The sequence below is a fragment of the Homalodisca vitripennis genome, chromosome 3 (assembly GCF_021130785.1).
Source record: "Homalodisca vitripennis isolate AUS2020 chromosome 3, UT_GWSS_2.1, whole genome shotgun sequence".
NCBI lineage: Eukaryota > Metazoa > Arthropoda > Insecta > Hemiptera > Cicadellidae > Homalodisca > Homalodisca vitripennis.
The window spans coordinates 69,053,399-69,197,577 of NC_060209.1; the positions used below are offsets into that span (position 1 = coordinate 69,053,399).

Here is a 144,179-nt window from a genome sequence, read left to right on the forward strand (position 1 = left end):
AATACAGCTCACTTATTTTACGTGCAAAAAGACTTTTAATAGTGCTCATTTTAAAGCTTATTTCAAGCACTACAAAACCCTTTTTTATTAGAATGCCTAAAATGCATCTGCTCGCCGCTAGATGGCATTGACCACATCGGTTAAATTTCAGACACAATAAAAAACTGCTTTGATCTTTAATATCTAGCTTAATATTGCACTTAGAATACTTTATAAAAACCCAAATTGTTTATTTATTTACCTGCTACAATTTTGTTATTTATAATATTTTCAATAAAACGTATATTTTTGGAGATATTTGCAAAAAACCGATGAAAAACGTGAAAAAATGCGAATTTTAAATTGCCAGTAACTTGAAAATTATTGGATTTTTCAAAAAACTGTATAGATGATTTTTTGCTTAAAATTAGGCCTTCTATCGATATCCGAGGTTATTTAGAAGAAAAAACAATTCACCCCCGAGAAGGGGTGGCAACCACCCCCAGGGTGGTTGCGGAGTTCAAATCATTTTCACTTTTGAAGTTAAGGGTAAGATGGACCTAATTCCAAAATTGTATGCAATTCGGTTCACAGTAAAAAAATTCGGACCAATAAGTAAGCTTATTTAGAGTCATACATTCAGAATCCCAAATATTTTTTGAACTACTCCAGTTTGTTTTGATTTGTTTAAATGGACATGCTGTCTCATATGCAAATCTTACAGCAGCATTGAATGCTTCAAAACCAGTATGTGTTCCTTAGTTGCTCCATTGTGCGTTGGTTAACAAGCCTCTCTTTGACCCTTATTTCAGGGCATTTAAAGTCAACCCTCACAGAGCACAGCTATGCAGTGTGGTCAGATAGTCCAGTCATGAACACACTTTGTGAAAGTTGAGCTTCACAGAGGTTAGTACAGATGATGTCAATGGACGTCTGACTGTTATGAGTGACACTTGTGGCGGGTAGTTTTAACCTTTTTAAGTTGTATCCAGACAGTATCTCTGTCAGATATGCTAAATTCTTGGACATAATGGATTAAACGAGAAATATGAATTTTGCACCAGAAGAATTTGTGGTTATTATGGGAGGTGCAAATGGTTCTTACAGTGAAAGGACTGAAGTTATTTATACAAATTTTAAATCAATCTTAATCTCTTTCAAGCATTGTAAAGTGATAGTGTGTGGTGCACTCTTTAGATGAGATCTACCTCTATCCCATAATATAAATGAGGAAATCACAGGAATCTTAGGAATTTATATTTGCACTACTTTAACCGATTCAGAAAATTAAAAATATTTCATTTTTTGGTATGATAGCTTTATCAGACAAATGTTTTAATAGAGATGGCATTCTTTGTTTGAAGGTTATTTTTGACGATGGAAGGATTGTGAAGGAAACAGGATTTTTCCGGACATTTGCCATCGTTCAGTGAAACAATAAATCAGTAACACTACGTTTCGAGATCTGCAATCTGATCTCTTCTTCAGGTAAAGAACTAACCTAATACATAATATTACAAACTAGGTTAAAATAAACAAATCTTACCAAAGCGTTGTGGCACGCCTAAGTCAGGAATCACAACCTACATGTTGTTTGTCAACTTCACTAACTCTATAAACATGCACTTAATAAAAAACTATAAAAACACCAATCATTATGGAACAGAGATGGCATCCACTTAAACGTCTTAGGAAAACAACTGATAGTTAACAGAGTATGTAAAGAAATAAATTCATATGAAATTCCCAAACAAACTGGTTTCAATGGAAAATTACTTGCAGTATAACATTCACAATGTAGATGAACCTACCATCAATTGTTAAATATCAAAGAAGGAAAAACCTTTCTAAATAATTGAAGCAAATGTGAAATAAATTATTGTAAAGCATCAAGAGGACCCAACAGTGGCTTTTGCTCACTCCATCTCAGCAGATTTCAATCATGACAGCAGGGGTGGCAGTGATGTTCAAACAAGAGTGTGGAAAGCCTTCTGATGAAAACTGTGCTGGTTCACATCTAACTTACCAGAAAGACAAACGTGGTATTGGAGTTTACAGCTTCATCACTAAGCCTAAGTGCTACAGCAAACCTAAGAAAATTGATTATGACTCAGCATTTCATCAGTTGACTTTGGATTTAGAGAGTAGGGGATTTAAGCACCTTGATGGGAGCTGTTCGAGATGAGATAAACAATTGAACACTTGGTTTCCAATCTTTCAAAGTTTCAATTTGCTACTGGAACCATAGTATCGAATTTGTGGTTACCATAGTATCGTATGAACACAGATCCCAGAGAAGGCTCAGGAAACGACTGTCATATGGAGAATTTTTGAATCGGTTTTGGGATGTTATGAACTGTCTACATGGAACTTCCAAAACTATAAGTAGTAAAGTGGAAACAAGCTCCCAGGATCCACTCTCCCCAATGTGGAGGGGTTGGTCAACCAACTCTAGAGGCGTACCACAAGGTTCAGTTCTGGGGCCGGTCTTAATTGTACTTTTTACAAATGATCTACCCAGGTATCTGGAAGAATTTGCAACTACTATTATGTAGGGGGCCATTTTTTGCCCCAATATTTCAATATGACAAAGATCTTAACTGGACTTCTCATGTTGACCGTCTCTGTAAGAAGCTAAGCTAGGGGCTATGTCATCTGAAGAATTAAGACAATAAGTGAAGTTGAAACTGCTAAAACTGCCTACTATGCACTTTTTAAGACACATCTTCGGTATGGTATTCTAGTCTGGGGAATATATAATTTAATAAATATACTCGTACAAAAGAACCCTAATCTTACAAAAGAAGTGCATAAGTCATAAGTCATAAGTTCTTTATTGTCATTAAACATTACAAAAATGTGATAGACATAGTCAATTTGTAACAATAAGTTAGGCTATTACAATAATTTAAATGTATGAAACATAAGTAGCCTAAAATAATAGTCTATATATCAAGTAGGCCCTAGTTAAATTATAATATTATCAAACTTTAAAAAATCTTTTAAGTCATAAAAAGGGTTAGCAATTAACCATTTGTGAAATCTGACCTTAAATAGACTAAGAGGTAAGGACTTGGATGCAATATGTAGTTTATTGTACAACTTGAGGCCAACAACATTGTAACTATTTGTACTCTTACTTAATCTGCAAAGTGGGATTACTGCCTTAGACTGATTGCGAGTGTCATGATTGTGAACATCACTATGTACGGAAACTAAATTTGAGTTTTTTTTCACATTTACCACACAGACAAATATATACAGGTTTATCACAGTTAAAATTCTACTATCTACAAAAAGGGGTTTGCAATGAGCTTTGACTAGAGATTTGGTAACAATCCTAATGGCCTTCTTTTGAAGCAATAAAATATTATTTACATGACTGCTGTTTCCCCACAGGAGAACACCATAACATATCACAGAATGAAAAAAGGCAAAATAAACTATACGTAAATATTGTAATGGTAACATGGAAGAAAGACTCTTGAGCAAGTAAATTACTTTGGCTAACTTTGTGCACATTGATTCTATTTGGGGAGTCCAAGTTAACTTATTATCTACTATTATTCCTAATATTTTAATTTCTGTGATGGATTCAATATGGCCTAGGCTTACACTATTTTTTAAGCTACATAAAAGATTTTGGGTTTTGCCCTGATTCAGTGTTAAACTGTTTGCTGCAAACCAATCTACTGCTTGCTTCATGGTGTTTTCTACTACTAATGAAAGACTATTTACATCACTGTCAACACTTAAAAAAGTAGTGTCGTCCGCAAACATAGCGGTAAAGGATCGACTAATATTATTTGGCAGATCATTCATAATCAAAAGAAACAATGTTGGGCCTAATATAGATCCCTGAGGCACACCTTCATTTACCTCACTTTTTTAGATTGATCCTTACCATTATCTACATATTGCGACCTTCCAAGTAAGTACGATTTAAAGAAATCTAATTGGTGACCACAAACACCATAATAATTAAGTTTCTCCAAAAGAATCTGGTGGTCAATACAGTCAAACGCCTTACTCAGATCACAAGCTGTGATCTGAGCAAGGCGTCCGTCTTCGAAAGCCTGTAACATTTTTGAAATTAAGGACTCAAGGGCATCAACTGTCGATCTATTTTTACGGAAACCAAATTGTGAGTTTGAAAAAATATCATTCTCACTTAAAAAGGTACACAATTGCCTATGTACAACATGTTCTATGATTTTACCAATACAAGGCACAAGAGATACAGGACGGTAGTTACAGACCTGGTTTCTGTCATTCTTCTTGAACACCGGCACAACTCTGGACACTTTCTGTGAAGTAGGAAACACACCCTCTTTAAGGCAAGCGTTTATGCACAGCATAAGAGGCAGCATTATTTCACTAATCACCATTTTCAAAATATAACTAGACAGGCCATATACATCTTTGCTTTTGGTGCACTTCATTTTATTCACTGTACACAACAAGTTTTTTTCAGATACAGTTTCCCAATGAAGTTGCTGCTGAGGTTGCACGATGTTCCGCAGAAAGTGGCTTGAAGTCGCAACAGGTTGTGACTCCGCAGCCTTGATAGCGTGTACTGACTCGATGAAGAAGTTGTTGAACTCATCAGCGGAAATGTTTGTTGTCTCGTTTACGGCTGGGGATGTCTTCTTTTTTATAAGAGACCAGGCTGCCTGACAAGGGTTGCTCGCAGACTCAATAAAGTTGACATTGGCTACTAGTTTGGCTTGATTTACTGATTTCCTGTACCGACATCTGATCTCCTTATAGGCCCTAAGAGCCTGTTCGCTCCCAGTAGTTTTGAAAACTGTTCGGTAACCCATCACCCTCTTCCTTAAAATTTCCAGCTCCGGAGTATACCACGCAAGATGTGATTTAATAGACCGTTTCTTCACGGTATGAGCTTTAGCTTTTACACACTTCAAAGGGCAACAATCATTGAATATTTCTAAAAACTTGTTGAAGAACTGGTCAAACATGGTTTCTGCTGTCATTGTTTTGCACTTGAGAAGTTCTAGCCAGTTCATTTCACTTAAGCAAAATTTAAAATACAAAATGCTATTTACAGAAATGTTTCTAACCATTTTTACTGCAGGAGTTTCTTTGGGCGCAACTTCCAGCAAACAATTACATTTTATTTCCATCTCGACACCCTCATGATCTGCTATGTCAGGGCATACAACTTTGTACTCATAAGCAGATGTCTCAATATCTGTGAAAATATTATCCAGACAGTTGTTATTCCTTGTGGGTTGATTGTTGACGTAGTGACAGTTAAACTGAGCATAAGCATACTATCTGGGTTACAGCCTAGACAAAGTTGTAGAGCTGCTTTTGTTGAACGTTCAATTCTAACTGTAGTGTCACTCTATATCCTCAATGTAATAACATATGCACATGAGAAAAATCTGACCCAAGGCAGTGACGTACACCAACATAACACTCACTATGCTGCAGACTTCACTCTTCCTCAACACCATTCTGCTCAGTTTGAAGAAAAACCATCTTATATGGGAGCAAAGCTGTTCAACTGTCTGCCGACTGATATAAAGTCTCAAGAAAATATAAAGTGAACACTGGAGAGCTGTTGACATAAACCTAATGTGATAACTGACACAACTAAATTGTTTTTCCTTTTTAATTAATTAATATTGTATCTTTGATGCTAATGTTATTCTCTATGAATTGTGCAAATAAAGTCTATTGTCTATAGCTCACAGGATCCACTTTCCCCAATGTGGAGGGGTTGGTCGATTCCACAGGCCTCCAGGAGTGGACGTGTACTCTTCTCACATACTTCAACCCAAGATGTAACTTCACTTCTAGGAACACCCAAAACAATTATCTGTGTGAGGGGTGAAAGTGAAATGGTCAATTCTATGATAAGTGAGGGGGTGAGTGAGGTGTTGGCTCCTGGATGTCAAGGTTCTTTACTTGATACATCTTGATACTTGAAACCTAACAGGTCTCCATAACCATCATTAGCACAATCAATGTACTCCACAACAGCAACATCACATACTCCACATCTTCAGCAAAAGGCTCACTTCTTTTAGCAAGCCTAGATCATTCTCCACCATTCAAGGATATTGGAAACACTTCAAATAGTTCTTCCACATTACGTAAAAGAAACAAATTTAAAAAATACAAATTGTACATCAAAATGTTCAACATTTTTTATCTAGGAAATTAGCTTTGGAAATAGTTCTTGAAGAGTTGAAACTGCCGAGCTTTTGATTTTTCTTTTGTACTGGCTGGTTTGTATAGAACACCAGGATTATTTTATGATGGTTTTAACGATTTTAACTGAAACTTAAGACCTTGTTATTTTGGCTGGTGATGTTATCATAAATGTATTGCAATGTCCTAATAGTCACGATAGATTATGTAATACTTTAAGGCAACATGCAATATGTAGTGAATTTTCCGACTAGAGTTACTCAGAATTGTGAAACTGAAATTGATAATATTATTACTAATCTACCAGAAAAGTCATTAATAATTGAAGGTATAATAATAAGCTCTCCGATCATGATACACAATTTAAAAAAATTGAAATACTAAGAAAAGGAAATGTGCAAGATTTTGACTCGATACATAGAAATTTTTCTATTAAAATCTTTAAAAATAGGTTGAGCAATGAATCATGGTTGTAGGTGTACAGCGCAACAGTAGACAAGAAAAACAATGTTTTTTTATAAAATCTGTATGTACTACTTTGATATACGTTTTCCATTGGTCAAGACTAGAGTAAATTTAAGTAAAGGCAAATGGAAAAATTATCATCTTAAAAAAGACAAAGCAAATTATAAACTTAAGTCAAACCATCAGATTAACAAAAGATACAACACAAAATAAGCTATTAAAAGAGATGAAAAAAATTACAGTAAAAAACTAAACTCAACAAAATAAGAATATATTGAAAACAAAATGAAAAATACATTTGTAAATCTACATGGAAAATAATGAATAATGATATAAAAAATTATCAGAATATTATTAAGAAAATTACATTAATTTCTGAAGGCCATGAATACACCTAACCACAGGATATTTGTGAAATTTTTGTAATTTTTTTAACATTGTTGATAAAGAAGTAATACCATACTTGTCAACAAGCATCACAGTTAATGCTAGTTGTTCTAATAGTCTTAATAATAATAGTTTTAATAGTAAAAAGTTCTACACTAAAGCAATAAACGAGAAAGAATTGAACCAAATTATAATGTAATGTCCTAACAAATTTTCAGCAGGTTATGATGAAATTCCAATGCTTGTTGCCAAGGAAGCTACAATGTACCTAATCAATCCCTTGGCACATATAATAATATCTATCTAATAATATATCTTTTGTATCTGAAATTTTATCCAAAAAATTAAAAATCCCCAAAAAACTTTTTATAATAAAGAAAGTGAAACCGACCCTAATAATTGCCAAGAAAATTTACAATTATCTTATTTTCTTGAGGATAATAATATATTTGATAGAGAATAGCATGGCTTTAGAGTTGGCAGATCTGTTACAACTGCTGGAACACATTTCATTGAGGCCATAGTGGACAAAATTGATAAAGGGAATGATACAATTTGTATTTTTTTTGGATCTTACTAAAGCATTTGATAGTGTATCACATGAAGTATTTATAGAAAATTTTAATGAAATTGGTGTTAAAAATGTGACATTAAATTGTCTTGCTTTTTATATTTCAAAGAGACTACAATACGTTGACTTGCTGTTTGTGACTTCATAAAATTGAAATACACATGCAAAATCTTGTTTACAAATAACACGTCGTGGTGTGGCACAGGGTTCCTTCTAGGACCTATTCTATTGTTGGGTTTACCAAATGTTTTGACAGGTGATCAGAGCAAGCTGTATTTAGATGCAGATGACTCTAATTTAATAGTTACTGGTAAAACCTCGAATAAAATAGGAATTGTAGCTAAAACGGAGCTAATGCATATAAATAATTATTTTTGTTGTAAAGATGTGTTACTAAACTTGAAAAAAAAAACAAATTGAATTACATTTTGCACAAAAAATAAAAAAAACCATGCCTTCACCGAGAAGCCTTGGTTACAAAGAGATGTCCAGCAGAGCTGAAAAATGTACTGAATGAAGCAGTAAAGACAGTAAATTTCATTAAAGCCAGAGCACTGAACTCGCGCCTTTTCCATAATTTTATTTATGTGATGAAATGGATAATATTCACAAAAAATTACTTCTGCACACGGAAGTAAGGTGGTTGTCGAGAGGAAGAGTGATATCTCGAGTTTTTGAACTTCGACATGAAATGTTGATTTTTCTATCCGACACAGACTTTCAGTATCGTGACCGTTTTTCAGATGAATTATGGTTGAGCCAATTGGCTGTTTTGGCAGACATATTCAGTTTGTTAAATGATGTTAACAGGAAACTACAAGGAAACTATAAAACCCCATTCCAAGTTATGGACAAAATAAATAGTGTGAAACTAAAACTAAGATTTGCAGAAGGGGAAGCAAAGAAAAGCCAAATGTCATTGTTCCAATCTCTTGAATCTTTTATTAATGAGAACGAACTTCTCCTGAGTCAAACAATTTTGAATGACTTATCAGATCATTGTAGCTCCCTCCAAGCTAGCTTCACAAAATACTTTCAAGAAGATCTGAGTTCATACTCATGGATTAAATACCCCTTTGCTGAAATTGAGAAAATTGTTCCAAACAGCTTTTCTCTGAAACTCAAAGAGGAACTTTTTGAGTTAAACTGCGATTCAGATCTGAAAGAAGTATTTAACAAAACCACTCTTATTGATTTTTGGATCAAACCACGTTCAGAGTATGGTGAAATTGCTGACAAAGCAATTGAGTTTCTACTACCATTCCGAACTTCCTATATATATGAGGCGGGATTCTCACATCTCCTGTACATCAAAAATAAATACAGGAACCGAATGCAAACAGTGGCATGTGATCTCAGACTCAAGTTATGCCGGACATCAGCAGTTTAAGCCGTTCCATTCAAGCTCATCCCTCACATTGAATAACTGATGATAACTATACGAACATTTTCATTGTGCGACACCCACAATTCTGAATTTTGTATTTTGATTATAATTAAATATATTATGTACAGTTTCTTGCATTTTATTATTCCAACCTAACAAGTTTTAACACAGATAACTAAAAACTAAATATATAAAATTTGTATTTTAATACATTACGGATCTGTTATTCTTATTGCATTTTATCTTTGAAATTCAAATTTTGTAACATACGAGTGATTATAATTGCATATAAAACGAAAATAAAAAAATGCAAACTAATGATGCATGTACAATTTAAATATATGTGTTATGGGCCAAGGGGTACTAGTCTAAGAGCTAGTGGTCGGCTACCTGTATGTATTTGACGAGACCTGGGTTTTTGTACAGTGAGGCCCCTGTACATGAGATGGGGAGTCACTAAGCTCCATGTGGCCGACTTGGCGGGCGCTCAGGTAAGACAGGTATCAATTTTTCGGCAATTTCGTAAGTATTTGATGACGTCTGCCGTTTTGTAATTTGAAAATATATTATTATTATTATCTGAAAATAACAATGGCAGACCATTATCGCGCGGATTTCATTGCGGCAGACAATTTTGAAAGTGCTCAAAAAAATAAAATTTTGAAAGTAACTGACGAGATCTGCCATTGATATATTTTATTTATTAGGGTCTTAAAAACTTATATTGATCAGGGCAGACGTCTATATAGCGGACATACTGTAGTAGAAAAGAAAATCTTAGCTACTCCCTGATTAAAAATATTGATTAAAAAAAATTGGGTAAAGATCATCAATTGTTGAAATGCCCGTTGGGGCAACAACTTTTTTTGTTGGATGTCAAAATTTGAATTTTGTCGCCAAATTTCTTGCGAAGTTTTTCTTCCAAATAAGATGCGTTAAATGTTGATGCTGGGTCTGAGCTTTCACTTAATTCTTTAAATATTTCAAGATACTCTTTCTGCAAATAACTCAGAAAATAACAACGTCCTCGTTTTATCACATTATCTTCAACTAAATGACATATTTCTTTATAAACAGTTTCATGTACTTCTCGGGAGATGTGCCATGCAGTACGAACACGACTTTTCACGAGTGATCTTTATTGATACCTAAAATTTTGCCGACAAATTTCATGGTAATGTACTTCAGATGAAAGAACACTTTCTATTTTTGTTTAAGTTTCTTGGTAAATTGTAGTATCTGGCTTAAAGTTTAATAGGATACTCTTTTTAAATTGATCCTTCTCTGAAGTCCGTAATGGGTCAATTTTATATCGAAATTGTTTCTTTTTTTGTTACAAAAAAAAAACACAAATTTGAGTTTGCAGAAGCTACAGTATCGGAAGTTACAGTATCGGAAGCTACAGTATTCGAAAATTGAACATTCGATGATTTTGCTGAATCTGAAGATGATCCCTCCTCCAACGAAAGTTCAGCTTCAGCGTCGATTTCTTTTTCTGCTTCTTTTGTCTCAAGAATGTTTGCATTGTTTTCAAGGGAATCATGTACACGTGTATCCTCAATTATTGAACTAACAGCTGATGTAGATGGCTGTTCAATTGCAGACAAAGACTTTTTAGACTGTGATAGAACCTTTTTTTCAACATCTGTCGTCAAATACTGCCTTTTTAATGCTGTAAATGTCTTATAACAACTACTATGATATGCTGAATCATAAGTTTCGTCCGGTAAAATAATTTCTTTATATTTTAATATGTGGAATTTTCTTAACCTCAAAATCCTTTTACATTTTGATATAGTATCTGATAATGAAATCCGCGCGATAATGGTCTGCCATTGTTATTTTCCGATAATAATAATAATATATTTTCAAATTACAAAACGGCAGACGTCATCAAATACTTACGAAATTGCCCAAAAATTGATACCTGTCTTACCTGAGCGCCCGCCAAGTCTGCCACCTGGAGCTTAGTGACTCCCCATCTCATGTACAGGGGGTACAGGGGCCTCACTGTACAAAAACCCAGGTCTCGTCAAATACATACAGGTAGCTGACCACTAGCTCTTAGACTATACGTCATAATACATAGTACAAAGTAAGGGGTATGTCACCAAAAGAGATTGGGAACCACTGGTTTAGGTGATCATTTAGCATTTTAAGTATTACCATTTCATATTTGTATCCGTTTTGATACCCTCCCATTTCAATCTCCACCAAAACTAGTGTGGCTGGGAATCTATTTTCTTCTCAGGAAAAATTACTCTACCAACTTCAAGAAAAACCTTGTGTTTGTTTATACAATGTGAATTGGCTTTTTGGCTCCTGGACTAAAAAGAATAATCTCCAGTATTTAATTAGAGACATCTTGAAAATATTCCACGGTTTCTTATTGACAAATAACAAAAATACTGGATCATATATTTTTCTATAAAAACTTTAAATTCAGAGACAAACGAATATGTTATTCGTAACTTCATTTAATATTGTTAATTTTAGTAAATGAGAAAAAATGACAAAATCATTTATTCCACATTGAAGCTGGTAAGGAGAGACTAAATATCCATTATTTCAGTCACTGGCATCTTCATCATGTTAATGTGGAGGAAATATTGGTAAACTGGTAAATATCTTACAGTTGGTGAGTAGTAAAAGTTTAACTTCAGTTTGTTTACAACCACTGCTTGAGTCAAGGTGCAATTTAGTGCGTTTAACACATTCACTATGACACCTGTTAGTTGTGTACTGACTTTTGGACAGCCGGATAATTATCAGCCACTGTTAAAAATAAAGATAAAATAATTTATCTAAAATGGGTCCAAGAAATGTTTATAAGGATCCTTGGTTTTATCTCCGGATATGATAATAATTTTGAAGTAATTTCATCTAAATCTTGTGTGATATATTATTCAAAGTAAATTAAGTTATCTGTATATCAATCTGACAGCCCACTTCAGTTGCCTCTTACACTGCAACTGCTATTGTTACTTTTCTAGGTACAAGATAGGTGTGATTTGTGTTGATGAGGTATACTATTCCTATTTAATTTAAAGCTATCTTTGTAGAGTAAAACTTTTTTGGTGTTCAAGAGACGATGAATGCTCTTTTTCTGCTTTGCACATTAGCGTATTGTCAAGGTAATTATCAGTCTCTGTTTTTAAACTGCAATAAAGTAACAATAGCATTTGTTTACATAACACTAGGTAAATCATTCAACCATAACTTTGAATCGCACCACATTCACAGTTTTGCAATTTTTTTAATTTCAATATCTTTTATAATGTAATAAAATCTTGAAACAACTTATGAAAAGAAATATGTTTACTAATTACAGTATTAAAACTAGTGCTAATAATCAGTATTCTGTAATTTCTTAAAAGGTTTATGAGACTTTGCAGAGTTAAAAGTCTTAATTTGTCTATATTTTCTTCAATTTGACAGGTTTATAAATAATTATTAAATGTTCCCATAATCTGGATGCTGAGATCACTTGTACAGAAAACTAAGTCTACTTGGAAAGAGACTTTGTAAACATCTTTATAATTTTTCTTTAATTAAGAGATTTTAGTTAAATCTTAATGGAGATGTGACACAATTATAAAACACAAATTTTCAGGTTATGAAAAATGTCAGTATTGAAGGAAACAGGATTTTTCCGGACATTTGCCATCGTTCAGTGAAACAAGAAATCAGTAACACTACGTTTCGAGATCAGCAATCTGATCTCTTCTTCTTCAAAAAAGATTGCAGATCTCGAAACGTAGTGTTACTGATTTCTTGTTTCACTAAACGATGGCAAATGTCCGGAAAAATCCTGTTTCCTTCACAATCCTTCCATCGTCAAAAATAACCTTCAAACAAAGAATGTCAGTATTGTTTTAATAAAAAAATTAAATGTGTAAGAATGTTATAGAGGACACGTTTTTATTGTGCTATTTCATAAACATTTCTAATATATAATACTAAAAATATAAGTAGGTTAGTAATTCATTATTAAGTATTGATATCTTCATATCGATACTAGAATAGTTTCTGTCAGTCTATATAGAACATTATTTCAGAGAGGGCTGAAAAATTGGGTGTTTAGAAGGTCTAAGGTATCCTCCAAAAACAAGGGCTCCAAATCTTACCTTGGGAAATTGTTGAGTTTTAAGAAATCATAAATATGTTCTAGCTTAATAAAAAACTATTAGGTGTAATTTTAATATTTATTTTTAACCATTTCAGAGGGAAGTCTCCTCCATTACATATATACTCACGGTTTCTGTGTAGTTTACCATAGAACATCTTAAATTCACTTAAGCAGCCATGATTTGAGATCCAAAACACTAAGTTGAAACATTAGAGTTTGCTTTAAACATTTAGCATAAATATACATCTTTGAGACAGATCAAGCCAATTAACATATTGCAAAAACAATTTATTCTTGTCCCGTTATAATTTGAGCACTACCTTTATTTTATGACCATGAAAATTATATAATCGCTTTACAGCTTGAAAAGATGTTTGTAAACTCTTGTATAACACATTAGTATTAAACCCCATTATAGACATACTGTTTGCACACTACAATTATCATTAAAAGTTATTTTATCCAACAAAACAATGACAAAGAACTACTTTGTAACTGGAAGAAAATTACTTGAAAATCTTATATAATAGTAATAACATACTAAAAATAGAAGCTTTTACATTAAACCTGAATAAATTATAGTACAAATTAATGTAAATGTACAAATATTGTGTATTGAAATCTAATTTTCAAGATGACGATTTGAAAAACATTACAAATTAATTTATTTACACATAGCAATTTTCTTGTCTCTACAAGTGAACCTTACAATAAATTTTTGTTTTAGGATCTTCTCTTTGGTCAATACTGCAACCAGAAGTAAACGAAAGAGATTTAGATTTTTCAATTTCTCGGCAGAATGATGGTAGAGGTGTATTTGTCAAGGCATTTTTAAAAGACTCTGCAGTGATTACCAAGAATAAAAAAGTCAAGTTTTTTATGTTCTCTGGGTAAAGTTATGATATTTACCTTATTATAGGACTTATATACTTAAATAATATAAAACCTTTTTGGCTAATATGCTGGAGGTCGACAAGACTATAAACATGGATCTATAAGTGCTGCCATTTAAAGATTTATACATCTAAAATCAAATCACTGTAAACGTTGTGTTGCTTGGACCCTTTTTGCCAAGAATTGAACTTCTAGAAAAAATTTCTTTGTAATGGTAATCATTAGATAAAATTAATTTTTAACATTTTCCTATTACTACAAATTATTGTAATAAAAAGTTGATTTTGGAATGTTATTACTTTCTTGTCAAAGAGCCTGCTTTCAGCCAAAATCACTCTGGAGTGTGTCACAGACTTTTTGACCTTAAAAACTGAGCATTAGCGAACCCTATCACTCAAGGGATTGTAAAAATGTCATATCCGTTTATCTGTTTGTATGATATCTGGAGAACAAAATGTATAGAATACCAAGTAATTTAATGGTGTAGTCTCAAATGAAAACCATAGGAAATGGATGGTTATTGATTATTCTTGAACAATCAATAGATTTATATTGTTAAATGCTTATCCTCTGCCCAGAATCTGAAGTTACCGTGAACAAAGTTGTTAACTGTAGTTTTTCAGCACTTTTGATCTATATTCTGCCTATCTTCAGTGCTCATTAGGACAGAAGGTAGAATTTACACTGTTTTTGAAGCTGGAGGACAGTTGTACTAATTCAAATGGATCTCATTTAGCGTAACGAATAGTGGTGCTGCATTTCAGAGAGTTATCAATACAATAATTTTATTGGAAAATAATAAAAAAATACATTTACTTATTTGGGTGATGTCATTGTATTTGGGAAATCCAAAATGAGCATGATAGAAATTTGGACAGATTTATGAAAGCAGCACAGAGGTATAATCATACTATATATACTGAGAAAGGTTTTTTTCTAAGATCTATCAATCTATTGGCGTAGTTGATTGCTAATAGGTCTATTAAACTAGATCCTAATCAGATGGAGCCTCTGAGAAAACTGCATCCTCCCAAGGGTGCTGTTTTACTGAGAAGAACTAAGGTATGTTTTCTCACTGTGCATCTCTTATTCGATTTTCAGATAAAATAATTTCTCTTTTATCCATTGTACTTTTCCTTTACCACAGGAAGCATTTTAGGTCTTCAAAGATCTTAATAGTGATATAGTAAAATCTGTTGTAACATGCACTGATCCTCAAGTACTTTTTATTATTGAGACGGATGTATCAGAAAATGCTATTGCTGCAACTTTATTTCAGGCTGGTCAGCCTGCTGCATTCTTTTCAAGAATTGTGTGTGAATCAGAGCAAAACCATTCTTCTGCAGAGAAAGAGGTTCTGGCAATAGTTGAAGCTTTGCGTAAATGGAAGCATTACCTTATAGGTTATCATTTCAAATTGATAACAGATCAGAGATCTATGGCCTTCATGTTTGATAACAATCACCATGATGAAGTGAAGAATGAGAAAATCGAGGGATGGAGATTGGAATTGTCATGTTTTCAGTACAACATTTTTTATAGACCAGGGTCCGATAATGTGGCAGCTGTGCTCTTTCTAGGATATGTTCTGCAATTCATAATTTCCTTCTGACTTTGAAAGAGCTTCACATGTCACTCCTTGGTCTTACTTGACTTCATCATTGGATACACCAAAAACTTACCTTTCTCTTTGGAAGATATATGGCATGTAACAACTTCATGTAATGTTTGTCCTTCTGTCAAATCAAGATTCTACAGTCACCAAGACTCACTGGTTAAGCCTACATCTCCTTTTGAAAGACTGAACTTAGATTTAAAAGGACCCCTGCCTTCTGTAAATAAAATCATTGTTATCTTCTGGTTATTGTTGATGAATTTCCTGATTTAATTTTGCATTTCCCTGCACAGATGTTTCATCAACAACAGTCATAGCTAATTTAAAACAGCTCTACACTGTTTTTGAGACACCAGCCTATATTCTTTCATATAGGTGAGCATCTGTCAAGTCCCATGAATTAAAAGAATTCTTGAATTCACTTGGGATAGCCTAGAGTAGAACTGCTGGCAATGGAAAAGTATATAGGTATAATTGTATTTTGTAGGAAACAATCAAATTGGCCTTGATAACTCTTAATCTTGGAATTAGTCACTGGGAATTGGTCTTACAAGATGCTCTCCACTTGGTCTGATAATTACTCTGTATATCAACAAATTCAACTCCACACAGTCTGCTCCATTATGGCTTCTCAGTCCTGGTGCTGTTTATATGAAAAGGAACCATCTAATATCAAAGTTTGACCCACTGGTTGAGGAAGTTACCTTCTATATGGCAATGCTGAGTACACTCATGTTCAACTTCCCAATGGAAGAGAGACAATGGTGTCAACTCACTACCTTCCTCCCTATTGAAGATTGTAGGGAGGTAGATTTAGATCCTAGAAGAGAAATGATTCTATCAAATTCTAACCTATATGATGCCTGTTGAGAAAAATGCTGAACATACTCCTTGTCTCCTTGGTGATGAAGTTAGTATTGCCTCAAATCCTGATGTTCTTCATAGAAGTTTCATCCACCTGCATAGTTAAAATACTATATACAATTCAGTACAAAATGAAGGATGGAAGATTGTATATGACTTGCTATTAACTGAATTTTAAACATATGTTTATTTTGAAAGTTTGTTTATAAGTGATTCATTTTTCATGTGTTGTTTATTAAAGTCTTTCTAAAGGTCTCTCTTATTGTATAACAATGTGTTCTTTTCGTGTTTGTTACCTCGTTGGGATTTGGCTGAGCCTTCAAGTAGCCTAACTATGCACAGAATATCTCGAGAATGATCTCATCTGTAGACTTTACATTTTGCATGAAACTTCATTTCTACGTAAATGAGTTTGATGAAGATTCTTGATCATTCATGGAATTTAACTGAGTGTCATTGAAGTTTATCATTCAGTAGGCTGACAGATTGTCGCTCTGGCTGCATGGAAACTGTAAACTTTCTCACTGTCCATTTGCGGGACATCTCTAGAATTAAATGAGCTATATAGACTTTAAAGTTTACCAGCAACTTCAGAGAAGCCTGTTACTCGATACATGGTTTGGCTTATTCCCCTACCTTAATCATAATAATTCCTTTGGATATTGAGTTTAATGATTTTCCGTTAATTAGTTTAGCCACTGTAAATGTTTGAGCATAACTTTGGGGTGTTGTAGCTTTAAAAGGATGATCGCACAGACCATTGTTTACAGATAAAAAGTTTTATTTAAATCTCTATAAAATGTTTCTTACAAGTTCAGGAATATCTTGTATTGATGAGCTAGCTACTATACCAATAATATGTGATAATTGCCATTATAAAATAAAAGTAATTTGTTAGCTTTGCTTGTCTAATAAGCATTTGGATGCATTTTAGAAAATGATGTAATCCTTTTAAATTAATTTTTCAGGCTCAACCTACAAGGCGCTCAGTTACAATGCAGGAACAGAAAAAATCTTGTGCTTTCAGGATTTGATTTAAACAAAGAAACAAAACTAATTATCCATGGCTTTGCTAACTCTGCATCTTCTCAATTTACTGAGAATTTAAAAAATGGTTAGTACTCTTCGCTTCAATATTTAATATCTTAAGTTACTTGTGAATAAAATAAGTTGTTAGCTTACTGAGATCTTTTAGAATTGCATCAAATTTACTGATACTTGTTGTAATTACAAGGTGAATAATACAAACAAGTGATTATTATTATTTTATGCTCAGATTGGTGTCCAGATTTGAAGTCATGCAAGTAATTATCTAATTTTAAAATATGTATTGTAAGAGGCTTTATGAAACTATTTATTTTCAAATAAAACCAGATTGTGATAAATTAATTTTGATAGATGAACAGTTGGTAATAAATTTGAAGAAGCCAAATTTGTTAAATATCATTGGTTCATCAAGTATGATTAGTTTTAACAGTTACCCATGGCTTCGCATGCAGTTTCATTTTAAAAAACAGGGACACTATGAGCATATTCTTTTTAATTGGCATTCCAAACAATCGTGAAAGATGGTAGTTGTTGAAAGATATTGTTATCTCTTGATCTATTTTAGATTGAAGTTTAAAGAGAAGTCAGTGTTTGGGATCCTCAAGTCACGGATAACTGCTAGTAGTACTTACTATTCTTGACTGTGACAGGTGATTAAAAACACATTTACTATCTGCTGATTAAGCCAAAAAGAGAGTTTTAAGACCAGTGGAGCACAGCCTGGAGGCATTTCCAAAATAAAAATAGACCTATATGTTAACCAGGGACCCTAAAAAAATCCATGTACAATTTCAGTACAATCAATCTGGTAGTTTTTACATGATTGAGTAACAAACACACAGAGAGACACCATTACCATTACATTTTTTATATAATAGTATAGATTATTGGAGCAATTCAATCAATATATTCATTTGATGAGTTTCAGTCCATGAAATCAGGATGCAGAATCTGTTATGATCACTAACAGAACAGCTAGTGTACTTCTGAATGATAGATGGTTAGTAGATAGTTAGCGTTTAAATTAGTGGACCACTGATATTGATGTTACTACATTGGGAAGGAAAGTTCCTACTGTAGTTCCTCAGGTTCATAAAATATTTAATGTATCAAAAACATACTTCAACTAACCCACTTATGATACGGAGAAAATGTACAAAAAAATACTAGATGCAGTATTTTTGAATCTGTTCTGGATATCTCAATAATCAGAAATAATTTAAATCAAATCTGTCATGGATCTTATGTGCCTATTTTTCCAGCTTATTTGAAGACATATGATTACAATATTGTGGTTGTCGACTGGAGTGCTCTATGTAGGCCACCGTTCTACTCATCAGCAGTCGAGAATACACGATACGTGGGTGCTGCCACCGCTCGGATGGTGGAGTGTCTTGTCTCACAAGGATTCAGGCTGTCTCGTCTACATATGGTAGGACACAGCATCGGAGCTCACATCGCAGGCATCGCTGCCTATCTCTTGAGGCATGTCGGTCAGGTTGCTAGAATCACAGGTAAGGGCCTCTGTTGTATAGTGTCTCAACCATATGTTTCAAATATTGTACTACTATTCATATATGTTGGCTAAATGTAAAGAAACAAACAAACACATGTTTAATATATATATACAGGGTGAGTCAGAAATATGGTAAAATATTTTAAGACGTGATTGTAGAGCTAAAAATAAGAAAAAAATGTTATATAAAGGTAGGTCCGGAAACGCTCCATTACTGAGTAATGGCTGGCGAAATATTTTGCTTTGTTTTCAGTTCACCTGGTGAAATTAAGTGATTCTGAAAGGTTTTGTTCTTACTTTTTAACTCAAATAAGATGGATATATAAGGAAAATCACCTGAAAAATCAAATAAAACCACTCTAGAGGTTGTAGTGTGATCAGTTTTTGAGAAAAAGTATGAAATTTGCCAAAAATCTAATAACAAAAATACCGTCTTAAATGTTTGAAGTCGAATAACATTGTTAAATGACCAATAAACAAATTGTTTTTCCTAATACAGATTGTAGAGAATTTAATTCTGAAAACAACCGTAATAAACAAAGTTAACTAAATGTGTCAAAAAGTTATGAAATTGACTACCCACGTATTACACTACACAGCAATTTTTTGCTGTTTTATAATAAGGAATGAGTATCTGATTGGTAACAGCTGGTAATAATTAATTATTTAAACAACAACTGTTTAAACATTTTTAAATAATAAATAATCAGCTGGGCATTTATTATTAGATGACATATGTCACCTCATTGTTGAACAAAACAACAAAATGTAAAGATACTATTTTGTGCTTGTGTTAAGTATTTTAACTAGTTATTTCCATCCATTTTATTAGTAATTTTGTGTTGTGTGTTTTATTTATTAAAAATGGAAGGTAATATTCATATGTATTCAAACTCTGATTTAGCAGACATGCATTTTAATGTATGGTTTGGAACGCTGCAATAGTAATTCAGCAAGACGTCTGTCTAGCAAAAGAGCTTTCCTAACCGCAGGTGTCAAAGCGCAAGATTTTTGTCACTATTCATCAACGCCTATCTGAAACAGGTTCTTTGAAGTCTTTGGAGCATAATAATGCAGGCATCGCCCGATTATGTAGGACTGTTCAATTAGAAGAGTTGGTTCTTAATAAAATTTCTGATTATCCTGAAAAGAGCACTAGAGAATTGTCACTACAGTTCAATGTCAGCCAATCTAGTATTCGGAGAATACTACACGAGTACCAGTTACACCCATACCACTTCCAGCATGTCCAAGCAACTCCATGTTCCAGCAACTCTTTTGCCACAAGACTACGCTCCCCATGTTGTTTTTGTCGATGGCTTCTGTTAAAATGTGCTGATCCAAACTTTTAGAATACAATTTTGTTTACCAATGAGGCTCACTTTACAAGAACAGCTATCATTAACTTCCATAACAACCACATTTGGGCAGACAGAAATCCTCATGCTGTCAAACCTAATCGCCCACAACATCAGTTTTCAGTAAATGTTCGGCTGGATCTTAGCAGATCATTTACTCGTATTCGTGCTTCCTCCCAGGCTTAATGGCGTGGTGTACTTGAACTTTTTAAGAGACGAGCTACCTAACCTGCTTGATGATGTACCTCTGCATTTGCGCCAAAACATGTGGTTTATGCATGACGGGGCACCTGTGCACTACTCTCTGGCTGTTCATGGACACCTAAATGAGAGTTTCACAAATCAATCAATAGGCCGAGGTGGACCAGTTTCATTGCCAGCAAGATCACTGGACTTAAATCCTTTGGACTTTTTTACCTTTGGGGACATTTAAAAACATTAGTTTACTCTTCCCCAATAGATACCATTGAAGAACTCCGATTAAACATTTCTAATGGAATAGAAACCATTACGCAGACACCTGGAGTTTTTGAATGGGTCCGAAACTTGATGAGAAGACGCCTGAACGCGTGCATTTTTAACGATGGATGTCATTTAGAGCATCCTTTTTAATCTTCCGGTGAGACTAAAAGCGATTGTAGATGTTTATTGTATTTAAAAATAAAATTTTGAATTAAAAATGTTTATTTTTCACCAGCTGTTACCAATCAGATACTCATTCTTTATTATAAAACAGCAAAAGTTTGCTGTGTAGTGTGATACGTGGGGAGTCAATTTCATAACTTTTTGACACATTTAGTTAACTTTGTTTATTACAGTTGTTTTCAGAATTAAATTCTCTACAATCTGTATTAGGAAAAACAATTTGTTTATTGGTCATTTAACAATGTTATTCGACTTCAAACATTTAAGACGGTATTTTTGTTATTAGATTTTTGGCAAATTTCATACTTTTTCTCAAAAACTATTCACACTACCACCTCTAGAGTGGTTTTATTTGATTTTTTCCGATGATTTTCTTTATACATCTATCTTATTTGAGTTAAAAAGTAAGAACACAACTTTTCAGAATCACTTAATTTCACCAGGTGAACTGAAAACAAAGCAAAATCTTTCGCCAGCCATTACTCAGTAATGGAGCGTTTCCGGACCTACCTTTATATAACATTTTTTTCTTATTTTTAGCTCTACAATCACGTCTTAAAATATTTTACCATATTTCTGACTCACCCTGTATATACACACATGAATATATTATAATATATATGTAAATGCATATTTCCCTGTATATTCTATACTGTGGTGCTCTGTGGTATGGATTTAAGAAATACGCACATTTTTAGACAGCAGAAGAAGGTAATAAGAATCATCTGTGTTCTTTTATACAGAGGCTCCTATAGAAACTTCTTCCAGTTTCATAACATATTGACTTTTCTTTTAATGCATATTATAGAAGCTCTCAACCTTTTATAAAAGAATTCTCATATTTTGCAAAATCGTAATACTAATTCAAATTGATTACGAAACACTGACAATATGAGTATTCCATACCAATAATAAACTTTTTCTAAACTTAATTTATGCTCTACAATACCTCGATGCCATCTCTAAGTTAGAGGTTGACATGACGAAGTGAAGATGGTCATTGAAATTCTCACTGCTGCATGGGGAGTACTATCACATTCCGAACTTTTTAAATTATCACAGAAATTAGATAGTAATGAGATGTTGGCTAGTTTAGTTTATTTGTAAATTATTAACGACTGCCATGTTAATTTGCTTTGACCACTTCCTTTGAACAATTGCTTTTATTTTCAAATAAACTATCTAAATCTCTATACGAGATATTTTACAGTAAATATTTTAATTTTGTTAAATAAAACATTGAATTGGTACACTACAGCGAGTTTCCAAACTCCCATTTGAGAAATTTTTCCTTGGATCATAAGAAATGTATATCATCATATAACCATAAGTCTATTTCAATTTGTTGCTGTCTACATTCTCTGTCTGCACATAATTATAACAAACTATAGTTTTAAAAAAGCTTTACCAAATTAAATAGAATGAACTGTTATTCTTATTAAGGTTATTTGTATAAAAAATATCAATCCAAAAACTACTTCCATTTCTCAATGTTGGCCATTCAAAAATTTTAATACTATCTAAAAAATCAAAATTTTCACAAAAAGCATAAACAATAATTTTTAGTAGAAAATATCGTAAATCCATAATTAATTGTTTAACCTTTTGATATCAGATCAAAAATAATTTGGCTCTAACATGTTTTATGGATGTGTATAATTTTTCTCTGTCTTTAATGTGAAATTATGACATTAAAATTCAGTAAATTTCCTACTGTTTTTATAGCAAAGCATGCCAAGAATGTGTAATGTTATAACTTATCTGGAAAATTAAGTTAAACATATGTGACTATAGTTCGATCAATTAATTGTTGTAAAGTTTCCATCTCTTGTAAAAACAATTTTAGTCGGTGCTATGTATGGTTTAGAATGTTGATCTTATTTTACCATATGTTGAAGACATAAAAGTTGTTAATTCATGAATGGGTTTTATTAAAGAATATCAATATCAATATAGGTAAAAATCATATGAAATTTTTAATGAAAATATTTTCAATGGTATGCAATGAAAAACCATCATAACATCAATTTTGTGTTAACTAATAAAAAGAATGAGTTTTAAAAAGTATACAAGAATTTTTACATTTATAAAAACAGAGATACTGAATAGCTGAGTAATTTTCAAGGTTTTAATAAGGTAGTGGCTAAAATAATTACTTAGAAATTTAATTAAATCAAAGTTGAAAAATATGATATTTTACTCCTCTACCATTTTAATTTCAAATTTTTTCTATCTAAGTTGTATGATTAACAATGATTGTAGTGTGAATGTTGAGTTTGCTCCAGTTTCCCATTCAAACAACCTTTCCCACCATAGCTGCATAATGCCAATGATTGTAGTATTTTGTTAATAAAGAATAGAATCTTGTGTCAAGACTAAAGGTATTCATCAAATAAAACTTTTAAATTGTAGACAGGTAATAAAGTGTAATTTTAGATTTCAAACACTTACTAGATAGTTGTACAAACTGTGAAAATTTCAAGATGGAAGTTCTAAATATTGGTTTTTGGCTGATTATCTTGTACATTAGAATATAGAAATGTATTTACTAGAGGATTATGAATACTGTTCAGGTCTGGACCCAGCCAAACCTATGTTCGAGATGGAACCAGACGAGTACCGACTGAGCTCCAAGGATGCAGAGTTTGTTGACTGTATCCACACCTGTGGTGGCTTTCTTGGCCAGTCAGAACCTCACTGTTCCATTGATTTCTATCCTAATGATGGAACTAATCCTCAACCTGGCTGCGTATTTGATATCTTTGGTAGGTAGATTTACTAAGTCACGTAAAACTGATTACAATGATTACTGGAGAGACTTTATTATCATCTGAGGGTGAGTCAAGTATTAACCAGACTATTTTAGAACATTTATTGGTAGAGTAAATGCACTTTTGGGCACACCTTATTTTTCTACATAATCTCCTGTTTTATATACACATTGTTTTTCCAAATTAATTGGAATTTTTTACGCTGTCATCAAAGAATAAAGCTGGTATCATCAGTAACAAAGTGGGTATGAATGTTTACATTCCTTTGTCGTCGTAAAAATGATGACCTCACAATTCTTTGAGTAGTTTAAACATGTCACTGGAAACACAGTGAGGATCTGAACTGAACTGTAGGATGAATGTTCATGTTTCCCAATGACCTTAGTCCAAATTTTACGAGTCAGTACAGCTGTGTGTGGCTGAACATTGTATGCTACAGAATTGCGCTCCAAATTGGTGTAGATCACCTTTTTTTCTGCCAGAACAGTATAACAGCATCCAGCAGTTAGCAAGTATGCAGTGTTAATTGTACACCATTCATGGAGAAAACCAAGTATCAGTACACCTCTCCAGTTCCAAAAAAATGTAGCAAGAACTTTCTCTGATGAAGGATGTCTTGGCCTATTTTGGTCGGTTTGCCTGGCTCTCGTTTTCCACTGATTATAGGCATAATTGTTTATGCCAGTCTTAGATTTTGGCCCTTGAAAGCATTTTTGAAGTAAACTGTGCTGTTAGTCAACACAAACTTTTGGCAGGTTTTATGCCCTCCAACGACAAATTTGACAATAATTCGCTCAACAGACATATATGCACCTCTTACTCTGACATGATGCTATGTGATCTGACTGATGTCTGTCTGGTCTGGTGAGTTGCATCCATCCCCTCTTATCTTGACGTCTCTCCATGGCACAACTCAACGGACATTGTTGAGTCGTGCCACTCACTTCAACGATGGAGTCTTGACAAGTAAAGTCCGGTTAATTTTTGACTCAACCTTGTATTACGAGTATTATAAAATATTCTTCTAAGGGTTATAAATGTTTGTAATCTATTATAATATTCGTTTTATTATTCAAAACAAAGGGTTAATTTTAATTTGACTTTAATCACTTTCTGATATTTTAAATCAGTGCACAAAATAAGATTTCTTTTTGAGATCTCACAAAAAATTCTTAAGCTGGCCTTCATAATTCCAAGGATTACTTGGTTAGCTAGGTTTTGAATATGCTGCTCAATTTGATTTCAAGTGGCCTGTTTGTGGTACTTGTTATGTTTTAAAATTTATTTTCCCCTAACAAATTACAAGACGAAGTCTGTAGAATGCCTCCAAAGGCCTTACAATTTTAAAAATTATACATATAACTAAAATCCAACTTGTTTTAAATAAAGCAGTTAAGCGCTTTACTTTGAATTAAGAATATCTAATTTAGATATATTCCATAATCCCTGTGGTGTGCACTTCAACCACAACGATCTCTCTCCTCCAAAGTCAAGTTCTAGATACAATCACAATATATTTTAGTTTTCTCTTTACGTTAAGAAAAAACCCATGTGAATATAATATTATCTTTATGAAAGAAATATTATGATTACCATCAACATGGGCAAGATATTAAAACCTTGAGAGAGTTTATTTAATTTGAACACAATGCCACAAATAAATAAGTAACTAGGTACTTTGTATTTTTCTTTACAAATGAAGTTTCACTGTATGAATGGATGACATATGTTATGTCTCACAATAAATTGCAGGAATATGCAGTCATCAAAGAGCTTACAAGTACTTCACAGAGTCGGTGACAGAAACAGAGGCTTTCAGAGCAGTTAGATGTTCTGCCGTTGATGACTACAGTCCTGTCAACTGTTCCTCGTCTGCAGAGGTCAAGATGGGGGAGCACACTGACACCAGGTAAAATTTATTTACAAGGTTTTCCAAAACTTCAGTCCATTTTTTTTTTATTCATAAGGTAGGAGTTTGCCACACCATGTGTAACGTAACAGGTTTTGATAAGGTTGCATCCAAAATTTCAAGCCTATACCTCATTTCATTCTCGAGATGTCCTGCAGTCGGGTAGACAGACACAAATTATACAGACAAGAAAATTGTATATCTCCTTGGCAGAAAAAAAAGAAATTATGTCATTCCATTAAGTGTTTTAATAAGGCTCAACCAATTCCCGTACTTGTTGGTCATTCATCATCACAGAACTCATTCTTGACTATGAAGTTCAAAATTTAAAGCCTACAGATGATCTTGAGATATATTGCTACATAAAACGCCACATCTTCTGTTCATTGAGCTAGCTCTCAGAGCAATGTTTAATATTATAAGTTCCGTTGAGGTAGGGAGGGTACTACAACGCAAAAGTGCACTGAAATCATATCACTAACTTTAACATTGACTTTCACTCTATTATTTTTTACTTTTAGTGAATGAACAATCTAGATGTGTTAATAAGTCTCTTGTTAAAAATCTAATGATTATACTCAAGTTGTTTGCAAATTTATTTATTCTACTATTTTATCGTTGCCAGTTAGCATTCCCATAGAAAGACACCAACCAGCATTAAACTGTGTTGCTAATATATAAATGATGCTTCATACAAAATTTTGTTAATGCTCAACTAATAATAATGAATGGTTTAAGTTATGCTGTTCCAATTTTGCATGTATATTTTATTTTATAATTACAGAATTTATTCCTTAAATAAAAAACCCAAAAAGTTACTTTGAATAGTTTTAAATGGTAGTTAAATTAAAATTTTCATTCCAATTTCCTCAAAACTCGTGTACCCAGTAAAACCAGAAACACAATGTCCTCCAGTACGTCACTTATTGTAATATGCAGATTCACCGTTGGACTAAATGTAAATTCCACGTAAATGCCCTTAAAAATGGATATACGAGATTTTATATAGTAAGATACTGTAAATATCCATACCAAAATACACTACCTTAACTTGAATCCTTTAAAAAAAATACAAAGACACATAGGGAAAATGAAGATGACATTGTGATATTTGGCTGAAGAACATGGTTATTGGTTTTTAATATTGTAATGTAATTTTGTTCAAAAACCTTTTGTGTAACTCTTTTATGTTATTTGGAATGAAATTCAAAACAATTTGTATGCTTTGGAATTTTCATCACTACATTCTGAAAAACATTTATATCTCATCGATTAGAAAAATTAGAACAATTTTGTTCCTCTGCCAGTTTACAAGACTGTCTTTCTAAACACAAAATGTAAGTGTTTTGGGTTTTCTTCATCTTCCAGAGCATGTTCCTCTGAAAAAATATATAATACATGAAATTTGAATAAATGTTTGTATTTAAAAAGTCATTATCATATGCTTGAAAATGGCCCAGCACTTTAAAGTGATGGTGATGTATCTCCTCTTAAGTCTCTCTCTCAAACATAACACTGTCATATCGTGCACTCTAGCTGTAACTGAAATCTTACATTTAGAAAGTAATAAAACAAACCAACAAAGTGACATAAGAATTAATACACCTATGAACACCTTCGTATTTTTTGTACAATGTACATTTTGGATTTGAAGAATCCATCTTCAGGTACAGGAGGTTAAGGTAAATAAATAATAGTCCATATTGATATATGTTTTAACTACCTTGTTGGTTAAATTTTGTATTTAATTTTTATACGTGATTAATTTATATCGTTTAAAAGTCTATCAAATAATCATTTTTTATTGAGAAATCTTTGTCATTTAATAATACATTAGGATTCATTTTGGCACTTTTGTAAATTTCAAAGTGTTTTAAAGTTGACAATAGGTGACTTTTTTGCATGTGTGTAAAATTTCAAGATTGCTTTCGATATTTGTGTATGTACGAGTTGTATGTATCTGTTATTTTTTTAATTTGATGATATCTTCAATTTGTTTATTAAATGTAATTTGAAGGATTGGCCGGTTAGTCCTATATAGTGGTTTTGACAATCGTTGCATTTTAATTTGTATATTCAACTATTGTTAAATTTTTAAATTTGTTTTGTTGAATTACTTTTATTTTTGATTATAGCCGACTTGTTAATTTTGTGGCAATGTTTACCAAGATAATCTGCCGAATGTATTTGATATCTTTTTCTTCTTATTTTCTTTCTTATTGTGGTTCTTCAATAATACATAAATCATGTTCGGCTTGTATCCATTATTTTGGCCAATGTATTTAATAGTATTTAATTATTTATCAAAATCTTAATTTTATTTGGAATTTTTTGTAATCTAATAATAATATCCAACAAAGTGGTTTAAAATATTTTAAAACAAAATTAATGGTTATTTGTTTGTAGCAATGAACTAAATTGAGACATTTTGGTTCCTCACATAATATAGTTGTTTAACATATTTTAATTGTACTTGTTTTAGAATGAGAGGAATTTTCTACCTTGCAACTACACCAGAGCCTCCATATTCTCTGAAAGTTTCCTCCGTTCCAGGAAACCTACTTACTAAGTTTTCATGGTACTTTTACTCTAGGTAAATAGCTTAATAAATAGTTACAATTCCCATATTAGTTTTTGTTGCCTCTTATATTGTTCCTGAACAATAGTTTTAGAAGTGTATGGAAATATTATGAATTGGAAAGTCTGGTATTTTTATTAATTAAATAAATTAAATGTAAAGAAGTAAAATACAACATTGTAGATTTATAATTTTTTTACTTAGAGGGATGGTTAAATAAACCTGGCTCTCAAATCCTCATTTAATTCTACCTATCATATCTAAGGATTTTGTAAAAACCTATCACTATTAGATTTAGGAGGTTCACAACATTATTGCACGTGCTCCCCTAAATTGAAAGGCACTCCTAACTTATTTACTTTGTTTTACCAAATAGAATAAGCACTCTTTGTTTTTCACCCTTCAAATCCTAATTATTTGGCTATACCGCTAATTGGTGATATTTCACCTAAAAAGAAAAATGTAAATAAATTAATAGTTCTATATCATTAACCATATTATTATATTAGTTTTCCTTGTAGAAATTTACTTTGAAAAATGTGTACTACATAAATAATTTTTTCATAACTAAGAGGCATTGGTGGAACGTCAGCAAATTCCTAAACATGTTACCAAGTCTCATATCTCCCTGCAGGATACTACAGGGAACCCACTTTTAAATGGCATACCTAAGGTACATGATAGTAGTTGGGGTAATATCTTTCTTCTACACTACTCATAAATCATTCAATTTCAAAATTTAAAGACCATGGGCAAAGAGCTGAACCAAAGACAGAAATGTGTACTACATAAATAATTTTTTCATAACTAAGAGGCATTGGTGGAACGTCAGCAAATTCCTAAACATGTTACCAAGTCTCATATCTCCCTGCAGGATACTACAGGGAACCCATTTTTAAATGGCATACCTAAGGTACATGATAGTAGTTGGGGTAATATCTTTCTTCTACACTACTCATAAATCATTCAATTTCAAAATTTAAAGACCATGGGCAAAGAGCTGAACCAAAGACAGAAATGTGTACTACATAAATCATTTTTTCATAACTAAGAGGCATTGGTGGAACGTCAGCAAATTCCTAAACATGTTACCCAGTCTCATATCTCCCTGCAGGATACTACAGGGAACCCATTTTTAAATGGCATACCTGAGGTACATGATAGTAGTTGGGGTAATATCTTTCTTCTACACTACTCATAAATCATTCAATTTCAAAATTTAAAGACCATGAGCAAAGAGCTGAACCAAAGACTATAGTCAATGCAGTGGCAACACACGCAATCCCCGAAGAAACAAAAATTCAAGACGACAATGTCTGCACAAAAGATTATGTGCACTGTCTTTTGGGATCGGAAATGTGTTTTACTGAATGATTTTCTCCCAAGAGATGAAACAATTAATGCGGAAAGGTATTGCGAAACCTTAAGAAAACTAAGGCGGGCAATTCAAAACAAACAGAGAAGAATGCTCAGTAACAGAATTGTGTTGCTCCATGACAATGCTCGGCCCCATGTCTAGCGTATCATGTCTAGAATTCAGTCTTGTGACTGTACCTCGCTTGATCTGTACCCTCACTCAGAAGTAAAGACAGTTATTAATAAATACTGTGTGACTTATAAATAAATACAAGTCCAATGAGAATAAATACAAATCAGAACATGTCCATTACATTATACAGTATTTTTAAAATCTCAAAATGATAATCTAATAATCAATTTCTTAAGGGTTTATAAAAAATTAATTACATGTTTATTAACTTATAAATCTCAACTTTTAGTATTCTATAAGAGACATACAACAAATGCTGCATAACAATTTTTACTGTCATTATTTTTTGAACAACTTATTATTCATATTGAATAACTTCTCAGAAAAGTAAAGAAAGCTTGAATTTTGAACTGTGTTTTTCTCCATATTTTTGGTTATTACAATCCACAAAAAATATTGTTCTTTCACTCACATGGACAAATACTACCCAAACAGCAAAATATTGTTTCCTACGTAATATAGGTGTATATTTTAATGTGGTAGAAGTGAGATGTTTAGCATGTGAGAGAGGTCGTTGGGACCCGGCTCTGTCAGGGTCTTTCTTTAAAAAAAAAAGAACTATATATGTATGAATTTCTGGTAAACCCCTCTTATGAAAAACCTCCCTACACTGCTAATCCTCTTGAGCTTGAGTGTTGCTATGACAGCTAAGCATTACCTAAAAATTAAATAAAGAATATGTAATAAAATAATAAATCAACTTTATCAATGAAACTTTATTTGAACAATAAAACATAATCTAAAATTGAGAACATTCTAAACAACTGGTATTTCACATAAAGCCCTTTCTTACTCTGGCCATGGCCACGAGTAGCATACAATAATATATTGGTTTTTCTCTAATCAGAATGTAATAAACATAATACTGTACAACAGATACAACTATGGGATCCAATATAATTTCAAAGTAAAATTATTGTTTGATATTCTATGGACTCGGTGGGGAGCTGACTGTTATATGTTAGCAACCAATGTGTAACTTATGTTAGCAACCAAATTTGTTCTCTCAATACATTTCTAGTTATAAATTAAGCAAGTATACATGAAATAAATTATTGAAGTTAGAATGAGGCTAATGAGTTCCAAACGCATTCAATGAAACAAACACAAAACACACATTTTAAATTATTACAATGCATTTTTATGCATCAGTCTTAAAACTGAAGAAACAGGATATCAACATAAATAAATTAAAGTAACAAATAAAACAGCCTAACACACAATATTTAAATAGCTTTTTAACAACATTTTAAGTAGGTTGGAAATATTCATATTTCTTTACTAATTTGATATATATATTGGTTTTAATTTATAAAAGCTTTAAAAATTGTAAAACACCACTAAAATAGACACATAAAAGCTTGCTTTATTGATTTTGAATGTACGATTAGAAAGTAATATTAAGTAGTATATGTATATGTACACTAACCGTAACTAATAAAGGCACCCTGCTAAGTCAGGATCTATACAAGATTACTATATATCTCATCACAGGATTTGATTTAACTGACTATAAAGGTTAGTTCCAACAATCTGAACTAACATGGATAAAAACAGACCATAAACTACATTTGTTCAATAAAACAACGGTTTGAAGATGTTTTAAATTTATCACTCCACAAAACAGTAAGCAACCAAATGATTGATTGCAAAAAAAGCGGTATTATTTTGTATGTTAAACCTTTCTTCAGTTTAACTGAAAAAGGAACTACCTGCTACTAGAGACTACTCTATATGATATAAATGGTATTAATATATTTACATGATGTAATATTTTGAAATACTAATAATCAATATAAAAATGTCCTTGAAAAACAGCTATATACATAAACTTACAAACACTAAAAAGTGACTTAGATTGTACAACGGGATGGTAGCAGTCTACAGCTCGTCAGAGTGGTCGGGACTGGACGATATCGAAGCGTCAGGCAGCACGGGGAGTAGTGTTTGTAGCGAGAAGTATCGTGTGCGATCCCCCGGCTCAACACTGGTTATGTGCTGGAAGCAGCAAGGCTGTGAGATGTGCGATTTCTGGGGCAGGGGCTGTACCGCTTGCTTCTTCTTGGGCTTCTTGTTCTTCTTGGGCACGGAGAGAGAGATGTTCTCAGGGTCCGCGGTGAGGCGATCAATGTGCTGCCACATCTCCTGCGCAGCCTCCACACAGTCAAAGCTGAGCCCAACCAGTTTGGTGTGGTCGGAGGACAGACACATCGTGTGGAATGATGGACCCGAAACCTGCAATTAGATTGGCCTGTTAAGTATTGCAGTGTATAAACATCTACATAAACTTTTTGTAAAACCTTTTACGTAACATTCTGCTTCAGCCAATAAAACATTTGACTTTTCATAAAATTCTGGACAACATATTTTTTTAGCCACTACTAAGGCTAAGGATAAAAAGATACTCCACCTCTACTTCATGAATCTACTGATATCTGTACTGCTAGTAGAACATAAGCTAGTCCAGTGACTATACAGTTAAATTATGTGGGTGGTGTGTACTATGTTTTAAAGATTTTCCTTCTTTAGAAATTGTCTACACTAACACATTTTTATCAGTACATTTCACCATGGACTCTACCAACTGTCCCCCTTATTCTGTTTGATAAGATCTTGCACAATCCTGAGGCTCAGAATAAGGCAACTAGAAACCTGGTCTTTACTTAATCAGGAGAGAATTAATTTATTCTTTGAGCTTCTACAAGGATACACCATTGTGTAAGTGTTGGTAGAAAAACCCCATTAATGAATCCTTGTGCAAGTACTAATCAACAAATGTCAGGAGAAAAAATAAATCAATGTTTAATTTAATTATAAAACCCTTGACTTTTTTAGAACATTGGGTTTTTTTGCATTTTTTAAAAGTGAATAAACTAACCTTTGATACTTCTTATTGTTTTTATATTATCATTTACTTTAGTTTTTCATGATATAGTCTACTTATGAGCATAGTTTAATTCCTAAGACCATGGCACAGCTTATGTTCTAAGCAGTTATTACATTACAGAAGTAAACATAAAATTGTTTTGTATTCAAAAGTATTTCGGACATTTGTCATCATTATATATTAGGTACCAAATGTGAAAGGATTGTTACACTTTTTGTGCTAACATATAATGATGGCAAATGTCTAAAATCATAAACTTTAAACAAAATAGTGTTTTGCTTTTGTTCATAATTTCATTGGGCATTAGTAGTGCTTTGATATAATTCTGTGTTTCAGTTGATTTAAGTTTTATATTGCTACCTGACTAGTAGTGTAGCTAAATTTATGTTACTGGAAGAAATAACTTGTCGATATGCTTGTTTATGTTATATACACTACAATAATTATTATTATTTTATTAATAATATGCAACAGAATAGAATTTATTAAAAAAAATATATTCAAATATACTCATATGCCGAGATATACTTTGGAAATATAATTGATTAATTTTAGTAACATTTTCAAAGCTTCTATGATGGTGTGACAAAACTATTACAAAAATTTAATTTTTTTTTTCTCAAAATGTTTTTCTGGAGCGGTTATATGTAGAAAAATCTGGCATGTTTCATGTTTAACTTATAGAAGTCTGACATTCAATTAGTTAAACAAAATAAAAATAGAATTTTCTTGTTCAGACTTTGAGAGAATTTAAGAAATTATTATTTGTAGTGCTCTGGTCACATTGGGTAGTGAGTGCCACATCTGTTTTCGTTCAGTTTTATGACAAATATCACATCTTTAACTTTATAAATTTTCCCTTCCTAAAGACTCTAGCAGATATGTGCAAAGCTTTGTCACACAGATAAGAATGCAAGTAGATAAGGAGCTAAAGTAAAAGTTAAAAATAGCCTTTATGTTTAATTCTCTTTGGTGACCTTCTCCCTACTCTTACAACATTAAATTTAAGATATAATTTGTATAACAAGTTCTTAAAAACAGTTGTGACAGAATTTTATAACAACCTTATACGCGGAGAGGTTGTCAATGGTATCACTCCAGAGAGTGAAGCAGGTCCCGCGCTCCGCCAGGAGGATCTGTATCCTCCGCTTGCTCCGACTGCGAGTCTCTCCAGAATCCAAGAGCACCACAGGGATGCCGGTGTAGTGCAGCTCCCAGGGGCTATTGTGGGTTGCAGACCCCAGGTACAGATTGGCCAGAGATCCGCACACGAACACCTACACCACACCAATCTCTTTATAGACACATTTCTCGTAATTTTCTTGTTGTTTACATAATAACTTTTCATTAAAAGCCAGCGTACTGGCAGGCATCTTGATTATAGCCCCAAAAGATTTGTACAACCTTATTTTAAATCGTAGAATTGTGGGAGGTGTCTAATTTTATCGATGTGGTCAATACATACCAAAACGCTTTTTTGCTATTTGTTATTGGTTACTTAGAAAAAAATCACAAACATTTTTGCATTTCATCGATTAAATACACAAAACGTATATACTTTCAAGGAAAAACTAAAGAGTGTTTAGATTTACATTCATTGTGCCTTTAAAATGAGACATCTTCTATAACGCTGAGTTTTAAAATTTTTCTCATGGGTGAAAACTCAGCCATTTTACTACAGCTGGCTCTTATGAAGAAAAGTATAAGTAATATACTTGTTTTTATAAATATAAGACAATTCCTTTATATGGATCAACAACCTATCAAGTGTTGATCATGATAAATGTTACCAATATGCGAGATTTGTGGAGGAAAAGTGCCAACTTTAAGTAATTTCCAGTACTAGCAAGTTTCTGAACTTCGATAAGATGGTTACCTGAGTCTTGAGTCCCCGGAAGCAGCTTTCCACCTGCGCCCGCTCAGGATCCGTTAGGTCGGAAGTATCGACGCTACCGGAGCTGTTGGAGTCTGTGCCTCCGATGGATGACAACCGGCGCCTGGGGTAGACGGCGCTGAGGCGGCGATCGGGAGGAGAATCGTCCGGGTCCCCTAGTGCCGAGCAGGAAGCGTACGGCCCTGGCATCCTGCACACAGAAGTGGCTTCTTGTACATTTGTTTCAGTGACAGTGTCTATGTAGGCAGATGGTGCGATAAGCTTTATTGTCCAAATTGTTGCAAACATTAATGCTTATTTAGTCTACATTTCCTATTAAATTTACAAGGTCGACTCAAGAAAGGTTATTCTTAGTTTTTGCTTTAGAAGTAGATGGGTTAATGTTTACCGATTAAACTCAAGTTTTGGCTCTAAACAACATGTTCTTCCAAATAAGGTCAATTATGAGTTATAAAAAGCCTAACTGGAAACATGTAAAATATAGCATAATTATTAAGATAAACTCTAAAGATACCATTAAGAAATGTATGTTGTATAATTTATAATTAACATAGTGTAAAAATAACACAACTTTGGCATTATTAGTCAATAAATAAAGGATGACTGATAGATTAGTTCACGGAATATCTTGTATTACGCAACTCATGCAGAACACAAAATGGCTGACTGTAGTTGTTTGTGTTTTTATTCTTATTACGAAACAAACAATTCTACAGCCAGACCAGACATCCTCGTTTACGAGGCACGGGTCGAGCGCGGCGCGCTGCAGACGAGAAGAAACGACATCATTACATCCGGTTCACAGCTGCCAGCTGGTTTGGATCCGGCGCCACTTTATTTTTGGTGTTTGCGGTTACAAAGAGTATATTACCTACCACCTAACAAATAATCCCGTGCAGTTCTGCAATCTTTATTACATATGAGAGGTGTGAATGAAATCAACGCCACTAATACTTATGCTGAACAACTTGATTATTGTATACATTCAATGTTTCTTTCACGTGCTGTTATAACAGAAACGTTTGTCTCAAAAATACTTTTTAGTTGTGATTTGGTGGCTAGTTTTTCTTCTTGCCTATAACATGTATGTTCTGTATACTATGCTGAGTGATGGAAGAAGTAATTATTTACTCAGGGAAACATACATGGCAAAACCTGAGTTTTCCGTTTGTGGAATGTTTAATTCCAAAATGTACCATTACAAATTCGTCCACCCAACTTTTGACGAATTTGTTTCATTTTATTGGTTTAAAAGCACACGTAAAATCTAATTAATATTGGTAAAGGCATCCCTCAAAGAATAGAAAGGCAAGTAAAAGAGACTATGTTCAATCTTTGCACGAGTCTGTTTCTCTTCTGTTGATTGTACATCTTTTCAGTCTACTCAGTTGTTTTATAGAAATATTATGATTGATATGTTCCTCACAATTCATTAAACAGGGGTGTGGCTGGAAAAGTTGATCAGATCCCTCTCAAAGCCGACTTAATGAGTCCCAGAAATCTAGTGTATTGTGACGGTTCCACGCACACACTGGCAAATATTAATTTAAAAATAGGTGAGTCAACAGTTGTGTCATTACAACTAGAAAGGAACCTAGAATTAATCTGTCTACTCAATTCTTGCTTTCGCACTGGTTTTAATGAGTAAATCGACCCCAAAATTTGATTGAGCTTTTGACGAATCGTAAAACGGATTTATGAGGAAGGCTACAATAGGTGATATAATTAATTCCTCACAGCGCTTACTGAATGGCATTGGCCTCAATACCAACGTCAAGGTACTGAACCTTCCTTATTGGCAGATAAGTGACCGGGTTGCCTTATCGGTCTAGACAATTAAATAGTTACAAACGTGACTTGCCCTCGTAAAGGTTAGTGATGCCTAAGAACGTGCATTCAATATCTATGTCGTTTCTTCACTCGAGTCTTTCAAACACAACATCAATGATTCCTAGAGTGCAGTTGCTTGCAGGACCAAGATATTGAATGATGAAAGAATCAGTTTGGAATAGATACGATCGCTTCCGGTTCCGATCGGAAAGTGATGGTGGGATTCACGCCTCCCTGACTCTCTTCTGGTCGCATGAAACTGGTTTGCTTACGGATGTTACTTGCGTAAGCAATCGGAACTAGTTCCGAACTGGACAAGTTAGTTATGTACCTACCAGTTGATGCTGTACCAGTTGAATGCGCGGAGGAGTCGAGGTTATATCACAGGTGTTCAGTTACTACTTCTACACTTACTGTGTTCAGCTAGTCGCTCTCTTTAGTGACGTAGTAAAAGGTACAAAACATATAACAGAGATGGATCTAACAGAGTGAAGGGAACACTTCCTAGAACACAATGAGGCGTTGAGGTACCATCACTAGGAAGTGTTGAAATTGAGACTCCAAAGTAGTGAACTATCAGTTTCAACCAACAAGTAAAACAGAAATAACACGTTTGGCAGTCTAGTTTATTGTGTTTAAAATAAGACTTATTTCCTGACTATTCATTTAAAAGCGCGATGTAAAATAATACATTACTAAAACACTGATTTATTGCTTGTAAATCTATTTGATCCATATAGGCAGGTAGCCTTGCGTTAAAAATCTTTTCCAATTTTCTTTAGGAATGTTATACGAGTTTAAACTAGTGAGGGATAATCTCTTCAGGAAAAGCCTACAATGTTGGTAGCAAAATTTGCTACGAAGTTTCAACCGGAAGACTGGAGTACATTGGGCTCTACTGAAACTGATCTGCTTCCGGTTTTGAAAAGGGGAGTGGTTGTTGGGGAATGGGGATGAAAGGGAGTAGAAGAGGTTGAATGTTCAACTCCTGGACTAACTACATATTGACAATTATTTACGTCTAGTCTTGTAAAATTAGTTTACTTGAGTAATGAATACGACAATTGTTCTTCCTTTTCCAATTAGGCCTTATAAAAATCTCTGGCAAAATCATATCAAAATTTCATAAACTCTGATATCAACCTATCAATCCTGAACGAGTGGTTTGATAAATTTTGATTTAAAGTACCAAATTTGATCAGTCTTAAGGAAATTGTTAGATCAAATTAGGTAATCATTTTCAAATCATATAAGTTATTATCAAATCATCTCGGTTATGATCTAGCTTAATACAATTCAATAGAAAATTAATGAAATATTTTCAGATGAGATGTTTTCAATTATATTTACAAGTATCTCTCTATGTACACTAAATGACGGACTCTCCCTCCAGACCATTTCCAGGATGCAAGCGATCTGCGATTGTTTTCCCTCGAGAGACAATACCGAATAATTACCCTTTGTGCAACGGCGCGGTGCGAACCTCTATTCCTTCCGCTTCTCAGCTGCCTCAGTTCCCGTGTATCCCGGCATCTGTTAATTTATTGCGTCTAGAGGCACTGGTTTGACGGTAGGTGGCCTTTGGTGAAAGTCGGTGGCCAGTTCATCAATCAAAGAAGCCGAAAGTAAAAGTGGCCCTGCACTTCCGCGTTATCGATGACTTCAGTTCGGTGGCCAAGCTCGGATTTCGCGGGTCGCAGCCACCCAGCACTCTCTCCACACCTGACAGGAATGTGGCGTGGCCGTGCATAATTGTAGGCGTTTAATATGCAATTAGTGAAAGTTTCTTGTAGAATTTCGAAAGGAAAACCAATTACCGATTTAATCATATGATTGAAATACGGCTGCGCTTAAACGTTCTGTAATTTCGAAGAATACACTAAAATCCTCGTACAAAAGGCAACTATTTTGTTCCATAAAAAGCAGTATTATGTCCGATGCTTTGATATGTGACCGACAGTGCTTTAAACGAACTGGAATAACCGCCATTGTTAAATCCTATGGTTAAATTTATTTTCTATCCAGCCTTCTATAAAGCCTTCAGCAGTCCAAACTAAATTAAAATAGTCGTCCGTTCTTTAGAAAGATCGTTAAAGAGTGATATGTTAATTACATTTATATCATTTATCATTTAGCTGACTTTGAAATTTAAGAATTGGTGTAGACCTTTTCCGCGGATAAGGCCTAAACGAGTGGTCAAGTGGTCATGGATTCAATTACTGGGGTGGTCAATAGTGCTAAAAAGAAAAATCAGTGTATTTTAAGCGAATATATCTTAAAGCTAAAACTGAAAAAAAACTAGTACAAAATGTTAAAATTTGCACACAGGTACAGAATATATACGTTTCGATTGAATGAATCAAAAGATTTGCTGACGCTCAGCCAATAATCCTTGTGTGAATGTTGAACAATGAACTTGAGGACAGCCAACATTGTAGTAGTTACCACGGTCTCGAGACCAGAGGTACACCCAGCTCGGCTCAGCCGACCCGGCAAGAATGTTAGAGTGGGTGTCAGCTTATAGCGATCCTGAGCAGTTGGGCAATAATGGCGCGCCACCTCAGCTGTATTTATGATGAGTGTTAGGCCCACTTGTGCTGTCTCTCGTGTCGACGTGAACTACACATTATTGGGCATAACAATACCACAGTAATCATAAATTAAACAATAAATACTCCATTAGAATTTTAATATTTCTACGCATTTACGCAATTCTGAAATGGTAAATGTCAGAATATTTTTATACGGTCTCAGGCCAGTAGCAATATATCAAATTGCTACTAACAAGAATACCGTCCTTTTAATAAACGTTACTAACATTTCCACTCCGGCCTTTCATTTTTTCTTAGCCTCACCAACAACTAAGTAACTGTCAAACGGGATCGAACAAATTTCAACATTCGTATAATTGATTTTAGCCATATTATGTTTAATTGAACACTGAATAATAATATGAAAATACCGAATACATTAAAGTTACAGGCACGCAATAAAACAAACTAATTGAAATACAATAAAATAAATATTTATTATTCAGCAAAGATATAAAATATATCGTATTGATACAGTGCAACTAATTTTGTTTTGATGACGTGTCTGTAAGGAAACATAATGGAGTTCCTTACTTATCAATGCGAAAACAAACATCAGGCTTTTACATAATTACAGTTTTCGAATGCTACATTAGAAACTGAAATGTTAACAAATACTTGGTAAAAGTAAAAATTAGGTTTCACTCCGAATGTATCAATCAATTAACTCTACTTAATTTTTAACGAAACTGTAATTTACAATCACACCACTAAAACTATTTTAATAGTGGTAGTAGGAGTCAAGGCTGTTTACTGGATATAAAAATAAAGAAGAATACGTATATCCATACCAATTATGGACTTAGACAATAGGGCATCCTCTTGAAAAAATATCTTCGTGAAACACGATAATTGCTGCAGTTTGATCATTAGAACAGGAATATTTATACCGACGTTAAAAGTTATACATAATCGGTCTTTGTGTCAATAAGATTCTTATGATAAATATATCTAATTAGATTTAATTAATAATAAAGAAATATTTACATTTCTTCTAGTTGTAGCAATTGTAGGAACTGGTGGCACTGGAAACGATACTGTGAAATGGTACAACAAGAATTGCTTTGTGCTAACAGAAAATGCGGAGTTGTTGGCAGCAATCTGCTGCAATGATAAGCTACTGATAACCGTTATCAACGTTTACCGGCAGATGTTCAGGGCTCTGACTTGGACAACAGTTTGCATGTTGTTATCCTGTTGTTTGTAAGGCTGCTATTACAAAGGCAAGATGAGAACGCTATGTTTACTACATAGTGTAAAGGATCTTTTGACTAAGAAATTAATTTAAACATGATAAATACGTAGACAAAGTAATAACATATTTAGGTGTTCAAAGAAAAACTATTGCGGTGCGAACCTTTACTTTTGATCATTATTTAATTACTTGTAAAACTAACACTTTATAATTGCCATATAATTTAATGAATATAATCTTTGAGTGTCCGGATGAAATACTGATTTATTTTTTATTTACAGGAACACTTGCGGTCTGGAATTTTTCAAAATAAAGTTCCATACAAACATTTAACTAGATTAGTTTACACATGATTACTATGCACTGAAGTATCTTTTTCTATTCTACAGATAATTGCATTGTAGAAATTATTAAAATAAAAAATATTTACTTTAAAAGTAGCTACTACAGATTCTATTAACACTCAGCTATTGACCTGGGCGATTTGGTAACATGAAAACATTTTGCATAGCTCAATGAAAACAAGCGCAACTTTTTTGAGGCCGATTACAAAAAGAGAGATATTGCCTAAGAGATTAGGAGTTGAGAACGTGTTTAACAAGCCTAGATCTCCCCTCTGGTTTGTCTATATCCGCCTTCCATAAATAGACAAAACAGCCCGCATCCACTCTCTCCCTAGGGCTCACCCTCGATTGGTAGACGTGTCCACACTCCACTGGACTATGCTTAGCTGTAGCTCGATACAGTGAAGAGAATCATAATATCCTGTGTCGTAAGTCACTCTTTGGTTGACTTGCTTCTATAGTATAATGGCTCTTCAAAATAAAAGATGCACATCTAGATAGCTATACAGTTTCTTTGCATAACAAAAGACATTGGAGAATTGAGCTGAATGTTGTTTCTTGAAACTACTAAAGAAACATCTGACTGATTTAGTGGAACACACAAGAATGGTTTAAATGGTTGATTGACAAAACTAAAATGAAAATTTCTACGCTTCGAAGTTATAATCACAGATTTTGTTAGTCTCTCTTGTAAACAAATGCCAGTTGTGTTTCTATCGCAAGCTTCTGGACTTTTGCAGCGTTAAGGTGACGTTTATTTTAACAAATTATTGCAAAGCAGGTGTTCTCTGACATTTCACAAGTAATTCTGTGTTGACTATACTGACAACACTTGTTGTACGCAGAGAGAAACAATTGATGGAGTTTTCTTTGAGGCAAAGAGTGGAACTTGTGTTTTATCTCTGAAGTTAGAAACATGACTATATTTTCTCCGTGAGTTATCTAACCATTGCTTTGCGTTTTCTAGTTCACACCAAATTCAACTACAAAAGTTAAATAAAACTAAATTTATCAAAAAATATCCTATATATAAAAGCTTATAATGTATCACGTTGGCTGCAGCAGACGCCGTAAGACACAGTAATTTCGTTTCACTAGTACAGACCACTCAGTATACTTGTAGAGTCGCGGTGGTGGTAAACTGAATAAGAGAAGTAGGTGATATGATAAAAAAGTACTTTGAAATAATAAGGTAGGAAGGTAACTGTGTACATTTTACAAGTAGGGTAGTAGCTATTTTGTCTAGCGGGCACGGAGTCTATGTTGGTTGCTCAACAACTGTTCCAATTAGCCCATTGTTGCCGTTATCACCGCGGCTGTGACGCGAAATTGCCCAACAACAACGCCCGCCAGCCTCGCCTAGACCGGGCCAAAGGTCACTGGATCGCTTCCTGCCTGCCGACTTTTGGAGGAGAGTATGTTGGTCTGGATGGAGATAAAACAAGGGTACTGAACTGTGATGTCGTACTGTTGCAAAACACGTTTTTGACTCTACTCGTACAGCAACTCAAAACCTATTGCATACAAACATTAGCAAACCTATACATTAATGTTCAATTTTCACTAAAATCCATCATCGCTTTGGAAATAACGAAAAGCATGCTCTGTACAGCTATGAGTTTCGATTGCATCACCAATTCGACAGAGGACTTATTTTATATGTAAAACCGGCAACACTAACTTTATTGTCATCTAAGTAAAGTGTTGGTAATTTTTATGTGTTAAAATCGGCAAAGACTAAAGGCTCTTCTTTGATAAGATTACAGTAGTGAACTTTTCGATAAGCTGCGTTAACTGCACGAAATAGTTTAAACGAGCATACAAGTAAATTAATTCATACTAGTGCTGAAAGATTTTGCTAGAGTTCAACGTCTCGAGGTAAAACCTTTCTGAATACCAATGACGCAATCTAATTTAAGCGTCATAGGGCGTAGAAGTAAAAAGCGACTTGCATTGTGCGGCCTAATGCAATGTAACTGCCGGCATTCTAACGAGAACCGGCCACAAAGCGTGGCGGCAAATAGAGTGGTCATTGTTGTGGTTAATTCCGAGCCTAGCCGCAACCGCGCTGTGCACGGCTAATCTGACACATTCGCCCATTCACCGCTGCTAAATACTTATTATACTCAACCGTGCAATCAACCATTACTAACCAAACATTCTAACCTCACTTGGTCAGCCACACATTCGCCCATTCACCTCTGCTAAATGCTTATTATACTTAACCGTGCAATCAACCATTACTAACCAAACATTCTAACCTCACTTGGTCAGCCACACATTCGCCCATTCACCTCTGCTAAATGCTTATTATACTTAACCGTGCAATCAACCATTACTAACCAAACATTCTAACCTCACTTGGTCAGCCACACATTCGCCCATTCACCGCTGCTAAATGCTTATTATACTCAACCGTGCAATCAACCATTACTAACAAAACATTCTAACCTCACTTGGTCAGCCACACATTCGCCCATTCACCTCTGCTAAATGCTTATTATACTTAACAGTGCAATCAACCATTACTAACCAAACATTCTAACCTCACTTGGTCAGCCACACATTCGCCCATTCACCTATGCTAAATGCTTATTATACTCAACCGTGCAATCAACCATTACTAACCAAACATTCTAACCTCACTTGGTCAGCCACACATTTCCCCATTCACCGCTGCTAAATGCTTATTATACTCAACCGTGCAATCAACCATTACTAACCAAACATTCTAACCTCACTTGGTCAGCCACACATTTCCCCATTCACCGCTGCTAAATGCTTATTATACTCAACCGTGCAATCAACTATTACTAACCAAACATTCTAACCTCACTTGGTCAGCCACACATTCGCCCATTCACCGCTGCTAAATGCTTATTATACTCAACCGTGCAATCAACCATTGCTAACCTCATTACGTTCTGTAAATAATTTTAACAGTCAGTTTTATTTCGTGGTTTCTAGAAGATCCGATATAGTTTTACACTCGTATAAATATTTAATTTCATTATAACAATCTTAAATTTTAAATACTTATAGCCAGACAATCTATACAATTCTAATATCTATCTAACTCCTATTTGTTCACGTAGTAGTATATAATGCACAATGATACAACTTTAAGTGCTGTGACACCTTACAATTTTAAGCAGTTCAACTTGAATAAATTGAAATTCTGCTTATCGATGTAATTGTTAAATAAATAAAACTATTTTTCAGACTATTACTTAATCCTAATTTCCTATGAAAGGCGACCTGTGGAGACATTCAACAAAACGTACGTACTCACAAACTGTTGTCACGTGCTTCGAGCTAGTCACACTATGACGGAGAGGTAAAAAAGGAACAAAACAGAATTAAATGTGAATAGATGTGAATAGTTTTAAGTTTGAGTGTTAAATGAATACGTATAAACTCTGAAAGTATTTCAACAAGAATTTATATAGAAAGCTACGAAATTATGACCTTTAGGGTTGGTTTTTCTTAAAGAATAGTGTTTACTCCACGATATCTCTCCTCCGAAAACTTATGTAAAATTTTAGGAAACCCCCGTTTTTGGTGTATAACGTTTTTTCTCTCTATAATACATTTATTTTTCGAGACAGTACGTTGTCGGCGAGAGAGGAGAAGATATAATTGTGGCACAGTTCTTTAGATCCTTTCTTTAATGCGCACAGTCTTATTCTTACAATACGAATTATTATTGCCAAAGCTATGACACAACTCCTAATTAGCAATGCAAGAATGATTATCTAGGATTATAGGTGAATTTGTGTCGTGACAAATCAAAACACAGGAATGCCGCGCCACAAGCTCTGTAATCAATCATCAATCATCAGCCGTATGACGTCATCGTAATGCGCTCTTGAGCAAACATTTATTTATGGGAGACTGATGGTTGGTTGGTAAGGTCATGTACAGACTGACGTAACTTTTCGACGGAGTCTTGATAAATAATACACTCACAAACTATGTTATTTCTCATCCCAAGCGTTTAATCTAAAAGAAACACGGAGATACTCAGAAATGACTGAATACTTTAAAAAAAGTAGGATTGATTTAAATAAAAAAAAGAAATGTGCAAATATTTTAGAAATGGGCCTACTATTCCATACTAATACATAACATTGCTTCTGTTTGGAATTAAATTTCATTCAATCTCTTTCCAAGTCTGATATAATTTGTAGTCTGATCTAACTTTAACAGGATTTTTGATACGAATGGATTAAATGTGGTTTAATCTCTTCGAAAGTTTTGACTTTTAAGTTTAGTACTTTTCACTTCTTTTCAAATTCTTATAAATCTTGATTAGTCCTTCAAATGTTATTTGTAAAATTTGAAGGACCGATTAAACTTTAGAAGAATTTGAAAAGAGGTGAAAAGTACTGATAACGAACCAGAGTTAGAACCACTTATACTTTAAATTGAATCAGAGTCTTAATCCAGATTAGGTTTGGATTGCAATTTCTGGAAATAATTCATATTAAAAAATCAAATCCTGATCCAAAATGGTTATAGAGATTATTTAGAAAATATAATATATTACTCAAACACTACACTCTACTTTTTAAAAGTATTAAAAGATTGAATCATTATTCCAACTAGCCGTGATGAGTAGTATACAGGCCGCGCGCCTGGGAGAAGACTCGGGATAGAGTGTCACGACATGCAGATCTTATCAGCTGACTGGCCAACGGCAACCAGCTGTTCCTCGTGACGTCACTCAGGCCAAGGTCTCCAGAAGCCGTCTGACCTTTAGGTATGGAGACATATACAAGGGAGGAGAAAACACGTGGAGAAACTCACCGAGAATCTTGACAGGCTTTGGAATTTTTAACAGATGGATCACAATACAGACTCTTCTGTGACTGTTGTATCATTATTCTTGGAAGATCTCCAGTAGTACATCATGATGATAACGGTGAGAAGATAGAATAGGATGATGGAGCCCAGAATCGATAGGATTATCATATCACCTCAGCGGTCATTTCTCCCGGGATGATTTATAGATATGGTCCGTCTTATCGTATCGCCCTCCAGTTTATACAAGATAAGTTATCACGCAATACATGAACCCTGCCCAAACAAGCCCCTCCTTGAGGTTAACGCATCCTTATCTGGCCCATAAGGGACAAGAGCTATCGAAAAGCCTCCCCAAAATTGTTTAAACAAATCAGAGAAATATTTTGTTGTGGAAGTTTATTCATAATACCATTCGATTTAATTTATTAGCATCAAATTTAACCAGTGAATGTAAAATTAATTTTTGTAAAAAAATCAGTAGGCCTAGTTAAAAAATAATTATACTTTGTGATCGTAATAAACTGTACATTAAATGTAGACTATAATAGAAGAACTAAAGATCATCGCTTAAATGTATCTCACAAATATAATATAGATTTTTACAAAAAATAAACCACGAAATAATCATAAAGCTTTTACAACTTCAAAATTACAAAGAACTAACTACATAAAAAATCAAACATATTGAAGATATCAATTTAATAAAAAAAACAAATTCTAAAGAAACTATAATAATTTATTATTAGAGATATAGCCTCGAAAAGTGTTTGATAAATATGTATAGAATAATAAACCGTTTAAAACGTTTTTTGATCTTTTTTATTTCGTACAATAGTACCTGGTGATGAATTCCTAGAATTTGAAATGTACATTGTACGAAATAAAAAAAAGATCAAAAAGTTTTAAAAAGGTTTATTATTGTATACATATTTATTATTGGTTATCGCAGGTACTATTGTTATTCCCATGTCAAGAATCTAGACTATAAATATAACACACATAATTCATTCATTGGTGTATTTTTCACGTTTAAAATTGTTCTCCTCTGCTCACGAAGAAACTAGGGAATTATATGTAAGAGAGGGGACTGACTGGTATTTCCCTTTAATTTTATGCTATGCAATCTATTACAATTATAAAAACAAAATATAAATCTTTGGAATTGGACCTTATGCGGAATTCTATAGGGGCCGATGGAATCGGCACCGCAAATTGAATACCGCGCTGAATTACCAATTCACCACGGCGCAGCGGCGCGACGAGGTGTGAATGTGTGCGGACGCGAAGTGACGCAGACGCGACAACACGACAGAACCGGTGCGCTTAGTAATTGATGACGCTTGTGTGGCGGCGAGGCGATCTGATGCGTCGGAATGTGAGACGCGCCGGATTGGCCACGGGACGGGGAAGTGTCACACGACAAGGGGGACGTGCTTGTCACACGCTGCTGATCAAGGGAGTTTGGAATTGAAGATGTCCCAATGGTGTGGCATTTCTACAAGATCAGTTCTGGAATTAATTGCCATTATGATTGCCACCACACACGTAAAAAACTTGATGAGGATTTGAACAAACATCAAACAATCAAATATACAGGTGTGAGCAAGATAGGGCCACGCAAATTTTCATTTGTGGTCACACTGCTGAAAAGCTTGATGAGGATTTTATCAAATGTAAAACCATCAAATATACAGGTTTGAGCAAGGTAGGGCCACACAAATTCGTATTTGTGGAGATACTGCTGAAAAGCTTGATGAGGATTTGATCAAACGTAAAACCATCAAATATACAGGTGTAAGCAAGGTAGGACCACACACATTCACATTTGTGGAGATACTGCTGAAAAGCTTGATAAGCATTTGATCAAATGTAAAACCATCAAATATACAGGTTTGAGCAAGGTAGGGCCACACAAATTCGTATTTGTGGAGATACTGCTGAAAAGCTTGATGAGGATTTGATCAAACGTAAAACCATCAAATATACAGGTGTGAGCAAGGTAGGCCACGCAAATTCACATTTGTGGACATACTGCTGAAAAGCTTGATGAGGATTTGATCAAATGTAAAACCATCAAATATACAGGTGTGAGCAAGGTAGGGCCACGCAAATTCACATTTGTGGACATACTGCTGAAAAGCTTGATGAGGATTTGATCAAATGTAAAACCATCAAATATACAGGTGTGAGCAAGGTAGGGCCAAACAAATTCACATTTTTGGAGATTCTACTGAAGATATGATCCTGACTGCGAGCACAAAATATACAAGTTGTGGAATGTTTGCCGCAATTTTGATCCTGATTACAAGAACCAAAAATCCAATGTGTGCAATGTTTGCTACAGATTTGATCGTTATTGCGAAATACAATGTCAGATATGTGGAACATTTGTCCAATTGGAATATGTGTAGTACAGTTTTTATCATGATTGTGATCACAAAGTCACATTCCTGAAATATTTGATAAAACTATGTAATAAAAGATCAAATATGCGGAACTGAAGCTGTAGATATAAGCCTCACCAAGTAAGATACCGTATCTTATTATGTGATACAGATTGATTAAATTGTAACCCCAAAAAGTCCTATTATAAATCTAAATGGATTTATGAACCATCACATTTTAAGAGGATGGGGTGATGTTCTAGTTATAGAGATGCTATAAAGTTTCACACTGATTATTGTTTCTATTTACGACTCAATAGTCTTAGAAAAAATGTGATTAACCATCATCATCAAACTACCCCACAATCCAATCATGTGGTTGGTAAGTACAGGAGAGGTAAGGGAGGTGATTGATAAGTGTTGGTAGAGCTTTGTAATGATCATTTATGTAATAAACGTGAGTCGATCATCGGCAGTTAAAGGCAAGTAAAAGATCCGTTACACTAAAGACTTTAAATAACGGAGAGATACATCGGAATTTCGGTACAGCATGATGACAATATTAAAATGAAAAGAACCATGTGGCACAGATCTACATAGACTAAAATACAAGTAAACGTGCTCATTACAAACCGTTACTAAAGGGTTTCTACTGAAACCAGAGCATTACATGTTCTCATTTAGTCCTTGGGTTTCGTCATAGTATTTGAATAAGTTTACAAGACCACAGAGCATTTCCTTGGATAAAAACTGGAACATATTACACCACCTGTTCAACGGCCAGTGTACGGGCATTTACATTCAGGTTAGGCACACCGCAGGCTATGCTGTCGGGTCGTAATCGTCAATTTCCAAAGAATTGAGCCAACCACGTTCGAAGAGCTGGAAGCGATCTCAGGGACCAACAAGCCTATGACATCATGAGCTTTCACACTTAATGGACGTGGAAGTGCGGAACTGCTACGTGCGGGTGATTACGCTAGGTACGTTTATGTCACCCTAATTATCACATCCGTCACAGGCGATTAGCAGACGTGTCTGTTGGGAAAAGAATCACTGTTTCTGGTCATAGAGGAAGCCAGGAAACAGAAGCTTATAGTTAAATAATGAAAAAAGTCTGTAGCATTGGAGTTATTTTCCCGTACTAGTTACCTTTTATCTTTCTTCACATTCACAAAAGAATGGCCGAAAATAAATGTTTGTGGGGGAAGAGGTTATTATCATCCATGTGAATTTGAACTGTTTACGCCTTACAATCCGCTCCGTGCCATATTTATAGTAAAATAATGAAAAAAGTCTCTTGAATGGGAATATTCTACGGTATTGGTATTAGTTACCTTTTTCTCTTTCTTCTTACTCAAAAAAGATTATGAATGGTTGGAAATAAATGTTTGTCTGGATAATGTTATTTTCATCCTTGTGAATTTTAATTGTACACACTTTAAAATCCACTCAGTGCTATGTACAACGACTAAATATCCAAAATAATGAAACATGTTCCGAAAAACAAGCTTTTTATACGTTCTTAAGGGTTTAACATTTAAAATATCTATTTTAAATCACTGGAATCAGGAAAAGTGGCGAACTAATGTTTTCTTACCCATTGGGGCTGAGTATAGAATTCTTCTCAACCTGTCCTAACCTAATATGGCCTTATCTAACTTAACCAGACATTATCTAATCTAACATCACCTAACCTAATCTAAGTTTACTTAGGCCAGCATTGTTTTAAAAATAAAGCTCGTAGTTTTTCATGTCAACCAGCGTAAATCATTTCTGCAATAATATTTTTAGCATGAGTTATAAATAAGCTATATTGATACAAAAAACTTAAAGTTTCTGTTTGAGTCTGATTCGTCTCATACTGTTAGACTCGGTAAATGTATGGGGAGCTTTTCAACAGCGTACCATTGGCATGCACATGCAGTTACAACTATCAATTGATTAATTAATACTAATACTTGTGTTTAATTTGACAAAATAGATACATTTCTCGACATTTCATTGTTACAAACTTGTTTCGAAACTATTAAAAAACAAATTTATTAAATAAAACTATGAAGAAAACATTGAAATACAAACAAATTAATCGACATTTCGTTCAGTTAATATACTGCATGTGCGTAATTCCGTGGTGATGTAGTTTGCATTGGTCAGTTTTTGAAATTCTACCCATGTTCTCACCTTACTGCATATTATCATCACCCATTCTTTTCAGAAGGTATAGGAATAATGCTTTCAGTAGTGATTTTAAGAAAATTAATTTTGTTTCTATAAATTACGCGCATAATTTCATGAAATTTGAGGCTTTTAGGAGTTATAGAAACACATAAGTTGCAGACACTTGAATTTGGACATATATTTGGACCATATAACATGTAAACATGGACATATTTAGACGTGAGAATCTGTTTTGGAGTCAATTACAAATATGTCAACTTCAACCGGCGAATCAAATTTACATAGATTGTTTCCCGATACTGTATATATAATTAAATACAATTTTGAATGATCGTCATATTTTTTTGTAGAAAAACATGCTGAAAGAAAACGCTTTGTACGTATTTACTCGTAAATGTCGGGATAACCTAAAACGTGATATTAGTTTGAAATTAGTGTTTTAGTAGGTGTTATAAGTTATAGGAAAGTATAACTTAAATACAGTGCGAAGAAAAAAAACTCAGACAGTTTTGCGAATACCAGGAAATTTTCTAAAATTTCTGTCGGTATTTGCGTAATAATCAACTACGTGTCACCACAGTTAGACGTGCGTAACACCAAGAAGACGTAATCGTAGTCACAATTTTTGAAACACCCTGTAGATGTGGGCGGCTGCGGGTGCCCTCCAACTCCCACACTTTCACTGCCACTCACAGGGGGAAAGTGAAGTTACAAAAACAAACAAGGCACCCAACTACCGCCTTCTCGTCAACTAAATATCAATTTGATTAAATACCACTTAGAGTGGAAAGTCGCCTGGGGTCAAGTGGTTTCCGTGCTTTCAAAGAATGCAATTTGTGTATTCCTTCCAACCGTTAGTTTACGTGTTTTATCTGTCTCCAACCAGTAATCGTATTCAGATTGCATCCATCGCATTGATTTATTTCAAGGTGGAGTCCAAAACATATATAACTACTGGGAAATACTGTCATATGGGAAAAACGCGAAACATTTAAAAATATGGCTCATAGAATAGGCTCACCTCATAGTTTTGTAATTATGAGAGTTTTAGGAATTCATAATGTGGGCACTGGATATTGTTTAGTCAATTGACTCAATTAAAATTCTAAAGATGTCTTACAATGAAATCTTCCAATTTACTCCAAATCCATGGATTACGGAATTTGTTACTACGTAGAGATTGCTCGAGAGTAAACAATTCGTGGCTTGTTCTTCACGTTTCGAGGTGCTCGAGATTTGTGCCAACATTAACAGAAATTCTTAATTCTGTACCTACTCGGTTACCAACTTAAAATGTATATTTGAAATTTAATAATTCTCAGGTAATTATCAGTATCTAGCACTGTGAAGGACAGGGTGTGCGTTCCAAACGGATGGAGTTTGTAAAGTATTCAACGTCTGCCTAGCGAATGTCAATTTCATTATTCAGTTATTGATAGGACCGAAGCCACCTTGAGACATTACGTAAACATTACATTGATCTTTGTGAGCAGTTACAGACTTCAGTCACATCCATAGGTAGAGAGCAATGCACAAATACTTTTACTACAAAAATATTTTCGATTCCAGTATTTTGCACAAAGCAGAGTAAAAGAATACTGCTCCCCTTTGTTTACTGAGCATAAATGAATGCATTTGGAATCCGTTTGGTATGAAAGGGTAATAGCCGGGGCGCAACCTGTTTACGATATTATAATGACCGGAGTACTCATACGTGAGCCGTTATCTGAGAGCACGGAGCCCGAGCGGGGCTGGGCCGGGGAACAAAGGGGTCATCGGCCTCTGGTCGGCGATTACATCTGACGATGCACCCGGGGCACGGGAACAGACAGGTCGGGGTAATTAACAGTCTTCCAGCTCAATGCCAGCAGGAGCAGAACAGTTAGTCTGGCGCTGCAGCTCTAGTCGTCGTAGAATACATTTGAACTCTCTGCATCGAATACTAATTAGGTTTCTTTATCTTTGTTGGTTAACAAATATATTTGTTATTTTCAGAATAAAAAAAGAATACAACAAATGCTTCATGTTGAAAGTCGTCCTTTTTGGGACCTATGAACAATTTCATCGCACTTCTACCGATCACACTTACTTTTGTATTCACATACCTAAACATAATTGAAGAAACATATATAGATGAAGAAAAATATTTCCTTGTGGTGGTATTGTTGCGTCAGTATCATATCTTATCTCAATAAGGTATGGTCAGTTGTGTCGCACCTTGCCTATTGGCTTTGCTCTGGGGTACAGCAGTCTAGTGGCGAATTTTATGAGGGGTTCACATAGGTTGTTCTCTCTATAACTACAGGTATATAATTTTTAGTTTTCGTTTCATAAAAATGTAATTTTCATATTCCAAAATGCGTAAAACGTGATTAAAATTATATTATTTTATGGAGATGGGAGTGGGACTCCGAACTCCCTCATTCCATGGGGGGTATTCTAAATCCTCCAGAATTGACCTCTCCTTAACTTCATGCTAAATCCATCCCTAGAGCAGTCGGCTGTCAGGTAGGGAGGTTTGCCCTCGCATATGGCAGGTCGGCTCTCCGGTTGGGTCGGTCCTTGTGTAGGATGATCGGTTCTCGAGTAGAACGGTCGTCTCACAGGTACGGAGGTCAGTTCTCGGATAAAACTGCCGAGAAGAGTTGTTAGGCAAGAGAAAGACAGGTCTAAGCACGCGCATGACAGTCAGGTATATAGATTGGATAGAATTCATCCTTTTTTCTCAAGACGAAAACAAAATCTTCCCCTGGTAGAACAGGTTTACGATACAGGTATGAGAAGTTAAGGTACGAGATGTGTAGGTTTAAATATGGGTAGAATAAGTTAAGACACGTTTCAGATGGTCAGGTAACTTTTTAAATTGAAAACATACTTAACGTAAGTGTGGTCCCTATAAAGTACCCAAAAATTGGAATCGCATTGTATAAATTTTACTTCAGGTTTATCTCAATGTGGTGAGAGTTACTTTCTGTCTAGGCTGACATTTCTTGTAGTTCATTAAAGAACAGTGCAGCGTCGAGTATCTGGTTATGATCCGACATTATACGTAACGTCCAGGTGCAGCCAGTACATGGTAATGAGAGCAATTGCGGAAGGCATTGCAGTACACCTAATAGGCTATCAGCGCAGTGCCCCAAGTGAGTCGCCTATGATAGACAGACCCACCTGTCGCCAACCGGTCATGATCCTGAGTGCCGGAAACTCTCCTGTGACCCAACCTCGGAGGCTAAGTAGAATGTGGTGTTAATGCCCCCCAGGTCCTTGGTGTTATGCCTTCCTCCAATGGCGACATTTCCTCTGATGAAACGTACATTTTGGTAGTCCTTAAACGACAAATGGCAACGTTAACGTTAATGGATACTAAAACCACTGGGTTCAAAACCAAATGTCTCTTCAAAGACTACGGAACAGTCAAGTGAGTCGTTATGGACATATAGCATACACAGCATTAGCTTGTTGTGTAACACTTACACTTTATAACTGCGTAATTTACGGATTAAACTAATCTAATAATAATATTCATTATATAATCTAGCTGTTATACGAGTTGTTTAAATTGGCTAGTATATAAGTTAATTAAAATAGCTGGTATACAGTTGTTTAAATTATCAAATAAATGAGTGGTTTTTATGTCATTTAAACTAGCTAGCATATCAGTACTGTTTTAAAACTAATGAAGCGCTAAAGTTGAGAATTTTGATGGTACGGCGCAACGCCGCGTATCAGTACCTCTTTCTAAAAAATTAACACTTTCGGTTTGCGAGGAAAATTTTCCTCCGCACCTCCAAAGAAGTAGAGACATAATTTATTAAAACAGCTACAAAAGCAACATAATAGCGTCACATATTTTTTAATTAAACATTTACATTGTATTTTTTACATAACAAACGCTTTTACATAGAGATTTACTTAGAATTCTAGTTAAGAGATAAAAAAATCAAAACCTTGTTTTTTCAAAACAATCCTCAACGTTGTAGTGGTAAGCCTGCAACAACTATTTAACTGCATCTCAAACACAATCAGACTGCCTTCAACCTTTAGCGAATCCGGCAGGAGAGCTAAAGAGCCTACAATCATTGAAAACTAACTGTCCCTCATGTAAAGAAGTTTTATGATTTGGAATTGTGATATTTTTATTTGTACGGAGAACGTAGTTATTATTAATCTGGACTACTCCGAAGTACGTGCATGTTTATAATAACAAAGAGATCTGATCTCTGTAAATAGATTGAAGGGAATATCAAGTGTTTTTCTTGGAAATATGATTTACAAGAGCGCATGCGCGGAAGATGAAAAATTGCACGACAGCCCTTTTTTGAAGTTCAAAGACAAGGTCTGTTTTCCCACATTCGTATCCCCAGATTTCTACACCGTAGCTAACATAAGGGTAAATTGCCCATAATACGCTGCTAACACACATCTGGTACTAAGGCAAAACAAAGAACCGATAACTTCAGTGTGATCAGTAAATCTTAAATTTTTGTCAATGTAAAAGTCCATCGGGACGAGCACGATTTGTATTGTTTATATTATTATTATTAAATTAAATTTGCTTTATCATTTTTTATATCAAGACCATTTTGAAAAAAAAAACCCAGTGAAATAAGATATTTGATTGTATTACTTCAAGTTCTGACCAACTATCAAATGTTAGTGATAGAGAGGTAACCCGCAAACAAACAACTTATCCCACTAGTTTGATACGTGAAAAGGTACGTAATTAATAAAAGAAAAGAAAGAACACAGACGCTAGCACCGATCCTTGTGGAACTCCATCAAATACGACAGCAGATGAAGATTCAGCCCACGTGACGCAATTGTTCTCATCTACTAAATATATTGTAACGGACACATGCAAATGTTCGAGATCTTAAATAATAAAAATTGTCCGGCCCAGATTCCCTTTCGTTTGGGAGGTATTCTAGGAAATCCCAAGGAGTTTACAATTACTATAGTTCCGCCAACTATTACTAACAAGTATGTCAGTTCTTTCAGTAAAGGAGGCGATAAGTGCACTTTTAGTACTCTAGAAGTTCTCGTACTTTTTGATTTTTCCATATTAGAGCTCCGAGTTACGTAATAAAAATAAAAATAAAATCATCCTTTTAAATAAATGTTTTTTAAAAACATGGAGTCATTAAAAAATATTGTTTTGAGCTGTAGTAACTTGTTCTTTAAAACAATATTTCGAATTCTCCTCTAGTACCTACATTCTAAACCGGGACTAACAGCTTCAACTACCTGTGTCCTAGAGTTTTCGGGACACAGCAGCCGTTTATCAGTAAGCCATATGCTTAATATTCCTTCTGTTGGTGAGAAATACAACACCCAAGCTACGGCCTCGTACTGTCTGTCCTGACTGCTCACGTTCCCGCCGACGCGGGACGAGGGCTGAGCGTGCAACAGTGACAGAGGTCAACGACTACGAGCGACTGCAAGAGAGCACATCTCAGCTGAGAACTCAGTAAACAACCGGGAGGTTTCACCGACTGTACCTTCAGTTGACGAGAGATTAACGCTGGAACTTTCGCTGCAAGACTTCTTTATGGCGAGAGTTCAGTATTGTTTATGCCACGACCTCGTGATTAGTGTATTCCAGTCTGAGCGTGTGAGATTGTCTCTGGAGAAATCTTAAAATAGCGTCATGATTGGATTTCAAAAACCAGGTGTATGCATTTATAATGATGGGGAATAAATAAATACAACTAAAAATACAGGAATACTTTAAGCAGTAGAAAATTAACTTACTAGCACGAACGAGAGATTGCCATTGTAATTAAAACAAATACAAAGAAAATACAACTGAAAACATAGTTGAGATAAAAATCGGTAGATGATTAAAAGGATACTAAACAAAACTGATTTTCATTTCTACGTTTGACCTTGTAATCTAGCATTTTAGAACTGGACTCTAGGAAACCCTTCAAAGGCATTTTGGAGGGTGCAAATGGTCCCGGAGTGACAGAATTATCGCATTTGCTTTGGAAAAGGGAATTTTGACGAATAATTACCGCAGTGTCCATAGTCCAGCTTCATGTATAAAACTGTAAACTCCCTAGATTGCATTGACACACTTTAGTATGCTGTAGTAACTAAGCTATATCTCATCCAACTGTCTCATAGAAGATTATCATACTCAATTCAAAAGTCATAACTAGTTATGACAGATTCTCAAGTCACTAATTTGTACGTCCATAGCTTGTTTAGAGATATAGGTGAGATTCGGAAAGTTAAGTGCATAAATCGATAATCCTCGCTATGCACATAATTAAACCATTAGACTCTTCATTGAAATCAATGTCAAATTTTGTAAAATAGCAAACTAATTTACTTATAATTAACAGCCGCATATATAAAAACACTACCTGACTTGAATATTTGAAGTTTAGAATAAAAACATTATACTCTTGGTTTGCTTAAGATAATTTATTTAAGGAAGCATGGTGTAATTCTTAAACTAGACATCGTTAGAAGAAATCCGATCATTATTAACATTAATATTTGCATTCGTAAAGATTTCACATAAAAAATGTTTAATAAAACTACATATTGTTCAAATGTTAACACGTACCTATCTTTGCTGCAATCAAGTTCATTTTCAAGGTAAGTGTAATGGATAAAACCCATACCCAGATTTCAAAGCAGTTTTTGACAATGTTACGAGGGCGAAGAACGAGATAGATGTAATCGCACATCTCCTGACCTTGAAGCGCGAAAGGAAGGACCGAAATATCTTCGCTCTCGACGGTGTGGGTGGGTGGACTGTCATTACACATTCTAACCGAGGAGAAATCAAAGACATGCGGAGCCAAGGCCAATTCATCACGCCATCCTCACATGCAACAACTCGGAGGTCTTTGACAGGCCACGGCAACAACAATTCGCAGTTCGCGATCCTACACAGCTTGTACACTGCCGGGCTGGAGCCGATTGAAAGATTGGCCTTGTATTAAATAAACACTGCGGCATTACAAAGGGAATCTGATAAGATAATGTCGAGCGGTATCCGCCGTCAAGCTGAAAATTGAGATAATTTGCCAATCAGTTCTGCGAAATTTCATCTCTGGACCTTCAGGCACCGCGTGATACTGCACGGTCTAATTTAAATGAAAGCTCACTCAATTCTCGCACGCAAAACAGCGTTTAATTTATTCCGGTGGTTGCACCACTGGAATGTCTAATGCTGCTGAAGTACCCTGCCGAAGTTGCTATCGGTGTTGATATGGAACCGATATCCCACTAAGTTAAGGTTTGACTTTAAGGACTGGAGGTTGGAATCTGTATTCAAGACATGGAACTTTCCAAACTGACTTACCATCATAAAACGCAATCTTTCTATGTGAACAAAATTTCAAACTCACAAAGTTTCATGCAAAATTTAAAGTCTACAGATTAAATCTTTCTCTAAATATCTTGCCACATGATACATTCACATTTTTGTACATTAATGTACATTTCGTAGCAGTGTTAAAATTTTACGAATTCCGGGGAGCTAGGGAGGGTACTGCATCGCAAGAGTGCTCCAAAATCGAACCTTGTCATCAACTTTGAACATAGACTGTCTACTCTATTATTTTTTTCCTCTTTACTCTATGGATAAAAATGTTACAATTTTTTAAGACCAATGTAAACATATTTGCTAACGCTCACCTAAATCCTATAATATGCAACTTCATCACAGCAACTCATTGTTGCTAAGGCTGTTAAGTTGCAGTTTTAGATCATGATTACCTCACAACTAAAATGTCACAAAACTAAGGAAATTTTAATTTTCCAGATTTTATATGCTATTCAAGTACGGTTTATAAGTATTCAAATTTAACGTCTTATACCCGTTTATTTATCCGGGGAATAGCTTTTCTTAAATCTCAAGAAGGCTTTTATTTAAGAAAACAATTTTTTTTATTTGATATCACATTTACCACTTGGGTAATTTGTCTCAATACTTCAAATTGTGGGGTAGTTAATTCAAAATGAAGTAAGTAGGTCCTATTTGTATTACTAATAAGCATTTATTTGTGAAAAACAAAAAACACAGTACGTTTTAGAGTTATTACATTATTAATACGACAATAGCGACCGACACGGTCTGAAGCTCGAGTGTAGGTGTCCGCTACGGTCAGCCGCTCTGCAGCACTCAACCGGCAGCTAGCCGCAGTGTAATGAGCGTACTATTACAATTACTGCAGCACGGGCTCAGTGTACAGAGTGTGCCAGTCACTGCTGATTGACCGTTAACTAACTAGCCTGTCTTATAGAATTGTGGACAACTGCACAATTAATGTTCTAATTAATATTGTCATTCTTGTCGAACTTTCTTGCACTTCTTTGGCGACTACGTAATTTGATCTCTGCTTTCTCTTCGGCTTGATCCGGAGAAAGCACTGCATTTTTATGCTTTTTACAGTATCAGCTAAGTAATTTTTATCTGTAAAGATAACAGTAAGGGGATACTTTTCAAAACTTACTGTTTGCTTTTCCCACGTCACATATGTGGAGCAAATAAAGAAATGCATTTAGAAATAAACTTTTAAAAATTGCAACATCATTTTTTAGCATCAAAAGTGTTGGATTGATGTTTGTAGCTTATGATAAGAAACTCGAATTTCCCAAAAGGACTATTAATTTATGCCACTGCTAGAACGAACAATTGCCGAAAAATCAGCAGTGGCTCAAGACTTGATTGGTTTTTGTGATATAATTGTTGGTTTTGAACAACAATTAACAAGTTTTTCAAATCGAATGTTGAATTATTTACAATTAGTGATGCTACAAGTAAAAATTACAAGACATAATATTTTGAATGAGAAACTGTAATAAAAAACTAATGGATTTCAATGATTTATTAGTTAATATCGAATTTTACAAGACAGACATTAAGGTCGAGTTTGCACACCTGGATCGTTTAATTAGTATTGCCAAAATGTGGTTAAAGTAATAAAGTTATCAGAAAGCAAAGTTATCAGATGACCATACGAAACTGAGGTAATCATTCCATATCTCCCAAAGTTTTAAAAAAACCCGTTGAATAGACAAAATGTAAAGCATATTATATAACCTGGTATCTGACTGTAATCTGGGAATATACGACATCTATGCTGCCTACTCGAGATGTAACGAGTACTTATGGTTTATTGTTTAACGGTACATAAGCTCCAGCACAATGGATGATGCCTAATGCTGCCGTTGGTAGGTGGATTTCATTCTGTCAACGAGTTCAATATGCATACAGTTTTAAACTTCTTCCCAAGTTCGAAATATCCGAATAAACACCAAAGCAGCACTGCTTGATGAAGTGGAATCCAATTAAGATCAAATTAAGATCAAAGATGTCCTAATAGGGATTTAAACATGCGTTGTATAATAATCTAAACGACTAGTCGATTTGCTGAGGTCATTTGACCTTGAATTGTTGGTGAAAACACCACAATGCAGTCGGCAATTGACAGCGTTTTCTCCAACCTTCTGGTGCCAATACAGCAGCCATATCTGTCCATTAGGGCCAAGAGGCCGTTATTACCAGAATAAAAATTGAAAAGAAACTAAAAGTAACTAAAACAATAAGAGATTTCAAGAAATATTACTCTCCTCAATGCTTCACTGTCCAAAGGAAAGGGGTTCTTCTATTAAGTCATGTGATTTTAGTAGAACAGGTTTGTCCGAATAAGACGTACGTGGATAACTAAACGAATTTTGGTCTTCAGAGAACATTTTAAATTTGTCTCAAAGAAAATTTAGCATTTCAATTATTTTTTCAAAACTATAATAAGATTTACAGAATACTAATACGACATGCGAAGTTACCTGATATATCCAAATCAATTTTCGTCTATAAATGTTTTAAGACTGCATGGAACACCACAAACAACAATAATAAATCATAAAATGAAATAAAATTTGAACAATCTTGTAGAATATGTGGTGGAGATTACAGATAAGTTTATCGGATCCTTCACATGTCTTCCTTGTGAACATTGTCGTTACCTCTTATTAATATATAAAACCCTTAGTGGTGGCAATGTCCAACAGCATCAATGGCACTGACACCAGTCGTTGAAACCAAACTAGTGAGTTAAGTAGTAACATACATTCAACAAATTTAGGCCAAAAATTACAAAAAATGATAGTTAATGTTTATCTGGCTCTTAAGACAATGCCCAAAGCATATCGTGAGTCTCTTAACTCAGTTATTATACTTATTATTCGAAACAAGGAATTTTTCCTTTAGTCCTAAATATCTCAAACGTAAGTACAATTCACAAGAAAGATGACAGATAATTCACACACAATTGCGGCTTGTTCAGATTCCCAGCCTTGAGCACAATAATTAAACTATTTTTAGAGAGAATGCTTTGGTTTCAGAAATGACAAGTTGGCGATAGAAATTGTCGTGAGTCTATTTGAGAAGGTTAGAAAGGGACTTGAGTTTCTCAAGTTATCAAAAGCATTTGAGCATGCTTGATAAAGTAGAATCCGAAGTGAGCCTCTTTAGTGGCTTAGAATGGATCATTATTTCAAAAGTGGTTTTCAATATATGTATTTCAATATAATTTTGGTATATTTTTTAACCATCTCAACTGAGCTATGGTATTCCACATAGTGCAATCTAAGTCTTGTTTTCTTCCTAGTTTATGTAAATGACATAGGGTCATCGTTTCTGCACAGAAGGTCTGTGTCGACAGAATCTCTGATTCACTTGCAAGTCAGAATCAATTTTAGAACAGTATACCTTCTTTGAAAACAACAACTTGCATTCAATATTGCAACAACACTAATCTTAAGATCAATTAATTAATTGATTTTCAATTGCTTCTAAATTAATTTTGTTACACTCTTTTGATTTGTGACCAGTTGACAGAAACGATGATCCAATTGTCATGGTGGAAGACGCCATACAGGAAGGAGTATATTGTTAGGAATTCATGGGATAAACATTGATCGAGGATTGAACTGAAATAAAAACGTCTATCAAGTTTGCTCCTAACTATCGCCCAGACATTTAAGTTTTGAGATCCTCAGCCAAATACCGTTTAGATTCTGATGACGGCGTATTATGGATTAATTAAAAAACCCTAACCCACAGGCTAGTGTTAAGAAAATCTGTTATAAATATTCAATTCATAAGAGCATTTAAACTTCAAACCAGCGATTTGAGTCATCGCACAGATTACCTTACAGAGATTTTTGTAAGGAAGCCTTCAAAAGGTTTAAACCGTTAATTCTATTTCTTGGAAACAACATTGATTTGTAAATATAAATGTGCTATGGTACGTGGCAAAAACATACATACGTAAGATACTAGAGGCAGAGATAATTACTGTACTGGGAGATATAGAACGGTAGTTTATGACCATTTGCTCTCATGAATTCCCAAACGACTAAGGCGTTAAAAACAAAGGTCGTTTAAAACACTTTATAGAGTAACAAACATTTTACAATTGGGCATACGATTTGGAGAGCATCCAATAAGAAAACACCGAAGCAGGATGTTGTAAGACTTTTTTGTTTGTTTGGAAAAAGGAGAGGTCGATCCCCTTTAAGCCTTTTTCTGCCCGTCTTCATGGGTCAATGGCCTGTGCGAGGATCTTATCAAAGTAGGCTATAAGGGGGAGATTTATAGACAGTACAAGGTTGATGGTACTGGAAAAAGTCCTACGGTCACAGACGTCATGGTCTGAAACTGCGCTAAAATCCAATGACCGCTTGGCCATCGGCACTCCCAAGTGGCAAATAGAATAGGGTATGTAAGTAAATTGGTTGAATGAGATTTATGGCATGTATTTCAAAATTGTATTCAAAGATGTGTGATGACTTTTGCTACGCATTGTAAGATATTCATTCAAAGAGACTGATTTGATTAGATTACTGTGGATTTGTTAATTTTCGTGCTTGCCTAACATTATATATTAGGCTTTTGCAACACCAAAAGAAAATATTAGACACCAGTTCTCGAAACGTAGACGAAAGATGATTATTGTCTGGAATCTTGCTATCCTTTCAATTCATCCATCGTTAATTATGGACGTGAAAGGCTCTTAAGAAGTCAAAGTAGGTTGCTAAATATGTCAAATATATATAAAGTGTATAAGATATCTTCGCGGTTTAGTGTATTTTAATGGGTTGTAAAGGTGAAAGTCTGACCAAGAACTTAAAGCATAAATCACTGCTTTTTAGTGCCTTTACTCTCAGGAAGAGAAGTCGGTTTGTACTTATTACCTTGGAGATCTTTATGATAAGAGAATAGTGATGTGAAAAATGCAGTTTAACAAATCTTACACATTGTTAAAACATTTAAATAATTTATAATTGATTACTGAATAGCCTATATAAAGAATACAGGTATTACAGTCATAAAAATAGTAAAGGTTGAGAAGACTAAGAGGGGTAAACTTTATGCGTCACTTGTGGAAGTCTGCATTAATTTCTAAGCCCGTTGGTTTTATAAGCTATTGAAGAAAATAAGTGTGCGCTTTATAAAATAATATTTTTAACACGGTCCTTTCTTGTAATCTTATTAACTTTTAAGAAGTTCAATGGACTTTTGGATCAAGGTTCAATGGATTAAAGTAACTGGGGTTTCAAGTAATTTCGAAAATTTCAAAGACGTAGGAACATGTAATTTTGAATGCAATAACTGATAAGAGTAACAATTAGAAGGATTCGTAGTAAATTTTAATTACATGATGAAAGATATGAACAAGAAGTGGATCGGCTTAGGAAAGCTTTTCTACAGTGATGAAAATATTAGATTCCGTTATCTGCCAACACGTAAACATTTCTAAGAAGTTAGGAGTGTTTATTTTTATACGTGTCCAGATAATCTATAATTTACATCTGCTACACGATAAGTATTATCTCGAGGGATGTTTTCCTTTCTTCGCTATCAGTGTCAGCCCGATATAAACTGTTATTCGATAAGATAAACATTGGGAAATATATACATATATCCTTGATAATCTTCTTTAAAATAATAATAAAAACTCTTCCCTTGATTTGCTTTTCTATTTCAGTAGTTTAAGCATTGTAGGAAATGTTTTGGGGACAGAACGAAACGAATGAAAATGTCGCTATGATGATGAATACTTTTAAAGCACTCCAGTAAAAGAAAACTCAAACAAAACTGACATATAAAAAAGTTCTTTCAGAAGCTAATAATTAGAGACTACACTCACACTCTCCATATTTCTACACGATTAGAATAAAGATTTCCGACGAACGTTTTGTAAATAGTTTTTGAACAAGTTTACTCGTATACCAAACTGAAATTCTAAGTAGTTTGTGAAAATCAATGTATCAATAGCCATAACTGTATGAACTGGGAAAACGCTAATTCACATACTATAATATACAGCGCCTCCAAAACGTATCAAGTATAACAGTATGGTGTAGTATAGAAAGATTGGACGAAAAATAATAGTTATGTTAGACATCAAAAGTCTTAAATTTCAAAATAAGACGTTTGTAATACATCTAAATTCGTTCGTTAAAACGTTCATTAGTTTGTAATATGAACAATATTTTGAGATAATCGTATGTGTCCTCAATTTATTATTTAAAGTCTATTTTTGATTAAAACCTCTCGTATAATTTATTTTGAGACCAACTTAATTCGCGCAGCCCTCCTCCAACATTATCGGAACTTCAAATTTTGTGTACTTCAGTTGATCTTCTTACGACTGTTAAAACATACAGTATACAACTTGACCTATATTCCTATTTAAGATACTCCAACACTCTTAATAGGAAGGCTCTCAGAAAAAGGCAGGGTCAATAATGTTAAAGAAATGTGTATTTAATTTCCTAATATCCCATATTGATTTGAATAGAAAAAAATATTAAATTTTAATCACTTTTATGACCTTAATCTTTTTTAGATTTGTGAGAGATGTTCGTTTTAAAAACATGATTAACAAGCATCTAAATTCTTGTTAGTTGTTTCTCAGATTATTTATTTGTAATTCGAAAGAATACTTTTTTGTACTTTATCGTTTAAGTAATAGAAAATATACAGTTCACAAGAAGAATTAGAGAGCGTTTGGATGCGTATCTTTAAAATCTCGCACTTAATGAAAAAGAACGATAAAAACTAAATATTTCTATGTTGGCTACTTACACAAAACGCGGCATAAATTTTTATTTGAAATTGATAATTTTAATGCTGGGACATATGTAAAAATAAATATGTTTGAATTAAATTTATTTAAGTTAAATAGTTTATGGTGTTCGATGTTTTGAACATTATCTTTGCGCGGAGTTTAACTGACATAAAATATGAGCACTACTACACATATTTATTAAATATTAGAACAAAGTCTAAAACACTTGAAGAGATACACTAATTAATTTTCTGAGTAAATCACCCAACAATAAAATTAAATGATTAAAGTTCGAAGTACTTCAACCACCCCATATTAGAAAGGGTCTACAGAAATACCTCTAGTTTTAACCATTCTTCTTTTATCAAAGCATTTAAAATATACCAGCATATTTACAACGATATGCTATCAAAATATGAGAGTTGTCATTTAAACCTGTCTGGAAAAGGGACAATAAATGCCCCATCCACCAAAAAACATAATGTGGCGCTTACTAAGCGTTTACCAAAGTAAAAGTTAATATCTGTATTCATTCTTTGTAAATTGTTGGAGGAAAGCGTTATGGACTTTATTTGGTGTGTTTTTTTTTATGAAATATGAAGTTAACATTCGATGACAGCAAATCAGCAGAATGGTGCCAGATAACTAGTAACTTTAAAGTTAATTTTAGGTAAATGCATTCAATATTGGAGAAACGTAATACTGCACAAAAATGAAGTATTTGAAATCATTTAGATCAAGATACCAGCCGATTTAAAATGTTTAAAGAATAAGAGACATCATATGCTGGAACAAATACATATTTTTTACACTTATTTAACTTTTTTAAACAAGAAAAGAAGTCAATAGGGTATGCAATATATGATTTTAAAATTGGAAATTGTTGTTGTTGTATTATTATCAATGTAATCATGAACGTACACAGACTATAAAATATTTTTATTTGCCAACATATAAGTTTTAGGACTATACGTCTTCTGCCAATTGTAACGTAGATCTAGATTTTATCTATCGATAACAATATGGTACACATCAATCGTTAAAACTCATTCAAGGTGTATTGAAATGGACAATTTCGAAGGGAGAAGATCCGATCTGTTTCATTTCCTTCATGCCTTTGATCTCCAGGAAGCAGACCCAATGAAAGAAAATAATACACGGCCATCAAACAAACTAGTATAGGAAGTGTTTATGGTGACTTCACTCACTTCAAGGTGACGGCCTCGAGGTGGTTCCAAGACGACTCGAAATCCTTCGGCATCCCCTCCTGCAACAGAGGTCAAGGTTACAGTCGTGAGTCGCACGAGAGGAGACACTAGTCCAGGACCTTGCGTGTTCGAGCAGTCCAGTCCACCACTGTGGTCAGGACTTACACTTCCTCCTCTCCAATTTCTGGACTGAACCAAACAGCAACAATAACGCTTGCAAAATTCGCTTGAGTGAGTTTACAGAGCTAGAGACCCTGTGTTGCCGTGGCTGTAGAAACATCAAATCTGAACTGGTCACGCTTTGTCACGTATTTATTTAGTTTTGTATTCTTTTTAATATAAACTAGACGTATTCTGTATTCGACTAAATGAAAGATTTATTAAATTAGAAACAAATTTTAGTACGTAGGTGATCTTAAGCTCAAAACACTACAAAACCTTAAACAAATGTTTCATACACCGGGAGCAATAAAAACAGATTTGGAAATATGGACGATTTTAAAACTAACACAGAATAGGATCAAATCAAACATATTTTTTCTGAATCTAAATATAACTAGATTTTTTTAAGGCAAAGTTGTTACTACTGTCTCTGTATCCAAAATAGAGAACTATAATATTATAAAAATAATGAAATGTTTTTTAAACTGAGTGGGATTTAACAGAAACAAAAGGACCGAGGATCTATGTTATTAAATCGCTCCAAACAAACCTTGTAAAGTCTTATATACTTGAACCCATCACACTATATTAATGAAATTTTATATCTTGCCGAAATATAATTTACCTGCTTTGAAATAATGGGGATCGGATAAGGTTCCTAATTTATTTACTAATACCTCCACCCCTCGAGATAGTGCTTATCACCTAACAGAATAAAATTCTAGAGGATTTCACAAATGCCTGAGAGAGGATATTATAATGTATACGAAGCTATAGAACAGTTTTTAGTTGTTTCGTGTGGGATAACAAAAAGACCCAGAATCCAAATAAAAGTGTAAAAAAAGTCGAACTATGGGGAAAAGTATGAATGATTATAAGAATTGTACTCCAGTGGAGAATTAAATTAAAAATATTATTTTCATGAAACCAAATAGATTACTGGATAAACAAAGTATAAAATCAGTATGACAAGATGTATTGTTTAAAGAGTACGTCCGCAAACTTGGATATAGGTGCTTGGGAAACATAAATACTGGTTTGAAAATATTTGTTCACAAATGTCAGTGTTTTCATACAAAAACACCATTACTGTAAATCAATTTAAATTATACTACTGTAATTTGGCATGAATGCCTGTCTTAATATAACCTAACTTCATGATAAATATAAAGATAATATTATACGAGATTAAAAATCTGGGTAATTTTAAAATGTACATTCAAAATTACACGTAAACTAATGCGACAACAAAATATTTGTCCGTGAACACAAACCCTAGTTAATAAAAATATACAAATATCTTATTAGTTGAATTGGGTTATAAATAATAAAAAGGGCATTTTTACAGAACAGAACATTTTACAATACTGGATCAGTAAAAATGGAATGACTCAATTACTTATAATTTGAAATTTTTTAGGTTTTGTAACATTTTGAAAGCGCGTTTCAACACGAAAACTATTCTGAAATTTGTTATAATACGTTTTTAATTTCTGGTAGTAAGTTAGATCTGAATAAAATTCATGCTAAGTTGCAACAAAGCAGTTTTAAGACTACGTATTTTCAGGGGTAGGGTATACACGGGCTGGCAGAAAACGATGCACTTTAAAAGATAATGATTGCACTTTTTTATGCAGGGAACCATATCCTAAACTTTAGCAACGTTGTTTAGAAGCACGCTGTCTACTCGTATTTCCCAAGGAAAGGTCTAATACGCAGCATAGCAAAGTTTGTAAATCTCAATTTAGTGCCCCTTAGTCACAAACATCGCAAACACACTGAAATAAATCCTTGCTTGTAAGTAATAAGATTTGTTTAATTAAACAGATTCTTTTGGCGATTTTATTTAGTAACTAGGGTGGGAAAAGTTGGTTCAATGTGAATGTTCAGTTTATTTCCAATTGGCCACCTGATGGGACTATGAGAACACGTCTCACTGGATGGCTGCTGAGAAACCAGATAGACTTCCGTTGTAGTCTAGGTGACTAACTTTTCCGTTGCCGATTTTTTTGTATCTCTTTAGATGACTTCAGATTCCAGGAGTGTCAGATTTCAGAAACTGCATTAAACGGAGGTGAAATGGATCTAAACTCAACATCCGCGTTTCATTTAGTATTATAAAACACAATCCAACATCCTCAACAGTGCGAAAGCTGGAACCTTGACCAGATGAGCGAATGATGTCATTCAGTTCAACTCAAGCAAATGGCTCTGGACTAAACATGCATGCATGGGATGACTCATCAGATTGTCGACAAAACAATTGTTGTAGACAATCCAAGGAGGACTGCCGCTTGACGCAACTTTCCATCATTTCCTTACATGACGTCACTTCAAGTAATCCATTGTGGGCAGTCCTCACCTCAGCCGTGTCGGATATTCCTGACCACAACTCTACTACCAACTTTATATACATATTCTGTTGAACTTATTATATATTTTTACTAATTTTGCTTGTGATTTAAATAGGAATTTGCCCATTCTTGCCGAAGTTAAGCTTTTCACGCCTGGCGACTTATACAAATTATTTTCGGTTTTGTACGTGTAAGAGCACTTCTGGTTCGAATGAATTTTTATTTTCCATTGGTACAGATGGGTTAGCCGTGTTGCACTGATCATTAAAATACATACATATATAGGGTTGAGGCGCTAAGTTCGGCCATAAGCGTCTACTTGTAATTTACTTCCGGTCTAATGGGTGGAGTGAAAGATTACAAGTTATGACCGTGCATACTGTTCAATAAGACTAACTTTGGTGCTATATATTTTTCAAAAAATATAAATATAATTAGCAAATAATCTTAATCTTGCAAAAATTTCCAAATACGAGTAGGCTCGTTAATGAATCCAAACCATGAAAAGATTTGCAATGTAGCGACTGTTTTATTGCTTGAAATGTTATACAGTTGTTAAATTAAAGATTTTGTTACATATTATGTTAGAACTGGAAATATACACTGGAAATGTAAAATTATGTGACGAGCTTATATCTTAGTGGTACGTCTGTCATTCCACTGACAGGTTGAAACTGACAATGCCATTTTTAATACATAATGGTTCGGTTCCAAATTATGAGTTGGATAAGTCAGAGCCTGGTGGGGTTAAGAAGCAAATTACTTGTGAAATTTGTACACAAGATTTCCTTTACATATGTTAAAAGTTGTGAAGGAAACAGGACTTTTTCGGGCATTTGCCTCGTTCACTGATAAAAACGTCACTAAACGATGGAAAATGTCCGGAAATACTATTTCCTTCATATTTCTTCCTTCATCAAAAACAAACTTCAACATCTTAAAAGGTTAGAACATATGCAATTACAATTCTGAATTTAATTGTATTGCTGTGAAACTTAAAAATACCGATACAAGCGGTGTTTTTGATTAGGCAGTGTTGAACAAGTTCAAAAAGAGACTAATTTCAAAAAGATTCATTAGAATCATCACGTTAGTGATATTCAAAATAAACTGATACATTTTAGGCAGAAGACTATACATTACAATATATATACAATATATATATGTATATACAAAATATAATTAATTAACTATTCGAACACATATCTAAATTGGGTAGTAGAAATTTAGAAAAAAAACATTGTCGTTGAAGGATGGTTTCTTATTTGTACACATGTGGAGGGTCGCCGATAGAAGAAAAATAATAAATAATCTGCAGAAGAACTGGTCGATTTGACACATGCGCAGAATAACATTTTTGAAAAAAGTGTACGAGATAAGATGATGGAATTATTATGATTTTAAACATTTCAGTGAAAAGGCAATGGAGAAGAATCATTGAAATAATTGTAAAGGTTTGCACCAGATTAGATAAAGTACAGATTATCAGCCAGCGACGCAAGCAAGTGATGTACATACCAGAGTTCATGAGCTTCATGGTGGGGAAAGCCGCCGTGAACTACGTGAATGAAAGTCTAATCATAGAAAAGAGGAAGCTACTGAATGCCGCACGCATAGCAAAGCGGAGTAAACAATACATGTATTTATGGATCAAGCGGGAGCCAGTTCCGAGGTATTTAGACCGGCCTGTTCTGGAGGCTGTCTTGCAGATATGGACAATTTACTATGAACGTTCAAACCAGAAATGCAAGAAGTCTTTTTGCTGTGCCATATTAAGTGAATAATAGTTCGAATCTTAGGTATCATGGGTTCACAGACTTTGTTTCTGTTACACTTGGAATGTATGAAAATATTGAAATAATCAAGAAAATTGAATTATATGAGTTGACTAAGTGTGAACCTGAATCAAAACGTTTGATTATTTGGTAGTCTGGGGGGAAAAGCGCGTTTAAAGTAACGAGGTATAAATTTATATGATTTACTCTGTCTTCGCTCTCGAATGGAAGCTCTTGAATTCAGCAACACACATCTTGTTCTTTTACGACATGGGCTATTCTTAGTGAATTTGGCTCCCTACATTTACTATAATTATATGAAATGTATAGAACTTTTCATAGTGGAATATTTTGACTAATACACATGCAGAGTAGCCAAGTAGTGCCATTTTTAGAGGTAGAACGGCTATACTGTAAGATAGGTTATGACTAATATGCCTTCGGTATAGCCAGATGTGAGGTTAAAACGTATGTAGTGTATGACGGGGTATGGGTTGTGTCCCTGCAGTATTGTCAAGTAGTGAATTCTCTAGGGGTAGTTTAGTCCGGTTCAAATGTAAGAGAGGGTATGAATAGTTTCCCTGCAAAGATGCCTAGTAGTGCTATTCCAGAAGTAGAAAGGCTCTGCTATCAGGGAGATTATGATTAATATGCCTACGGTGTAGCCCGAGGTAAAACATCGTAGCGTATGGATTGTATCCCTGCAGTATTGTCAAGTAGTGGAATAACGTAAAATTAGAACAGCTCTACTGTTGTAAAATATATTCTCCATTGTTCTATCAAGAACAACGGGTGATAACCAAGTTCCATACAGGGGCCCCGTAAAGGGGCTTGGGTGAGAATTTCCTCCTCTTACGGAAAACTAGTTGAGGCACCGACTCAGTGACATAAAGATGTTTCAAGAATCCTTGAACAGGACGCTAACCGCATTGTGTTGGACATTTCTGCAATAAAGCATTTTTTAAATTATACTTAAGTGGTGAAATCGAAACTGGTCTCGTGGTAAATTACCGAGCTGACCAAGGACAGAAACTCCACGAGAGGAATGTGATCTGTCAAGGGCACGTGTTGCGGGTTAAGGTTGGATCTTACAAGGTCGAGCAACTACAGGATCTCGTGCTTCACTTCCTCTTGTCTGTCCAAGAGTGTTGCTACTCATTCCGATCAGTATTCAAGTATTGAACGGCAGGATATGTTGATTCTTTTTTTTTTATAAAGAAATACAATACATTTTTACAGCGCTAAGTAGAATGAATTTATTTATAATCAGCTGATAAAGAAACCGAATATACTGGTATTTAGATTATTCATTACGCATAAGGACAATATCTTTGAATTTCAACAGCACGTATTTCTTCAGTTTATTTCATAGTATTACAAATTTTACGTTGCTATACTGCAATTAATATTATTAACATGATTTCTAAAGAGTCATGTCTAAGCCTTCAAAATTCTTTTTTATATCCAAAATTTCTATCTTATTAAGAATGTATCAAATTTGTTGTCTAATTCACCGCATGTAAGGAAATGTGTTGGAATTTTCATATCTGGCTACGATTAAACCAACAAGAACAGGTAAAAAACTGCATTATTTGTTGATCCAAACAATACATTAGGTATGGTTACATTTCGACTCAAACTTCTTGGAGAAACGGTTCAGAAATAAGAAGATTTCCACACGATTTAAAATTAAATTCTAGTATTTGAGTGTAACAAATGAAGTTCCAAAAAACTATTTTTAATTGCATGTGACACGATATTTTTAACAATGTTGGAAATTTGATGATTGGATTTAAACTAAGAATATGAACAGTTTATTCATACAACGAAGCTCAATTTATCACAATAAATTTATTTTATAAACACTACATTTCGGCCAAAAAGCGATACAAAATAAACTTTGCTAAATAACTTCAACTACAAAGAGTTGTGCCAGACCTTATGTTAACAAAGTATGGGGTAAACACAGTATGAGATAGTCCTTGACCTCACTCAGAAGCCTTGCCCCAATTTCCCATCAATGGTCGACTGTTCTTGCGACAGGCAAGATCGCGTCTGTGGACAGTGTTGACCGTACTCAAGCACTGACCTGTGCAGTTGCTGGGACGTGACACCGATAAATAACCCGGAGAAGGTCGTTTTGGAGAGTCTTTTCGACCGTTCAAACTACTACTCAGATAGCAGAGGAATGTAACCCCAATAAATAAGTCATCTCACAGTGTCCAGGATTTATTAGAACACCCCAAGGCATTCCTTTCTTTCAACACCGAGTGTTGTAGACAATCTTCTCATCATCACTCTAATTTTCGATAACCGTCCTGGGAAATTTTAGAGGTTTATTAAATTTACACACATAGCCAACATTGTGTTTGCTGATGTAAATTTCTGTAACTAGAGGCATACTTGTTATAAATTTTTAAAGTAATTTAAAATATGTTCTTCATCTCCTCCAATACTTTAACCCTTCTGATTGGATTAAAGGATTTTTAAGACATCAGAAATACACGTTTCTCCCATGTATTTTTTTGTGTTTCCTCAAGATTAAAAACAATATATATATATATAGCATTATATTTGTCAATTCATATTTAGCATTATATAATTCATAATGTAAATAATATATTTTATAAAATAGATTTTAAATATGGAAGACGCAACTAATTTACATATAGACCATTGTCGTCTAAGGTATAAACCAAAGCAACCGTATCATTGTAACATTTACATCTCTAAAATATGTTTTATAAATAAATGTCCAATTTAATCGTGTTTACTTTGTAAAATATGAATTTAGTCCTATATATGCTCTGTGCGAGAAAAAGGGGCGAAACCCTCTCCCAAAGCGCTAAATATACATATAACAGAAATCTTATTTGAAATATAGAAGTTAAATGTTTTACTTTGAATTAGGCGCATTTAACTTGTTTAAATTTCGATTTATTCCACTCCCCAGTGTGGTGTACTTTTTCAGTTTAATTCTCCCTTCCAAAGCCAAGTTCTAACTACGCCACTGTGTGTAAACATGGACTTCTTTACACCAACATTAGAGAGGGATGACTCTGGCTCAGAACTAATTAAACCAAATTTATTTTTCTATTATAAAGCAAACTAGTTTCGCTTTTAAACTTGAAATATTTCAATATTTAACTAATGTTTTTATTGCTAAACTATCGACAGCTAACAAAGATGTAATAAGTACACTAAGTTTTAGTTGGATTTTCAATATGCGGGACAATTTCAGACTAGTGTACAAATTATGAATAATCGATGAAAAATGAGATGTAAAACAAACGTCAAACGTCCCTAAGGCTAAATATCGAGAGCTAATACAAACCTAAGCACTACATAGTTTTATTTTCAGCGTGCGCATTACGCTTTCACCCACAATTGTAAAATCCATTAAAAATACATGGAAGACGGAACTGGCTTTTTTGTTGTTGTCATACACTGATTTATTTTACTAACTGTGCAAGGTAACAATGGCGAAACTAATCATTTCATGTTTATTAGTTAATCTGTTCAACAGATTAATGCCATCCCTCTTAATAAGTGGTTTAGGTTTGAGGCTTAAGATATGTAAATCCTCTCACCTTAAAATGAGATTTAGAGGAACATTAAAAGATGATAACGATTTATGGTAGACAGTTTCTCTAATAAATGATGATTCAACATGCTAGAGCTCTTTCGATTTTCCTTATGGCGGGTTTTATGTTCTTTTACGAGTATAAATCCGTAGGATTATACTTGGTTTGGAAGAACTCGCTTTCATATTTAGGCGAGAATAAGGTACGAAATAAAGATTTAGAGAAGGGTAATCTTTGAATACAGTTCGGTAAGTGGTGGATCAGAAAGAATATTTCCTAGGCACATTCACTGCTGAGCTCTTTTAACTTCTTTTGTACCGCCAGGATTCCCATTCACAAAAAGGGCGACGCACCTGGCCTGAAAGAATGTTTATTCTCTACAACCGTAACAAGTGGTCATGCTGGAGTATGAGCTGTTCAATTCTGAAAGCCTGACCCACTTCTTTATCAGTCCACTCCAAGTCCAATAATGTGTTCACACAGTCCAGTATCTCACTTATCCTTGCACTGGCCTCCAGCACCAGACCTCCTTCCCGCCTCTGGCATTCAGATTAGAGGGGCTACAGAGTGGAATGATTATAACTGGTTGATTACAGGCCGCATGGCTGCACTTTTGAGGTTATATTATCGTATGTAGAGCAACCGGCTGGTTACTTGGAGGAAACAGCTGATTGGACACATGCTACGAGGATTAAATGGCTGATTACCCTATGCTCTTAATTTGAATTCTTAATTAGGTGAATTGCAACGTTGAGAAAGATGTGAATTGCCGGCAATTCCTGTTTCCAAACAATTAACGTATAGGTTTGCGTTACTTAATTAGGTGTAAATTTGAGTCAAGACTGCTATTATAGACATTATTAAGAACAGAAAAAAACGAATGTGGAAAGAATGGAAAAAGAAAAGGAATGGAAATGTATTGTTGCACACAATGATGACCCATTTTAATTCAATCATCACTCTACTTGGGATGAGTGAAAAAACCCATGGATTCATACAACCTCTGCAGCTCTTGTTACATGTTCTATTGTTCTCTGAGCTCGAAAACTCCTAGATTCTGTACCAAGGTATCGTGCACGATATATGGTTTTCTTCTGTAGACCTTAAACTATAGATTCAATGGTCTGGTGGAGTTCCTGCAGATGTTGAAATTGTCCTTCCATAATTGTTTAAGTGGACACGTTAATAAAAACATCTGAAACTGTAGATTAATAAGGTTTGTAGTCACATGGACCAATAGTTAACCTGCTTAAGAACCCTTTTCAAATATTATCTTTCCAAATATTGTTATGTCTCTTAGATGATAACTTACTACATATTGCAGCACATTAACTTATACACATTTTGGATTGTGTAACAAACACAAAAAATGTTACTGGCAAAATATCGAACAAATGGCTATGAAATCAATTTGGTTAATAGTAATACAAATAAAGAATTTAATATAGTACCGTCTCAAAAAAAACTTTATAACCAAAAGATGTAGTGCGGTTACCATAAAACCTGGAGTAATAACGGACTCTGAAGCTGGGCTCGTGACCTGAGAGGCGCCGGTAAATTAAGTGAACCATTTAGAGGGAGAAGAGGGGGGGGATTATGTATTGCACAAGAACGATCACGACTTAGACGAGGCAATGGGATCATGGGGCCGTCTTCGAGGGCCATCTTAGCCACGGAAACTCACCATACTGGTTAACATGAATCTGCTGAGAACCACGTTACAATGGACGAGGCGTTTCGATTACGCATTGTCATCAACTTTTTGACAGGTCACATTGGGTCAACAGTCGTTTTTATGATTTGCCTTGCCCAATAATTCTCTTATGTTTGATGATAATGCATTTACCATAAAGCCTCGGCCTCAAACTTCTAATGTGATATCTTTAAAAGTTATAGATTTAAAAGATAAGGAAATATATATTTTTACTCTTTAAACTCACCTTAGAGCAATAAAATATTTTACTAAACCCATTTTATACGAATGTTTGCGAAAATTAAGAAATACTAATCATGCTTGGTTTGCATAAAATAAAAATTAAGTAAATGTCATATATTATAACTAATTGTCTTTCAGCAGAGTTTAACATTACGTAAACGGTAAATAACGAAAGGAGAAAAGGTCAACGTACTGTGACCAATTAAGTATGAATCATAGGCATGAAACTTGTTAAACCAACAGGGGACACCGGAGTTCCACCAGATCCTTGGGAACAGAGTAGGAACCAGTTGCGGACCGTGACCTAGGACTGCAAGGCAAGCCGAGCTGAGCAGAGCCACAACCAGTTCTGACACGCAGCGGCAGCTCCAGCTCGTGTGTGGGAGATGGTAGGGTCCAGAGGTCTGTGACCCGCCCAGGGTTCACCATAGATGTAGGAAAGTGAGAATAATGACCTTAACATCGCTCTTGACTCAGTGTATCCTAAAAGGATTTGGATATCACAACAGGTCAGTCACCCGCGTAAGGGTTGATCACACTGGGCAGAGGAAATTTAAACACTATACCATAGTGTTGACTCGTATACCAGTGTACTCGCCACAGATTTGGAGATCACAGGGTTTAGAGGACAGTCATGCGCCCAGGGGTCTCAATGGACCGAGGAAAGCTTGAACACTAACCATCTTGTTTTGCCATCAATAATAATGATTAAATCCTTAATGAATAACACTTATGTATTACTTTCAAAAGATTTAGCATAATGATGTTAAGATCATTGCATGAACTTGAGGATGAATTATGTAAGACTTGTATATAAAGCTGGAGTGTTGCAACAAGCTTGTATTAAATCTAATAGTAGTAGAAGACTAAGTAATATTTTTCTGGAACTTATTGCCAATACATTTTGTTGCGATTGTAATCGAAAGGATGTATATTCCCAATTCCCCTGGGAAATTTGTTGTAACATCTCTCCTAGCCTAGGCATGGTATGACAAAGTAAAGCTTAATTAATATTAAGCACCAAGAGATAAAAGAATACATTTCTGATCTGACACGAATAAAGCAAGCCTATTTTTACACATATACATGGCATGAAGCTCGCGTATCACTTGTGTACAAAGATATTTTCAAATTATTAATTTGTCGCTTTTAACTTTTGTCAACTAAAATAATATTGCTTCTTGAACAAACGCTTCCTTAAAGCAATTTTTAGATATTTACACTGATAAGTTTCATAACTTCATAAGGTTCTTAGATATCTCAAGATATTTTACTATAAATGAAAGATAGGAATTATTTCCTTCTGAAACGCCAAATTGCACAATAATCTAACAGAAATAAGTAAATATAAAAAGACAATTTTAATAAGATTACATGTGTAACAAAAAACTGTTTTTACCGACGCGACGTGAAGTCCATGAGAAGATGGTATCAGGAAGATGGTTAGGAGTGGGGAGAAGCGGGGCTGTTCCACAAATTAAAGTAATTAGGACAATTGTTGTAACCACAATCCTGCAGTTTGCCGTCGGCCGAACCCAGTTTTTGGCACAGACAATAATTGGATCAAGTCTTACATCCTGTCTCTGAGGACAGATCCGTAATATTTTCAAAGCCAATTAACTTCTGGACGGTCATGAATGAAATATGTGTAAGTAGTTCAGTTTAATTGTAATACACAGGAAGACTTGATGATTTATCTTAGAGCCAACACCTTTCCACAAGACTCGTCTTTCACACACCACCTCAATGCCAACTGAAATGTTTCCCCGGATTCCAGCACGTGCAGCCACAACGGAAGCGTAGGATGACTGGACAGCATTGTCTCTGTGCCGCCCATTTTAATTTTAGGGTTCCCCACTTGTTTTGAATTGACAATAACTACTTGAAGCAGCCCCCTTCAGACTACAGAGCGGCTCCAAAGAACTTCAATTAACGTATCCTGTACAATTTTTATTGATCTACGACGGAAACTAGCACCACTACCACAGAAAAATTCAATCAATTTATTTGTTTCACAGAGATGATATTTATGTATTGACCTACGTAAATATTTATTAAGTCTGATCAAACCCAATGTAACGACCTCGAACAATAGTATCTTGAGCCATCGTTACAATTCACCAGTAGATCAACTTACAAATAACCGTGATTGCATTTGGATTGCAGTAAAATTTGAACAGATATTGAGTAAACTAGTTAAATAGAGTACGACTTTAATGGTGTTCTTAGAAAATGTTGAAAACCTTAGACACCTAGCTGCTTCCCGAAGCATAACGGACCCAGTGAAAACGATCGTGGGAACGTTGGAGCACTGCAAGGTTCAATGCTGGCCCCATTGTTGTTTCCCTTAACGTTGTAGGACAAATAAAGTTAGATAATTTACTTTTTAATGTTTAGAACCCCTTCTTGAAAACAATTTACCAATAGCAAGGAGAACACAGAGGTTGTGTAAGTGCCGAACAGGACTAAAGAACAGAGCTCAAAGCATGCAAACTGGAAACCGGTCTTGCAACCACATAGAGTGGTTTACAACTAGCAGTTAATTTTACACATGGGAACAAAGAAAAAACGAGTATTATACTGTGAAACCTTAAAGCTAGAGCCTGGCGGAAATATGGATTGTAGCGGTAAGGCACGTCACTGAACTTGTGAATTTAGACATTTAGTATTCAGGTACATACAACTTTTATAAATATAAACTTTATTGTTTTACCACATTATAAACACAATAAACAAAAATAAAGGGGAGCAAACATATTAGATATAAATGAATTTGATGTTAAAATTTTCATAGATTTTATCAGAATTTTTTTAAATATAACTGGTTCCAATTATTATTTCTTAGTGTATAATGGAGTACACACAAAATCCCATTGAAATCGGACTATATTAGACGTTCGGCATAAATCAACCTGTCCATATACCGTCTTAAACGACTGGACGATCCCATGTTTCCTAAGGGCGCTGCTTCATTCTATAGCCAATTCTTGAACAAACACGAGAAAGGCTCTACAATGCTACTGGGTAAAAATATTGAGCGTGTATAGCTCAAGAAAATTTGCAAAATCAAGACAGTTGCTCGAAGGTTGATATATTTGAATGAATGTTGTTGACTTCACTTGTGTCAGCGACCATTATTCTTTATGATCAACCGATTTAGGTGTCTACAGAAGAATCCACCAGACTTAGCCCAGGGAAAAAGGGCCACTTAATGGGTGAAGATGTAGAGGACTTATTAAACACTAGGATGGATTAGTCCTTCTGGGGAAGAATGATAAACTTAACTGGGTAGAGATTCAGTTTTTTATTTGAAAGGTAAGGAGACGCAAGGTATGTTTGTGTTGTTTCCTAGGAGCTGACAGAGGTTTCCATGTTAGGGCATATGGGAGACTATGAAAACTTACGTGCTCTGTAGTTTGTTAAGTCGCCATTGCTTCATAGCGACTCGACCGTTGGCATTAATAACACGAAATCCTATTTCTTGTGGCTACTCACTGGACACGAGAAGCGAAGTTGTTTGTGGTATCCTTGTCAAAATGGGTTCAGCCTGCCCGCTCACGTTTGTGTGAAGTTTCCGATTATAGTGGTAATTTCAGCATAGCCATGACACAAGCAATTGTGTTCGTTACACAAGGAAGGAACATTAATTGACTGATCACACAAAAAGTAATAATTTGTAAAATTCGATAAAATATTTTTTTAATTCTCTTTTAAGCTTAGGCGTTAGGTATGCCGATGTAAATTGGCATTTGTTAGCAAAGTACACTATCTATCGTGTCTATGCATGATTTCCCCTCTCCCGATTTGAACCTGTGATCTCTCAGTTAGAGAGCCGAAACTATAACCATTAGTCTACGGAAAAGGGCTAGATAAAATGTTGTGGAGCATTTATTTAGTTTCGGAGAAAACTTTTTCTTCGCTGATCACACATGTTTTCTTCATACAGCCTTGGAGTGGAGGAAGGGAATATAAAGCTTTCCTGAATGTTCAACCATTTGCTAACACTAAACGAACCATATAGTGGAAGAGAAACATCTCTAACATTTACCCTTGTAACTTTTGTTTCATGCACGTTTCTTCAGTGTGTTCATCAATGTGCGGCAACGTTTATTGTCGGTACGGCTCTTTCCTTTATGGCAGAGCAATAAGAAGACATCAAGAGAGAGACCAATCCCCACACACCGCTACTTCTCGCAACAATGCCCGGTCTGGCACAGTTTTCACGGTTGGATTTCCTCGGCCACGTGACCCCCGGAACTGGGCCGTGTACAGCGCGCCCAGCGGGTGTCGGAGAAAATGAGCCCCTGGAATTACTTTCCCGCCAATAATACTTTCTCTGCTTCTGTTTTGATTGGCGCGGTAGAAAGTATTCGCGGGCAGGCGGGGATGACGCAATGCTGCCGTGGAGCAGCAGATTCCGACTCGGTCGTAAACTATTAGCTCAACTAGGTTACCATAAGTATTCGGTGTGCCTGGTGGTGGCCGGTCTGCTGATCAGGTGGCAGCATCGCCGCCAGAAACAGAAGTGGTGGGATTCACCGAGAAGCTTTCCTTACTACAAATATTAACTCTGTTTTATGTACAAGGGGATCATCACTTTCATGGAGTACACGACTTCTTTGAGAGAAAATGTAGTTCTCAGAATAGAACATTTGTCATCGAGAAGTTCTGAAGAAGGATTGTATTTTATTTCAAGTAAATTCTAATGTCTTCAGACTAGAAAAAAAGTAGGATTTACGAACAAGGTTTTACACTTAGCAAAGGTTCCGCGTTATCTTGGCTTATAAAAATAAAATAGTAATACTGGAAAATTATCAACCTGCAAAAAAAGAAAGAAAAAACTGATGCCTTATTCTTATGTAAAATAAATTCGCCACACGCCAAAAAATCAATATTTTGAAAACGTGAAAATACCGTTACTCAAAAAATATTAAAGGAGGAATACGTCATGTGTTACCTCATAGATATTAAAATTTTTGAAAAAGTAATATTTGTGCATTTAAAACTTATTTATGTGTTTTTGTTCCTCACAGTATTAGAACAAGAATTTTGGGGTTTTAATAAAAACATGTAATTAAACGCCAATATTTTACATGGAAAATCCTCTGATATAGCAAACTTCTTAAGATTTTGTACTAATACACATCATTGTGTTATAAAAAGAAAAGTAAATACAACTTTTATTTCGATTTTTTAGGGAAACAGGATTTTGTTGAACATCTGCGATCATTTAGTGTTACAAAAAATTAGTAACACAAACCAGTGACACATTCTTATATCTCTGAACAATGGCAAACGTCCGGGGAAAAATCCTGTTTCCTTCACAATCCTTCCTTCCTCAAAACTAAAATTGAAACATAGAAGTTTTCTTTTACTTTTACAAACAATGTAAAGGCCTATTTGGTGTGTTGCAGATTCGGCAAACCCTAAAAGTATTTTCTTGAAACGACGTGACACATGATGTAATACACCTTGTCAGACTCACAACGTGGATCTAACTCTTCAACATTAAGAAAACCGCACCTGTAAGAAGTATCTGGAGGAGCTTCCGGAATGCTCCAGGACAAGCAGTTGCAGACCTAGTTCCATTGATTACCGAGTTGCAGAGCGAGACTGCTGCGCTGCCCGTAACGGACATCCTCACTCTCTTATTAGTCCAGAATGCATCAGACCGGCCAGTTATCATGGTTATGCTGTGTCCTGTTATAAGCGGCAGCTCCACAATTACCACGTGTCAACCAAATCAGTTCCTGGAACAGTCTTTACGCCCGTAGTGATGTTTCGTTTTTCGTGTCACCATCCTAAATAAAAATATTTAGTTGATTTACATAGTTCAATATTGTACTTATCGATGGGTTTAAGGTCGGGCCTTTAAGATAATAGTTACCAATGCTTAACAGACTTAAAACTTGCGTTATAAATATCCTCAATGTTGTATGTTTTTATTCCATTTGAGTTTTATTTTTTCCAAAAAATGTCAAAAAACGTGTGGAGAACTAATTAAATAATTACAAATACTCCAATAAATAATCACAAGACAATTAATTGTGTTTTAAACACCTAACGAAGCGGTACTTAACTTTCCCGAATGTTAATTTTTACTTATCGCAAACAGATATACGTTATTAATTATGTTTAAGTTCTTTAAAAGCTGGCTCTACTTGTGACAATCCTTATTTAGACTTATACGAATAATGTTAAACCTTTTTACCCTCTTACTTCTTATAGTATAATTTATTAACTATGGTAGATGCTTCATTTTAAAAGTTTGATCAATTACCCGTCCACATGCTTTTTATAGTTTTTCCAATATTGTTTCTTGCGGATTTTGCAGAAAACTCTGTTTTGCTCTTCATGGTTTGAATACTCAAATATTCTTGATTTTAACAGCATCTACGAAAAGCCTACAAAAGCAAACTCGGCATTATAGGCATCACATAGCAAAGGGCCTTTTAATTCCCTAGTGATGCAGAAACCTTAATTCAGAAAACATGTAACAGTAATCATTGACATAACATTTTTACTTGGTGAACAACACGGTCTTTAATTCGATTTTAGACGTTGTGTGTGGCCTATGTAAATTTCAAGAAATTATAGATTTAGTTTTACTTTATTGTCATTTTTGTAACAAACATACACATACACACTACTGATCAAATACTCAACTAAAAAGAGTATTTTAACTTATTATATCTAACTCAGACCCAATTTTATTTGTTATAGGTCACAATTATTATGTATGAATTAAAGGGTAACAGGATTCGGACATTTGTCACCTGTTTTATAAAAAAAATATAAATAAAAGGTTACGTTTTTGAGAACAAGAATCTGACCTCTTCTTTAGGCGTGGACACCTAGACCTGAAGAAGAAGATGACATATTTCAGTTCTCGAAACATAATATATTTTTAAAATATAACGGTAACAAAAGTCCGAAATCTAGTTATTTATACCAAACGTTCTTAAGCTTTAGTCAACAAATCGAAAAAAGTGAAAATGCTCGTAATAAGTGGAATTTACTGGTTATTATTGATAGAAATGTCAATAAAAAGACTGACCACTATATAATACCAGAAATCGGCCGAAGACTGCGGCGATAAATGTACAGATGACGTTGAAATTGCAGTAGTGAAGAACATAACTTGTTATCCGGGAGGAGGTCCCGAGCATATCGACTGAACGATGACCAGAGAGGCCCGAGGGACGGTCTCGGCCCACATCACTGTCTGATACCATCGCTACTGCCCGATCCGCCGATACTGGCGGTCTAGAACTCGGGCATCGCCTGTCTATCTGCTGATGTCCTCCATCCAGCACATAATGGTGATTGCTGCTGTTTAACTGCAAGCATGAGCATGTCTGTTCCTTTCCTCGCGTACGTTTTGGTCACCTAATAAAAAGTTGTGATAGTTAATGTTAATTGTCGTAGAGCATGGAATGGTAGTATGAAATATTTTGAAGTCACCTTTAGCCATATCAGGATGAGTGTCTCAAATTATCACTGTAGTATAGAGCAAACGGAATATTATGAAATCATCTTAGAGCACCCTGGTTATTTATTATATTTGCGAAATGACAAGAACAACCTTAGTTGTCTTGTTTTAAAGCGCGAAATTTCGTTTTATAGGCACTTCACACACTCTTACAGATCATAGACTGACCTTGGTTCAAAGTTGACACTTAACTATTGCTGGCCCAATAAAATTCTCTGATTTGTTTCTTTTAGATAGCGGGATTCTCCAAAAAACATCTTTGAGTTTAAATAGGATGACTAAATAAATTGAGGCTAATTTTAGGGTACGAAGTTCAACATTTATTTAACACTTTTCAATATAGTCTTCCTCTCATTTATCGAGGCTACGTTTTACAAAGCACAAATGAATTACTGTAGTACTGTACCCTAAGTACGTAACTTTTGCGAATATATACTGAACTATCCGATTTTGATAAATAGTTTAGAAAGAGATTAAAGGAAGAGGAATATAAGATAGTCAATAGCTTTACTATATTAATAAAATATAATTACACCCTATAGAACCGTATCAGCCCCCATTCCCCAAAACAAAAAAATGATGCAAGCAATACAAACAACGCACTCAGTAAAAATATCTTCCAATAAAATTGAATACTTCTTGAAACCGATTTCACTTCTCTTATGGAATGCACTGAATAAGAAGAAAATCGATACTGTAGTGTGTGCAAGTGTGTTTGTAGGTTGGCATTTAATTGTGGCTGGTACGGCACGAATCGATGTTCCACCAGCGCAGCGGTTGGTACCCTGGTGTTGTGATCCTGATCTTTCATGTCTAATGTCTATCAAGCGCAGGTTCCGGATTGCAAGACACCAGAACCAGCAGGCCGACACCAGGATAAAAGCGATAAAAGTGAATGAGGGTGTAATACAATTACGTAGTGTCCTTACTTGTGTTTTATCTTACAATAAAATAAACAATTCACATTTAGGCTCTCTGCCTTTAGACCTAAATATTTTAAGGAATCAATGTTTGGTTGAAAGGTTTGTACATATTTAAATTTAAATTTATAATCCCTTAAAACTATTTTCCTGAAGATAACAGAAGTATAAAATGTTGATCACTCAATGAGGAATTACACGTATTTGTGAACAGTAGCATAATGAGATAATTTTGAAAGTATACAGGCCCAAATAAAAAAGGCTGTAGATAAATATGTGAAAATTGTACAATACGTTTATGCATTTAAGACTCAAGGAAATTATATTTTCAAATTAAATATTATTTAAAAAAATGCATGCTTTTACTATTTTTTATAGAAATTATTTTTTATAAATTGAAATCATAATATTCTCTCCAGTCGTCCTTAATGTACATTGTAAAAAGTTTATAAAACAGTTTTTCTTTGAGCTTGGTTATAAGATGCCTCTAAATGCATTACAAATTCAAACCAATCCTCAAAATGACTTCAGGCCTATTTCCAATATTTTCTTAAAAACCGACTGCATCATCTTATTGCTTTCTTATGCAGTTAACATGACCAGGAACAGTACGAAAATGCTACTTAAGTAAAGTATTTTAATTAACACTGAGTCTGTTATTTATTTTGCAAAACGTGTGAATAACTAACTTTAGTAATTGTCAACAAACAAAATAATTATTTATGTAAACAATGACAACAAAATTCAAAGTCAATATTATCTGAGTAAAAAAAAATAAACCGTGTATAACATAGCCTACTATACCTTTCTTTCACTAGACGCGTTTTCCCTTAAACGATGAGTAACCAAACTTTTTACGAATGTAAATTTAAAATGTGTTTGCTAATTTAATAATTATTTAAACAGATCCTTTATTTTTAAAAGAGATTAATATATGAACTGTCTATTTAAAACGGCATAGAAGTTCAAATTATCTCAACAGTGTGACATATTATTTACATTAATTAAAAATTTATCTTAATTAGTTTTTAGATAAGAGCGAAATATTTATACTAAAGAGCGACCATATAATCATAATGGCTTTACAGACTGTTCGTTATAACACAAGGTAAGAGTACGCCAGGCCAAGAATCACCTGACAGGTTTACCAGATGTTTCGAATCTACAGCTCATTTCATTCTAGAGATATTCTGCAGATAAACACAAGAGAAATTTTGCCAGCAGTACAGACAACTAATCCTATAGAAGGACTTGCGAACTCTATCTTATCTATGAAGAATTGAAGGTACGGAAAATTAATTGGACTTTGCTGACGCTCATCCAAATCTCGTAAAGAACGTGCCCTCATCATACAATTCGACCTTCCCTATATAGAAATGAATCTTTATACAAAATTCAAGTCTAGCTCATTTCATACTACAGACATTTCCCTGAGTGATATGCTTTGCTAGTGCTCAGCCAACTAATGTGTCGGTATGTAGAAGATGTTATTTTATCGACACATTTGTACCTATTCAACCACATAACATTCCAAATCAGCAATGTTATAACTGTCAACATGACTCAGGCCCGGGTAACTCTCTTACGGAGTTATACATTTCTTCTTTGGCTATCGGCGTTAGTTGGGCACTACAACGAAAGGAGCGCTAGTCAAAACGCCTCGTTTTTTTTATTTGTTGAGGGTGGTTTTAATATAAATTTTAAAAAATGAGCTGTTAAAAATAAACTAATGCAATCAATAGTCATTTAAGTCCTTAGAATATCTTGTTATTGAACTGCTACAAACGTGATTAGTCCATATTTTCATATTTTTTATCACTTGTACTGAAAACCAATTGTTTGAGTTACACAAATTGTTTGCCGTATCAAGTAATCTTACAGATATGAAAGGTAAAAAAAAGGAATTGGCATTGGTTGAATACATTATATGGAATGGTTAAATATCTGATTTACAGTAAAATATTTGTAAATCAACTAAACAGTGTAATGTTAGTTTTTGGAAGAACTGAGAAAACATCAACATTTATGAATTTAAATACGGCTCAAAACGGTAGGTGCAGACAACCAGAATTATCAGTGTTACAGTGAGCTGCGAATGATTACCTCAGTACAGTAGCGGTTACGGCGGTTATCGCGAGATAACCGAATCAAGGAACGTCGAGGGTGCCTGCTGCTTGGATTGGTGATCTCTGAGCGATCCTGTCCTTGCAAGCAGCCTGCCTACCCGTCAGTTGATGGTGGTTAGGAAGTAACCTTCAAGCCAATGGTCCTCAGATTAAGTGTTAGAGAGGGCTTCTTATACCGTTATAAATAAATGATGATACTGACTTCTTACACGCACTTTTCAATATATTTTTTATTCTTTGTTATAAGATGGAAATACTATTATTGCTGATAGCTACACACCTACTAGCAATTTTGAAATCCAGCCAATGCTGGCTATTGCCTAGGAACTATGGAGTGTGATCTTATTGTCAAGCAGTTTGTACCTGATGTCGTAAACTTACTCGTATAACGTAGCCGACTCTCCAGTCCAGGTGTGCATACCATGCCTCCACACCCGTGGCGGCCGTATCTGACCAGTGGCGATGGCCTAAGTTATTAATCAAATCTCCTACACCCCAAGGAGCCAAGCCCGTCGCGGTATCGTTCACTGAGGCCGAACCAAGAATTACTTAGAACAATTTCTCAATGAAGGACACAAGATTTTCATGCCTTGTGGGCGGAACAACGCTAATTGTAGGTATTGTATTGTATCATTGAACGATGGCAAATGTCCGGAAAAATCCTGTTTCCTTCACAATCCTTCCATCATTAAAAAAACCTCAAACAATTTCTTAATTATACTATACTGTTAGTACTTGGGTTGTAATAGCATGTTTGAAGTGAAGAAATCTTACTTTTCCTCTCGTTTGCACAATTATCCTCATGTTGTAAGTTAATGCATCGATAAAAGGTGCATTAACTTAGTTTAGATTCGTATGAAAGGTCATTAGTTGTACCTTATCGTAGTGAAAATAACGTTATATTTTCCAGGTTACATAAAGTTATATTTATTTGAATGATCAGGCGTTAACAAGGAGTTTTTTTAATTTTAGGGAGGGAAGCCAAAACCCATCGTCCCGTATTTCACCGTTGGGTCGGATGTAGGTTACCATATTATTTTTAACATTTTGATCCGTGTTAAACATACAGCATTTTGGAAAATGTGGATCAAACTTTGAGAAATGATAAAATATGAAGATTCAAAAACGCTACTTCTACTAAAAAAATATTATTTCTCACCTTACTTTTTTAGCATCTTCATAAACATAGCACGATCAAACATTGAAACAAATATTTCCTAATAAATAACTCCACGAATTTGAAGGTTTACAAATATATCTGTACACAAATTTATGGAATAGGCCTACGGCCTAATTGAAACGGGGATTTAAGATTTAATTAAATTAATTTTACCTCACGCCAAAACATATGTTTCAGGTATACGATGTATTGTGGATGGAACAACGCAAATTACAGACATCAGGGTCATAATTCGGCTTCAAGGCCGACACAAACTCGCGAGATCAAATAAGGCTTTCACTTTTAGGCTAATAATCAAGAGCCTGTCCTTGGAAGGAAGGGTGATGGGAAAATGTCCACATCAAATTTAGTGATGCGGTTGGATGGTCGTTACTCCGAAATCTCGTCGGAGATGATCACAGTGTCGATGATGAGAACGCATTTATTTGCATACTTCTCATATGACCGACCTTCACGGCTGATTGAGTCTAAATTACATGGAAATGGTGTACCGCGCTGACGTTGTTAGCGTCGGCAGGCTTTCTTGATTGTGGAAGGGTATTACAAAATCTTAATATGTGATTTAAACTTGTTCTTCAAGTTTACAACATTTATATGAACGATCATAAAGCATCTGGAAGAATAAAACGTATTCTAATACGTTTAATATATCGGATTTATTTAAAATAATATCTATTTCGGTCAGGAGTTCCACAAGGTATTGTATAGGTTCACTGCTATTCTCTATTTCTAATTTAAATAAATGATATCTTACGAAGATGTAAAACACTTTTCTATGCTGACCATCTAAACCTTTAGATGCTTGGCTTAATAAACTACAAGGCTCTCAGACTATGACGTGTCATTTGTAGTGTGGTAGTTGAACTTGAAAGTATAGAAATTCTAAGTGATTGTATTTTCTAAAATGCATTAATACAAATTCCATAGTAGTCTTTTTGAGAGGAAACTGTTGGGGCTCTAAGAAAAGTATTTTAATCTAGGGGTGGTTCTGAAATCAAACTTATACAGCATTTTCTTCTTCTTCAGTTATATATAAGTTTCTTATTTTTATATAATTTTTATCATTCATACAATTAAAAAATACAATAAAAACAAAAACAGTTTCAAGTAATTAATAGCGTAAAAATTGATTATTTTATAAAAAACTGTTCAAAAATAATATTTGCCCTACATTTGTTCAGACAATCTAATACTATCTAATTTCGACAATCGACAATCTAATTTTAAATCAGCATTCACCTAAAATTCGTAAATTAAATTCAACGATAATGATGGTTTTAGTCCTGATCCTTTGAAAAACAACACAAACTTAAAGACTTCCTACAGTTTTATAACTGTCGATTTCTTATAATTTCATTAAAATTCGAATTTGTTTTTAATTGTTGTTTTGTTCAGTTTCAGTTCATTGCTGGTATTTTTGTTTATTAGATCCCTAATACTCGTATGAGCACTTTTGATTGAGTTTACCACCACAACTAGAAGATTATTTGTAACGGTTTAATTTAGAGTGAGCTTATGTCATATGCTGTTTAATGCTCTCTTTAATTGTATTGCTGACCAATTCAATTTAAAATAAATAATTTGGAGCCGTTTATGTTTACCAGTGGAAATATCTTATACGTGGGAAAGATAACAGAGAGTTGAAGAAGAAAACAAAAAATAAAGGAGTTAAACACGAGACAGCACATCCGTAGAAGGATAGCAAAGTGAAAACAATGATAATTGTGTCGGCGTAATCTAATCCTGGCCGATGATAAACAAACAAGAGAATAAAGGAAACAATGATAACCGCGAGGAACAAGGTCAAAGCAACAGGAACAGTGATGGCCCACGCGGTACAGTGTAATGCTACAGACAAGGTGACGAAGGGCGGCACCGCACGCCCACTACCTCCCCCACGGTGTACCTAGAAGGCAAGTGTGCGAGAGAGGTAAATCATTCAGCACTACTAGGAATTACGAATGCTGAAATACAAATAATCCTAATATCAAATCTTTTTTGGTCCGACGATTAATAATATACTTATAGTATATAAAAATAATTGTAAGAGACAAACATATATATGAATATACATTGGGTAAAGAATGTCAGGAAACGGTTTTTCATCTATTAGGGACCCTTGAGCGGTGGAAGAGAGGGTTAAAACAGCCTTAACTGCGCTAAGCTACTACGGAAAGTCTTCAATGAAACAATACGAATAAATCACATTGCATGCCACTATAAATTACTCAATAACGCTAAAAACTATTCAAATTACATTTGGGTTCCCTAAAAAATGTCATTCATTAAAAATTGTAGAGCACAAAATTTACAGAAAAATGAACTACAAAAGTCGCATTCACAAATTTTTCATAGCGCTATCCAGTGGCTACACCTAAGAATTATCATTGGTTATATGCATAGCGCATCAGTAGCAACTTATTGACTACTCCTAGTCAGTAAGGTCAGTGAGATGTTGTTTGCTTTTAGATTTTCTTTGACCAAAATATTACATTAGTCGTATTATTTTATTTACGAGTTTCATATAAAACATTTAGAAATGGTTTTTGGACGGGGAAGCTAAAAAATATGATTGGGAATCGTAAAAATATTTTGCACGCTTTGAGATGGGACAGCTTCTAAAAGCAAACAAAAAATTCTTTTAGAAAACTGGCTGGCGTTAAAATGTTAAAGCTCTCTAAATAATAAACGCAGTTTATTGCAAGAAATTGTATTGTTTATTTAGTATTCATTGTTCAAATATCTTGATGTGGTTGGTTATCACGATAAAACCAATATCATTCATTTCTACGTTTTTTTCTCATTAAGATCTTTAACGTGTAGACCTTTGCAAGTTAATTTAACAATTTTCCACCGATTCAATAATGCCGTTCCACTGACTAAAAGCATTGCAGTTAACAAAACAGTGGTTTCTTAGACCTAACCTGTATGTGCACAGTTTCATTTTTATAAATCGGACCATTAAATAATTGTTACGTCGTCTCCAAACTTTTAACAATTTGTATAAATACACAGGATCTAGAGCATAGATTGTGTTGTATATAGTTCTAAACATGTGCCACGCCACATAGGCTGTTCCATTTACTAATTTGTTTCTTGCAATTATGACTGAGCTAAGTAGGTTGCGAATTTCACATCGAAATATCCAAACTGACAGAGATAACAGTGTAACATTTCATCTTATATTATTACTATAACTATAGTTATCTCTGAGAGTATCTCAAGTCATGGTAAAAATGCAGTTAAATCCACCGGATCATGCAGTTATCGGATCATAAAAATAAAATTGACGCGAGCTCGATATGAAGAGAAATATGAACTCCGACAAACAGCTTAGTTATCATATCTTACTCAACAGTGAGCTTTATTACCACACAACCTGTATCCGAGCCTGCATGTTCACCGGATCATGCAGTTATCGGATCATAAAAATAAAATTGACGCGAGCTCGATATGAAGAGAAATGTGAACTCCGACAAACAGCTTAGTTATCATATCTTACTCAACAGTGAGCTTTATTACCACACAACCTGTATCCGAGCCTGCATGTTCACCGGATCATGCAGTTATCGGATCATAAAAATAAAATTGACGCGAGCTCGATATGAAGAGAAATATGAACTCCGACAAACAGCTTAGTTATCATATCTTACTCAACAGTGAGCTTTATTACCACACAACCCGTATCCGAGCCTGCATGTTCACCGGATCATGCAGTTATCGGATCATAAAAATAAAATTGACGCGAGCTCGATATGAAGAGAAATATGAACTCCGACAAACAGCTTAGTTATCATATCTTACTCAACAGTGAGCTTTATTACCACACAACCTGTATCCGAGCCTGCATGTTCACCGGATCATGCAGTTATCGGATCATAAAAATAAAATTGACGCGAGCTCGATATGAAGAGAAATATGAACTCCGACAAACAGCTTAGTTATCATATCTTACTCAACAGTGAGCTTTATTACCACACAACCCGTATCCGAGCCTGCATGTTCACCGGATCATGCAGTTATCGGATCATAAAAATAAAATTGACGCGAGCTCGATATGAAGAGAAATATGAACTCCGACAAACAGCTTAGTTATCATATCTTACTCAACAGTGAGCTTTATTACCACACAACCTGTATCCGAGCCTGCATGTTCACCGGATCATGCAGTTATCGGATCATAAAAATAAAATTGACGCGAGCTCGATATGAAGAGAAATATGAACTCCGACAAACAGCTTAGTTATCATATCTTACTCAACAGTGAGCTTTATTACCACACAACCTGTATCCGAGCCTGCATGTTCACCGGATATCCTTGCGTGCACGGATATTGATATTCTGACGTCACTAAGTTATTGCTACCGCTACACAACTGTTCGCTATACTTCGGGCAATATATATTCCCCTGGAAATATATAAGGAGGAACAGCTGTATGAGTTATACTCCATAAGGTCCGCTGCATGCAAAAGCAATAAAGCTCGTCCTCACTGTCTCCAATCAGTTATTTTTATGGACAATGCCAGAACGGACATCAATAGTTGATTATTATGGCTGACTTATGAATACAATAAAACGATACAGCGGAGTATCGAACGAACCCTTTAGATTATAATGAAAGTCTTACCGAACTGACTGAAAGGTCAATGCTATCCTTTAATCTTTGGGCTATCTTGAACCTACATGAGTTCTCCCTTGTACCAAGAAGAACATATGCACCAAGTCTTTAGTCTCTAGGAACATTCTTTCAACAATTCTGGCACCTAGACACTATTTTAAGAAGTACCTGACGGTTCCGTAAAAGTTATCGCAACATACGAAGATAAAATATCTATGTTACGCCACAACCAATGATGGTGTAAAGTTGAAAACAATGTACCTTATTTTTAAATTCCTTGCTAAATATATTATTGAAATATTCAAAATTCCTTTTCAAGATGAAAGACATAGTAAAGCATTATCTGTTCTTTTTCATTCTTAAGGATAACATTCGTAGCCAGTCTGTAACCAAAACAAATTTCTTCCAACCCACAGGAAAGCAGTGAAGCCTTACAAGGGTAACGATCTGAGTGAGCAAGCCACGCATAATTCGGACAGGACAATGCTGAGTGATACGATAAATCAGTCTATCCCAGGACAGGTTCTGCCGCTCTGGGGTGCTGCCGTGGCATTTGTGGGCGCCAACGTTGAGGTCTGGGCCTTGACCCGTGGGCAGGGATCGGTGAGTTCCTGACTACACTCACTGCGCTCGCAGACACTGGAGTATGGTCGTATACATCTGCGCAGACAGTGGAGTATGATGGGGACGTGACGACAGTGACAGCACGCAAAACATAGCCATCCTGTTAGTGAAGACCAGATGTGGTGTGCGAATGTTCTCACAGAAGCCACATGGGGAGATGAGGAATGCTTTCTCCCACAACAGTTCCTGCTACGTGCATCATGAAAGTTGACTGGATTGGATTACAAGTCATAAAGGGAAATACAACTCTGGAGGCGTGGGAATGCTACTGGCTCTCAATACTTTATCAGAAGGTCGTGTTCCAGTAATGCAAAGAATGGTTCTTTTCCATTAATAATGACCAAAGAAACAAGGCCAAAACAGGTGACCGTATATTCTTAAGTGTTTGACAATTTGAATTAGCTCAGAAAACGGTTTTAACAATCTCTACTGCAACCCATGGTCTCTATGGTCTCATTGTACGCTGAGATTTGGCAAAGTTTATTGAAGGTTTTATAATGTTTGAAAATTTATATGGAGATTTTGTTTTGGAGAAGAATGACCGTATGGGGTTTGTTACAACAAGAATGTTAAACAAAATGTTTTCACGCTGATGGTGTATTATTTTGTATTTTATTGACATGTCAGTGTTAATTTTTGTTTTAGTAACCGTAATTAATTAAAAATTCTAGATACCACCTATTAATCCAGAAAAGATTATATCTTACAACAAGTAAAAGTTTAACAGAATTCTTAAAAAATGTACTTCATGTACTGAGGTCGGTTGAGTTCTTAATTATATTGAACTCTTTGCCACTTAATTTGAAAAGAGTTTCAAATGATCATAACATTTAGATTAAAATTTAAAAGTTATCTGATGTTAAAGGTATTAAATAGATTACAAGCATATTGAATATGAATTTAATTGCATTTTGTTACATGTTTCATCTTGTAATTTATGTAATCGACGTACAATTACATTGTGTATTAACAGAAAATTAAATTAAAATAGGATTCTTTGTTGGTTTGTATTATATTCCATTTAAAATTCATGCACTATTGACTTAAGCTAGTGAACAAACTGTTAAACAATTATGAAATAGTAACAGAAAGAAGTGGTTTACCCTCCAAATCGTAGAGTAAAATGAGTTTTTGTTTTGAGCTAAAAACAAATAGCCTTAGGGATTTTACATGGTGTATCTGCAGAGTTGAAGTGGTCCTTATAGAAGCCGTTCTTGAGACAGTATTGTTATTACAAACAACTATAATACGATACATTTTAACAGTAGCTAATTGTTGTTGCCTTTTAACGGTGATTGGCTTGATCTAGTTTGAACTTTACATTCATCCACCCAGCTATATTGTTAAATATTCTTAATGATCGTTTACCTGTCTGATGAGTGAAGATGAAAAAACAATGGTAATATGCATGATAAAATTTGTTGTTAATGAAAATGTGTTTAAAAATTCCTCAAAAGTAAACTGAAGCGACAAAAAGCTCAAAGGTCGGTCCATGAGTCATCCAAGAGATTTGCTACAGGTATTGTGGTGGCATCTTTTAACCGAACAAAGCATGGACATTCTTCATCGTCAAGACAAACACTAGCAACCCAAAGATGGCAAAGAGCGAGGGCCCAGTTTTGGGTTCCAGACGACTCGCGTGAGGCGGTGACTCAAAGCTGACTCACTCGCCGCACTCAGGTAGTTACTGCAGTGGCTACTTACGTCATTGTCATCTCTCATTCCGTACTTCCCAGCTGTTATCAGTGTTTACAGTGGGGAGCGGCAGAATACACACCTATTCCTGGTACCTTTATCAGTAAACTTTATACAAGTGCGTGCTCAGCGAGAGAGATTGCAATCGCGACTGTGTGGTTTGGATGAGCAATTACTCAATTTTTTAATGAATTAGCCACATTACACTGTTGCTCAACTACTGCGCAGAAACTTGTGGTGTAAAGCGGCATTTCAATTACGGCTTGTGTAAAACCAAGAAGGTATTAATGGTGTAATAACTTGTCCTTGATAAAAATGACACAGTGACTGCTGCTAAGAATCTACATAATTTTAAAAACGTGTTAGGTACTTATTTGTCACTGAATCTCTAAACCTTAACGCAATAAAATATAGCTAGTAATCACGAATATTAAGTCTTGAAATTCAACTTTTGAATACATTTATAACCCGATAATTGACATAAGAATAAATTACTACTTCCTAAATATTAAAAATGGACATTGCATTGAACATGACAAAATCCTGATTAACGAAAGAAGAACAAGATTTCTTTCCTAGGAGCGCCAATCTCACTTTTCTTGGGGTCTACAGCGTGGTTTGTTCAGTGCGCCTGTATTGGGGATTGAATTCTTTTCATATAAAACTTGTTCTGATGTCATTTTTTTATTTTGACAAGTTCATCGTGATGTGATTGGTGTAAGTATTAAGTATTTTTATACCAGAATAAGAGGATAGATTTAAATCGTCGGAACATAGTGTTATATTCAAGTAACACATAACGATGTCTAATTTCCGAATTCCTGTTATCTTTTCAAAACATCTATAATCGATTATAAATTTTAAACAATGAATCCTGATATAATACATTACAATGATATGTAAAGATAAACTCATATTTAGTCGTACCACATGTATGAGTTAAAATAACACACAAACGCACACACGTTGTGATTCTACAAAGTAATGTCGTACGTGTTTTATGATACAGCTCTTGAGATGTGTTTTTATAAGGCAATTATTAATGCCAAGTACCACTTGGCTATTCGGATATAATTCATAATAAAACAAATACATTTTTCAGATTTTTGTATTTTAAAGTTTCAGTGTTACAAATCTCGTACAGTTGAGAGGAATGTGAGGATAATCTCAATTTTGAAAATTGCGTTTAAGGCAATAAACACACCGCAATTGCTTCTGATCAGATAGGAGACAGAAGGGCAGGGCCGACTACATCTGACAGTTGTACCGTAAATTAGTTAATTAAATTTCATATAATGTAAATTTCGCAACCTAGTCAGCCAGTATAATTTAATATTATTTTTATCCAATGTTCCGGAACTAAATTATCGGCGGAGTAACTACCTAAGTGGCACGCGGATGAATATTTTCTTCTAACTCTTTGTAGCAGCCCAACTACGTGACCGATCAGACCTCGCGCGCTTTGTCCGTAAGTAAAATTTATCTTTTCGTATTATTAAATTAGCCCTTTGATGCCAAACATATAAAAATGAATGTAACGTAAAGTAAAGTTGTAAATAGTAAAGTTACTTACCCTTGAAGATCTTTTATTTGCTTGATTGAGATAGATAAAAGTTGTGGCGTCGTCCTAAACGGCGAACACGTTGTTATAATAAGTAATTTGTATCATTAAATGGCTAATACCGTCGCGAATTTGTTTTAGGCGAGTTCACGTACCTGATGTATCTCACGTGTTGTTTGAGTAGATGGCTACCAGTTTCCCAACTCTACTCCTCTTCTAGAAATAACCAGACTGCAGCTTCAATGTCTCGTGCCATGACGCCGACACCCGGGTTGTGAGTCTACATATTGCGAAGGGAAGTGAAATCTTATTGTTTTATAAAGTAGAACGTCGTAGGCATAATTCCAGAGAACATTGGATATTTTAGGCCCACTTAGAAGATATTCGTTTTTAGTTCTTGTGTTCTAATTGGCAGCAACGTGGCATTACATACTTTCCCTTTACTATCTAAAAGTGGTGCTTGTAAGTTTTCGTAATTAAACTGAACTTATAAGTAAACTTTGCATTTCTAGTATTTATTACTACGACCTCAGAAGTCACCACCCTCATGTGTTATCGTCCAACGGTACACAGTTTTGTGTGTCTGACAAATATTATTGTATTATGCTTTAAAGATCCATTGGTATAAAGCCACCAAAGAGACACCACTACGAAAGATCATCAGTATACCACCGTTGTTGGGAATAACGATAAAGGTCACTTAGATATAGCAAATCACACAAGGAAGAAACTTGAAAAGCTTTGAGGAAACTTCTTTCGTGGAAGGTCTAGAAATTTCCTGTTCTGGTTAAAGTAGGAAAGTGCTTCGTGTTCTTTCAGTTGGACATATTGTGGTAGACTTGTTTTTCTACATGACACAAGTCAGTGAGAAATGTAGATTAAGGCAGATTCACGCGATCCGAATATTAATTTCTATTTTGGAGTATAAGACGATCTTATAATTAGATACTCTGGAGTTACAAACAATTTTTACAATTTCGATTATTGTCGTATGCTTTAGCATTTAGATTGGTTTTGATACATCTTCAAGAAGTTTGCAGATCGGATGTAATTAATAGGATCGGTGAAGTATCGTGTGTGGGAGCATCACTAAACATATTCTCTCTAAACTTTGTTTTATCCAAATCAAACTAGGTTGAATATGTATTCTATCTAATCCGCATGATGTGTTCTTTGTAGGACTGTTGACCACTGAACAGTTTACTCTTGACCGTGCGTAATCTAATAATTACAAACTACTGCATCATTCATGAGGTCTATTCCCACAGAGCCACTGGTGATGTGATGCAAGCGTTGCAGTGGCAGTGCTCAGTTGTCTCTGCAGACTGCAGAAGCTGCAGCTCAACTACGTTCTCATGACACTGAGCTGGTGACGTCACATGTCACTTCTGGCAAGTACAGACCAGGAACTGATGACGTCACGGAATCCTCTGCAACTCCGTCCTCACACGGCGTGAAGGGAGTCGTGCGCCTGGCCAGGTGCCAGAGGTCATTCACACTGACTTGTTTACTTGTTTATTGGGGTTCTTGTTTACAACACTAATCCCAACAAACGAGATTAGTTAGAGACAGATTCAGTTCTGCTACCCTTATAAGGAAAATTGTCAAAATTTGTCTCTAAACGCTATAGGATTTACTTGTTTATGTTTACAAAAAAATATAATTTTATACTTATCATTATAACTCCTCGAAATACTTCCTATTGATCCAAATGTTTCTAATGAACTCTTAAGAACACTCAGAATTATTTCTAATACTAGTAACCTAAGGCTAACAAGATTGTCCTTAGTTTTAAGACAAATATTTTGATGTTGTTTAATAATAGTCTGAGCTTAGAACAGATCTGTCTTACACCACGAGCATGATTTATACGATTATGCATTTGTTCCTACATTTTGAAAATACGTTTGAAAAATCTGTACCAAAAATTAATTTTCACATTATGTGATGTATAAAATTAAATAATTAAACACATTTTTCGAAATTTTCGAAATTTTAAAATTACTAGCGACAGACTCATTTGGTGATTTTTAGAGGAGTTAATATCCGAAATACCCATATTCAACATTAAAGCAGCAATGATTAAAACAGCGAAATTATTCCCACCTTAATGGAGAATATAATGTTAAATTAAAGAGTACCGGACTGAAAATTCAACAATTCAATAATGAAGATATATGGTTTAAATAAATTTTCTGTGAAATGTTCCTTAAACTTTATAATATTGTATGTAACGGAAAACACACTAATTTAGTTATAATTAATTTCAAATAATCTTTTCTCAGTTAGCCAATTTCATTTTAAGTTTCGTTTATTGCTTAAAAGCAACATTCAAAGCTATGAAATGACTGTGTATAAAATAAGTTTAAATAAAGAAGAGACCGTTGATTAATATTCACAAATATATCAATTTAAATTTGAAAATGCATGTGACATTTTTATCTCATTATAAACGATTAAAACGTAAGTAGAGTTTGCATAGTTGTTGTCAATATAAAGTACTAGTTTAAACTATCATAAAAAATAAGTTTATAATATTTTGGTTAGTGGATTTAGAATTAGGCAGCCTGAGCAATGTGTTTTGTTTATCAGTTGTTTTAAACTAAACAATATGTACTCTCATGCTACTCGCAAGAAAGTCCGTGGGACAGATTCTTAATAGTTGTACGTATTTCCCACAAAAAGCACATGTGGGAAGAGCTTTCGAATTATACTACATATGTATATAAAATAATAGTTTTAGATGCATAAAAATCGTCTAACAAACTCAAGAAATGATTTCAATGATATAGTAGCTACCATCGAACAACTGTTCTAGTAATGCGTGTTATATCGAAACCACAAATGGAAGGCATTATAACAATTTGGTAATTTTATTTTTAGTTAAATAATAATCTACACTTTAATATTTTACACAGAAATTATACCTAATACAAATGCAACATATAGTGTTATTGCACCAATGAGTTCAAAATAAAAACCGCATTTAAACGTTTGCAAGTTTATAGTCATCCATGAGTACAATTATCGCAGATTGACACAAACAGGTTTTGATTTCCTAGAAAACTCGCCGATAAATAACGTGGAACGTGCAGTGATTTTGCTCTCAGTGTTGGAACCCCGCGTTGCCACACAATATAAAACTCATTTGTAATGTCACATCTTATCTAATGAATGTATGTTGTATTTATTACAAACAAACATTTACTCTATTACACAACCAGCCTTAATGAGAGAGCAAACTCATAAATATGTTTTCATCAAGGTTATCAATGGTAAAAATAGTGCATTCTGAGAAGTCCTTTTAAACGCAGTTTTATGGATTCAAGTGCAGCCATTTAACGTTTCTTCTGAGGCTTTAAGTATTGAACTTTTAGTGGCCAATAAAACTTTCAATCGGTAAACACAATTACTAGTGATATTGTCTAAGTGGTCGCGAATACTGCTGCCTTTATTAAAGCATTAAGCTTAACCTTCAGAATCTGAGATACTTTAGTTTTATCTCTCAGAAATACTGTACTTGAGGAAGGATTCATGGTTTTCCGCTCGCAATAATGGTTTTTAATTATTTTTAAAACTGTTTTAATAAAGCTTCCACTTTATTGTAGTTCCACCTGAGCCGTCTAGATAAGCGTTATTTCTGACTTACGGTACTTATCAACAAATAAAACAAGGATTCTTAAAATTGATGATTGTAAGATGGTGGTACTGGGCTCATGCTTCAGTAAGAAATGAAATATAATTTTTTATGATCAACCTTTTCTCGAGAAAAAAAATGTTTCCATATAATTCTGGCATTAAATATTTAGATTTATTTTTCAACCTAATTATTATAAACGGTATATTAGAGGTCAAAATTACAAATTCAGAAAATACTTGTGAGGAAGTATTTGTGATATTTCCTTATTGCCCTATTGATATTTCCTTATGGGTGGGTCACAGTTATTTCTGATTTCATGTCACTTCAAAACCCGTACAATAATCTGTATATAATCCACTCGATGCCATATGTAAGACTACCAGGGCCAAAAATGCAATTTTCTTATATCCATTTTCCTTAAAAATTAATTAAGAACTATTTTTGGAAAAACCCATTATAACTTCCATATTACTATAACACAGCAGTTCAAATAAAATATAAATATGTTCCAATATGTCAAATTGTTGCAATATATAATAAGATATTTCCAGAGGTACCTAATTAAAGAAATTAAATATCCTCAAACCATCTCCAGATTCAAATGTATATTTCTGATGATCCACACTACATTGCTACAGTAGAGACGACTAAAGTTCCAAACATTGTAGTGTTATATAAAAATGGTCTCAAACATATTTTAAACATTACCAACGACTGGATAATTTGTGTGTTAATCAATTTTAGTTTTAGTCAAGAATGGAAATAAACTCTTATACGAAATCAATCGAACACACTGATTCTGATTACTCTACTCATGTAATCTAATGTTTAAGTGTGAAAAACCAAAGGAACTTTCGAGGCGATTATTGAAGGATAATTTTTATCACAATGTAAAAAAGCGCACGGAATCTTTTACAATATTATCTGATATTTCATAATCTAGTAATTATCTATACTATTATATACAAATTTTATGGTTTATGTATGTATGTTACTCAATCACATAAAAACTACTGGACCGATTGTACTGCAATTTTACATTGATATTTTTAGCGTCCCTGGTTAACATATAGACAATACATATTTCGACCCTCCGGGTTACGCTCCACTGGGGTTGAAAACTCCATTAATACTAAATTATCAACTATCACTAACTTATCAGTTGACGCTCCGTATGGTTGCCAGCGAATTTAATAAGTGTATACTGTTGTCATTACACTTGAAAAATAGCATTGTCGAATAACCAGAGAATGCGGTCTTCAAAGTTGACGCTCCGTATGGTTGCCGGCGAACTTAATACATTTATACTGTTGTCATTACGCTTGTAAGATTGCATTGCCGAATAACTAGAGAATACCGCGTTGAGGGCTGACGCTCCGTACGGTTGCCGGCGAATTTAATTAGTGTATACTGTTGTCATTACACTTGAAAAATAGCATTGTCGAATAACCAGAGAATGCGGTCTTCAAAGTTGACGCTCCGTATGGTTGCCGGCGAACTTAATACATTTATACTGTTGTCATTACGCTTGTAAGATTGCATTGCCGAATAACTAGAGAATACCGCGTTGAGGGCTGACGCTCCGTACGGTTGCCGGCGAATTTAATAAGTGTAACTTATAATGTTGTCATTACACTTGAAAAATAGCATTGTCGAATAACCAGAGAATGCGGTCTTCAAAGTTGACGCTCCGTATGGTTGCCGGCGAACTTAATACATTTATACTGTTGTCATTACGCTTGTAAGATTGCATTGCCGAATAACTAGAGAATACCGCGTTGAGGGCTGACGCTCCGTACGGTTGCCGGCGAATTTAATAAGTGTAACTTATAATGTTGTCATTACACTTGAAAAATAGCATTGTCGAATAACCAGAGAATGCGGTCTTCAAAGTTGACGCTCCGTATGGTTGCCGGCGAACTTAATACATTTATACTGTTGTCATTACGCTTGTAAGATTGCATTGCCGAATAACTAGAGAATACCGCGTTGAGGGCTGACGCTCCGTACGGTTGCCGGCGAATTTAATAAGTGTAACTTATAATGTTGTCATTACACTTGAAAAATAGCATTGTCGAATAACCAGAGAATGCGGTCTTCAAAGTTGACGCTCCGTATGGTTGCCGGCGAACTTAATACATTTATACTGTTGTCATTACGCTTGTAAGATTGCATTGCCGAATAACTAGAGAATACCGCGTTGAGGGCTGACACTCCGTACGGTTGCCGGCGAATTTAATAAGTGTAACTTATAATGTTGTCATTACACTTGAAAAATAGCATTGTCGAATAACCAGAGAATGCGGTCTTCAAAGTTAACGCTCCGTATGGTTGCCGGCGAACTTAATACATTTATACTGTTGTCATTACGCTTGTAAGATTGCATTGCCGAATAACTAGAGAATACCGCGTTGAGGGCTGACGCTCCGTACGGTTGCCGGCGAATTTAATAAGTGTAACTTATAATGTTGTCATTACACTTGAAAAATAGCATTGTCGAATAACCAGAGAATGCGGTCTTCAAAGTTAACGCTCCGTATGGTTGCCGGCGAACTTAATACATTTATACTGTTGTCATTACGCTTGTAAGATTGCATTGCCGAATAACTAGAGAATGCCGCGTTGAGGGCTGACGCTCCGTACGGTTGCCGGCGAATTTAATAAGTGTATACTGTTGTCATTACACTTGAAAAATAGCATTGTCGAATAACCAGAGAATGCGGTCTTCAAAGTTGACGCTCCGTATGGTTGCCGGTGAATTTAGTAAATAAATACTGTTGTCATTGGGCTTGAAAAATGGCGTTACCGCCTTGAGGGTTGGCGGTCAAATATGGTTAGCGGCGAATTTAATAAATTTTAATTGTTATCAAAACGCTTAAAAAATGACGTTGCCGTAAAACCAGTTAATTAACAATGCCGCCTTTAGTTTCGTTGCTTTTAGTTATTTACTGCAATATGGATGAGAGATGACGTTGTGAAGGCGGATCACTGAAGTCAAAGTTTTACCTTGAGTTTAACAAGGCGTGATTGCCGATGAAGCACCTCTTTATGCCAGCCGTGTCCTACAAATGATCTGATAAGGCTGGTAGTGTTGGGGTATATGATTACGAAAGTTACTGCTGAGACAGCATGTTGGTAAAGCCATTGAATGAAGAATGTATGCTCAATCTACTTCACAGCTCGGTGGAAAGAGACTATTGGCAAAACGTTGACTTGCAGACTAATACAGAAATATCTAAACTACCTCCTCCAAAAATCTTCAAAACAGTTGTAGGTTTGTACTCGAGAAGGCTTGCATCATAATTTATTTAATGAAATTTTCGCTTCTGTCACATTAACTATTAAGTATTTTATATAGATTATATATAGTATCCTAAAAAATTCAAATTTTTCTTAAAATTTCAAAATTTAATACTCTACTAGGGGATAAATATGTTCTAATACAGATGCATTATGGTAACGCACTGTAAAATATTTTTTATTATTTATAATATTGTCAAACAAGTTCTTGTAAACTTTTTCAGAATAATTTTCGACCTATCTTAACTAAAGACAATATTCCGGGGAAGAATTTAAAGCTGCATACTTATCCTGACTAATTATGCAATCCATATTATAACAACAAAATTTCAATTAAAAGGGCAGTAAATTGAATAGCCCTATGAGTGCTTCAAAATGTTGCTGGGACTAACTAGGCAAAATACTTTTAAAGTTAAACTAAAAGTAGAGAGAAAGCTTTTAGTTTTATTAGCGCCAAATCATAGATGTGAAAGTTATGAAGTTAATAATAAAAATCAGTCGTGAAATTAAAATGTCATACATTTGTCTGGTTCACATTTTTCTATCGTTAATTGTGTCGAAATATCAAACAATTTTCTCATATGTAGTATGTATCTTTTTCAACAAAATGTCTCACTTTTTGAATATTGCATATCAAATATACTCGTACATTGTTTTTAACTCCAAGCGGCCTTTTTTACATTCCTTATAAAAATAGCAACACTATATTTTTCCTGTTAAGGATTTATTGAGACAATTAAGAAATGCTTTTTGTTAAGAAGTTTTAAAAAGCAGATTTGCAATAGACCCTTTATTTTTGTAGTCATTAAAATCAAATATTTCCTAAAGCATTTCGAACAATAAGGTCTTAAGTCAATTAGCTTAAAATATTATTTAATATTTGCTCACACTTACCTATCTATCAATTAGTTTCCAAAATAGAAAATCCAAGCAATTATGTTAACATATACACCACACAGTTCAGTTTATAGACTTTGAGTCATTGTTTATAAACAACAATGTTGTTGAACAAACACGTGCAAGAAAGTACACACTTTCGACTGCACCACTAGCGCACAACTGGCGGGCGCGGAACATCGGCGGCGCGCGAACAGCGAGACAGTGGTTGTGCGCATGCGCGAGGCGAGCTCACGTATTACTCACCAGTTCCAGTCACTCGCCCAGGCCGTAGTAAATACGAATCACGACTAATTCGATTGTTTTCATCACAGGAGATGAGATCATTGCATTGAAAGCTCATTTCACGTAAGCGTTGGAATGAAATGACGATTTCGTTGTCCGATCATTATTTGGGGTACTATTGCAAGTACCTAACCGACTAATTATAAAAACTATGACTTAATTTAATAATTCAATGTAGTAACATTAGTATTGTTACAAGCGATATTGTAAGACTTGAACATCTTCTACAAATAAAATTTGTGGATTATAAGAAATAGCCCAATATGTTTTTACGTTTTACCCTAATGGAATAATATACTGGCTCGACATTCAATGGAGTATTGTAAAAAACTAATTTTATTTATCATAGAAACACGCCGTAATTTAAAATTTAGAATTAATTTTATTCGGAAGTAAGATTGCGTAGCCTAATGTTTGATTACGTCCCCTACAAAACATTAAACCATATTGAGGTAAATAATAGTAATAATAGAATGAATGTATTTTATTACTTTATTGCCTATTGCTCGACAATAAATTGTATTTTTTTATTAACTTAATGAAATTAGAGGAATTCTTTCATTGGGATATATATTTCCTCTTATTTGCAAATTTGACAAGACCTTTTACAAATTGTAACCCTAATTACTTATTCTTATGCACAATAATAAAATACTAGATTAATAAGGCATGTCGAATGTGCAGTTTTAACGTTCTTTCCGGTAGCTTTGGTTTAGCGGATTTGGCGCGTAATCCGTGACGATGGTGGGCATTTAACGGAGTGAGAATTCCCCTCAGCCTGCACAACGCTTGGAGCGGGCAGTGCAAGTAAACAAAGACTGTGGGGTCGAAGTGTGAACCCTGAATAATGCCACACCCAAGGGTTGTTAATCTTTCAAATGTATGTTCTGGCACGATCCTTGAGACAACAAATTACTTTACACCGCACCTCATATTTTTGGCTCTTTGAAAAAATTAACACGACAATAATGTTCAGTTCAAATATATAACTTTCTATCCGGGTCCGAAGCTGCTGCAGAAAAAACATGAGGAGTTCGATTGAGCCTCAGAAAGAATAATTAAATAATAAATACACAAGTGAGCAAGAAATCTAAGAGATATACGAACGTAGGATCAAACCCGTCTAGACACTGGTCTGAGGCATAGGTTTTGATTAATAAGGCTGGTTTATAATTATCTTGACTAAGCGAGGTCTGATTCTAGTTAACCCAGACGTGCCAATTTTAGTAGTGCCCATGTTGACCGTCAATAGCTCATGCCGTACAAAGGGACATTGCTGTAGTAAAAACTCGACATCTAAATATCCACTACTTGTTTCTAAGTAGCTGAATTACAGCACTTCGTCACGAGAGTACTGCTTTTATAAATGTTAAGCCAGAAACCTAGATTAACAAAAGGCTTTTCTGATCTTAAAACTCTAGAACTTAACCGGTTTCTTTAAGTATTTTTGTCACGTCTAGGAGAAGATTCCACACTACTCATGGAAACTTCAGGTGAGTGGGCGCGTGGAGTCAGAGGCGCGGTTCAGGTATCACATGTGACAGGTTGAGCCCCAAATATGCAGCAGTAAGTCGCTGCCGTGAGAACCCGCCACCCGAGGGAAGGGCTATCTGACCCGAGGGGACGAGACGTAAATGATAGTTTTTGTGCGGAGCGGCGCGGGACGGAGAGTTTTCGGGCTCTCAAGCGTTGGTTTTAAGAGGTCTAGACTGCCAAAGAAATGTGTCTAAACATGCCTGAATTAAAGAGCTTTTACGTATGTAAAATGAGGAATTCTAAGCAGGATGTGGGGGTTTAAAAAGAAACCCATTAAAAAGTGAAACGAATTTCAATATTATTAGGCCTATTCTAAGCATTTTTATTCTAAGACGATTTTATAATTTAACTTAATATTGGAAACATACGCGAATTACAAATAACAAACAGATATATATTTATCTATCAATTTCTTAGTTTTGTATGGTGCTATTCACGCAAAGTCTAATTATATTAAAATATTCCAATTGCCTTCAGCAACAAGCTCTTGAAAAGGTAAAAGCTCCCAGTATTGTAAACATTTTAATTTTTGCGACCGTTTACATATATAAAATCAACAATTTCAATAAGTTTGATGCTCATAAAATACTTTTCTTTTTTTAAATAAATAATGCCATAGTGGAGATGAATATTTTGTACAAATGAACATGACTGTTGACTTGAAAGTTTCTATCAAATTCGGCTGACTGAAGATCGTATCCAAAACATACAAAAACCCCAATAACTTTGGATTCTTAATTAAGGCTTAATATTCTTAGTAATCATAAGCACACGTTATATCGCATCAGTTAGTGTAGGTATAAAACTTTGAATTAAAGCTAATTGTGTGGAGTAAGTATCTTAATTGGTTAAGTTTTATAAAATTCCGAAAACGATGACATTAATGATATCTGCCGAAATGAGCATGGCATTCATCTTTCACACCACTAAGTGGGTGGGTCTTGTTCTCTTGACCCACTTTGCACACACTTTGCGTAGTGGGCATTTATCTCCTATATGGAATGTCTTGTTTTGCGCAATTCCTAAGCCAATCATCAATTTGGGATTTGCGCAAGTCAAATGCGAAGTGTGCCATCTCTCGTTCATGCTGAGGTTTGATAACTTACTCAGTACAACAGTTGTGATATTGTGATTAAGTGCTATACCTGCGCAATCATCTCATTTTAGATTTGTTTTAAACAAACGTTTTATATATATATGTATAAAATTAAATTAAATTAAATTATATATACAGTATTATATATATATATATATATATATATATATATATATATATATACATTTGAGAGTATAGGAGTTAGTAACACCTGTACATAGAAGAAAGTAAAAATATACATTTAATTTATGCAAAGTATTTTTTTTATAGATTGATAAAGTATAATAAGTTAATCGTAGGTCATTCTTGTAAGAAGACGTAAGAAAATTTCATATGAAGTCGATCATAGCTTTGTCATGACATGTTGTCATTCATTTGTTTTAAGTAGCCGCATAACAAGCAACATTACGAAACTACAATGCAGTATTAAAATGATGAATGTTAAAAATGCCAGCATTCATGAGTAAATGCCAGATATTAAAACATATCAAACAATCGAAACCAAGTAAAACTGAGTAAAATATCAAAGTAAAAACATACGGTGCATTAATAATTAATTTAAAATCTTCATTTGAACGTTTTGCCGTAATAAAGGAAAATCTTAATAATAAAGTAAACAAAACGTGTAATACGTGATTAATGGAATAATTGTACAAAAGTACAAATAATATGTGTACATATAAAGCACTATGAGACGCCTGCCCGCTTCCCGCATCCCATCATGCTCTTTGCTCAGTTTCTTTCCCAATGTTATTGAAGGAATTCAAATATACAATTTTATAATCATGTCCAAATAATATGTCTGTCAAAGATGAAAATGCAAAATTTTCCACTACGTACTTGGATTACCACTTCAAGGAGAGACATGTTTTAGTGATATATGACTGAAAGAAATGACATTTATTAATGAAATGTAATGTAAGAAAATGACATGTTTATGATGAAATATCATCTAAGGAAATTATTTCTTTATAAATAAAAAAGACATTTCCTCCAGCCATCTTACACGTGCATGCTGTAAAACTTCCTTACCGTGAACAGTGATTCTTTTTGGCAGTGTTATAAGATTTCCCAAGATACTACTTCAATTATTATAAAATCCACTGGTAATATCAAAAACATTTTTCTATTTTTACCTTCTTGCAAGACATCTTGACGAGCCATGACTAAAAATCTCTTTTAAAATAAAAAAAGAACTGAAAACCTATTGTACCATAATTTCCATAGGGAAATCTATGAACATAAAGATTTACTATATAAATTAATACTCACCTATTTATATAGTTTTTTAAACGTAATATGTTGAAATAACTACTGCACGGGCTAACTCAAATTAAAGTAATGTATTTTTAACAGCTGACTTTTTCCCGCTTTTCAACTTTCAATAAATGGACAGAACTTTTCAAGTAGTTTTCCGAGTGTAAGAATGACCTCAGATTTTATTGACTTGTATAGCCTTGCAGACAACCAAATGGTTCAATACTTCTTGCGTGGGAAGGATACATTAGACCGTAACTACAAATAGATAACAGGATGGGACTATGTATTTTTAAACGATTTGGTAAGTAGATGAGTACAATGTCAATACAACTCGAGTATTGTTACTTGGAACGCAGCTATTTCCTGAACTACCCTCTGATCTGACAGACGACGTGACGCGGCGTCACTGTGGGCTGACCGTACAAAACACATCAACACGATATGTACAGATGTGCGTATATGCGTTATCAGTTCCGAGATCCTTTGCGGTAGACGCTGTGACGTCCTACTTTGATAAATACTAGGAATTATATTTTAACATCAGATTTCTTAAAACTTTGCGTCTATATTTAAGACTACTCTACTGAGCTCTACGAAGTAGCTTAAACATATTTTGAAGACAAAAGGAGTCTAGCGGCTGTGGAAAAAGGCATTAAATTATATTAAGAAATGTCATATTATAGAACTTTCGAATGGTTGTAATCACTATGAGTTCATTTTAACAACATTTATTTTGTAATATTTGATATCAGAGAGTTATTATCATATAATAGTCCCTGTAGATTCCTTTTGGGAATCGGAAGAAAGAAAGATTTGATGCGAGTACAGTCTAGTAGAAAGTTTGGAAGGTAAATTCTTACAAGTTTGTTGCTGTGATTACATACATAGGCTGGGATTTTAATATACTGTTTTTCAAAATTTACCACCCCACCACCAGAAACTTTATAATAGTACATATAAAAATGTAGAAATAGTGTATTAATAATTTAGAGTCTAAATATTGTATTTTTGGTCTGTATGTTGTTATAATTTAGATAAAATATTGTATGAATGTAAAGGCTTGTATTGTAAATGTATAAAGAAAATATGGTCACCATCTTAAATTGTAATATATCGGACTAACTAATAAATTTATCTGTGGATAGCATAATTGATTAGTTTTCACATTGAAATGCATTTAATATAAAATTTTATATTTTAATATGGTAGCTGCTATTAATTACACACCTCCACCGTTTGTATTTTTGTGTTCACTTCCCGCACTTTATTCGTATCTTAGTTCTCTAAAAATGACCGTCTAAAATATGTCCAAAATCAACGCTTCAAATTCGTCTATCTAAAAGCCATAAAATGTGGGAATATTGTAAATTACATTTTTAATGCAATCAGGAGGAGATATTGATGTTTTTACGAAAGTAGTCAATTTATAAGAAGACCATTTAAACACATAGACTTGCGGTGTACTATCATTAAGGCATCTAAACCTTATAACCTCCAGTAGCTACAGGACGACAGGGTTCCGGCAGCCCACATGGTTTCCTGCTGCCGTAAATAATGAAGCAGGTTACAGATGTGGATTGAATTATGGGATCTGTATGGAAATATACGAAGACGGCCAATTACGTTGCTTTATACCTCTTCTTCTACTACTTGTATTTTTCAAAAAGACCAGTTTATATCTGTTATGTACATGTGACTCAGTTGTTAGTTGTCGTAGATTAGATAAAGTATCTCTTCTGGCACAGTTGCAGTAAAAGTCTACCTGCATTTCTGACTGTCACGTGGATAAATAAAATACAAGGTGTTATGACAGTTTTGGAGGATAAGAGCGAAATCTTAAATTTTTTATGGGGAAATCACATTTAATATGAATTGAAACCCCATTAGTATTAACAGGTAGTCATATTTTTAATGATTAATTAGCATTGAGACACTATAATCTGTTTCTGAAATGAAAAACAATTATGGATTTGTGACTAGTTCCTATTTATAACGCACTTTTAAGTTTCAACCCCAATTTACAATCAAAGCCCTCAGAGGTGCTTATTTTGATATATTGTTTTAAACATTTTTATTTGTCAGTGTGGAAGTATAAACCTAGTTAAAATCTTATTAATACCCACTTTATTGTGAATTGTCTATTGAACACTTATTACACACACAAGTATAAATAATTGCTGTACACATTTTTTTTAAATTGAGTGGAGTTACCGCGCACAACTTGTTCAGAGCATTGCTAGTCACAATGAGTGTTTTGCCAATTGTCCATTTCAACATGGTAAGAATTGCAGGTGTATGTGAGGTAAGAGTAAATATTGTATAATCTCTATTTACAAATGTTCCGCAGTGAAAGATGGCCTATTATACTACTTTAGAGCTCTTACAGTTGTATTTAAAAATTAACAGTTTATACATGTTACGTACTGTACATGTGATTCATGTAACGTGTCTAACATACATCATACCTTTATCGTACACCGTATACAGTTTTTTATCGTACATCTAACGTCTTTTCATTTTACGTCGTACATCTAACCATGACAGGTCGGTTGGATAAGTCTCCGGATACAGCAGTATATCGGAGTCTTGGAGAAAGGAAGTTGACTAAAGCCAAAGTCTTATGTAAATTCGGTCATCAAGATGAAGTGAACCTGTCAGGTGACAATCAAGACAGAGCAGAACAGATGTACTCACTACTCAGCCCAAGGCTTTGGTCTGCCAATCTGACAATAGGCTGCTCCCACGTCTGCCCACGGACCTCGACTGAAGTGCGCGGGCGACAAGGCACCTTGGGACATCTGGGCTACACGTACAGCAGTAGAGCTTCGATAACTGAAAGTCTCATAATGGTTTAACGAAAAATGTATTCAAAATACTGGGACCAGCGTGTGCACCCGTGCAAGCCACCCTAGTAGCCATTACAATTTATACTACTACAGGTGGGCTATCATCAGTTGTAAACCTCTGTTTTGGAGAAATATGAGATGTTTGAATAACGAATACTCAATTAAGTGAGGTAAAGAGGAAATCATAAGATGTTGTGCATACTATAACATACATATATTCCCGTTATCTGACTATCTGAAGTCATTAAAAGAAGACATTTGCCGCTGTTATGTGTTATAAAAAACTGAAACACCATGGTTCGAGAACTGGTTCTGTCCTTTATTTTAGAAGTCAATAAACCTTATAAGATTAAAAATGACAGTATAATAACATATAATATAAATAGTGATAAATGCACTAAAGTCATAAAAGGCAACATAAAATTGTATGCTAAAATATTAATCGTTGTATGCCATAATTACATTTAAAACGTAGTGTAATTAATAATTACATATTTATATCAGTTTTTGAAAGCAGTGGAATGTTCAGAGAACTTTCTCATTAGAATTTAAAACATGTTTGGTATATGCGTATAAAACATTATTTATACATCCCATAATTAATCTTATATTATTTCTTTACAGAAACGTGTAGTATTAGACTTAAAATAAATAAATTAGTAAGAAAATATAATTATGTATGTGTATTACAATAAAATAAGGTTTACCTTCATCATCCCTTGTACTGACACATGTTTCCTAAATGCTTCCCCAGATTGAGAAATTTACATAAACCATTTAAAGTATCGACTGTAAAAAGAAAGTCGTCTCCGAAACTCACATCTCGCCCGAGGGAAAAGAAAATAACTGGAACAATCCGTCCACCTTGCGGTAGCCTACAAGTCAGTTTAACAAGACAATCGTGCGCTCGTCGCTCTCGCGGTGACTTTGATCGACCCTGAATAGTCGTCTCGGGGCGAAAGTGGCTCGGTTCAAAGCCTCGGTTACAGAGATGAATAGCAACACTTTCCCCGTGTAGGTGCTTTCTATGAGGGTACGCGTGGGTGTGACGCGAACACGGCGCGGCGGCGTGAGTCCGAGCTACGTTTGTGTCCTTTCGTGATTCAATAAACTACACGTGTGGAGGAGGAAGTGGCTGAATAAGTGATGTTGTGGCTACTCGTGCAAACATAACTGTCTGGGGCTTTATACTGACGGCGGCCAATATTTATCATATGACACAGCACTGGTCGGTTTATAGCTGAGAACGAGGTGTTACACTCCTGGAATCGTGCTAGAATCCAAAATTGGAATACCCATTATAACGGATAATATGTGATTCATTGAAAAATAAACTGATTCAACGAACATCTAAGGACCCGACAGAAAGTAACGAAATTCTTACCAACCAATCCAATTATATGCCACACGATAAAATACCGAGTGATTGTAACGTTGAGTTTCGTTAATTCAAGGAAGTCGAGGAAACGGATGATTCCTAGCTTTCAGAAATTTTTTAGTGCAAGTCTATTTAAGACATTGGGAGTAAATTATTTGGATTGTTGCATGCCATAAGAAAGGTCATGCGATTAATGTCTAGTAGCTTAGTAGTGGCTACTAGACAGAAATTTCTGTTAGGTAAATGTGGCAATAAAAAAACGAAACGATTCGGTACAATAAAATATTTACAAAAATCCTGAAATGTTTAGTCGAACCACCCAATGTAATGTTATGTATTGTATAACTTTATAAGAACATAGTTTTAAAGTTTGAGGTGGGCAGTACAAAAAGCAGAAATAACGGACAGTATAAAAGGAACTAACAAACAGAGACACAATATATTTACTATATTTGCGCTTGATATTTGCATATAGCATAATATTTTGCAGTGGAAGTCACGCAACTACCCAAGTCACTGGCTATGAAAAAAGCGGTACGTGTAGAAAGCGCCGCAATTTAATTAGAAATTAATTTAGTGCAGCGGTTCATTTGCACAGGATGTCCTTGAGATTCCAGGCTCTAGAGGGGTAACTGACCTTCTACGTGGACGTTGACACCAGAGCTATAGTCCTTTATAGCCTAATTACCTGGGCTTTTGTTACATCCTTGCTGATGTGCCGCGGAGACCCCAGGACGTGGCATCCGTGACCGCTGACCTCGGGTCGCAGAGAAAGGGCGTTTATGCTTTCTGAGCCCAACGAGTGCTGGTTGTTGGTTGGGACGACCGGATGATGAGGATCAGTGAAAAGTGAAAGGTCAGAAGATTTGACGGCTCATTACCAATTCAACGGCGAGTGAAATCTAGACGTGGAAATTTTTAATTTCAGAATTAACGAGTGCGAAACAATTAAGGTAACCTTGATGAAAGATGTATGGTTCTGAGTAATGCATATTTGTACTAAGTAGGGAAAATATGAATGTAATTATTATTTTACTCTCTCAAAAATTTCTTCATTCCTCTTACCAGAAGGTGCTAAATAAAAAAATTAAATATTACTGAAATAACACATTTTTAACATTGTAATTAAAAATAAAAACATACTTAAAATTAGTAAAGATATGTACTGCATTATGATCCACTTAAGAGAAAAATAAATTTAAATCTCTACTTTAGGAAACTTGAAAAGGAATACCGCGGCGTTATTAAAAAATATAGCATTGTATATGAAATAAATTTTTAACTACTATACCCAGTCGTTACATCCATGAGAGAGGTGTGTCTAAACAATTTGTTATGTTTCCTTTTATAATTTGTACCGTTAATTAGAATAATTTTTATAAATGTTCTTTCTACACAGATGGTGTTTTGAATTCTAGCATTACACAATTTTAAGGGAGATGGTCGAAACCCATTTGCAAAGTTTTATTGACCATACCGCAGCCTTACTCCTGCGCTACGCTGTCTATTGGCACTGCTGCTTAGTTAGGGTAGGCATGATCTCAAGAAATATGTTGTGCAGTACTCGTGACTTGATATACTGCGTTCTGTCGTTGATTGTTAAAGGAAATAAATCATTCATGCAGACAAGATGTGCTGATATCCGGATAATTATTTAATTTAGTTCTGAGGTCTGGCGCTAGGGCTGCGCATGTAGTTTTGAGTGTTATCGTTGAAATCTTCACTATCTGAGCTACTCACTCCACAGAGAACAGTCCGAGCGTTCGCTTTTCCGTTCCTCAATTTATATCATTGGGTGAGTTATATCTTGTGTAACTAATGCAATCAACGATTGTACTGTAGATCGAACGATACGACTGTTTTTACCAATTTTTCTACTAAAGTAATAAAGAATATTTTTAGAAATTTTTTAAATATTTCCAACACTTTTAAAATTAGGTAAGATTAAATCAATCGATTGAAAACGACATTTTCCCAGATAAAGATTAACTTATTAGCCAATAGACACAACCTATATAGGTCTACTGACACAGGCCATAAATGAATTAATAAGTGAATTCAGCCACTATACATCCAGAAACGTGTACAAGATTGAGAAGGGAAATTCATCATATTCTCGTGCTGGCAGTAGATTCGGGTGAAGCACCCGTTCAACAACCTTCATTCACACTTTTTATACTTAAGTTACGTTTCATAGTAGTGTGGCAGGGTACTTCTACGAAAGATTGCGCTAAAATCAAATCTTGTCTGCTTTAAATTTCCGCCGTATTATTTTTCCTTTTTACAGAATATTCAACTTGTTTACAAATTTATTTATTCTTCTCTTTATTCGTCGTCATTATGGTTATTGATAAGACTAATATAAAAGTATTTGCTAACGCTCAGCCAAATCCTCTGGAATAAAATGTACCGTCATTTAACTAGTTGTTGCCTGTATAGAAATGCAGCTTCATGCAAAATTACAAGTCTATAGATCAGTCCGTCTTCGAGATATGGTGCGAACTCACAGATAGAGACAGAGAGAAATTAAGTTTTTCCAGCCCCTCGAGAGATAGCCTTCGCTGACACTCAGCCTTTAGAGTGACGTTAGCTAAGTGGTTACCTTATACCAGGGCCTGGGTTCGAATCCTGGTTCAGTCGGGGGAGTTTTGAACTCTTTAAAAATCGTCGGAGGCTAGCCTTAAGTTGTATGATAAACATTTTCAACGGATAGACTTTCAGATCATCCCCCTAAAAAAAGAAAGAAAAACTTCTAAATCACGACAACGAAGCCCGCAGGACTTCTTTCCCTTACGCTTCTGCCGCGTCGTTCTCACTCCATCCTCCTGTGCTCACCAAAGTAGGAGTCTGATATATGGTTTGGCTTGAGGACTTGATTGGTACCGGAGCTTTAGCCATGTCTGAGAATCGAGTATCAGTGTTGTCTAGCAAATACAATCAGATATCGTTCTTAAATAATCATTAATGAAAATAATTATTTTTCTCCTTTTTATACAAGTAAAGCACAATAATATTTCGAAAAATTAAACTGCCAAGTTATCAAGTTATGTGGCAGCTATTTAAAGAAACAAATTAAATCAAAATGTACAAAAACAAAGTAGTTAACAAACTGAAAGAGTCCAGTAATGTAATAACTAAAGTATTTTGCTCAATGATGTCAGCTACACTTTTAACAAATGTACACCAGTATTAAGAAGGATAAAAATGATAAATACAAATAAAGATAGTATAACAAAGAGTAGTAATAGGAAAATGCTTATCGTGTTTATAATAATAACCATACTAAATGACAAAGATTATAAAAGATTGTTAAAACTAATTGATTGGATACTTGCACTATTACAACTCTTCTTTAAGAAATTCTAAACTGCCATGCTCGGGTAGCCAGATCTTAAGCTTCTTGCAAATGTTTGCTAAGTTCTGAATTGTACGATGCCGGAATAATTTATTAAAACACTTGGGTCCAGCATACTGAAAGGAATATCTGAAAATGGATTTATTAACCTTTGGTAGTTTAAGTATCCGTTGTCGGATATGAATATCCGTTGTTACAGATTGAAAGATTTCGTAACATAGTAAATTCCTTGGAGTCCCTCGCCACTTTGATAAACCTCTTTGAAGATTATTTGATATCAGCAGTAGATACTAAAAACACCAAATAGAGGAGCCACAATATTTCTCAACATTCATATATCAAAGAGTATAAACAATTTAACGGAATTGTCCACTGTTGTAGAGAACAGAAATACTGTATGGACTGATAACACATCGCATAGTGACCCACAAGCGAGCCTGGCGCGGCAGATTTGTCGCAATATGGTCTAGTCCGCATTCCTGAATGTGAATTGGAATGCGGTCTGAAAATGAAATCTACCTGCTTATATCCCCGTCATTAGACCCAATCACTGCAATATTACTAGTACTCACTGTGTACCCTGTTTGTGTGGTACTTTTACTCGTCATGGACCCTGAAGAATCGGCAGGTGAAATCTTGTTGAACTCTAATTATTCGTAAAGCTCTTTCACTTTTGACAGTCCCTAGCAAATGGTGATTATATTGTACGAATATTGTCACTGTTCTTACTGAATCATTGTTGTTATTGTTTATGAACTTTTATATAATTGCTATTTTTTTGTTGTTGTAATATTTGAAGTTTAAAACAAACTTATTATCATTATAACATCAGATTTTATTTAGTACATTTTCACTGTGAGATAGTATTGTAAATTCGTTCTAATGAGAAGTATCATTCATGTACCTGATACACATATTCTTATTTGTTACAAAATTATTTTTAAAGGGTACATTGAAATATTTTACTTTTATGAATAGCATTTCGAAAATCTCCTTATGATATTATGGCAAATAAAACTGTTGAGTAAACAGAGCTCTTACAAATACACAACTCAACACCCAATCTAAGTACGTACGGCAATTTTAATTGTTTTAAAATTGCAATATTTTATAAATATAAGGTGAAAATGCAGATGTTCAAGTTTCCAAATATAGTGACGAGTTAGTAAAACAAATAAAATCCTAATTCAGTTAGTTATTCATAATAATAGTAGAGATCTTAACTTCTTTTACAAAATGTGTCGTTAAATGATTTAAACTCATTTAATAAATAAATATTATACTTCTCTGGCTTACTAATGATAATTGCAATAAACTTTTAAAAACGATTTAAAAAATACAACTAAAATTATAGTCATGTACAATTTTTGGTAATGATACACTGGTAAAGTTGTTTACAAAAATATTTTGAAACCACTTCTTGAGACATATGCTATTATAGTGGACTACATTAAATTTACTTTTTTAGCATTTCGTCTGCCACGAATTGAATGAAAATAAATTGAATATTTACGTTAATTCACAATATGTATGAAACACTATGTAAGGCACATTTAAAAAATTTTAGTGTTAACATAAAAGAAACCAAATCAACATCTTGATGTAGATAATTAATTGGTAAAATTTCATGATTTGACATATTAAGTTCTGTTTTAGGCTGCACTATTTGAACAATTATAGACAATAAATTTAAACACACAAGCTATTATTTAAAAAAAATTTGATGTAACACACCATTCATTAAGCATTGCTATTTAAAAATTTTTGAATTTTATGCTTTTTAGTATTCTTCAAATTTCACTTTTTAAAATTCTGTAAACCTTATAAAAGCTTCCCCAACTATATACACATTTCCTGAATAACACCTCAGGAACAAGCTTGGTATCCTCTACCATATTGTAGTACAATTAATACAATAGTATATTATAGTACAAAAAATACAATACTTATTTAAATATTCCAGTTTTAAACTTTTTGTGCACGCTGTAAATACAGTTAAATCAAGCACATTTATTCACATCAAAAAGGTTCTGTTTAAAATGAGATCTTCATTAATTTGTAATATACAACCCATGTTTACATTAAAAATTTATAAAAAATCACCCCATCTCCTAACTGGGTAGAGTAGTATATGTCCATACATATTATTTAATTAATTTATGTAATGTATGTCGTCTATTTGGTCGATAGCAAAATAACCGAGACAGTAATTGACGTGATACTGTTACGTAAATTAAATAAAATTTACATAACATCATAATTAAATCACTATTACTTACAAATCATCAGAGAAAAATGATGGAATTAAATGACTTACAGTGTAGGTAGGTCGGTTCACATTATGAATATCTACGGGAGAAATTCTTTTAGTGCCATATTGAAGATAATAAAGCCCATTACGTTACGTGCATCTATAATGGGAGCTGACATGAAAAATGACAATCCTCTGGAAAAGAAAGTTCCATGATGATGTCGAGTGGGAGTAACGGCTATAACAGCCGCCACCGAGATTACGATCATGATTATGATGAATTTAACCCATCACTTCACGTAACTTCCCGCCATCCTCCAGGCTCCAGCAGCTTCCAGACACGACAGTCTCCTACTGGAGTCTGCCCACCCCGCGACGCGACGTTCTCTGCGACACAATTCAAATTAGAATATTTATTGATGGAGTAGGCAGTTTGTGATTCAGCAGGGAAGTAAAACTATTCTTTATAGTATTTTGAAATATTACAAATTTGTAATGATATTGATTGTGATGTCAAGAGTGAATTAAGAATATTCTTTTGAAATTGTTATGTTTTTTTAAACACAATTTACCAAATAAAAAAATCATGTTGGAATTTATTCAAATAAATTACTTTACTATGTAAGGAGGAATTAACTAGTCATTTCATTAAAACAATCTCTTTTTTAAAGTAAAGGAGAGAGACTTACTAATTGGTTCTTACTAGCTGGTAAAGTACTCGTACATGTTAACCATTTATCTAAATGGTTGTCTTCACTACAAATCATTGATTAACTATGGTGTTGCCATAGTACAACATGTTTCTCAACAATTCTTCTATACGACTTAGTTTCACCTTTGATTGAATCAGTTTTGATCGAGCGAAATTGTGGTATCATTTAGGCGAACATATTTTGGTAATCTGAAATTAAGCTAAACATATTGATGTAGGTTTTTGCCATGATATCAGTAAGCAATAATTATTAAGTATCTATACTTTACTTTCTATTCTAATACAAATTTTACAATAATTAACCGCTTTTTATCAATGTTAAATTATCATTAAGAAATACTCGTGTTATTTTTCCAGATAAATTATTTGCAATTACCCTTAGATACAATATTTACTAAAGAACAAAACAAAATTTTTAGTTTATTGGATACTGATGGTAACAGGTTTAAAATAAAAAGATAAATATACAAAAAGTTAAGGAAAAAGTTGAACAATTAAAATTACTAAGCTTGAAAAGAGTAAGTAGATAACTGATCTTAATAGTTAATGCTAGATCTAGGTCCACCTCGCAAATAAAGACATTTTCAATTAATTTTAATTTAAAAGGTGCTTATGAAGAAAATGTTATCTACTTTTTTGTGTATGAGTAAAAATTAGACTATTTGTCAGAATTGTATTCCAACAAATACTGTCCACAGCCTATTTCTACATAGCCAACATCGAGTTCGATGATAGTGCATTTACCTCCATACATTTGGATGGGAACAGGATACCTCGAGAATAAATTAAGCTTTTGGCTTGAGAATTTAGCTTATTTATATTAAAATCTGGAAAAAAGTATCTAATTTGTTGTATGATTGTATATCTCCCGCAGATTCTCGAGAAAGCATTGAACTAGAAAACTTCAGCAAAGCCTGTTGCATGACGTGGGGTGTGGTATACTCCACATAACCTTGTCAGTGATACAGAATTTCAGGTCCAAGAAAATATTGGGATTGTACATCCTCATCCAAAAATAAAGAAAACTTATTCCAAACAGAAGAGAAGAAACAAAACCAATTTCTCCGCAGTGTAAAACTAACCGCTTGACCTAATCTTCTCCCAAAGTATAAAATATGACTCCGATTTCGCCTGATTATACATAGTTAGTGATCACCTAATAGTCGGGCGGAGAGAGTGCTGCCGCGGGCACATTCCATGGGACACCGCCGAAACTTTGACCCCAAATTTCTCTTCCGTTGTTGACATTGTCTCATCTTACGTCTCACATGAACCATGGGTTGTGTCGAAACTCCTCTATTCACGTCAACATTACATCATAAGGTCAAACTAGAGACGTATCTGGCATTCAGGATGAACAAAGAGGATTTCACAAGCGGGAACCATCTTCAAATTCCTCGAGCGCAGTACGCAGTCGGGCAGGGTTTTCGTAATCGTATGAATGCATATTCAGGACACAGATCTACAGATTAGTTTCAAGCTCAAAGTAGTGCCGGCCCACATGAGAGACTTTAATCGGGCTTGAAAAAATGGACACAATTCTAATAAATTCTGATAAACAGCCGCTGAATCTCTATGAAGTGGTTTGATTTAGTTCGTTCAATTTTATGAAAGTACAGTATTGATCTTGACCATACATTATAAAATGATTCAAGGACAATAAGGTTGATCTGGAAATGTACTGCTCCGCCTGATGAGGCCTGACAATTATTATAACAAATTTGAAAAAATATTTTCATGAGGAAGATTCCTATCGGGAAAATATTAGGTCTACTAAGATTAGATGACTGCACCAAACTTACCACGTAAAACACAAAATGCAAACCTCCATGACAAACGTCAGAGGAAGTAACCCGTCAGAGGGAACCCCGGCACAATTAATTGTTAGCGCACAATGAGCCAGCGATGGACAGTTTCCCACAATTCCGTGTGAGAAGATCTCACGGCCCTGCGTACACGACATCCCTGCGTCGGTCGTCCATCCACAAGAGGCACAACTGGTCGAAAAGTCGCATCGCGTCCGCCTGGAGAACCAACTACAGCATTACACTTAATGGGCTGTATTTCCGCTTGTATCCTCTCATTAGTCAAATTTGTTGGGAAGGCACATAGCGTTATATTAAGTCTTATTTAAGATGCTAAGTAAGTCTGCAATTTTACTAACAAGAGCTGCTGAGCAACGTGTAAATACAAATGTTGTTTTAGAACTCAACGCTATTAAATATTGCTATCGGAGATATATCACGTCTCAGTTTTATATTTTGATGAACCCTTTTGGGAACAACCGACGATGTTGACACTTGGGTATGAAAATCTGCAAATTATATCATTGGGTTTTCTTCAAGGGATTATATCGGTCATAGCTTTCCCAGCCATATTTAGAGGACCTTTACATCGTTCAGTTTCTGCCATCATTGAACCATGGATCCTCTCGTTCAATCAGGACTGTTTTGTTTAAGTTTCCTTAGGAAGCTAACCAACCATGAAAGTAGTTACATTCAAATGACTGCGGCCTCAAGCACTGTTGGGAGGACTCGCCGAAGGCACTGTTCGACTTATAAAGAGCGAGATACTGTCTGCGACAGAACCCTGTGGTCTATCGATAATCATATTGTGAGTTGATTCCTGTAGTAACTGGTTGCATTAAAGGGCCAATCGAGGTAACTAGTCGTTGATGTTGGTTTTGTCGGAGGAATAATGTGTTGTGGGTGATGGTATCGTTTATTTCTCAAGCACGGTCATTTATTTACATATGGGATTTCTCAAAGAGCATAATTCTTGGTTAGTTTGGACCTTTCATTCTATCTATTCCTTGTGATTAAAGTACTTTTAGTAACATTATGGTTTTATTTGGGAGCAGGGGTAGTAAAAAATACGAAACAAATTATTTCATTTTTAATTTTCTCCTCTTAACTCTAGTTCCTGATTATCACACTATGTCACTGTTGAAAATGTCACGCTGTTTTGAGCGCGTGGTTAATACTAATTCCTACCTTATCATAACGTCATATAGTACTGACAATGTCAAGTTTTGTTACAGTTTATATGATGTAAACAGGAACGGATGTTTGTAATAAAATGGAACTAACGGTCCACCTGAACAAAAGCAGTTTTTGTTTCTAATTGGGGCCAATGTTTTTATCGCCGTGGTAGAAAACCCATAACATTTTTACAAAATTTGAATTATTCGAAAATTTTAAAGAGAAACTGCAATGAAGGAAACGTTTAATTTGAAGAGCTTAAAAGATTAACATATTTCCTTTATCGTAACTATAGAAAAGAAAACTTGAAAGTACGAAGTTGAAAACTTAAAGTTTTAATAAGCTTCTTTCAAACTGCACTACCAATCGTATTTGGGAGTTAGTGAAACCATGGGAGATAATTAAGAATTTCAAAGACATTTTTTCAAATTTAATGTAAACTGGTCGCCCCTTAACACCAATTAATTACTTATATAGATTTGTTTTGAAAATGTTAAAACATGTTAACACGTGGAAAGGTGTGGGCCTACCACAAGCAAAATTGGAACATTTAATTTCCTCTGGGTATTAGCATGATAATGAGTGCATGCTAATAAAAATTACTGTCTTATTTGACTGAGATCTAATTCATACAATCAAAATTTGGGAAAATCAGTCACGTTTTTGAGGACACAATCAGAACAGTGAGATATAATTTGTCTCGCGCGCTGTAGAGAGAGCCCTATTTAGCCAAACTGGTACTGAATTGTCCATGAACGATGTACAATCTGACAATACCACTCGTTAAATATTTATCATTGATATTAGAATAGATCATTCAAATGTTATAAGGTTTTTATTCGATTTGATTAATGCTGATTTACAAAGTTCATACTTGTTATGAAGTGATCCTGTAACCCAGCGATTGGGAAGTAGGAATTCAAGAATATTTAAGGTTAAGGTACGGTATTTTGAAATCAGATTTCCCATATCACTCGATTTCTGCGTTGACTTCTTTTACGAAAATTAGAGGTGCCTAAAGGGTGGACTTCACACTGTAATCTTGATTTCAGCCAATAGACCTGAATTTGACATCTGCGTTTAACTGTTGCTTGTAAGTAAGAAAACCTAAAAAGTATAACTCGTAACAAATCATCATTTGGTATTTTCAGCTGTTGTAATGACCTCCCATTTAGACCTCCTCCGAAAACAGGATGGTCAGTTTATTAGGGAAAATTCCTCCACCATCTTCACAAAAAAGTCAGTTGGGTGCTTATAAAATGCAGATTTAGCCCCCGAGCCCTGAGACCTGTACCTGGGAGAGCGGGACAGACCGGTGTCGATGTAAGAGTATTGCACTGGTGGCAGTGCCCTGTTTACCGTGTTCCTGTGATGTTGACATATCCGTCTACTTCTGTCGTGCTGGTGTACTGTGAGACCAGATCCTCATCTGTCTTGTAGAGTTGCATCAGTCTAGAGCTAGACTTGCTTCCCCTTCCTGTTCACTGTTCACTTCCATTGTGTTCTCTTTTGAGGAAACGAAAATGAAATAATAAAGTTGTATTGGACAAAGAGCCTTCTTTTGTAGTGATAGTAATATTTTCTTTGCTGCTACAATTTTACCATCATAGATAGCCTTATACACCAATATACACATTTGAACGCTTTTTTGTTTATACACTAGTTTTTCTGATTCATTTGTTCGTAACTTACATTTATTGATTTTATACAGTCTTGCGTAGTAATTTAATTGTTATCTTTGATAAATCTATAACCATTCATATTGTATTACGGGTTATCATTGTATTACTTTGTAATAATTTGTATTATTCGCCTATTGCTACAAGTTTCTCAAGGATTATTTATAGTTTATTCATACTTGTTATGATTTACCGATCAATCTTGTATCAATGCATTGTTTCGTGCAAATAACTGTCACAATGTGTTTTAAAATATTTCTTATAATATTATTAACGTAATCAGATATTGGATTGGTGGGAAAATGCCACATTATTCAAACATTAAAATTTGTACACAATTTTAGGACTAAATTTATTTTTTAAACATTTAAATTAAGTGAAATAATGGTGCAATGAACGTCACGTGTCGCGACCCGTAACTTCAAACCACCTGTACAGTACTTGGAAATAATGATGATTATTGAGAATTTAAATTTTATGAATATATAATCTGTTATAAGATTTTTGGTTTTAGAAGGCCTAAGAAAGTATCTCTGAATTTTAGTAATGAAATGTATTTCATTAACATGTTCTTCAGCTCTTCTCCTTTATAAAGTAATCATTTGTTTCTCTCTCTCTTCATATGGAACAAGGAATTTTACCATTTTAATTGCGCCTTAAATGGAGTAATCTAAGTGAAGAAACGAAGTTTATATGAGACCTTGCACTTGACTCTTCCTGCCGTCTCTGCACACCATATAATCCTGAGGGTATTATCTACGTTCCTTAAATACCTTTAAATCCGTCTAGGCCATAATTCCAATTCGAATTTTATTGCCGACAGTAAAACAGTAGGAGATACCCGGCCACGACCAGGCGCACGCGAGCCCACATACTGTCGACCTCTTACTCCTTCGGAATGTACATAAAGTGATTGGGCCATAAAAACCCATAGGCAGACGAAATTATACATACTTGCAGTGTACCAGTGAGTACAGGAATGGAATTGGAAAAGCAAACGACCAGACAAGCAGAATTGTTCAAATCTTTGCATTACTTCACATTTTATAATGGAAACTCCAAAGCGAATTAATAATGTTTTTGGATAATAGTTGTATTTTACCTATGTTTAAACTACTGTATTGTTAGCCCTATACAGATGATATTACACTAAAATTGTAGAATGTATGTCCCAGCACCATAATCTGTCTGACAAGCATTGGTCCCTTAAAGAGCATACACAAAATGTACATTTTTACTCATCTTTACCACACACACACACTCTAGCAAGTGGCATCGTCGCGCTGGAAGTTTTAAAACTGCTGGTTGTTAATCATTAATTGTTACTATGGTACAGAAACATTTTAATTTTTTTATTATCAATAACTTTATAAAATATGTTTACATATAAAAAGGAAATTATAAATAACTTTAGTATAAACAATGGAATAATTTAACAAGCATATTTTAAAACTACTCGCAACAATAATAAACCTTTCCATTTAAAAATGAAACTCGTACCAATTTATTGAAATCAGTAATGCCAATACACAAGAAAGACGGCGACTCGTCTGTAACTGAAGATTCGCACACCATTTCTATTTTGCTTCTTCTGAGTTAGATTTTAAAAGATTTTAATTTTCAATTCGAAATCGTGTCTCGGCAAACATAGGAACACCATTTTATTGATATCATGAACGAAATTTCTGATAGAGGAACCATATTTATTGATCTGTTAAAAAACTTGATTTTGTGTATTCCGTTACATTGTTGTACCAATTAGATGAGTGTGGTCCGTGTGGTCAGCAATAAGATTGTTATCTTACTTCCGGGAGAAGTGTGTGCAGATATCGGATGTCATGTCTAGTAATTATGAACATTCCTCATGGAAGGATCAATTTTTAGATCTGTACGCGCTTTCAGTATTTCACGTATATATGTTCAAAACTAGTGGGACATAAACAAATTTGATTTTTTTTGCCTTTGGGACCAGAAAATGCTAATTAGCTCTTTTTTTAAACACAGCATTTTAGTGATTGTGGAAACTCCCTATTAAAGAAAACCGATTCTAAAAATCCCTCGGAGTGCATACGACTGCGGTTTGATTTGTTCCTATCACATGGACAACGTTTGCTGAAAAGTTGCATCGGACATTTCCGTAATCTAGCAAAGTGTTATGCTCCGTAAATCCATAAACAGTCTATTAGACGCCATTATGGCCTCCTTACTGTATGGAGATGTTAGGCGGAAGCCGTTGTTCCTGCCTCCTCTACCTCCGCACAAGCCGGATACTATAAATACATGAATAGCTTCACTTTGTACATACCATTTGTAAACTGATACATCTCTCCACTTTCCCCCAACGCTCTTGGCGCATCGGTTCTTCACTCTTTCATTTTTTTCTATTCATTTCATCCCTGTTTATCTTTGAAAAGTTGTATCCTTATATCTACACTCCTTAGTAATATTTTCGTTCTGTCGTTTGCAGGGTACATTCTTCAATTTGCAATGGAGGTATTTTATATTTGTTGTTCTTGCTCTGAATTCCTTGAAATTGTGTTCTTCGCCACACTAGAGCAACTGGGCTAGGCCATATTGCACTACTTCTAGCTTCTGACACACATAACTTCGCTCCATATAATATACGTAGTCCTTGACTCTACAACTATGTCCCTACAACTTGCGACTACAAGTAGAGCCTTTCCTTATTTTTACAGAACACTTCAACAACGAGCTACACCTCAATTCCCCTCTTCACCAAATATAACGTTAGATTTCAAATTCTTCTTCAAATTTTTTCACTTATTTAATTTCCATGTATATGCATTTTTTTGGACTAATTTCTTTTCTTTTCCAATGAAGTTTTGTTTTTATGCAATAAAATTAACTGAATTAAATTATAAGTCTTACACAATGGGAACAAAACCGACGAATGAAACGATTGTCCACCGAGGGTTGTGAGAGTCCGTATATGAACGCATGGGTCGGACATAGTGACCTTCAGGAGCCACGGTTCCGGCTGTTCGGACAAGTAACCACACATTAAAACAATCACAACCTTTTGTGGGTAAAGTCTTTTCTTGCCGGATTGACTGTACTATAACTCGAGTTACTTCAGATTATATGGTTTACTCATAACTCTTACAGTGACATTAATATTTTAAACCACCTTCTCTGTCGATTAACACTTTGGCTACCAAGCGGCGCATAGTCACACATCGGGAGTGTTACCCCTCATTATTACTGTAACCTCTGATATTGAATGTGTTATGTAAACGTATGAGATAACAAGTTAATCATTCTCTATCAGCCTTTAGTATTTATTTGACGGAGTTTCTAACAGAGAACGTGACCCTCTCCGAAGTGTACATTCATCCACGCTTAACGATCTCACCAATAGTGGTATCAAATTCAAACAATTTCAAAATCTTTTTGAATTTTGTGTGTAATGTTAGCCCTACAGTAGAGTATGAATTAGTTGAAAATTGATTTCAAATAATTAAATTAGGTGTCATAATATTTTTAAAAAATTCCAAAATCGATTGTTCCTTGATGAATAAGGCATACGTATGTATGCCTCATATACATGTATGTATCTTTTCTTCACGTTACATTTCTACCGTCATTAACTGTTTAGTGTAAACTGTAGCATTTTTTCAAAAATTTGTATTTAGTTTTTTTTGTAATTTAAAAATTAATTTGTGGATTTTGTCACTTTGACACTGGAAGGCATAAAATAAGATTATATGTTTAATTTGAAGATACCTTCCTTAACCCAAAACCTAAGCACTAAAACTAACCCTTTTTAATTATCCTCTGCCCAAATATGTTTACTTCGAGCTGATTTCCAACATTACAAAATAAAAAAAAAAAAAAAAAAAAAAAAAAAACACAATAATATAAAAGTTTACTTTCTACCCAGCTATTTTGTCAGTACAAACTCAAGCATATGGTATTCGAACCTGAGAACATTCTACCTCCAGCCAACAAGGTTGTTTATATAAACTGGTAAAATCATTTTTGCCTTAGCCGCGTCTAGAATGGTTCCCGGCTAAGACAAAACTGTTATACGCCCTAGACTTTAATAATAGTCTAAGACTGAATGAATGCAGAAGTATCTCCGTACAGTTGTTGACATGAGGCACGCCACGCGAGCGCGGATCCCCAGCAGACGAGGTCTTGTGGATAGTGACGCTGACGTACGGAAGGAAGTCTGTGGGAGTCATAGTGCGAGGCTGGGCGGCTAGCCTTGTGCCCAATGCCGATCGTGATCGCCATGCACTCAGCCCGCAAGTTCTACCAATCAACCGCCATTTTCTACGAATGTAAGGAGCTGCTCTTACATTCCTACATTTTGCAACCGTCAAGTAAACACCAATCCAGAGAAGGTCACAGCGATTTAGAACTATGTATGGAGAAAGTATAATAAAGCTACCCTTCGACATTACAGCATTCTTTTCAAAATACCAGGACTCAGTACATTATATTTGATTGAGGAAAGCCTATGTTTCATGTCTCCACAGATGGAATTTTGTCTAACAGAAGGCGTTTCTGTAGCTTTCACCACACGAGATAACATTGAAATATTACAATAATTAATATTAAGACCGTATAAATTAATAATATTTGGCAATACTTCCTTAAAATTTAATACCGCTTTTGCCACAGGGGTTTCCATTGTATAATCATTGTCTTAGCACTTGCGACAACAGAAAAAGCAAATTGGTGTTGCACTGGAAACCATCTTTATTTTAGCCCCATAAGATGGTTTAACCTAAAAAAATCTTGTGATCTTAATTTTGTCCCTAGAATTGTGAAACATATTTTACTCAAAAGATGTAGGCCACACGTTTAAACATGTCACATTGTTTTTGATATTGTTATTACTTATTCAGTATTAAATCAAAGATTTATACTTCATGACATCAATGTTAAAACAATGTTTGCTTTACAAGAAAAGCTAAAAAATATTTCTCTGAGAGTATATTTAAAACAAGTCACCGCTCATAAATTTTATGACGAAATTGTTTAAGCTTTATTTGTTTTCTAGGAGCACAACTCAATATTGTATTATACCAGTGGCTCTGAAGATGTCGATTACTTAGACTGAGACAATTATATTTTGAGAGCCAATGAAATCATCATACACGAAATAATTATTACAATTTCACTGTTATCCAGCGATAAATTCCCAACTTACCTACCATTTATGTGTCTGTGTTTCCAGCAGTGTGAGTCATTCCAATTACTGAGAGGTAGAAGGCTCATGGCAATAATACGGGCCATTTGATGATAAGAGTGTGTTGAGCCAAAGCGATAAGACAGGCTCGGCATGTCTTATCAGTCCTTGAGCGATAGTAACGGCTTGAGCGCTTTCTTCCGGGAACCGCAATCTTCCGAGCGGCCTTCAGGCATTCAGTGAGGCACGCGCACCTATTCTACCAATATTACTTTGAATCGATAGAAATAAAATAGCTGTTCATTTGAAGACCTTCAATGTATATTATATTATCCATGTCTCCCTCTTCTATTAACTTTGGAACATAAATATATCAAGTAATATCCACGGGGAGATCGTTATGAGCCAACAAATCATGGATTTTGGAATTTATAAGAACTTCAACCCTCTACCCTAAATAGGGAATCGGGAGAATAAGTTAACACGCCATTGGATGAACACTTTTGTCACTACTTGATAATTTTTGCTTTGATACTTCACTGAACGTGTGGAAATCGGTAATTATGACCGATCATATTTTACCTACGGTTCTCCCCAAAACAAATATAGGTACTGTTGTTAAAAAAGTTGAGTTTTTTACGCGTTTTTTATTTAAAAATTTGACAGGCCGCCATTTTGTACTGGATCGAGATAGGGACTCTTGGTTTGCAGCAATATTATTATTTTAGGGCACCTAAAAAGAGATGGGTATTTAAGGGGGGAGTCTGTAAAAAAAAATAATTATTTTAATTTTTTGGAATTTTGTTTTGATACTTTAGGAAACTTTACTAGGTTAGATTAGGATGGGAAATCTGTTATAAAAATTACCATTTTCCTCCCCCCACCCCCTCGGGGTAGTTTTTTAGAACATTTGTAGTCCCTTGCAAGAAAGGTTCTAGCTCCCACATTTTAACAGATATTTTAATTTTCTTTTTTTCCCTGGAACCCCAACAATATCCTCTATGATATCAAGTATGGGTTTGATCAAAATCCATTAGATAGCCGAATAATAAATTTTTCAAAAACAAAATTTAAAAATTCTATATTTTTATGAACAATTTCAATTTTTTTTAATTTTTTGGAGCATTTAAATGCTAAACCCATACTACATGTCATAGAAAACTTTATTTTGAATAAAACAAAAAAAGAATTGTGGCAATATCTTTTAAAATAACCAAAATACAACCTTTCCCGTGTCAAAAATTAAAACTTTCGGAAAACGCAAAAAAAACAATACATTATATTCAAAAAGCAACGTTTTATTCAGTACAAACTTACAATCTTGCTAGAATTCTCCTGGCCCATATAAGGAACCTTTCTGCTCCTTTTTTCTTCCTTCTGATTGAATATTTCTCATTCTAATTTAGTTTTGTGTGAGATCTTTTAAGCAAATCTCACACAAAACTAGGTGGGATCCTAGCCTAGATTATCACTGAAATAATCCCACGAACATAAACTAAGCACTTTATAATACTAATAAAATGATTAGATCAAAATAATATAATGAAGGTAAATGAAATTCACAATCACGGGATTTCAATGTTTGTAAACAACAACAACAACAACGAATTATTTCCAAATAACAAATAGCAAACCATCTGGCACTTGATATATTTGGATATGAAAAATATAATGTATCTTTGGTTTTGACCAAAGACAACTAAAGTATCTATCTCAAGTACATGTAAAGGTATGTTCTGTGATATATATATTATAGAGTAATAACTCTAAAATACAATGCATCAGAACAGGTTACAAGCAGAACAGACGCAACGGCTCACCAAACAGACTCCTGAAATGTGAGACTGGCCTGTGCAGCGCTTATTTTGAAAATTATTTTTAATGGGATAAAATGATATTTCCATGGTTATACTTATATAATTGGGTCAGGGAGATAGTGAAGAATAATTTAAATAAATAAAAAAAATTTTTGTTAAAAATATGTTTTTTTGCCATATTTGACGCAGACTCCCCCCTTAATAAATTTAAAATCTTTTACTAAAACTAACATTTTAATTTGATGATAGAGGCAACATCTTTACTGTGATAGGAGTCAAGTACCGACGTGAATTTAGGAGATGGAGAATAGTAGTAATGTGCCTCCATCGTAGTCCATGTGTTAGAATGCAATTTCCATTTAATACTAAGCTAGCTGCAATCAATACAAATTAAACAATAATATTGTTTTTTGAGTTTTATCTAGTGATATCTAGTAGACACACAGGCACACACACATATAGACATACAGTACATACACACATATAGTACATAGACATAGACATAGTAGATATAGTTATAGTAGTAGACATATTACTAGTAGTATTATAGTGGTACTATTACTTTATTCGTATTAAAACATTAAAAAGTAAAAAAGTGTTCGCCTACGCATTTTCAATAACAAATAGTATCTTCTGAGAAAATTCATTCGTATCTACATTCAATTTTACTTTTTAATTATTGAAGGTGAAATACGATAGTTGAACACTCTTAATGCTTCCAGAAAGGGTTATGGCAAACATAATTTATAACATCTGTTAACCTCACTTATCTGTTATTAGCATTACTGAAAAGTAATGCCAATAAGATGGCTCGAGTTTCAAGGTGACAAGGTTCATAATCAAATACATATTATCAAGTTAATTAACTAAAATAACCTTTAATAAGGGTATCTAATTAAAAGTCTTATTACCACAGCATAACTAATAGACTTGATAAAAAATCGAATACCACCTATATTATACATGCACGTGGAAATTTAATAACAGTCACGAAACTGTATGGATTTGGTCGCGGATCTGTACAAACTAAACGAAAGCCACGATTCTAATAAACTCTGTTTCTCGAATTAGTTTGGTAGTTTTATTCTGTAACAACTTTTTTTTTTAACATGAACGTTTATTGAATATTTAAATGCGTAGCGATTGAATGTTATCACGCGCATCTTATTTACTTGGAATATTTGGAAAGTTTCTCGAACAACTGAAAACTCGTATCTGCTAATAAACAAACCTTTAAAATCCCCAGACTTGACATCTTCATGTTAGCGATTAATTGTCATATAATCTCAATATTACCCTCATTAAACATATATATTCGTAAATATTATAATAAAGACTTAGCATTTTTTCAAATAGTTATTGTGTTTTGGGACCTAAAATGTTTAGTATAATTTCTTCAATTATTAGTTGTGAGAATATAAAGTTATTTTCAAAAACATTAAAGAAGTGGTTATTGGGTTTTGATAAATTAGATTTTCTTCTCTGCATAGATTCCTAGTTAATTAAAGAAGGTAACAGTAAATTTTAGTTTGAATTTATTTAAGTGGATTTTCATTTGCTTTGTAACTGCAGCAGTACACTTTTAATCAATTTTTTTAGGAGCTTATAAAAAAATCAAAGTTTTGTTGAAATTTTCTTTGAGCTGAAAAAGATTTTTGTTATAAAAGGAACCTCTCCACAGGCACTTGCCTCTAGAGGCCCTAGTTATTTTTGAAAATATTTCTTTTAATTTACGAGTGTTTTTGTTTTAATTTCATTTACAAGAATGTTAAATTTTTATTTAAGTTTGCTCATTAGGTTTGTCATTGTGTATACATTTGGTTGTTTAGGTTACTTTATTGATTTATTACATTGTGTATACCATTGTATATAATGTGTTATTGTAACATTTTCAAAAATAAATCATATTCTATTCTAAAGAGATTAAAATATTTTGTAAACTAGAAATAGTATATTTATAAATCAATTAGTATTTACAGAAAACGGGTTAATAATGTATATTAGGAACAATTTAATTACAACAACATTTATCATCCAGTATGTTGTGTATATTCATTTAGTTGGTGCTTCAGGTTTTGACCAAACTGTTTGGTTTCTCCGAACATCTAAAGTATTATACGAATCTTTAAATTTCGTAGATTATCACATTTAATGTTATACTTACATAATTTTTTATTGCACTGCTTAAAATACATTTATTTTTCTGTTAATAATTCATGAATGTCTATTGTGGATGATAAATAAATGAATAAAACAAGTAATGAACTGTATTTTTACAAATTAACTATTAACAAATTAACAATGATGCAATAACCTTAGCTGGTTATAATTTCAAACGTTCTCTTAGTTTTTATACTTTAAAAATTATAAAGAGTTATTTATTTGATAGTGGGTCCAAACTACCCCATATTTGCGGGAGGAGTTGGTGATTTCCATACATAATAAAACCACTCAATTGGTCACATAAAACATTCCAGAAATAAATTACTTTAATCTATAAACAAAAAAGTTAATGGGCGAATGACTTTTAAGAAAACGCGTATAAATTAACCTTTTTAAATTGAGCGAGACTATCAGACGGTTTAGAACAATGTACCTAATCTCAATCACATGGGTGGCCACGAGACCACATGACATCAACAGGATAATAACTTCACGAATGTGGATCTGAATGTTACATCTTGGGTTGTAAATACATCCAAATCCATTAACTGACGCTTAAGAATGGAATGTTTACAACAGCTGTAAAGCCGAGATAGTAACCGAACACTGTAAACGTATTATGGATTCCACTTTCGACTCGATTATTTGATGAGTTGTTACGAAAGGTTTGTTTTAGTCTGTCCAGTTGGGAATATCAACAGCTGTGCTTAGTCGATAATGCTGTAAATTTGAACAGCTGACAGTGGGTTTCTGTCAGTTTTGAAAAGTTTAATTGTTATCTCTATCAGCGTCCATAGTCATAAAAATTAAATTAAATCCTATTTCGGCCCATGCAAATGAGCACAGCAACAAAATTATAGGAATGATTGACTTTAAATGTACTAACCATATTAAAAAAATGCAGATATACCTAAAATCCAAATCACTTATAAGTATCTGCGGGTACTAACGAAATATCGTGATGGGTAAACGTACGCATTTCACTCTCAACACTATTATCATACTTGATTAGATGTTACGAAAGGTTTGTTTTAGTCACGTCCTGTTGGGGATATCGGATTCGCCAGACCAGCTGTTTTAGAGAAAATTTTAACCCAGACGTTTCACTAGGACCAATAAAAAAATTCACTAGTGGTTAATCGTATTTCCTAGGTCTGGCGTTAGATGGCTCTGTGAACAGTACTCCATTGCGATTTTTATGTTATTTTTTTCTGTGATTGATAGTATTTCATGTGCTTATCCTACTTATATTATTCAACATTTGTTCCTGTAACATTAATTGACAGCTCCACACTTCAAATGCCTTAAGTTTTGAAGTTATGTGCAGTACTTGAATCGTTATAAAATTACACGAGGCTGTATTGACTGATAGAGATAATTGCAGTGTCATAACGCAGTGAGGGAGACAGAAATATATTTTGGGCTGTGAAAGGTAAGGGAGCCTTCAATTGAGAAATTCTATCTTCAAAGGTACAGTTGAAAGGTATCTGGCGCATTGATTCGTGAATATGAGTAGAGATATAATTATAATAATATCGACAATATCGTGTTAGCATTGGGTGTCGAATCTGTAGTAAATTGTAGCCCTGAACAATTCCACTCTGGTAAACGGACTGTAGGTCCACGTCATAAAACTGCCGGAAGCATTTCTTACCTACTTCTTAAGGGGTGGACAGTAGGTCCACGGTCCCGGCCTGGGACCCACTGTCCGACTCACGGGTTTCTTTTGACGAGGGGTTGATAAGGGATCGTCGTACTCAAACTGCAGCACTTGAATGGATGTTTCGAGATCTAAACTCTATATCTGCTAAATAATTTTCAGTACACTACATAAGACAGCTGCAAAAAGAATGAAACGAAATTATATACATAAAATAAAGTCAGGTTAGTTACGCCATTTCTAACTTAAGAATGTCTGTAACGATTATAGTGTCTACTGGTATATACAGTATTATACAAACGATGGTCCAATATAAGGAATAACTAATACAAACTTACTGTAGATGTTTATGATTCATTAGGACAATGCCAACCAAATTAATCAGATAGTAATATAATGCTATATGGAATTCGTTAAGATATAATCCCTATTAGTAATCCACTTCATATGTGATAGCTTGAGTCAACTGTTGTTAATATTTGCTGCTTTAGCAGTACGCTGTGCGAATGTAGTGGAAGCATCACTGACCAAAATAAAGAATACGTGCAGGTAGAAAAACTAATGCACGGCCAGGTCAGTTTTGAAAAGTAGGACAGTTAGTCCACGCCGACACCTGTGGACTAACTGTCCTACCCTGCAGAAAAGTGACGTCAGCTACCCTCGTCAAACTAGGCGTGGACCTACAGTCCTACAATCTTCCACTCTAGACCGAACGGACAATTCGGCGATTGGCGACCAATTTACTGCGAATGATAAGGTTTTGTGGTCCAGCTAGCCCTGTCGTGATAAGGTTCGAACCCGAAATGAATTGGAACGGTTACAGAGGGCAGTGGGTGAAACCGAAAGTTCAATCAGACAGTGGGTTGGGGTCAGGGTTAGTGTCATTGTGGGGCATGAGCAAAAGGCGAGTCATTGTTGCGCCTACAGAATGTACTGAAATGTTGGGCAACCGACCTCTCGAGGCGATTGTTGTGGCGATGGCGGGAGCGGGACAACTAATATCTATTCTGGGAGCGGTCACCTGTCCAAAACAATGGTAGCTATAGAATCTGAACATGAGTCACAATTGAATGAATCGTTCAGGAATGTTCAATCATAATTTTAAATTAGACAGCCTTAAAACATAACTGAAATTAGTGTTACGCTATTATTTTCTAAAATTTGGATAACACTTACGAACATATACTGAAGTAAGAAAACTCTCGAAAATTATTGCCACGATAATTTAATAATCTGGTTAGTTATGAAAATTAAATATATCTTTATGGTTGGATCCCTTCTAACCTATATATGTTTATATATTAAGCTGTAATGAAAAGACCACGAGTTTTACCGAAAAAGAATAATGTTATATTCAAAAAGTTTTATGATCCGTGGCTTCGCAAGCAATTTCATTTTGAAAACAGACACCATGAGCAAAATTGTTTTAAACGGGATTCCAAACAATAATAAGCGATATTCACTGTAAGATGTTCCCATCTCTTGATCCATTTTAGATTAAGTTTAGTGGTGGGGCCTCTGACGTCAGAGAGTAAAAATGTTTTTATATGTATCTCTAAAATTTCTCAAATTTTTCTGCAATATTTCATGATATTTCATCGCATAGCTCCAAAAATTTTAGTGACAATTGAACATTTTAGGGCAATGTGGAGAAACCCTAAGTCTAAAGGGAGACTATAGTCGAAGTCATTACCTTTTCAGTTAACACATTTATTATGTAATAAATAATGGCATTTTACTGTAGCTGATTAAATAAAAGCAAACGAAGACATAAAGAATATTTTGCATGTAACACGACATTCTACAGTGTAAGTGACTTAGATTCGTGAATAACCATTTAGATTCGTGAAGCCATTTACCATTACCTGTTTAAATGTGTATATGTTTAATAAATTATTACATTTATTATTCCTGACTATGACAAGTGATTATATGATTAAGCCATTATAAATCCATTATAATTATTATATTTATTATCCATTATAAATATAATAGATAATAGATCGTTAAGGGAGTGTACAATTGGTTAATTAGTTTTTTCGTGATTAAGTAATACACACAAAACTCACAGACACCATTACACTTTGATTTATTAGCATAGATTTTACTTGATTTTGTATAATTTTAAAGGCAATATTAATAAACAACCAATCATATTTTAATTTTTTTGTAAAGTGTATAATTTTTCCGTGAACTATGAAGTACAAAAAGTTTGAATTATTTTCTGAGTAACCAAAACAAATATAGAAAAAACCGTAACAACGTTTTGTTGAATATTAATCGTACCTTTAAACGAGATATCTCCCCTAAACGTACGTCTGAAAATAAAATCGTAAAAATATTTTCTGTAGTTTATTGTTTTAGTACTGGGACAAAATTAAAGTGGCGCCAAAGACAGCTGATACATAGTACTAACTACTGTATCAAATTTGATCTAATTCAAAAAACTTTCCCAACTGTTAGAGGGTGGGAAAATTAGTACATGAATGTGGTGACACCATTGATAAAAGGTCACTGTAAAGCAAACTGTTTTTACTATAAAGAAAGCTAATGATTAGCAATAGGAAAGTTTCGGACAGAAAACACAGTATAAATAATAGTTAATGAAAATGAAAGGAACTATTTGGCGTTCCTTCTAGTTGAGAGAGATTATGTCAACAGAGGAACAGCGAAATTGGAATGCACGACGCGGACGCGACAACATTCGTAACTGTGCACGGTTTGTTTATTCCGGCAGCGGCAGTGTGACACTTTCGGTTTCCTCGGGCAGGTCTGCAGTCTGTGTCACATTCCGAGAAATCATTGTGGATCAGTTCCAGTAAGGAAAGTTGTCGGTGGATCAGGCGAACTCCCCGGACAACCTGTGAGTCAACAGGTGAGGAATCAATTGATATGAGAACCCTTATGGAGGAGTGGGTGGAATAAAGAAATAATATGCAATCTTGAAAAGGATCATGTCTGCTTTGCTGATCAACTCCAGTTTTATGTTGACGCTTCTTCATATATCAAATATAAATATAATTTATAATATAGTTACCACATATTAAAAATAAAATTCTGTAAAACAAAGTGCAGCCATTACACATCGTATTTAAAATCACTAACATGTTTTCCAACTAAGAACCGTAGTGGATAGCCTCAAATATAAATATAAAACATAATTAAAACAGTAAAAATATAATGAAAAGGAATTCGTGGATGGGTTGTAAGAATTCATAGTATATTTGTCGGGTTTTCTTATAATTCTCAAACATTTGCAAACATAAGTAGTGTATTACTAACTGTTGTAAATCTATCACCCCAGGTAGTAAATTGTAATCTTGTCACCTTTGGTTTTGACACTTTAATGTTTTTTAAAGAGTTATTCACTACGAATTAGTGCAAGCGGTGTATTGCGATCAAATGTTTTGTATAGTTCGGTTACATATTGTATAAAAAAATTCACGCATTGAATAATTTTATAAACAAGAAACCGTAATACATTGATTTTCGTCATATCACCAAGGTTCATGTTATGACATCCAACTTTGCATCTCAAAGATCGAGTCATACCAAACAATAGTTCATAGTTTTCAAGTTTTGAAACCAAAAATAAAGAATGAAAGATAAATAATTAAAAATTTGAATTAAAAACCTCAAAACTTATTTAATGAATAATTCAAATCCTGTTTTGGTAAAATTATTAGAATTAAAAAAATATGCATAATTATACAGTTTTCACAACTCAGTCTTACGTCTATTTTGACAGTAATTTTATTGTTACATTTAATATAATGCATTACTTTCATTACGGTGAATTTTATTAATTACAAAATGAATGTGTATAAATATTTATTCAGTACTGTTCGAGAATATTGTGACATTTGAATTTAAAGCGATAGTACCATTCGTTGTATAATGTTACCTTATAATGTAATTGTAAAATTATTTGATATCTGATAGTTAAATTAAATGCTTGAATTACTTTTCCTCTATAGTATTGTTTTTCAATTCTCACATCTATGTAAATTCTCTCTTAATCCATTTTGTGGTCAACGAACATTTGCAGAACATACCGAACATTTATGACCACTATAATCATCTTCCTGGATTTTCCGTCTGCTTTCAATAATTATTGTAACTTTTACAAAACTTATCAGCAGGCAAAATATTTGAAGGTTAAGTCTTATCGGGAACAATAAAAACACGTAACCATTCCTTCGACTTATCAATTACACGATACGAATGGAAAATCAAATAATTCTTTTGGTTGAATTCATCAAATACCGGTACTGTACTTTAAAACGGTATTCTAACATCAATAAAATTAGAGACTTATAAATGTTCTTTCCCACAATTATTAATCATACCAAAAGAACATCCGTGGAATATACCAGTATAAGAAATACACGTATCAAGGAAAAAAGATAAATAAACACGAACAATTTGTATTCATAGTAACGTTCTCTATATTTAGTCCAAAAAGACTTTCAAGAGAAAAAACGTGGATATGTATAAATATACACAAAAACTCAAAGATCACGCATAAATTCAAATATATGGAATGTTAAAATATTTCTATGTTATACACGGGGTTTATATTGAATAATGGAATTGTTAAATTTAGAAGAAAAAATTAAAAATTTCGATTTAAATATTAAAAATTAAACACGATTAATAATATGTTGAACCCAACCATTGACAATATTTTGCTAATAATCCTGATGACCTCATATACTTATAAATAAATTGAATTCTTGGTTTATCTCGATTTCTAAAAATTATGGTTAATACGTTTAAAGTAAATAATTCCTAGAATTTAGTTGCTGAAATCCATTCCCGAAATAGGATTTGAATACAGTTTTTTATGTCTTTTTACGATGATGGAGATATCAATTAAGCTATCTCAAAACTGACAGAAACCTTGCAACCACTATCAGTGTTCGGATTTACAGCATTATCGACTGAGCACAGCTTATGTCTCCAACTGGACACAACTACAGCACACACCAACAAAAACGGACCTTTCGTAACAGATCATCAAGTAATAGTGTCGAAGTAGAGACTATATGTTTACAGTGTTCAGTTACCGTCTCGCGTTTACAGCCGTTGTAAAAATTCCATTCTTAAGTGTCAGTTAACGGATTTGGATGTATTTACAACCCCGATATTGATACTGAAGATGTAAAATTCAGATCAACATTCATGACATTATAATCCTGTTGATATCATGTGGGCCGTGACTGTCAACGTGATTTAGATTACATGCATTGCTCTAAACTGTCTGATAGTCTCGTGAAAAGCTTAATTTTATGAAAAGTCATTTACTTCCAGAAATTTGTATTTGATCAATCAAATTGTTATGTATGGACATTTTCAACCTCTCCCCAGAAACTGGGGTAGTTTGGGGGGGGGGGGTGAATCGTGAATCAAAGATTTTTATTAGGATCCATCCAGTGTCGCCTTATTTTGAAGGTATAAAAATAAGAAGAATGAGGAAAATTAGATATACTGCATTCAGCACTTTGAGGAGATTTTAGAGAAATATTTCGACATTAGTTAGCCACAATCTTTAATAAAGATGGCAGTAACTAAAACAACCGATTAAAGTTTTGGGAAGAAATATCTAAACCATTTGAAAAAAATAATGTTAGATAGTAAACAAGCTATTTCCAACTGCTCGAACTGTGTCTAGAAAAGGTAATCCAGGATTAGCGAAAAAGCTGAAAATAATTTGGATTAAGTTAAGTAGAGCTAATATCAAAATGGATTGTCGCTATTACCTTCCTATGAGCTATCCTAGCTAGAGAGATTTTACCACCGCCCAAGTCTTAACCACTAAACATAGAACATTTTTTCTTCATTGAACTACCTTGAAGAAATCATACATGTCCTGTATGTGAACTTGGAGGCTCGGTTTCAAAAGATGGTAACAGCGTTTAGCCTAACACACAACATAGCATATTATGATGAAAAATCACTATCAAAGTATAAAAATTGAGGCACTATAACTCAGTAATTAAACCAGAAGGTATTTACTGGACTGAGACTTTAGTATCGTATAGAAAAAGTTACATAGGTCAAATTTAGAAAAGAGAAGGGAAAATCATAAAAAATTAGGTCCATTCAATTCATTAGTGGTGTAGGTACACATTATAAGCTCAAAATTATTGAGGAAATATAAAAATACACTGACACATTTTGTCATTGGAAAACGAATACTGACAATTTTACGAGCACATCAAGGGAATGGAACCCACTAGGATAACCCAAATTGTAGAGGTTTATGAAAAACAAAGTAGAACCAATACGGAAATAATTACGTTGATTGTTGCGATAAAATGCCTAAAACGGCAGATATAAAAGAAGCCGACAGTTAAAATATAAACTCAAAAGATTTTGAATGAAAAGTTGGTCAGAGGGAAGTAGGGAAGGTACGACGAAAGAAAAAGCTCATTTGTAAAGAATGAAAGAAGTGTGGGGACAGAGAAAGGCTAAATCATAAAAATAGTTTACTGTCCTGTGCGAGGTCTGATCGGACCACTACGTGAAAAATAAGATTTAAACAATATTCGGTTAAACTGTATCATCTTTTCCAAAAAATCAGACCTTTTATACGCAATTTGAAATACTGAAATAGCCAAGAAAAGGACTCGTTATAACGGTTTGAACATAATTAAAAAATGTTTTCGAGTTTAGAAGTGTTTAATTTTCGGAAATTAAAAACTTCAACGAGCTAATACTAATGAATGCGTTCCGCCATCAGAGCAGGGCAGCACTGGCCACTGATGGCGGCGAACGAAAAACACCCCTCGAATTTAGTAGCCTACATATCACGTTAACAAATTAAAAGTCTAGAGGATTTGTTTCAATAAGATAACTACTTCATTACAATTTGTCCTACTCGTTTCATATAGGAGTATAGTGGACTAGATGTGCGATCACAAATTAAGTTTAAGTTTAACAGTAGAAACACTCTACGTTCGATTCTTCGAAGTGGAACAGTTTTCGAGACAGTTTGGGGTAAACTTTTTTAAGTTGGAGTAGTTTTGCTACGTTAGAATTTGTAACACACGCATCACATAGAGCGCATCACTTCTGCCAACCTCCCGGGAACTTTCTTGAGGCGTGTGCTCCTGATATCACGCGGGCGTGGTGCGGCGCGGCGCGGGAGCACGACCCGGCATGAAGACATCGCCCGATCTCACGAAAGTCGGCAATCGGTGGCAATTTGCCGATCACGACCCAGAGCTGACAGGAAAGGTCAGTCCGTCCATTCTAATCTAATCAAGCCTCGCTGTCAACTCGGCACTTCTTGCGTTTCAATGAGAATACTTTTAATATTCCAATTCAATTTGCACCCCTGACATTGTTTATCCACTCATTTTGAAATTACCACTCGATATCTGCTTATAGGTTAGTGGCTGAGTGACAGGTTGCAAGTGCCAAGGTTGTAGAAACCCTAAAGTTAAAGTGATTCTGTTAAATTGACCTCAATGAATAAATAGTGAGTTTAAAGCAAACGACTTATGAAACTTGTGACTTATACTATTCTCGACTATCCACTCTTCAGTTAATCGTTTAGCATCCTTATTTCAACATTCTCTTTGTTACCGAACTAAAATTGACAGACCACATTTCATGAAATATTATCCTTCATACAAAACATGAAAAGTTTAAAACCACATAAACAAGTAGTTGATCCAGAAATAACAATTTCACGTAGAATTTCACAATGTTCACAAGAATATTTTTATTCTTAACCACTAGCCTACGATAGTCAAAACTGCGACGAATGACCGTAAAATTAATTTAAATCAATGAAAAAGTTCAACACATTTTGTTTTATATTACTTCCCGGTATTGTTTATATTTAAACTTTCAAATTTATAAAAATAAACTAATTCCGTAATTCGACGATATACGAACTGGAATTTATTGAATTATTTATTTATTCAATTGATTGTTATTTTTATTTGGAGTAAAATAATATAGAAGTTTACATCTTATATAGGGCTACAAGAGCATTTAGTTTACAGGGAGAGATAGTCGCCACAAAGTCTGAAGCGTCCGAGACAGGGTTGGAGATAGCGTAGGTTCATATCCTGCCTGGACCGAAGCCATGGGTGATGTGAATAAATTGAGATATGTCTCACAATCAGCTGAGATATGTCTGCTGTAGTGAGATAGTTCTTCACTGTCCGAGCGAAGCCTATCACTAGGGGCTGTAAAAATATAATTTCTATTTGTCTGCCTCTCAGGACGATTTCTCGTAAAAGAAATGAAAATAGACTTGAAATTTTGCATGGAGCTTCATTTACATATTAGCAACATTGAGTTCGATTATGGAACGTGTCACTCCTCGAAATTTGGTTCAGCGTTAACAAATATTTTTATATTGTCTTATGGGTAACCAACCATGATGGCAACGAGAAAACACAGAATAAACAAATTTGTTCTGTTCATACAGAAAAGCCTAATTCTGTAAAAATACAACTAAGAAAGGTTTCATAACTTTAAATGTATAGTAAAAGTGAGATTACTTTGTATTTTGTATCTGCTCTGCTAGCAGTTACCCGCAGCTTAGCACGCAATTTAGTAGGCGTTGCACGCGTGTGACCTGCTGGTTCTAGTGAATTATATTTCCAACGCCAATGTTAAATTTGCCTTTTCGATACGATCAAGAAAATACGTCAAATGGTGTATATTTATGGCCATTGCAATTTACTTCAATCAGTAAATGTTTCAGTGATTTTGCGTTGTTTTCTGATCAAGAAAAAAGATATACATACACAGATCACAGAAGTCTAATTCTGTCAAAGGACAAATAAGACGGGTTTCATAACAGTCTTTAAATTTACAGAAAAGTTAGATAGTAACTTTTTCTTTTATATCTAATAGTTAATATTTGCTAAAAGTGCACACTATTTACGTGTTTGTTTATTTATAAACTGAAAAATATTTTTTATATTTTAGAACATTTAGAGCTGGAATTGGTACATTAGTTCAAAGGCACAGTCCATCTAACTTTCATCTTGCCTACTGCTTCAAAGGGAGCTTTTGGAGTCAAATTCTGACCATGTTAAAGTTTTAGGACATTTTGTAAGGTATATGAGTACTTACCTGATCGCTGAATTATTAAAAAACCATGAAAACTAATGGTTACTCCTTAGAGAATTCACACAATTTTAAAATGAATACAACTTTAAAAATAGTGGTTTAATTAATTAAACAATAAGTTGGGCTGTCACAAAGTAATGATTACACAGTAAATTGGATTACATTTGATAGACTCTTTCAATTAATATTTCACAACTTTAGATACCAAGATGGGATTTTTCACTACTTTAGTGACCAATTGGGCGTAGCCAGGAGGGATTTTCGAAATAAGAATTTGGAATATAATTCATCCCAGGGAACCAAAGAATCCCCATATAAAGTTTCAGTACAATCAGTTGAGTAGTTTACGCGTGGAAGCAAAACAAACAAACAAAGGTGCTTTCGTATTTATAATAATTATTACGATTAGGATATGTGAACTGATAACTAAGATAAAATGTCAGAGTTTAAGGTAGATAAGTTTGGTCATATCCTGACACCAGTACAGGTATAAATTAATTAATTAACCTACTCATCACGCTTGAAGCGGAAGTTCTCGAGGGAACATCTCCGAAAAATTAATTGGCTGCCTTGTACCGAATCAACTTTTGTTCGTAAACATTAATGGATACCACACAGCTCTTTTATAATCGAATACTTTTAAATGTTCATGACAATAAATACTGCTAATATTGTTTATCTTTTATCCCAACAATTCCACTAAATCTTCTACACGAATTCCTTCATTTGGAAAAAAAGTGTATTCAACTGAGTTTCACAATAGATCATGAGTGTCAAAAAGATCCAAGAGCAGTGTAGTTTGATCAGGTTCTATTAGGAGCATTAACCTTCTCCTTAGAATCATTTATATGAAGTAATTTCTTGTTAAAATAATAACAACGGTTTAAAAATTCTACGCACACAGCTATAGTGATTGACTGAGTTGAAAGATATGAAATGTAACTGGCTAGGGCGGAATTCACACTGGGGAAGTAACAATTCAAACGCGATACGAGTAACATGACACAGGAGCGAGGGAATCTGGATGTCGCTTGCTAAATTATGAACACGTTTGTTTCTTTTCTGAGGCTTGTTACTGCCCTGTTATCTGGCTAGTTCGTGAAGGAACGTCAGTTGGCTAACTAAAAGTCTCCCTGTACTGACTCATCGCCTTTAAATAGTCTACTTTTAGATTCTCTTTGAAGCTCTATAGTGTTTGGGAATGGCATAGTAATAGTCTGGAAGCTGAGAGCCAATTAGAACTGTATAGTCCAATATCTTTTGCTTTAGCTTAAGAGTCTTAAAAAACCTCCAGATAAGTAAATAATAGTTAGATCAAAGCATCCAATGAGATAAAACGTTAGAGATCACAATTTTCAGCCAATTAATCAGCCTTCATATGGTTGCCATAAATTGGCTGACTCTGATTTTACTTTTATTTACGTGTCTGATAGATACGTTAATTGTATTTCAATCTAAAATATAATCTTTGATATTTTTAAACCTTTCGATATCCATTCGTTTCTACTCACACTAGGATGTGACCTTATAATTTTAAAATTGGCTTATATCAATCGAAACTTTTAAATTCTTTAAGATCTATTTCAGTTGAATAGTCTTCTCTGAGAATTCTCCGAATGGGGTTCAGTCACATGTCATAACTACACTTATTACAAACTTGTCAAAAACTTAAATGTTACAAGAGACTCACAAAATAATTTCTCGAATCCGTATTCTTACAGAAGCCGTGGCTATACAGAACTTAATACAACAACAACAACAGTTTATAAAACCAA

The 144,179-nt window shown here is 34.4% G+C and overlaps 2 protein-coding genes across 5 annotated transcripts; one reads left to right on the forward strand and one right to left on the reverse strand.

Moving 5' to 3' along the window:
• The first annotated feature begins 1,416 nt into the window (after positions 1-1,416).
• Positions 1,417-28,347, forward strand: LOC124357043 (pancreatic triacylglycerol lipase-like). Of its 2 annotated transcripts, none has more exons than XM_046808436.1 (7): positions 1,417-1,467; positions 13,826-13,988; positions 17,440-17,585; positions 18,781-19,032; positions 23,611-23,802; positions 25,561-25,717; positions 28,200-28,347. In XM_046808436.1, exons 2-7 carry the CDS (start codon positions 13,978-13,980, stop codon positions 28,312-28,314), a joined length of 873 nt encoding a protein of 290 aa, XP_046664392.1. In that variant the 5' UTR covers positions 1,417-1,467; positions 13,826-13,977; the 3' UTR covers positions 28,315-28,347. The 2 variants fall into 2 exon arrangements, with proteins under 2 accessions (XP_046664392.1, XP_046664391.1); XM_046808435.1 differs by lacking the exon at positions 1,417-1,467 and adding an exon at positions 11,950-12,103.
• Positions 28,348-30,545: 2,198 nt separating this feature from the next.
• LOC124357045 lies at positions 30,546-103,305 on the reverse strand. 3 transcript variants are annotated; one of them, XM_046808440.1, is made up of 5 exons: positions 103,126-103,305; positions 65,264-65,322; positions 34,608-34,815; positions 33,796-34,008; positions 30,546-32,079 (listed from the first exon to the last, which is right to left on the reverse strand). In XM_046808440.1, exons 2-5 carry the CDS (start codon positions 65,314-65,316, stop codon positions 31,726-31,728), a joined length of 828 nt encoding a protein of 275 aa, XP_046664396.1. In that variant the 5' UTR covers positions 65,317-65,322; positions 103,126-103,305; the 3' UTR covers positions 30,546-31,725. The 3 variants fall into 3 exon arrangements, with proteins under 3 accessions (XP_046664396.1, XP_046664395.1, XP_046664397.1); XM_046808439.1 differs by lacking the exon at positions 103,126-103,305 and adding an exon at positions 82,132-82,299; XM_046808441.1 differs by lacking the exon at positions 65,264-65,322.
• Positions 103,306-144,179: the final 40,874 nt, after the last annotated feature.

What these genes read in the sequence shown, in the direction of transcription:
- LOC124357045 (XM_046808439.1), bottom strand. Translation starts at nt 82,212, where the DNA reads ATGTTCTTCACTACTGCAATTTCAACGTCATCTGTACATTTATCGCCG. An exon ending in CTCGAGGCCGTCACCTTGAA is followed by an intron (nt 34,816 to 65,263) that starts GTGAGTGAAGTC and finishes TTCTGTGTGCAG; the next exon opens with GATGCCAGGGCCGTACGCTT. An exon ending in ACAACCTCTCCGCGTATAAG is followed by an intron (nt 32,080 to 33,795) that starts GTTGTTATAAAA and finishes ATCTAATTGCAG; the next exon opens with GTTTCGGGTCCATCATTCCA.
- LOC124357043 (XM_046808435.1), top strand. Translation starts at nt 12,061, where the DNA reads ATGAATGCTCTTTTTCTGCTTTGCACATTAGCGTATTGTCAAG. An exon ending in AAGTTTTTTATGTTCTCTGG is followed by an intron (nt 13,989 to 17,439) that starts GTAAAGTTATGA and finishes TTAATTTTTCAG; the next exon opens with GCTCAACCTACAAGGCGCTC. An exon ending in TACTGAGAATTTAAAAAATG is followed by an intron (nt 17,586 to 18,780) that starts GTTAGTACTCTT and finishes CTATTTTTCCAG; the next exon opens with CTTATTTGAAGACATATGAT.